The sequence below is a fragment of the Phoca vitulina genome, unplaced genomic scaffold, assembly GCF_004348235.1.
Source record: "Phoca vitulina isolate PV1807 unplaced genomic scaffold, GSC_HSeal_1.0 scaffold8, whole genome shotgun sequence".
NCBI lineage: Eukaryota > Metazoa > Chordata > Mammalia > Carnivora > Phocidae > Phoca > Phoca vitulina.
In genome coordinates this window covers 56,313,989-56,435,884 of record NW_022589711.1, presented here as the reverse complement: position 1 = coordinate 56,435,884, position 121,896 = coordinate 56,313,989, and the positions used below count along the sequence as shown (strand labels likewise).

At 45.1% G+C, this 121,896-nt stretch overlaps 2 protein-coding genes across 6 annotated transcripts; one reads left to right on the top strand and one right to left on the bottom strand.

Annotated features, from left to right (window-relative positions):
* Positions 1 to 2,836: 2,836 nt before the first annotated feature.
* Positions 2,837 to 5,361, top strand: RTP1 (receptor transporter protein 1). Its single transcript, XM_032406170.1, has 2 exons — positions 2,837 to 3,108; positions 4,842 to 5,361. The coding sequence occupies exons 1-2, from the start codon at positions 2,837 to 2,839 to the stop codon at positions 5,359 to 5,361; spliced, it is 792 nt and encodes a 263-aa protein (XP_032262061.1).
* A 13,323-nt stretch (positions 5,362 to 18,684) lies between these two features.
* On the bottom strand, positions 18,685 to 80,564 carry MASP1 (mannan binding lectin serine peptidase 1). 5 transcript variants are annotated; one of them, XR_004299818.1, is made up of 15 exons: positions 71,639 to 71,881; positions 51,941 to 52,118; positions 50,226 to 50,357; positions 47,846 to 48,042; positions 46,219 to 46,366; positions 44,798 to 44,916; positions 43,780 to 43,858; positions 37,390 to 37,527; positions 36,481 to 36,555; positions 25,884 to 26,021; positions 24,364 to 24,477; positions 23,296 to 23,482; positions 21,484 to 21,551; positions 19,395 to 19,494; positions 18,685 to 18,979 (listed from the first exon to the last, which is right to left on the bottom strand). XR_004299818.1 is itself a non-coding variant. In XM_032406933.1 (15 exons), the coding sequence occupies exons 1-15, from the start codon at positions 71,879 to 71,881 to the stop codon at positions 18,789 to 18,791; spliced, it is 2,106 nt and encodes a 701-aa protein (XP_032262824.1). In that variant the 3' UTR covers positions 18,685 to 18,788. The 5 variants fall into 5 exon arrangements, 3 of the variants coding, with proteins under 3 accessions (XP_032262824.1, XP_032262822.1, XP_032262823.1); XM_032406933.1 differs by having other exon boundaries at positions 21,484 to 21,559; positions 23,305 to 23,482; XM_032406931.1 differs by lacking the exons at positions 18,685 to 18,979; positions 19,395 to 19,494; positions 21,484 to 21,551; ... (1 more) ...; positions 24,364 to 24,477; positions 25,884 to 26,021 and adding exons at positions 30,013 to 32,500; positions 80,368 to 80,472 and having other exon boundaries at positions 71,639 to 71,870.
* Between the last annotated feature and the right edge of the window lie 41,332 nt (positions 80,565 to 121,896).

The window sequence follows — 121,896 nt, the reverse complement described above, 5'->3', positions numbered from 1 at the left end:
TCTAAGTATAAAGCTCTTTGGAACCATGAATGGCTATAGTCGCAGGGGACCTTAGTGTTGCCATATACTCTAATGCTCCATTGAACGAATGGACAAACCGAGGCCAAGAGAAGTGACTTGTCCAAGGAAACAAAGCCAGCCAGGAGCAGAGCTGGGATATTTATTTCTATCTCCCAATTTCCAGTTCAGCTCTCTTTCCATGGAACCTGGGTGCCTGTCGTCAAATGATCATGGCTTCACGGGAATGGTATACCCACAGATGGCTCTATGTACTGTATTTTCTTTGGTACAATTTCAAGATGACTTTCTCTTCCAGCTTTAAAAAAAAAAAACAAAACAAAATATTTACACTGGGCATCAGGGGTCTGTGGACACCAGCAGAATAGCACCTACAGTAATAACAGGGAGCTTAGCAGGTCAAATATGCCTCACTCATATTCATGTTGGGGTTGTGGCCTCAGTAGGGCCCAGTGAACCATCTACTAGAAGGATATGAACTCCAATTCTGAGTCTGGAATGGCCAGATCGAGTGATGAGAGAGTAGAAAGACACATTTATTTAGCAAATATTTTGTTCTAGATTCCATGCCGGGCAAAGCTGATCAAAACTGGGGCTTTAGAGATCATCATATGGGCTCAAATCCCAGTTCCACTAATTATTAGCTGTTGAATTTTGGGCAAGTTATCTAACCTCTCTGTTGTAGCTTACATATTTGCAAAATGCAGCTGGGACTGCTGTGACCTATGTATAGAGGTTGTTACTAAGATGAAATAAATTAATAGGTATAAAGCACTTAGCATACTGCCTGATACCTAGTAAGTGTTATCTGGTGATTGCTGTTTCTATGCAAATTAAAAATATATTCACATAAAATACCAATACATGTTTTGCCAGAATGAAATGATACACATTAAATATATTAGAATAGCTACTTTTGAGAATATAAGAGAATCATAAAAACAAATAAACAAGAACAAAAATCCAAGCAAGTGATTTCAGAGCCCTTGCTTTTAATCACGACAGATATTGCTTCCTTATTATCCCATTGTCAAGATGAACAAACTGAGGCCAAAATATATGTCAAGGCATCAAGCATTCATGCAGAAGCAGGAGAAGGAAGATGGTCTCCAGTACCAGATAGGTGATTTAGTCTTGCTTTTTCATCTGTAAACTTCAGGATCTGCAAGCTGCCTGTAAATCACACTGTTTGAAGAGCTTGCTCACATTCTTCCAGCCGCAGCAAGCTTCTGCAGAGAGTAGGGTCAAGAGACGTGTTTTTTGAATGCAGGGGGCATCGTCTTTGATACCTAGAGTGCAGGACCATGAGCTTCATCAGTAAGTTTTATACAAATAGGTAGCAAGAGTAAAATTATAAAAGACTGAAAAAAAACTTTAGTACCCCAAACTGGGGATTAGCTAAATAAATTATGCCCAACCAGATCACAGAATATAGGCAGCCTATAAGCTGGAATAATATTAATTTCTTAGAAAAATATTCATGATATATTGTTATTTAAAAAACAGATCACAGTGGGGTGTGTATGTATGTGTGTATATATATATTATATATGTATATATATGTGTGTATACACACATACACACACATGTACAGATAAATGGCAGTCAGAGTGTGTTATAATATTAACTGATTATTTTGAACATGGGTATTAGGAAGAGTATTACTTTTGCTTTATTTTACCTGTATTTTCCAGTTTTTCTAAATAAACGTGTATAACTTTTTTTTTGAAGATTTTATTTATTTACTTGAGAGAGAGAGAGGTAGCGAGAGAGAGCACGAGTGGGGGGGGGGCAGAAAGTGAGGGAGAAGCAGGTTTCCCGCTGAGCAGGGAGCCCGATGTGGGGCTCGATCCCAGGACCCTGGGATCATGACCTGAGCCCAAGGTGGACGCTTGACCGACTGAGCCACCCAGGAGCTCCAGACCTGTATGACTTTCATAAAGGAAAAATAATTTGTTAAAGAGTAGCAGAAGAGGCACCTAGAATACAGTCTGTTTTCCCCATGGACACCGCCCTCCTCTTCTATAACCAAGTTGAAAATCATCGTTTCTGCTCCTGCCAGGCTGATGCAATGGCCCCCACCCCTGTGCACAGGTGGCTGCTCCTGTCCAAGGTTGTCAAAGTACAGATCCTGTTGCATTCTGGGATACAGATCCCCCCACATTATTGGGCACATACCCGCTTACAACCACCCGGCATTGAGCCTGGCACATGCGTATGTTTGAAATGAATGTCTTAATGAATTATTATGGGCTCAATAGCTTGGATTCAGATATGAGCTCTGCCATGTATAAGATAGATGAGTCCCTGTCTCCTGATCTGAATAGTGACAATAATAATTGTGGGTCCAGAGACTTCCAATAGTTTTTGTAAGTGGCTCAGTGCCAGTCACAAAAGGGTGGAAGTGCAGAGAGTTTACTATTATTGCTGCATCTATTAAGAGGCCCACATCTTCCCATCCCTTATGTCTCTTTGGCTCCCTAAGGCATCATGGTTACCATAGCAGCCAGATGCTGATGATGCCTCCAGGGGCAGCAAGGTGAAGCTGAGCCAGTTCCCGGGTCCTCCCTCTGTGCGCCCTTCACAAGCCAGAGTAAGATGGTCTGAAGTTCAGCCTTTTTTCAAGCCCCCCACCTGTCTCAGGTCACTTAGCCACAAACCCTGCCTCCACGGCCTCAGTTCAGGGCCTGGAAACACCCCTTTGGAGACTCCCTCTTCCCCACGCTCTGTCTCTTGGCGCCCTGCCTGGTTGCTGTGGAAACAGGTTCCACTGCGGACAAAGGAGGGAGCTGGGTCCTGCTTCCTCCTGGTCCTGTCGATGAGGATTTTTAGACCGTGGAGACTGCGCTGCCCTGCCCTGCACCTGCCCTCTCTCTCCTCGTTCTCGCTCAGGTGGAGCTTGCCCTCTCTCGCCACTGACGAGACCATGTGTAAAAGCGTGACCACAGGTGAATGGAAGAAAATCTTCTATGAGAAGATGGAGGAGGCCAAGCCGGCCGACAGCTGGGACCTCATCATAGATCCCAACCTCAAGCACAATGTGCTGGCCCCGGGCTGGAAGCAGTACCTGGAATTGCATGCCTCCGGCAGGTGAGTAACCAATGAGTAGGGGCCCTGCAGGCAACCCTGGGGCACCTTCCAAGAAGAGACAGAGATACGGAGGACCCAGGGACTTAGGGTCAGTCTCATGGTTGGGCCGGTGTAGACTGAGAAGCAGAGAAAGAGTCCCTTACTGGGAGGTAGGACACCTGAGTTTGATTTTGATTTCAGCTCTTCCACTGAACTCCTCGGTAACTTTCCCTCTCTGAGTCATAGTTTCTGCTTCTGACAAAGAGGTGGGATATACTTATTAGTTGTAAACTCTGACATTTTACATCTTTTCAGATTTTAATGATGTAAAATGGTTGAAAACCAAGAAAAGGAGGCTCAAGGTCTCTGGGGATCGAGTTCTGTGCTCTGGTCCTGGGACAGTTCAATTTCAATCTATTTAATTCAGCCTCACTTAATATAAAATACTAAACACAGGAGGTGTGCTAGAAACTGGCTCTACTATTAGCTCCATGGCCTTTGAGCAATTCTGTTTCCTCCTTGGACCTCACTTTCCCCACTTGTAAAAGGAGGGGTTAGTCTAGATCCTTGCCTTGTGGGGCATGGACCAGCAGCATCAGCATCACCTAGAATTTGTTAAAGATGCAGAATCTCCAGCCCCATTCTAGACCTACTGAATCAGAACGTACATTTCAACAAGGTCTCTCAGTGATTTGGGATGTACAGTAATATCTGAGATGACTTTCCAGCACTCTTGTCTGTGGGTCTGTTATGTAAAGACTTCCTTTGGGGACAGAATATGGGGAGGCTCTGTGGTGCAGTGTGGGGTCAGAAGCAAGGCCTTCCTCCCTGCCCTGGCACGGTGCATTCAATTCAATTCAACATCTATTGGACACCTGTTTTGTGCTGGGTACAGGCTCTGAACTCGAGCTGTGTGTACATGGATCATTTTCTTATTCTCTGTGCCTGAAAGTAAAACAAAAGGTTAATTGGGTGACTTCGAAGGTTCCTCCAGTTCTGACATTTTCCAATCCTAGTTTTATAGTTCAATCTCAGAGAGGGAAAATAGTCCCCAAAGGATGTAAGCGAAAGAGAAGAGAATGAGAACATGGAGCTCCTAAACTGGCCGATGGGAGGGTTACCAAGAGCTGGACATTTGCTGGCAGGGCCCAGGAACTTCTTGGAGACCTGGAAGCCTTGTGGCATCTCCAACCTCGGTCAGTGACCTGTGATCACCAGCTGGCCTCAGTCACCTAACTCTGGGCAGAGACTGCCACCAAGTCCAGGCCTTGGGATGCATTAACCCAGGCACTGATTTGGAGGCTGAGAAGTAGTAACGGTGTCATTTTCCTCCTGATTTGGGTCTACCCTGTTCACACTCAGTGTTAACAGGTAAGAATGTGGGGTGGGTGGCACATTTCCCAAATGTTCGGGCCATCCCCTCTATGAGACTTCAAGGAGGCCTGAGCAGGAAGGACTCATCTAGTGCACCCTGAACATTTTGCAGATGAGGAAATATGTCCAGAGCCAAAGCCCCAAGGGCACAGCCTGAGGGCACTGGGATGGAGGAAGCTGAGGCCTCTGCAGGGCACAGGTGAGGTGGGTGCCAGGTGCATCTTGACGAGCCTGCTCTGGTCCTAAGGGCGCCCTCGAAGGGGCAGACTGGACAGATGCCCCGGGAAAGCTAACAACACCTATAAACACCCTGCCTTTGGGGAGCTGTTTCCCACCATCTCCCCTCGGTCCTTTCCTCTTGCCTCAACCCCTCCCCGCAGGTTCCACTGCTCCTGGTGCTGGCACACCTGGCAGTCGCCCCACGTGGTCATCCTCTTCCACATGTACCTGGACCGCGCCCAGCGGGCAGGCTCGGTGCGCATGCGCGTCTTCAAGCAGCTGTGCTACGAGTGCGGCACGGCGCGGCTGGATGAGTCGAGCATGCTGGAGGAGAACATCGAGAGCCTGGTGGACAACCTCATCACCAGCCTGCGGGAGCAGTGCTACGGGGAGCGCGGTGGCCAGTACCGCATCCACGTGGCCGGCCGCCAGGACACCCGGCGGCACCGCGGCGAGTTCTGCGAGGCCTGCCAGGAGGGCATCGTGCACTGGAAGCCCAGCGAGAAGTTGCTGGAGGAGGAGGCGACCACCTACACCTTCTCCCGGGCGCCCAGCCCCACCAAGCCGCAGGCCGAGGAGGGTTCTGGCTGCAACTTCTGCTCTATCCCCTGGTGCTTGTTTTGGGCCACGGTCTTGCTGCTGATCATCTACCTGCAGTTCTCCTTCCGCAGCTCTGTCTGATTCTCTCGATGGGCTCAAGGGGCCCAAGGCCTGTGGGGGTCAGCCAGCTGGAGGGAGGGGCAAAGAGCGACCTGGGCGGGGAGTGGGGTTAAATTCTAGTGCTGGTGCCGCCACTGACTCCATGGGGACCCTGGACAAACCACCCACACATCTTTACTATCTATAACATTAAGGGTTTGGCCTGGATTGTTGGTTTTTCAAAGTGAAACCCAGGGCCCCAAAGTTCTGCATAGGTCCCTCAGGGACTTTTGGATTTGGAAGGTAGGCTGAGTGAGTAGGTTTCCCATCCTGGTCAAACTGCCCATTCCCAGCTCCTACTTCTTCCTCTTGCCTTAATCAGAAGAGTTCCAACTTGGAGTTTCATTTAAGAGTTGTGGATGAAAATAGGCTCAACAGCTTTAAAAAAAAAAAAAAAGCTTTAAAATGACAGGACTTGATGATCTCAAAAGGCCTTTCCACAGTGATGAGCTCATTCTTGCTTTCTTGTTAACCCCCACCCCTCCCCCTCATTAGCTCCCACATCTGGGGCTGCAGCATTAAATTAGCCTGTGCTTAGTGTAGAAGCCTCACCCACAGCTCTGCCTCCGTGCACACAGCAGAGGTTCCTTTTGAAGAAAGAGAGGTGGAGGCACTAGGCTGTCCTTCTGCTGCTGGGTACACAGGGTGCCTTGCTTCTGTTCCCCAGAACCCCAGCTTCCAGCTTCCCTCCACTCAGGATGGATTCTGAGGCCTGCCTGGCTCAGAGATGGTGCCTGGGGCAGAGTCCCATGGAGCTAGGCTTCCCACCCATTGCATATGAACAGACAGAGAATTTAGGGGAGGTTTAGAAGTAGAGTGTTAGATGCAAAGCACAAAATCCCTACAGAACAAATACATGACTTGCCATTATACTGAAGAGTCTGCAGAGTTCAGGGACCCATCCTGCCTGATTCTTAGCAGTTCTGATGGTCACGACGCAGGGGCAGGGGCCTGGCCTCCTGGGCTCCTTGCTGAAACCCTACTTGAGAGGCTTTCCCACATTGGCCATGCATAGGCCCTCTCACCAGCCATCAGCTGTCCACCTAGAACCACAGGGATGGGGTGTCATTAGCAAGAGAGGAAGCATTAAAGATGTGAAGTGTTTTGCCCATAGAGAAGTGCACAGATATGTGGGAGAACCTTACATCACTTTAAAATGGCATGCGGTCTGGTTTGGGGTGGGAAGAAAGATTTTCTGATAGTAGGAGTATGGGTCGGGTATGGGGGGGAAGCAGAAGGCAGGAGGTGGGATGCCATCCTGCACTTTCAAGAATCCTCATTCACCTCACCTCTGTTAATAACCTGACTCCTCCCACTTCCCTCCTCCTTCCTTCTTGACTCCTCCTCCCCTTTTTAATGGAAAGTCACCACCATCTGTAGTAGTGGAGGGAGGAGGGCCACTTATATAAAGATGGGATACTTTAATAAAGACGGGATATCTTCAATCAGGCTTAGCAGTCATTAATGTGTGCTTGAGATTCACCACAGCATCCCTGAAATGTAATGGGCTCTTGGACACCCCCTATCTCCACTCCCTGTCTCCCCTTTCTGGGGCTCCCTCATAAGGCTTTATCTAGCTCCAGTTTCAAGGTCTGGGCCGATCATGTCCATGCCCAGGAAGGATGTGGGCAGCCCTTGGTCAGTCATCCAGGGGACTCAGCCTAAGGCCGGTCTTACCCTTGCCCTTGTGCAATTCTAGTACCTGTGGTTGGTGACGTCCTTTGCTTGATTCACACAGTGCTCATCCCTTTATCTATCCCTTTATCCATGTGTCCTGAACACCTTCTGTCTGGCAAGCCCTGATTTGGGTACTGGGATCCAGTGGGCACTAAAGGGGCAGGTTCTGTCTCTCAGAGATCTCTGCTTATTGCAGAAGTTATCAGCCCCGGCTGAGATTTAGAAATCCTGGGGAACTTTTGAAGAAATATCAGTGCCCAGCCTCCACCTCAGACCAGCAGAATCAGAACTTCTGGGCATGAGCTCTAAGCACTTGAATTAGAATAAGACTTCTGGGTGATCCACCTGTGTTGCTTGGTATAATCCTTCTGAGGAACAGGCTTCCTTTTGCACCTAGTCTTGTTGTAATGAGCCTCAAGGTCGTCCTTGATGACTTGCCTTGGATTCTCTAGGGCTAGGACTCAGCTTCCCTCTTACTCCCTACTTCCTGCCCTGGGGACTTGAGTCTCCCTCAAAACTCCGGGTTCCTTCTTGTTCCCTGCTACAATGGCTTTGTCCTGCTCTGAGAATCTCTATTATTGAGCTCTGCCACCCTTGCCAGATGCTTATCAAATTTTGTTATAATTACTTGCCTATGGCTATACTCCCCCCTGGAATGTGACCACAGTGTGTAAGTGACTTACCTCGGGTCCCATTGCCAGCTAGTGGCAGAGCGAGGGGTCTGACCTTCACCTAGTTTCAGTTCAGACCTCTTTCTTAAAGCATGAAGCCTCTTCCTCTGCTATAGGAAGGTGTCTGCAATCTATGGAGGGCTCCTCTGTCTCCTGTATTGTTCTTACACTTGTTACGGTCTGGGGGATGGGGCAGGTTTCTAGGTTTGCTCATTGGCCTGACCCTCGTCTTGGCAAAGACTTCTCTGGGACAGTTCTCCCTTTGCACATATTGATTGCCCCATGCCACAAGATGAACTTGTTAGATGTGCCCTAGGCGTTATAAGTAAACTTCTCAGAGAATTTCAGGATCCCAGGCCTCTCCCATTGGAGCTTCTGGGTGCTGGTCTTGATGTGCAAGCCAGGAGCAGACCTACAAGCCCTGACTTGTGGTTCCAGAAACTGAAATCCTCCGTGTGGGGTCAGCAGGCAGTGCAGCCTTGATCACTTCCCTTAGACTCATTGGGACAGGGCCAGGCCCATGGGAGAACACTTCCTGGGGGTCAGGAGCCCTGAGAACCAAGAAAATCACCAACTCAGGACAATTTCCAACATAGTGAGTCCAGAGACCAGCAGAGCTATGAGACAGATTCGATCTGGGGCCTTTATGTCACGGGTAAGGAACGGAAGCCTAGAGAGAGTAGGAAACTTGACCAGCATTATATAGCACAGAGTCAGGGAAGATGATATAATTCAGGGTTAAGAAACCCCTGAGTGGGATGTCCACTATCACCACTGCTATTCAGCATAGTATTAGAAGTCCTAGCCACAGCAATCAGACAACAAAAAGAAATAAAAGGCATCCAAATGGGCAAAGAAGAAGTCAAACTCTCACTCTTTGCAGGTGATATGACACTTTATGTGGAAAACCCCAAAGACTCCACCCCAAAACTGCTAGAACTCATACAGGAATTCAGTAAAGTGGCAGGATAGAAAATCAATGCACAGAAATCAGTGGCATTCCTATACACCAACAACAAGACAGAAGAAAGAGAAATTAAGGAGTCGATCCCATTTACAATTGCACCCAAAACCATAAGACACTTGGAATAAATCTAACCAAAAAGGCAAAGGATCTGTACTCAGAAAACTATAAAATACTCATGAAAGAAATTGAGGAAGACACAAAGAAATGGAAAAACGTTCCATGCTCATGGATTGGAAGAACAAATATTGTGAAGATGTCAATGCTACCTAGAGCAATCTACACATTCAATGCAATCCCCATCAAAATACCATCCACTTTTTTCAAGGAAATGGAACAAATAATCCTAAAATTTGTATGGAACCAGAAAAGACCCCGAATAGCCAGAGGAATGTTGAAAAAGAAAAGCAAAGCTGGCGGGATCACAATTCCGGACTTCCAGCTATATTACAAAGCTGTCATCATCAAGACAGTATGGTACTGGCACAAAAACAGACACATAGATCAATGGAACAGAACTGAGAGCCCAGAAATGGACCCTCAACTCTATGGTTAACTAATCTTCGACAAAGCAGGAAAGAATGTCCCATGGAAAAAAGACAGTCTCTTCAACAAATGGTGTTGGGAAAATTGGACAGCCACATGCAGAAGAATGAAACTGGACCATTTCCTTACACCACACACAAAAATAGACTCAAAAGGGTTGAAAGACCTAAATGTTAGGCAGGAGTCCATCAAAATCCTGAAGGAAAACGCAGGCAGCAACCTCTTCGACCTCAGCCACAGCAACTTCTTCCTAGAAACATCACCAAAGTCAAGGGAAGTAAGGGCAAAAATGAACTATTGGGACTTCATCAACATAAAAAGCTTTTGCACAGCAAAAGAAACAGTCAACAAACCCAAAAGACAACTGACAGAATGGGAGAAGATATTTGCAAATGACATATCAGATAAAGGGCTAGTATCCAAAATCTATAAAGAACTTATCAAACTCAACACCCAAAGAACAAATGATCCAATCAAGAAATGGGCAGAAGACATGAACAGACATTTTTCCAAAGAAGACATCCAAATGGCCAACAGACATGAAAAAGTGCTCAACATCGCTCGGCATCAGGGAAATCCAAACAAAACCTCAATGAGATACCACCTCACACCAGTCAGAATGGCCAAAATTAACAAGTCAGGAAACGACAAATGTTGGCGGGGATGCGGAGAAAGGGGAACCCTCCTACACTGTTGGTGGGAATGCAAGCTGGTGCAGCCACTCTGGAAAACAGTATGGAGGTTCCTCCAAAAGTTGAAAATAGAGCTACCATATGACTCAGCAATTGCACTACTGGGTATTTACCCCAAAGATACAGATGTAGGGATCTGAAGGGGTATGTGCACCCTGATGTTTATAGCAGCAATGTCCTCAATAGCCAAACTATGGAAAGAGCCCAGATGTCCATCGACAGATGAATGGATGAAGAAGATGTGGTATATATATACAATGGAATATTATGCAGCCATCAAAAGGAATTATATCTTGCCATTTGCAACAATGTGGATAGAACTAGAGAGTATTGTGCTAAGTGAAATAAGTCAATCAGAGAAAGACAGGGATCATATGACCTCACTGATATGAGGAATTCTTAATCTCAGGAAACAAACTGAGGGTGGCTGGAGTGGTGGGGGGGGTGGGAGGGATGGGGTGGCTGGGTGATAGACATTGGGGAGGGTATGTGCTATGGTGAGCGCTGTGAATTGTGTAAGACTGATGAATCACAGACCTGTACCTCAGAGACAAATAATACATTATGTGTTTAAAAAAAAAAAAGAAGATAGCAGGAAGGGAAAAATGAAGGGGGGGAATCAGAGGGAGAGATGAACCATGAGAGACTATGGACTCTGAGAAACAAACTGAGGGTTCTAGAGGGGAAGGGGGTGGGGGGATGGGTTAGCCTGGTGATGGGTATTAAAGAGGGCACATACTGAATGGAGCACTGGGTGTTATACGCAAACAATGAATCATGGAACACTACATCAAAAACTAATAATGTACTGTGTGGTGACTAACATAACATAATAAAAAAAAAAGAATGACTTATATTCTAAATGTTGTGTTTAAAATCCCTTTGCTTTTATTATAGTATGTTACATATAGGGATACTTCATTTAGTTTGCATGCATTTGAAATTCATATACGGTTTACTAATAAATGATTCTTTCTTTCCAATTAAAAAAAAAAAAAGAAACCCCTGAGTCCTGGTTCTTATGAGCTCTATGGCCTTAGGCAAATTACTTAAACTCTTTGAGCCCCATTTTCCTTCTCATCAAAATGGGAATAATACTTGTGCCTCATCAGGCTTTGGTAAGAAAGAAATGATGCACTGTCTGTAACATTGTGTGATACAGAGCATATGGCCATCTTCTTCCTTCTTCCCCTTTCCTTTTCAGCTGGTAGCCTCTCCTTTGAGTCCTGAGGGGCTCTTTCTCTTTGTGATTGCAGCTTTGTTGGTAAATGCTTTAGGGAAAAAAGAAGGTGGGGGGAAGGTAAGGGTTAAGTTCCCCGCCCATGGCTGAGACGTGGTTTATGTTTATTTTAATATATGTAGAGTCATTTCTTTTCTTCCCCTCAAATTTATTTCAAAGCAGTGACTTCATTTTTCCAGTGGCATGGTAGCCGGCCACTCTTCATTCTTCAAAGATAGCTAGCTATATAAAAATCACCCCAAACAGAAAACACAGTGATTTCTAGGCTCCATTCCCACTAGCTGAAATACCCCAGAAGGAATTTAGCTGGATTCCAAGTCCCATTCTGGTTCTCTGTAGGACTCCCCGCTAAGGAAATTCCTCTGGAATCATTTTGGCCCCATACTGCCACATGCGTCAGGGAAATGAAATCTGCCTGTTGTGTGGCTATTTTGTGACGCAGCTTGTGAGGGTAGCTGGGGGTGGGGGTTGTGCTACAGAAAGCTAATTTGCCTGGAGTTTGGGCAACATGGGTCCCAGCTCTGGGTTAGATGTTAGCTGGGCATCTCGGCTGCTGACCTTGGGTGACTTCATCTTTCTCCTCTCCTGGGTCTCCGTTTCCTCATTCGTAAAGCAAAAAGGGGAGGTGATCCATCAGCGGGTCCCTGCTAGTCTTGACCTTGCTCATAAACTGGCCGCTTAGCCTTATTTGTCCTCACTCATTTGGGGTGGTGCCTGATGCTGACCCGCCCAGCAGGTCATCTAGTTTCATACTTCAGTCTACCTACGTGGGTTTGGAGTTTGATCTTTTTTCCCTTTCCTTTCTGGAAGCAAACTTGTAGACCTCTTGTTCTAACTAGATCTATCTGTAGCGATATTCACATTTTGAAAGGCTGTTACCTTGAGAGGTTCTGCCTTATATAGGGACTTGTGTGATAAATTAGAGGGTGTTCAGTACTACGGAGAAGAATAAAGTAGGCAAGGGAGATAGAAGAGCAAGGGCTGCAGGTGTAATTTTAGATTGGATAACCAGGGAGGGTCTCACTAAGAAATGGACATTTAAAAAACAATGAAAGAACTGAGGAAGGGGAATGGCATGTGCCAAGGGCCTGAGGTAGGAGCAGCCTGGAATGTTCAGCTGTGAGGAGCCCAGTGAGGCCAGGGTGCAGTTCAGGCTTAGTAGTCATGACTAAGGGATCACAAGGGTCAGAGTGGTAATGGGGGCCAGAGCATATAAGTCATCAGTTATGGTCAGGACATTGGTTTTTCATCTGAATAAGACAAGAAGTCACTGGAGGGTTTGAGCAGTGGAGTGATGCCATCCAATTTGCCATTACCATGTTGAGAATAGACCAGAGAGGAGCAAGAATGAAAGAGGAAAGTTTAGCTGGGAGGCTCCTGAAGGAATCCAGGAAAGAGGTGATAGTGGCCTGATCCAATGTGGTGGCAACTGGGATTGGGTCTGGGTATGAGTTGAAGGTAGAGCTGAGAGGATTTGCTGATGTCTTAGACATGGGGTCTAAAAGAAAGAGGGACCAAAGAGGTCCCAAGGTTTTTGGCCTGGGAAACTGGGAGAATAGAGCTACCCCTTGAGGAGATGAGGAAGGCTGTGTGAGGAATAGATCTGGGGGCAATGTCAGGAGCTGGGTTTTAGACATGTGAAGTATGAGATGCATCATAGGCATTCTGTTAGACAATTTAATGTGAGGCATTAAATGTGAGAAATGCAAGGTGGCAGTGGAATGTTCATGATGGCAGCTCAGAGGAAAGGCCCAAACTAGAGATAAAATTGGAGCGTGATCACATTTAGATGTTATTAAATGTCATGAGATTAGCTGAGATGTCTCGGGGAGTGAGGGTAGATAGAAAAGAGGCCAAGGACTGAGACTGGGGCTCTCCATGTGCAGAGGTTAAAAAGAAGGAGCAGCCTACAAGGGGCTGTGGAAGCTGAGGCACAGAGAACATGATGTGTTTGAGCTTCCAGAGCCATCGAGCAGCAGGGCTTGGACTGGAAGCCAGGTCTTCAGGGTCAAGGTTCAGAGCTCTTTCCACTGGCCCAAAGCACCTTACCTGTCATGGCGTCAGCTCGCTCCTGGGCTGGGAGTCCTGCCCCTCTCCCTTGACCAGGAAATGTCATTTCATCAAGGACATGGGTTTTTGTTTCTGTTTTTCTTAGTGTGTTTGAAGTATTTCATAATTTTAAAATGCGCTAAAATTAAAAGGCTTTGTGGGAAGCTTAGACTGCCAGTATGGATTTGGGCACTGGACACTCAAACTCAGACCAAAGGGAGATGTCATCAGAGTTGTTTAAATGAAGAATTCTGTTGTCTTGGATCCCCTTGGCAGACCCGGGCCACGAGTGAGCATTTCAATGGGCATGGATAAAATAAGCCAAGATAGTGTCAGGAAATGGGCAAGATGGAATAATGTCACAGGATAAACAGCTCTAGGGGACATGAAGTTCTCTTTCAAAATGGGTCAGCATCTTGGTCCTGGACCACATCTACACTGTGCCTCCCAGATTCCCAAGGCTTGGTCTGTCTGCTTCTGGCCTGTAGTATGGATTGGGGTCATAACCTGCAAATTTGCAGAGGCCTCCCCTGGGACTGGAAGACATTGGTGGGGGCGATGTGTTCCCACCCACGCCAATCTGTTCATTCAGCATGCTCCCCCTGGGTGCCATCCAGGCTTGACACACCTTCTCCTTGTCATAAAACTATATTGTCCTAACACCCCATTCCTCAGAGAGGACTCCCTTGGAGACTTTGTGATCTACCTCGGTGTCGAAAGGGTCCTGGCTTTTTTTCCTGTCATCAGAAGCTCATTGCTGGGAATTGAGCCTGGGTTTCTGCATCCAAATGATTTTTCTTAACTTCGTCAAAAATAGGCCAACATACACCAGATGCTGGAGATGGTTACAAAAGCCCTGTTTGTGTCCTTCCCTCAAATTCAGGGAACCCCATGGCTTCCTTTCTGGAGATAAGTGTGGATGCCTGCAGTTCACAAAAAAATCAGGGGTCTGGAAAACCATTACCACCCTTGGATTTGGGACCATGCCCTGTTTTCTGTCTGCTTCTCTGCTAATTCACCTTGAAGTGTTAACAGAAGCTGGGAGTCTCTTAACAGTGTCTCCTTGAGGCTCAGCCCTAGATTCCCAGAGCTGTGAAAAGCAGATTCCTGTCCTCCCCACAGGCCTGTCCTCATTCAGGTCCCTTGCCTGATGTCTGGAAGTCATGTTGAGTCCCCTACCTTCACTGTCTTCTCCCTTAGTTTCTTCTCTGCATTAAGGCGTTATTTGAAAGGTCAAGTGATCACATCTCTCCTTGGTTCAAAAAACTCAAATGTCTCGCTGTTCCCGAAACCAAGCTGAGCATCTAAGTTCTGCACTTCAGATCTTCCTGATGGTGTTCTCTTTTCTCCCAATTTTTCTGGCTCTCCAGGGACACCAAGTCACTCAGTTTCTCCCAAACACCCACTGCCCTTTCATATCCTTGTTTTCTTCTTTGCTATTCCCCCATGACTAGAATGCTTTCCTCTTCTTCAGTTTATGAGTGCAAAGTAAAAAAGACTATTCTTCCAAGAAAACACTCATGCAGAGATGTCTTACTGATGGTTTTGTGGCCAAGAGTCACAGAAATTTCTGGATTGCGTGCTAGAGCAGCAAGGCATCTATCTCACCTCTGCTTCCCACCAGCTGTCTGACCTAAGTCTGAGACCCAAGCTGGAGAAAGAGAGGTTCCCAACATTTTGCAGGGGTCACATATGGGCAAGATACCTAAAAGTGTGGTTCTCAAACTGGATGCACATTAGAGTTACCTGGGGAAATTTTAATCCCGCCTGCCAATGCTCAGGACTTACTGCACACGGGTTCTATCTGAATCTCTGGGGTGGGGAGGTGGGGGTAGGACCCAGACACTGGTATTTCTGGTGACTCCTGTGTATAGCCTACTTTGAGAACCACTGGTGTCGAGCCAGTGAAGTAAGAGCTGGGGTCCCAGAGCCCACGAGAACTGGTTTCAAATCGCAGTGTCCCCATCTCCTGACTAGGAGACCTTGGGTCACATTTTTAAAATACAAACTTTTAATTTTAAAATACTTTTATATTCACAGAAAAGTTGTAAAGATGGTACAGAAAGTTTCCATAAACCCTTCCCCAGTTTCCCCTATTATTAACATCTTATGTTAGTATGGTTCAAGTGTCACAATTACTAAACCAGTTTCAATAAATTTTTTCTTAACAAAAGTCCATCTTTATTCAGGTTGCCTTCATTTTCACCTAACATCCCTTCTCTGTTCCAGGGTGCCATCTAGGATCCATGTCCCATTTAGTTGTGAAGTCTCCATGTGAAGTCTGCCAGCTAGTAGGAAAAATTAAGTGGATGAGAAAGTCAACCTATGCTGCACTAGAACCTAAGTCTCTTGATTTCAAGGCCTATTCTAGACCCAGATTGGCCACCATCTCTGTCATGTGATTGGCATAGATTTTCCCTCCCTGATCTTACCTATCTTTGCTCGAAAGGCTGCTTGTTGGTGGTTACTCTTTGATTCCTGCCATCAGGGAACAAGATTAACTCAAAAGAAAGTACATACTACAATCCAGAACAGGACACTCATAGACATGGTGCCATATTTTCTGAACCACACAATTAAACACATGATCCAAAAAAAAAATTTTTTTTTTTCTATTCTGGGTGTGGATGACAATCAAGAAATGGAATTTGGATGCTGAAAGATTGGCATCCTGGGATATTTTGATAATTGATAGGAACAATAGGACAAGGTATTTAATCAGAACTGACCTGAAAAACCTGTCATGCTATTGTATTGACAACAGGATCTCCCCCCTATCCCTTGTCATGGTACAGTGATACTAATCAGAGTCAGAGAAATGTTGATAAGTGAAAAAAAAACTTACCAGAATCATCAGTGCATGAAAAACACACAAGCCCTACAGAATGCTTTGACTCAGTGCAGATGTTTATTGGAACAAATGTGTAGTTACTCACAAGAACAATAGCTTCTGTTGCTAATGAAATTGGCATGATCATTATTGCTAATAACAACATTCATGGCTGGAATCACAGCTTTAGATATACAAACTATATTTTAGGGAGGTGGATTTTTGTTGTATGGAAGAGGCAACCTAAGAGGCAGCACATTCTGAAGTTGGAATGGGCTACATCTAGACGTAATGAGCTTCTCATCTCTAGATAAGATGGTCCTAATAGACATTCTAAGCCTCTGCTTCTATGACCACGTGGGAAGTTTGGGCTTCTTGAACATTCGCAGCTGTGCGGGGGCTGATATATCTAATAAATGTTTGCTGATCAAGGGTAAGCTGAAGTTCCACAGCACATTTAGACATTTCCTCAGAATAAGGATAAAATTGTAGTTGGGGAAATAAACAAGAGGAACTGGGTCCAACCAGAAGTCTGGATTTGTACATAAATCTTTAGGCTATTCAAGTCCCGTAGTTGTCTGACTTTTAGGAGAAAGGCTATTTCAGATGTTGGTTCTGATCCCAGAATCAGAACAATGGCCTAGTAAATGTCATTTTTGTGAGAGAAGTGAGTGTAATCTCAGGAAAGCCTGAGTGGACGTTTACTCTTGGGCTCCTTCCACCTGGAAGGCCTCCCTCTCTCTTACCCGTGGAAATGCCCACCCTCCTCAAGGGTCAGCGCCAACATCGTCTCCTCTGGGATGCCTTCCTGAAGTCCCCTATTCTAACTCCTCCATACCAGAGTGGCCATTCTTTTGCCTCCATGCTGCTCCCAAGGATAGCACTTAGCAGGGTTCATTCTGTTCATGGTAGTCACCTGCATATGTGTCCGTCTTTCCTGTAGAAGCTCCTGGAAGGCATGAACAGTGCTTCCCTCATCTTGGTATTCTCCATAGTAGTCAGCACAACCTAGCCTATGGGGGCACCCAGGCAGTGCTGTGAAATGGAAAGGTATGGGGTTTTGGAATGTCTTAGAGCAACTCCCAAACTTTGCGTTGCAATTCTTTGGTGTCCGAGATAAAGCTTCAACTTGCTTGACACATCTCTGATGAAGTTGGGTACCCATTGTCATTTTCCCTCTACAGCACAGACTGCAGGGTGCCAAGAGGTAGAATGACTTGCTCATGGAACCAGAAGCAGGCTGTGAACTGCTGTCCCTGAGCATTCAGCCTAGGGCTTAGTGTCCATGAGTTCTCACCCCTCAGTATCTTCTCCCAGCAAGAGATCCTGAGTGACTCCACCAACTGTAGTGCAGGCTAAGAATTGAAATTTCCCATGAAGACCGATTTTGATAGAACAGAAGACAGGAACTTGGAGCTTCTGACCCCTTGAATGGCTTAAATCTCAGAGCTCTGGAAGGGATGAGGTCTCTGGAAGCTTCCTGAGAGAGGAGGTGGCTCTTGGAGGGGAGAGGTATTCTGCCTGGGAAACACTTATGACCTTGCAAGGCCAGGGCATTCAGGGTGAGGGACAGGGGTAAGGAATCAGTGGAATGGCTTCTTGGGGTCAGCTGTGGACGTAAGGAGGAAGAGTGCAGGGGCCTGAGTCTAGCCCAGTAGGACTGACCCTTGTGAACCTCAGGTTCCCAGAAAGGGAAGGAGCAGATGTTCTGCCCAGGAATGAGGGAAATTCCCTAGACTAGCACTTTGTGGAGCTACATTCTTGGGAACCGGGGCATGGTGGATGTGGTGGGGGTGGGGAGGGCATTGCAGCAGATGCAGTATTGGGTCTGCATCGAAGCCCTATTGAACCTTAAAGTGATTTTTGCTTTTTGGTTACTTCAGTTTTAATTCATCTCATCAGGGAAAAATGTCTTCATTGGATCCTAGACTGCCAAACCTGGGAGGGTCCTTTCAGAGGAGGGGAAGGGACTTCCATAGAGTCACATGGGAGCTGGGGGCAGACCTAGTTCTAGAACCTGGCATCTGACTTCCCATTCCATTGCTCTTGGTCCCTCCCTCATCCCCATCCTGCTTCTCTCAGGCACTCTCATGGTTTGGTGTCCCGCTCACATTCATAAGTGCGTTGCTATTGGACATGCTCTAGGACTAAGAATTTTCTCTCTTTTGCTTTTTTATAGGGGACAGGGATTGGGACTGAGAAAAGTGCATAGTAGCAAAGAAGCTTTGCAGGCAGATGAAGGAGATGGTCAAGGTTGAGGGGAAGGGTGCATATGGATCAGCCCCAAGACCCAGCGGGATCTGTAAGAGAACTTCATCTGCCTGGTAAACACAAGGACCTTTTGCTAATTGATGTTTATCGAGCACTTAGGTTTTGTCTGCATTCTGCTCAGTGCTATGTATATATTAATTAATTTTATCCTCATCAGACATTTATGAGGTAGGTAAGGTATGCCATTTTCATCATATGGAGGAAGAAACGGGTTCAGAGGTAAAGTCACCTGCCCAGTGATGCAAAGCTAGTAATCGACAGGGCCTGGATTCAGCCTTGTGTTCTGATCACTCAGCTACTCAGCCTTTAGAGAGTGTGAAAAGCAGGCTGAGATGCCCCCTTTATGGGCCAGTAAAGGGTGGGCTGAATGAAGTGGGGGAGGGGAGGGGGAGGGGCATCCTGCATCAGAGAATTATCCTGTGCTGCTGACTGACCACGGACAGGTGGTGTGGGGGGTGAAGAATGGAATTCAATTCCTCATCCTGGTGACCCTCTGGATCCAGTCCTTATTGTGGTAGATGTAGGAATACACCCCATAGCGGTCCTTCTTTCCACAGTCCTCACCCCAGGACACCGTGCCCACCAGGTACCACTGGCCTCTCTCCTTATCCAGGGTCACCATGGGGCCTCCAGAGTCCCCTGCACAGGCATCCTTTCCCCCTAGATGAAAAGGAGATGCAGGTTAAAGCGCTCCCCTTCTTAGCCCCAAATCCAAAGGAGCCGTTTTCCCTACATCTGACTTGTAATTCATAAAATTGGACGCGAGGGGGCGCTATAGACCATGTGACCCAAACTTGGGCTGAGGGCGGTTCTGCTGGGCCTCCTCCGAGCTCAGCGATTTCAGAACGTGCGGGTTTGGGACTCTCCTTTCATAGGGGAAAACTTGGGCTTGGGGAAGGGAATGACGGGAATTTCTTAGCGCTCCTTTCTCTGACACAGGGGAATTCCCCAGTGGAATCCTGACCTTCCTCCTTCCTCTCCTCTGACTCCTCCTCCATTCAGCCTTCCAGCCTGGAGGGTTTCCAGCCCTTGGGTGGCTGGTGGTGCCCTGTTGTATTCCTTCCTCTTGACTTACCTTCCTTCTCCCCAGCACAGATCATGTCCCTGGTCACTTTCCTCTTCAGAGGGGCATAGGCCTCCAGGCATGTGCGGTGGTCCACAACTGGGATTTCGATCTGGAACATAAGGCCATGGTTGGTCCCCACCCCTGGCTGAGGAGTCCGTTCTGCTCTGACACCCCTAGAGCTGGCTCCTCCCCGTCCCCTTCCAGGATGAGCCTGAGTCCACCTTAGACCTGGTCTCAGCAATTGCCCTCTGCTCCGGGTGAAGGAACACTAAAGAGTCAGGAGATCCATATTCTGCAACTGTCTCAGGCATGAACTTGCTGTGTGACCTTGAACAGGTCTTTTGCCCTCTCTGGGCCTCAGTTTTCTCATCTGTAGAACGGAGATAATATTTGCCTAGCGCATTCATTATTCCAAATATGGAAATGTATTCAAAACTTATGGTCAGTCTACTTTCCCCCCATCCCTACAATTACTGGCTATGGAATCTGCGACATAGAGTGTAATCACGGCCCTTCAGACCTCTGAGACCACTTCCTCATCTGAAGAATGGAAGTCACCATATTTGACATACTCATCACATGGAACGGTACAGAGGAGACGACTGAGCAGATGTTTTGTAAACTACAAGCGCTGTATAAAAATGTTCAGTACCGTAGGGTTTACCGCTGCTCACCTTACAGCAGGCATTTACTTACTTTCTCCCCCACTACAGTATGAGCTTCTAGACACTGGGTCTGTATTTTGTCCACTTCTACTTACACAGCTTGGAACATAGTCAACACTCAGGTGTATATATATATATATTTTTTTTTTTTTTTTAACCTGAAGCAATAAAGTAAGGTACTGTGATTAGTGTTGCCCTTGGGGCTTGGGGGTAAATGTTGAAGTTGAAGTCTGGAACCACATGAGGAAACACCTGAGTCTCATTTACCCAGAGCAAGAACGGCATGGGTCACATACCCCAAAAGTATAGCTCCTGCTGACTTTCACCTTTTAGGTCCCTCCTGGGCCACGGCCTTCCCAAATAGGTGGGGAGAGAAAGTCAGGGCAGGGTAGTCATGAGCCCATATCCTCAGCAAGCCACCAAGTGCCTGACTCACCTCTACTCATTGTTCAGGTATTGTTCGAGTGTTACTTCCTCTGGGGAGCCCTTCTGGACCCCGAAGACGAGGTTAGATTTCCTGTTATACATGCTGGAGCTTCCTGCACTTCTTCCTCATAACATTTACCATGTTGGTAACTACTTTTTGTCCCTCTCACTTGACTATCAGCGCAAGGAGGCTGGGGACCAGATGTGTTCTCCCCCACCCCCCGCCCCCAGCATACCTAGTAGCTAGCACAACGTCTGGTACGTGGGAGGCACCAGGTAAATACCTGGGAGTTAATGAAGGAAGGGATGAATGGTTGTTGCAAATCCGAAAATTAAAAGTATGTTACAATAACATATGTTGAAGGATGCAGAGATTAGCTGTGGCAGTTACCAACCCCAGTCATGTCCAAGCCAGGCAGGTCTTGGGGGACATCTAGCATTGCCCCTAACTTTGCAGCTTGGGATACTATACAATGGTCCAGAGAGGCAAATGACTTGTTTAAGATCACCCAGCAAGTTGGTAGGAGCCAGTACTTGGAGCCATAGCTCCTTACTTCTAGTGCAGTATTCTTTTATGAAATGATATAAATGTGAACTTCTACATGCAACCATCAAGTTCATTACTGCAAGGACTGCAACTCTCAAGAGGCCATTCTTTAGTTCATTCTTGGTTATTCTGGTATGTGGATACTTATGGTATACAGATGCCTTGTGGGGTGTCCAAGCCCACTGTTTTCTGGAAGAATTTCCATTACCTGAGCCTTTACTATGCTACAGAAACATTGAACAATGTTTAGAGACTAGAGCCCCACGTAGAACAAACAGACCAAGCTTGTTGGGTTTCAAAATCCCAGTGAACTTTGGGGGTGAGCCTGGGCCCCTGGAGTCTCTCTCTCACCCACCCCCTGCCCGAGACTCTGAATCCCTGAGGGGCAACACGGAACAGGAGGGTCCAATGTGGGGCAGGCAGAAGCATCCCTCTCTATAGGACATAAAATGAACTTCACCTCCATCAGGGTCTCTGGGAACCTATGCAAGAACTGCTTTCCCCAGCCACTGACGATGACCATGTCCCCTGGAAGAAAGAAGACACGGTGAGGGAGGAGTGGCTGTCTGTGGGGTTTTCAGAAGGTTGCCTCTTGCAGCCCCATCATTCTCTGCTTGTGGAGGAAGGGTTAAATTTGCCCCATCAGAGAAAAGGCGACATGGTGGGGAGGAGGACTGCTGGGCTGGAGCTCACAGGAAACAGAGGTTTGGGCTTTTATTTCTGGGAGTCATTAGCTGGTTGATTGGCTATTCACTCGCCCTCATTCCCAAGTAGCACAGAACCTAGGCTCCACGGAGGCGGCCGTCTCAGCTCTCTGTTCACTGCTGTATCCCCCTGCCTCCAGTAGCGCAGGCACGTAGTCGGTGCTCAGTCAATAACTGTGAAAAATGTAGAAGTTCAGCCCAGTCCACGATGCGCTATGCTGCCTTTGGCGAGCCCCCGACCCACGCTCCCCTGCTGAGCCCCCACTTCCCTACCCATAAAACATAAAAGGAAGAGGCTGGACTTGGGATCCTCTAAAACCTCTCCCAGCTCTGATATCCTACAAGTCTGTGAAGTTGGCAGATGTGAGGACAAGATGGAAATGGTTTGAGCACTGACAGAGAGCAATCATTTCTTCATGTGAAAAAGAGGCTGGCTACTGAAAACAGCATGCGGGGTTACGTGGGACAACCTGGCTTCCAGCCCCAGCTATGCTTCTTCCAAGCTGTATCTTGGGTAAGTCACTTCACGTCGCTGGGCCTCAGTTTTCTCATCTGGAAAATGGGACTACAACACCCCCCCCCCACAATGCTTTTATAAGTAGTAAATATATTAGTGAAAGTAGAGCAACTGATACATGGTGGGCACATGGCGTCTGATAAATCAGACCCATACCTGTGCCTTTCCTGTTGGCTCAGTTCTGTTCAACCAGTTTTTGTCACTTGTTCGAACACAAGAAAGTTAGCTATGACACAGCACCACTGAATTTAGAACAAGATGAAAATGTTGAGTGTATTATGTTTGAGTGTATTATTTCACTTAAATATCACAGCCACCCTATGGGGTGTTATCCTCAGTGTCGGGGTAAGGGGCTTGAGGTTCAGACCCTTCCTCGAGGTCACCCAATTGGGAAGTGGCAGGACCGGGTTTTGAACCTGTGCAGGTGATTAAGCTATTGTCCCTCAGCTCCAAACTTGCTCTTTGCTCTGCTTGGTGATGCTGCAGATGAGATTCTGAAGTGGCAGTTCCGCTTTGTCGGGGGGGGGGGGTCCTCCCCAAAATAAGGACACTTCCCGGAAGGCTTGTTGTTCCTGTTGGCACTGCCCTAGCCCCGGGGCCTGGTCCCAGCTATTCCCCCCAGCACGTCAGCACGGGGCCCCTCCGCAGGCTTCTGAGTCCTTTTTCCAAGCTCTAGGTTCTGTGACTCCATCCTCTCCCCTTTGTCCCCCCAGGCCGAGGAGGGGTGGTTTTTCCTGCAGGTACTACCTGCCTTACATTAGCATCCCCTTTACTGCCCTCGTCCTCCAGGGCCCTGGATTAAATTCTCCCTCTTGCAATGACTCGTCTGGTTTCCGTTTTCTCATCTGGACCCTGACTGATCCAGGCCTTCGAGTACTGATCAAGCCTGCCTGTTTACTGTGTGCTGCCTTGGATCCACCTTGACTCAGCTGTTCTTGGGGAGGCAGCCGAGGGACCCCGCAGACCCTGGCAGCTGGCTCAGCTGGCTCAGCGGTGCCTGGGGAGGCCCCTGCTGCTCTGCAGGGGTGGGGGCAGGCATGGGGCAGAGTACCTTCCTGGGGGGGGGCCCTCAGGCAGACAGATGGGCATCACAAAGTCGCTCAGCACCGGGCTCTCTAGCAGCTCCACCAGAGCCACGTCATTCTCAAACGTGCTGGGGTCGTACAGGGGATGCAGGAAGAGGTGTTTGGCCCTGAGATGCTGTTCATTCCCATCCGACTGGCGCCTCCAATGCTTGCCTGGGCGGGAGAAGGCACACGAGGCACGGGGGTAAGGTCCCACCTTGTTCCCTGTCGGCCCTTGTCCCATCCGGTCTGTTTTCAGCCTTTAACCCTTTTGCTGCCCCTCACTCCCCTTTTCCCAGCCGTCCCACCCAACCTGCCCTTCGCCAAGTATTCCCAGAGGCTCCCACCTCTGTCTTTCTTCTTGAGCTGATCCCATTGCCTTATAACACTCATTCTGATGCTCACTGCCACATGTTCAAACCATATCATCACACCTCAGTGCCTGGGTCATGTGTTCCCTCCTCCAGGAAGCCTCCCTGATTCTCGAGTTAGATTCTTCAGTTACAAGTCTCTTTCTTTTGAATTCCCATGGCACCTTATCTGTTTCTCTCCTATAGGACTTACTGCTTCCTATCTTATACTAGAGGTCTCTGTGCTCATATTTTATTCCTTTATTAGACTGTAAGTTCCTTGAGGGTAGGGACTAGGTCTTAATTATATTGTGTTCTTAGATCCTGGCGTAGGGTCTGTAGTCTGACTATGTGCTGAACTATGTGCTGAACCAGACTGAATCAGCTGATGGTCTAGACTTTATAGAAGAGATGGTAAGCTTGGATTGTCTGGGTATGACTTCCTTGAAACCATGGATTCCTAGAGGCCTGAAGTGTCTTTAGAATGATCTAGACTGGGCTCTTATTCTACCATTATAAAAATGGAGGCCTCGACTTCAGTGACTTGCTCGTGGTCTCGCCACCTGAAAATCTTAGCCTTGGGCTTGGACTCCAGTTCTAGCTTGTTCTTCATCCCAGGTGTCCTGCCCTGATAAGTGAGCGAGTGGACACACCCCATGCCCAGAACCAATGTTGGCTTCAGGAGTCAGCCTGCCCCTCACTCACCCAGGATGATTTTGAAGTCAGAAGGTCTGAGCAGGTCTGAGTCATGTAGGACTGGGTAATCTGGATCGAGCGACCGGTGGAGGCAGTGAGCAGCAGTCACGATCCAGCTGGAGCCTGAGAACAGAATTGTACAAATGTTCTGCCGTACACTGCCCCGTCCTGCCCCCCATTGCTTCAGACCACTTCAGGGTACCCCTTTCCATTGCATTTCAGAACCCCAAGTCAGACAATCATATAACCCTAATCTGAAGATGAGGAGTTAAATCTGATTTCATCTGCCTATTCTAACCAAGAGGCCAAGACTGAACATCTTAAACAGGGTTTTAGGGCTCCCTTAAACCTATGGGCTTGGTGAGCCCCAGACAGCCCAAGGTGGGTCCACAGAAGACCCTGGGCTTACTGGCCACCCTTCAGGCCTTGTGGTCCCTGGACCAGCAGCATCAGCCTCATCTGGGAACTTGTTAGAAATGCAGACTCTCAGGCTCCACCTCAGAGCTATTGAAATAGAATTCTGCATTCGGTAGTAAAATCTGGGGATTTTAACAAGACCCTCAAGTAATTCCTATTCACTTTAAAGTTTAAAAAGCACTGATCTAGCCTGGAGCTGTCCTCGCCTGACTCCACTGTTGGGGAGGTGAGTGAGTGAGAGGAGGGCCTGGCAGTCTGGGGGCTGCCCAGGCAGATATGGACCCATCCAGGCCTTCTTCCTTGTGATGAGATCAGACCAGGAACTGGCCAGGGACTCTAGGTGGGTATCAATTTTTCCTATAATATCAGAGCTGGAATGGACCTTTGATCATTGGGACCAACCCGTGGCAGGAAGAGCCATCAGCCATTTCTTTCCTACCCTTGCTCCCACTCCCACCCACATTCACTCCATTGCAAAATCCTGACAATTCTATTTTCTAATGCTGTTGAGTCTGTCTTATTGCCATCCCTTGTCTCCTGTCCTTATTCTGAGGCTAATGACTTCCCTCCCCACAATTGCCACAGCCACCTCACTGAAATCCTGGCTTTAGGATTTACTCTCCTTTCAATGTGTATGGCCCCTGGAGAGAACATCCTTATAAATCTGCAGCAGCCTTCAGGATAGATCTAAATTCCTAAGTATGGTATTCAGGGCCTTTGTAAATCTCCCTTCCTTGGCTTCTCCAGGGTGAGTTTCCTGGTTCTCCCTGGTCCCATAGCCCTGGCACACCTTGCCTTTGAGGTTCACATGAGTGCCTTGTAATCAATGTTTGAGGGTCTGACTCCTCAACTTAGTCCTCCCCAGTGCCCGAGACTGACCAGGACTTCATAGGTGTTTGTTGACTGAAGGAGCAAGCTAGAGCAGGAATACATATCTCCTAGCTCCAGTTAAGGGCTCTTCCTATCACACTGTCCTTCTGGGTCTCACTTCTAGTGTGGACAGTAAATCTCAATGGAGAAATCTTGGTCAGTCTCCAGGAAGAGGGTTGGGTTCTTTCAATTTCACCCTGCCCCCTAATGCTGGGTCCCCAGCCCTTTCCACATCTCCTTACCTAGAAGGGAGCCCCCACAGAAGGGCTGTTCTTTCGGGTATGATAGCATGGCAATCCAGGGGGTGGTGCCTTTCTGGGCTGGGCGTCCATTGAAGATCCTGGCCAACAGCTTTCGGGAGAACTTGGGGACCCCACACACTGCAGCCAAAGGAGGGAGGGACAGATCACACTGTGGCCTTCATCTTGCTCTTTGCCAGAGATATCAGCTCAACACCCTCTCTTTTTATTTATTTGAGCAAGGAGCTCACTGCGGGACTCAATCCCAGGACCGTGGGATCATGACCTGAGCAGAAGGCGGATGCTTAACCACAGACGCTTAACTGACTGAGCCATCCAGGCATCTCTCAACACCCTTTCTTAGGAACATCTATTATTTTTGTTTTCCTGGCATTCATTGCTCTTTTAAGTAACAGCACTCCAATTTTCCTCTGGGGTCTATTCTCCCTCAATTCTTAGTCCATATGCCCTGAGTTGGAATGATCTTATCTCTGATTCTAGAGACAGGAATGTGACCGAGACCTGATGAATTAAATCCTCTCATCCTCTGGGGACGATTGCTCAGAGATGGGAATGTAACTCCAGCCAGCCCAATGAAGGTCTGCCTTGGGAATTTTGCTAACCATATTAAAAAAGAGAAGGACTTTCCTCTTGGGGTTGCTAAATTGCTGACTATAAGCTAAGGTCTGCCAATGATCACTTCATGGGGAGTCTTCTGAGAATGATGCTACTAATGGAAAAAAGTGGGTCTAGATGAGGAAGAGTGAAGCAAGAGGGAGACTGTATCCTGATATTTGAGCTCCTTGATCTAACCATAACTGAAGCCTTGTGATAAGGACTTTTCAGCTATGTGAGCCTATAATTCTCTCTCCCTTCCTCCCTCTCTCTGTCCCTCCCTCCCTCCCTCCTGTAAGCTGTTTGTATTGGGTTTCTTTCACATGAATGAAAGAGTCCTGACTAATAAAGAATTTTCATGCTGTATCCACAGGGATCTCTTCTCAGAGAAGCCCTTCCTCAGGACCTTGGGGGGAAAGACCCCTACAAGTGTCTGCCTGCTCCGTATTATTTCCACTGACTTGGATTTATAGACACAGACACACAGCATCTTATAGCTAAACAGCCCTTGAAGACTATTTAGTCCATTCCTCTCATTGTAGAGCTAAGGAAACTGAGGCTCTAAGAAGGGAATTAACATGCCAAAAGTTACTCTATGAGTTAGTGACAAGACTCATTCTAGGTCTCCTGACTTCTGAGCTTTTCCTACCCTGGCCAGCACCACTAACTCTTACCTGTGTGACTTCCCAGAGCACTCATACCCAGGTAACCATCTGCCTTCTTTGTAACTGTCACCTAGCTGCTGAGTAGGGCTGGGATGCATCTTCAGCATCTCCCAGTAGCTTCATTCCGCATGTCCTTGGCCACTGCCCCAGGCTAATGTCCTGTCCCCATTCCCAGTAGAATCTCAGAGCCCACTGGGTGAGAACTCCCCCAAGCATCTTCTCTCCATCTGCCCCCTCTGTAAACTTTTTTCTCTTCAGAAGTAATTCTGGACTCTGGATCTCCTCACTTCAACACTCTCGAGGGCCTGGCTTGGAGGATTCTCACCCTTCTCCAGTATCTTGAATCTCTCCTTTGCTTATGCCTCCAAAACATGGCCACATCTTCTTACCCTAAAACCATGCTTCTGCTTTCCTGGCTTCTCATTCACTCCATAGTCTTTCCCTCTCAGCCTTTCCATAGCCAAGCTTCTGGAAAGAGGAGTTGACACTCAGTCTCCACATCCTTCCTTCTCCTTTGGAGGTAGATTTGGAAGAAGAGAGCACCAGGCTCTGCACACTCCTGGGAATAAAGTAGCTGTTTGGACATTTAATAGACTCCCAATCATAGATGGAGGTAGAATGGCTCTGGGCCCGTACATGGGACTTCAAGGGTGATATTTACATGTGTAGGAAGATACTATTTGAAATTTGCTCTCATGTATTCTTCATTTCCAGGGATTTCCCTTGCCCTCTGGCTCCCTATTATTAAAGCTGGAGCATCCAGTGCTTTAGGTGAGGCTGGACACAACTTTGAGTTTTGAAGGAGCAAAGCAGAAACCAAAGTTGGAAGTGGAAATTTTCATTTGAAGAGTCAGGGATTGTGCTGAAAGATTTGTAGGTTTCAAGGAGCCAAAACCCAGAGAACTAAGTATACCATCATATGATTTTTACTCCAAGTCAGAGAGAAAGGAGGATGTAAGTATAGTCTCCTGCCTCAGGAGAGAGATAAAACCTAGGAGAAGTCTGGACACAGAGTGGGGGAAAGGAGGGAGGGAAGGAGGAGAGAGAGAGAGAAGAAAGATGGAGAAGGAGGGAGAGGAGGGGGAGAAGAAAGAAGGAGGGGGAGGGGGAGGAGGAAGGGGAGGAGGGGAAGGATGAGGGAGAGCTGGAGACTTTGAACACAGCAGGGGGCCTGCTTCTTGGATCCTCTCAGAGTTGACAGTAGAGACTGGATGCTTATCCCTGGGGAATGTCCTGCCTGGAGACTGTCCTCTAGAGTGCCCTGTGGCATTCGTTCTCTTGACTACTTTATCCCTCCTCATGCTCCCTCCGTGGCTTCTGAAGCACTTCTCTTCCTGTGTTTCTGACCCCTTTTTGGTCTCTTTCTTGAGGTTTCTCTTCTCTCCATGCCTTCCATGCTGGGGTCCCCTTCATCGGTCCTTTGTCCACTCTTCTGTACACTCGCGGTAGATAATACCAGTCTCCACCCGTGGCACCCTACCACCTATCCTATACCCTGATGGATTTCAGATCCGTGTCTCTGACCTGCCCTGGCCTCTGAGCCATTCCTTTCTTGCTATTCCTTCCTTACATCTCCAGCTGGATTGCTCGTGACCTTCTCCCCTCTGACATTCCAAATGTCTGTTAACGCCCGCATAGACGGCATCCCGGTTTCCTCCATTTCCTTCAGCCCCCATATTCAATCAGCCCCTAAGTTGGTAAAAAATCACTAGGAGAAGCAGAGAGTAATGTGTTTCCTCCATGCCATGTCACAGAGTGCTTTCCATGTAACCTCATGATACCTCAGTATCTCAGTACGTCACAACATAAATAGCTAGAGGAAAGGAAAAATTTGAAATTTTTAGTAGAATCCAAAAACAGATAATCCTCAAGACCGGTTACATGTAAAACATCAAGCACAATTTAGGATTCTTTTAGTTCTCAATAGTGTAAAAAACATGATGTTTTCATTATGATACAAACCCCAAACAAAGGCAAACCATGAGTACATCCATGGAGAAGCCTCGCTAACAGGTTAGCTGTGCACCTGACCCCGCTCCATGCCTGCACCATTTCATAGGATTCCTATACACCAAGCCCTGCTGAATACACTACTTGGATGTTTTAAACTCCTCCCGCATCTACATCTGCACCAGCTTAGCCCTAGGTCTGGTGGGTTTTTACCATCTCTCTCCAGAGTGCTTCCCCCCACTTCCCACACCCTGCTGCCCACCCTCAGGTCTACGCATTCAGAATTCCCTGTGGATGAGACCCTGCATTTCTAACGAGCACTCCAGGTGATTCTGATATACTCCCACTTAGAGAATCACTGGTTATAGGACAGCACAAACATAGTATAGCCTTCGAGACTCCTTCCACTCTCCCGGATTCCCCATGCTTCCTCTCCACTCACGCACGCTTCCCGGCTTGATCTTCATCCACCCTGGCCCATCTCTCCTGGTGCATTCTTTGCAGCCTCTTTGCAAAGCTCTCCAGATCCCCTTCAGCCCTGTGACTCTCTCCTGCCTTTAAACTCCCACAGTGCTGCAATCTCTACTTCTCTTATGACACTTGACGCCTTTCACCTGTGTGAGACCTAGATGCATGAGACCCTGTCTTGCATGCTAGTTTGGACTCTTTGAAGTCAAGAACTTAATTGGCAGGCACTTCAGTGAAGGCATGCACAGCCTAGAGGGACACATGTCCATAACCGACTCCATTCTTCATTACTCCTTCTTGAATGAGGTCCAGATGACAAAAGTTGTACCTTTTCTGTAATGGGAGAGATAGTAGCTTAATGAGGGGTCAGTCTCTCTTCAAAAAGCCAAAAATAAACAAGCGTCAACAATCATCAAACCCCAGAACGAAGGCTGTTGGTTATCCACAGGAAGTTTATTTCCACTTTAGACCCCTGACAGGAGAAACAGAGTGCAGAGGTGCCTTGCAGAGTAGTGAAGCTTGTGATATAAAATATACAAAATATAGCACCCTCTACATAGGAGTGTGTTTTCATGAACTGGTTGGAAAAGTGGACACTTCCCAATTGTTCTCTTGGAATCCCTCTCAGGGACTTCTCTGGCTGCCTCGCTCTGATGGAGAAATCCCAGAAGAGCAAGCTCTGGGGAGAAGGAACACATTCAACCCTGTGAGGCTCAGGGAGAGGCTGCGGGCAATCAGAAGACTAACTGCTAGAGTTAGAAGGACCCTGAGGGGGATCTAATGTCTTCCTTTTACAGATGGGGAAACTGAGGCCCACAAAGGAAAAGTGATTTGTGAGAGGTTAGACAGCCAGTTAGGGGCAGAGCTGAGGCTAGAACTCAGCACTCTTGGCTTTATCTCTTTTCACTGTCTTTTACGGGCAAGTCTCTGCTTCCCTTGTCTGGCTCCTGGAAACCCAAGGAGTGGATCTCTGTGAACATCTGTGCCAGGTGGGTTCTCTGAAGAGCTCAGACTGCGGGCACACCAGGTGACCTGGTGGGATCAAGTTACACCTAATGTCCTGAGCCCGCTCCTTCTTCCATTTTCCTGCCCAGAAGCACACACAGCGGGGCACGGTGTGGGCCTTCTCTTTTTCCAGGCAATCCAGTTGAGTCTCTGTTCCTGGGACTGGGGCTCAGGTGGCCTTTTCAGATGATATACTTCAGAGCTGGAAGTTTGCTTCATGCTTGTCTGGAGCTGCAGGTGCGGACACCTGTGTTGTCAGCTGGTACTGGAGAATGACATATGAGTCTAAATGATGTGTTCAGAATCAACAATGGAAGTTCTCAGGGATGGGGAGCCTCCCACTGATATTCTCCTCCCCCTAGTCACCACAAAGCTTTCCAGCTTTCTCTTGGTCCTTTAATAGAGAGATTTCCTTTAATAGAGAACACAGGGATAAGGGTTGGATTACAAGAAACTTTTGGGAGAGAAATCCAAGGGATGAAAGTACCCCAAGACATCACACTAGGAGACAGGGCCTTGGGGGTCTGACCCCTGTCTCCTCAAGCCTGAGTGCTTTCCCCCTAAAAGGGACTAGACTCGTCTGTGCTGAGGGCCGATTTGAGAAAATAGATGGACTCAGTGTTCAGCTCAACATAAGGGATGGTTTTCTAACAATCAGGTCCAAGCTCAGGCACACCAACAGTGGGACCGAAGGGTTTGATAAGTGAGTAGGAGTGCATAAGGCCACCGGGGTCAAGCCCTTCTGGAGAGGAGTGCTGGGATTAGCCAGAGGGCTAGTTCCCTCATTGTACTGCAGGGGAGAGTGAGGCCTACAGAAGGGAAGGGGCTCGCTCAGGGCCGTGGACCCAGGCCTCTTGCATACAGCCTTTTCCTGTACCACACTGTTGCCTCTCAGAGCCCCGGGGGCTGTCTTGGGAGGAAGGGTTCCATTCCGTTTGGTCTGGTGAGTAACTTGGAGTGTGCCGTCGGAAGTGTGTGTACAGCCTCACTCAGGCTGGGGGAGGGCAGGCAGGCCCTGAGGACGTCAGTCAGCTCACCGTTCCACCTGGAGCTCTCCCAGACCTTGTGGGGAGCCCATCTGCTCCCACACCCAGTCCACATAGTTGGAGACCTTTGTGTAGACCCCATAGACCTGCTTGCTGCCACATTCTTCAGGGCCCCCCCAGGACACCAGGCCTTGGGCCACCCAGCGCTGGCTCAAGTCATCCAGAATGACAAAGGCCCCACCACTGTCTCCGAGGCATGTGTCCTTGCCACCCTCGAAGTAGCCGGCACAGAACATGTTCTCCGTGACGCTGTAGTTCCCCGACCGGGACTCGTAGCTGGTTTTGCACTCCGCATACGGTACCACGGGTAACTTGACATACTGCAGCACATCTGACAAGGTCCGCGTGCCACTGCTGATGATCTCATCCACTGTCACATTAGGATTGGAGATACCCCAGCCAGCTACCAAGCCCAGCATATGGGGCTCTGGGCCTTCTGGCTCAGGACTTGGCAGGCAGATGGGCATGACATGGGGCCCCAGGGGCACAGCCTCCCGCAGCTGCACCAGAGCTATGTCATGGTTGTAGTTCTGGATGTTGAAGTCTGGGTGGAGCACCACTTGTGCCGCAGAGCTGTTGACAGCCCCTGATTTGTCCCGCACATCATGCAGGCCCAGGTAGACGGTGACATGCTCCTTGGAGACCGGTATTACTGTGTTGTCTCTTCGCTGGGAGCGCAGCACGTGGGCTGCTGTGAGGATCCAGGACTCAGAGAGCAGGGCCCCACTCCCAAACCACTTGTCGTTCGGCACCCTCGAGGTATCCTCCACCACTATCAGGGCCTGCCATGGAAAGAGGCCAGGCTCAGCATTCCGGCCCCCGATGATTCTCTTGACCAGGTTTGGCAGTGAGCGGGAGGGCTGACCACACACTGTAAGGAGAAGGAGGGAATGGGGATAAGAAACAGGGACTGGTCAGATCAGCCATGTGAAAAGAGCCACAGAAAGAAATTCACATCTCATCCACTGTAGATTATGCCAACATGGGACCCTACTCTACATTATAGGGCCATGGTGGCCCAGGAGAGCTCTGCATGGGTGTGACTTTTGACCTAAGTCTTTCTAGTTGGCCTGTGTGTGGTCTAGCTCTTCTGTAGCCAGAGCCATCTATGGACCAGACCATTGCATGCATGGGCCTTCACCATCCTGAACCATTTCCAGCCAAGTTCACTTTGGCCTGGATATTCCAGAAGTGGACCATGCTGTGGATACTTAGAAAACTTCTGGAAATCATAGGTCATGGGCTTTGAGAGATGGAAGGAAACTAAAAGACTGTCTAGCAGGTCACAGTGAACACTGGACTGGGAGCCAAGATACCTGGGGCCTTGACCTGGCTTTTCTCTCATATGTCCTGTGCGACTCTGGGTAAGTAAATTTGTCTCTGGACTTAAATTTTTGACCTGCTAAATGAGGCAGTTGGTCAATATGATCTCTGTGGATCTTTCAAATTCCAAATTCCCTCAATTTTTATTTCATGTTCCCTGGCCACCCCCATTTTATAGGTGAGTAAAATTCTCCAGACGTTAAGCAATTAGCCCAAGGTCACATGGCTATGAAGTTAACAGGGGCATTAGCAGAGGGCTTAACTAGATTCTAAGATCAATGTCTTGTCCTGTATCCCACAGTGCCTCATTACATATACAAATCATGGTCATGGGCTTTATAACTTTTTCTTCTTTGGCCTAAAGGACTCATGCTGTGAATGTGTGCCCAGGGCGTCCAGGGTTAGGGAAACATGGCATAATCTACAAGCAATGATGCATAGGCCCTGCTCTGAGCCACCCATCATTGCGCCCAGGAACCCTGTAGTACCTTCAGGGGAAGAAGAAAGGTCTGATCAAACTTCGTTCCACTGAGTTGTACCCCGAGCATGCACATGCACCACCAGCCTCCTGCAGCCAAACGCCTTTGGCCCATGAGCAGGGGTCTTCAGTACCACTCCTCCACTGGCCAAGAACAAGCTCACATGAGCCTTCCCAGCAGGGTTCTTAGGCCTAGGAGGTAAGCCTGGTGTGAGTATGGGCTTCTTCCTCGTTGCAAATAGCCAGGCTATACTCTTTGGTCCTGGATACTTTCAATGATCCTTTAAAGACCAAGGAACATTTGAATTTTCTTGGCAACTTTGGGAGGTCAGGTTTTCAGCAATCTAATGCTTTTCAGATGTTCTTCCTCCTGATGCCAAAGGTTTCTTACATGATCCTTAGGCACCCTGTCATTCCCACCAGGCCAGATGTGAGCTGGCCTTTGCTAACTTTCTGTGGCCTGGTCTTCCAGAGTGGAAGGCCAGACTCTTAGTTACAAGCCACAGCCTACGAGGTGACATCTCAAGGCGATCTGTGACTGGCCCTGCACAATAGCTCATTTAGTGCTGAAAGGCCCTCATCTGGTGAGGGCCAGGCCTGTGGCTGAGTCCATGTTTACAACAAAGCCAGCACTGAATGGTGCCTTTTGCCAATGTCAGAGCTGGGGAAGCTTGGAGAACCACTAATTTACAGATGCAGAAATCAAGGTTCAGAGAAGGCAGGTGACATACTCAAAGTCATTAGTGACAGAGCCAGAAGAAGAGCCCATTTCTTCTAACTCTTGCTTCATTTTCTCCACTAAAGTTTTTCTTCTTGATATGCTTTTGTCCTTTCAAGAGGTTGAATGATGCAACAAGCTTTGAGAGAGCTCATTGAAATGAGGCCATTCTTTTTGGCTGCTACCATTCTCCATCCAGTCTTTCCTGGAACAAAGGTATCTTCTTGAAAACCTAGAGCTTCAGCTGTGCTGAAGCCAGATTTGGGCTCTAGAGCACTGGAGGTACTGAGAGAGGGCCCTTAAAACAAAAATGTGATATTGTATAATTCTGGGTCCATGAGGATGGCATGAAACACAATCAGAGTCAAGAACGTCTCAGCATTGCTTGTGCTGATATCAAAGTCTTCGCTTCACCTTCCAGCTCTGCCCCTAACTCTGTGGGTAGCCTTGGACAAATCATTACATTTCACTGATCCTCAGTTTTCTCACATGTAAAATGAAGGGCAAATAATATTTGCTTAATAAGGTTCCCTGGAAAGGTGGATATTATGATGCTAGATAAAATGGCTTTCTCCTTTCTGGCTTGCTTCTGTGTTCAATTTTGATGTTTTAGGAGGAAAGACTTTAGAAATCTCTGGCATGGTCCAATGGTGAACCATGGTTCTTCCCAATACCAGGTATTAAAAGAATTTCATGACTCCCTGTATCTAAGATGCTTTGTATAAATATAGAGGATGATGACCGTTAAGGGTCATAGAATGTTATGGATCACCTTGTCCTGCTCCCTCACTTCTTAGGTATGGAATCCTAGCCTCGGAGAGGTGAGATTACTTACCAAAGATCACAATAAGAAAATGATAGCACCAGGACTAGGACCCAAACCCCTGACTCCCAGCTCAATGCCTCTTCCCCTTCCAGAGGTTGCAACATGGCTGCCCAGGACGAAATCTGCCTGAAATGCTTTTTCCTTTGGCCCACATGGTATTTTAGCAAAATGGGAATTAGATTTTCCAGTTTGCCACAGCTCCACCATTCCCTATCTTCTCTGAGGGTTCACCAACTGTGCCCTTGAGTGTGCTCTAGACTAAGCCTAAATGAGATGATGGGAATCAGCAGAGTATGAGTGGCTTGACCTTTCCTCTGCTCCACCTCCTCCAAGTTCTTTCTTGGGCATAAAGCCCTCCCAAGTGAAGTCTTCCTAACCAGTCCTCACCCCTCCACTCCCAGACTATCACACGCAGTGAATTCCTCCTTCTCTAGGATCTCATAGCCACTGTGATGGCCAACATGGAATGCTAACATTTTCTTTGGTTCTTAAGGACAATGGCAGACAACTCCATAGTTTTTCCATTTTAACATCTAAATCTAACATCTAGAAGCTTACTGAGTGGATATTGATGGTTACTAAAGTGTACCATTCAGATAATACACTTAGTTTTCCCAACACTCTAATTCATAAAATGCAAATGCCACCCGACGTTTAACTACACGGCAAAGCTCATGCTTTGCTGCTTTTCCAGTGAACGTGCAGATGGGATCAGCATCGATCCCCAGTGCTGCTCTGAATGGTTGTGTCTTTCAATTAATTCTGCTTGATTAATTAAATCAATTTTGCTATTCTTGCTTTTATTACAAGTATAAATTTCTGTGCCATGACTATTAATTTTTTTTGGTGTGGATTATTTGTTTCACCCTACAGTGTGCATTTGAGGCTATAATTTTCTAGTAAGTCGATTTGAATGTAAGTGTGCCCTATGATTGCAATGCAAATCACCCATACTTTTAATGCTAAAGCAAATATCTACAAAATGTCCCCCAAATCTCTATGCATAGTGACACTTTCTATTACCACAAAATTCTTTTTTCATTTTAAAATGGGGTCAGTAGGTGAGCCATAGAGTTGTAGCAGTCAGTAAGACTTGAACAGGTTGCTCTTTGGAAGAACTTCTTACTCTGTCCTATACTTATTTGTTATTTGTCTTACATTGTTCGTCTCCTCTACAGCACAGTGAGTGCTTGAGGACAGGATGCCCACATTCTTAATTTCCCTGGTGCACAGCTGGTGCACACACAAACTATTGGAGGGAAAGCCTGGTGGGAAGGGAGCAGAACTGCAGAGAAAGGAGACAGGAAGGCTCTTGGTGTGATAGCACAGGCTGAATATGGAAGCTGGTTGGTTTGCAAAAGTGTGAGGTTGGGCTTCCCTATCCTTGGCTCTCTGAGATATCTTTTAACAAAGAACCAAAGCATCATGGTCCCCATCCCCACTCCATCAACAGCCAGAGCACCTTGGATGGGAGACCTGGAGGCAGAGGACTTGAGAGTCAGGTACCTGGCAGGCATGTGGGCTGGCTTCTCCCCAGTACTTCATTCATCCAGACTCCTTGGGCGGAACAGGTATATATACCTGGGTGAGTGAAAAAAGGTGGGAGAAGAGGGAGAAAGGGTTGATTTATAGCACGTGGAAAATAGATCTGGGTTCTTAATTCTATGGTGGACCACTGCACGTCTTCCAAATGGTCTCTCTGATGCCATTCTCTTTAAGCCAGTCCTCCCTGCAACCTGAAGGATCTTTCTAAAATGGAAATCTATGCTTTCCCTCTGCTCCGAATCACCAATGGCTCCCCATTGCCCTCAAAAACAAACAGCACACTCTTCAGCAGGGTGCCTGAAGCTCTGCACAATCAGACTCCTGCCTGGGGATGGTGCTCCTCCCTCTGCCCCCCCCCCCCCCCCCCCCCCCGCAGGCCCTTCCTCCCCCTCAGGCACCAGGTCCCCCAGAGTTCTCTGTGGCACACATGCCTTCTCTCCTTTCCCCGCTTAATAAACTTTTTAAGAAACCACACTAGTGTCCACCATCTTGTCTGAGTCTTACATTAGCTTTGTGAATTATACCGCTGCTCCCCTCTTGGAAAGTGAGGATTGGAAGCTTAGAGAAATTGGAAGAATTTTCTTAGTACCAGTCTGTGGTGGAGGCAGAGCTGGAGGGCTTTGCCATCTCCCTGAGGGTTCCTTCTCTGCCAGGGCCTTGGGTGTGCATGTGAGGGTACTGGGGTGCCCTGTGGCCTAACCCCTGGGACATCAGCCTGAGGCAGGGAGAGGTGAGGCATGCCCCCTAATGTTTCTCCTCCCAATTCCTCCCAAACTTCAGCCAGTGGTCTGGCTGCTGCAGCCCCCGGTCCAACCCTGAGACCCAAATGGTGTGAGGCGGGAATGTGCTGGTTTAGCATGGACGGCTCACCTGTGATATTGTGGAGCATCTTATAGTACGGCTGTTGGCAGGAGTACTGGATCTCAGATTTATATGTGGTAAGGTTGTTCCTGGTGGAGAAGGTGATCAGCCCATGTTTCAGCTCTGCTGGGGCTCCACAGTCTGCAACTGAGAAAAGAGAGTGACACCCCCAATTAACCTTTGCTCTTCTTCTTGGGGCCATATGGTGGGTCTGTCTCACACAGATGTGCAGGTTGTGCACTGCACACACCTGCAGAGAGCAATGCTATAGTCTATGAGAATGGTACAGGGCCTGTGCATTCTGGATTGTCTGCCTTGGGGTGGTGCTGCTTTTGGGGTCTCTCCCATCCACTGTAGCACTACCGTGTGGCCAACTCACCTGGCCTGGTGTCAACTCCAGGGAAGGGGCAGGACTACTGAGATTTAAGCAGACCCCAGACTTTCCCCCACATAGCCCTTTCCTTGACTTCCAGTTCTATTACACAATCCTCTTAGTCTCTCCTGCCCAAGCACGAGGCCTCTAACTCAGCGAAAAACCTCTGGCTGACACAAACAGAAGAATCTTCAGTTCTTCCTGACCAAACACATGCTGAGTAAGAGCAGTTAATGTGCTCACATTGGTGCTTGGCATACAAAAACCAAATCAAACAGAAAGAAAGCAGCTCCTGCGTGAGTACAGGACCCTACCCTGCTGGCTCTCCATGGGCATCTTGCTTGGTCACAGAAGGTGGGAGGTGAGATCCGGGGTAGACTAAGTTTTCATTATTCACCTGCTTATGTTCTCCAATTGTTGGGGGCTGGATGTTGGGCCTCGCTGTAGGATGCCTGCTCCTCAGAGGTGGTCTTAGGGGCATCGCCAGCACAGAGTCCAGCATGAGTCTGTCAGAAGCCAAGTCACAGGCTGAGGCCCCAATTTGTCAGGGCCTCTTCGGGAGCCTCCTTTAGGGGGTGGTGTTCACTTCTAAGGAAATCTTCATCTTAGGTCTAACAGGCTATGCCAGAGTTGAAGAATCATAGAAGAATCACGGAACTTTTTAGTTGATAAGGAACCCCAAGGCAGACAATCCAGAATATCATTTTAACTTTACAGATGAGCTCAGAGAGGAGACTTGGCTGGCCTAAGGTCACACAGCGAGTTACAATCAGAAAACTAGACCTGACTTTAAACCCAGTGTTCTTTTAAGAAAACCAACTGACAGTTCTTAAGGATCTGTTTTCTACTTAAAATGGCTTAAAATCAATATTAACTGGGTAATGATGGACATTAGCTATTAATCTCCTGGTTATTTCAGAGGACAGTATTCCAAAAAGAAGAATTTCCAGTTTCCCCCTCCTTGGGACACAGAGAGAAGGCAATTTGCCCTTGAGATGCTACCCAGAAATTGTAGTTTTTAAATTTAGAACTCTAAATTCATCATTTTGATTGAATAAAGAGTTACCTAATCTAAAACAGAGTTGACTCCAAGGCCCTCCATTGTGGAGGAGAGGGGTGAAGGCTGAGAGTAAAACAGGTGCCTCCCATCCACAAGGAAGGCAAAAGCCAAGAGAACTGGTTAATCTTTGGTCTTGACCTCTAATCCCCTTGGACAAATCGTTCCTATTCATTTTGATCACCCCAAAATGGAGACACTCTACCACACTGTGTGAGTGAGAGTCAGCACTAGGATCACAAGAGGCGATAATAGCTATTATTTAAAGCCATAACACAGTTTTAAATGTATTTTCTTGCTGAGTCTCAAAGCAGATTTTTCTTCCTTTTTTTAGGAAATGCCATTGACTGGTGCCTGGATCTCGGTATTACTCTTGTCTCTCCTAACGTTGGCCTAGCAGTTCATTTTGCCTAGAGTATTCTCTGAACCTAATACCTAGTTCCAGGGGGAGGAATTGCAGGGTTGGCCTTGGACACGGCTACCTGGTCAGGCTATTGAGAGCCTGTTACTTGGCCAGCAAGGGTGGGGAGTTATTTCCTGAGTAGAGGGCCTGCTTTCCTATCACTCCAGAGAAGTAACTTTGCTGGCCCTATAGCCAGATAGAGGTGAGAAGTAGTATAAAATAGAGGGTCGCTTCAGCTTGGGTATGGTGAGTGGGGGTGGTATGCTTCTACTCCCAAGTCTACTGTGGCAGGTGAACGGCCATGTCTCTCTGGGACCTGGGGACGACTTCCCTTTCCGAGGGGCCTTGAGCCCTGGCACAATCAAAGATGCTACACCCAGAGGCCGCTTCCTCAGCTGGTCTCGCTTCTTTGCTTTAGGAAGGATCTCACCCTTTCCCTAACGTTCCCTCTGGCCACTTCCACACCTTGGAATCAAAATGTCCTTTATGTTTCCATTCCTTTGGCCTCCCTTTCTGCTCATTCTCTGGGATGGGATACACCACCCCACATTCTGTCTCTGCTGTCATCTCTGGCTGACGTTTATTTTCCTTCAGACACATCTTTCTTGACCCGCCATCCTGAGTGTGCTCTGCCACAATCCGGGGCTTCCTGGAGAACGACACACCATGGGCTCCCCCTGGCCCTCCGGCCTCAGGGACGGCCCCCTACCCCAGTGCCTCTTGGTCCCCACCCTTGGTGCACCTGAGCTCCAGCATCACAGAGTCCTCACTGTGCCGCTCCCTCACCTGCTTCCCCCACGCCGGAACCCCTGGGGTCCATGCTCTGGCCACCCTGAGGCCTTGATCAAACACTGCTTCTTCTTGAGAGTCTTTTTGCAGTCTTCTAATTGGATAGGGCTGCCTCCTCCTTCCTCCTTACAGAGGCCTCTATTCATATTCATCTCTCTGACACATTTATCTTATGTTGCCCGGTATTGCCATTATTGGGGTCCATATCAAATCTTCTGCCTAAATTAGGATTCCCTCTATCTCACTGAGTACAATATCTGTTACACTTTGGGGACATAACCATATTGATTGAACCGATGCTCATCTTTACTGCCCACCTCCTCTCTGCTCTCAGGGGCACCCCTGCCCTAGGCTAGCACCACAATCTATGCACCTGCCATCATCCACCCTTGCAGGGTTCTGCCCGCATCAAGAACCCATGTAATCACCACACAGACTGAGTAGTCACGTGTAATGCATGGCTTCTCTGATATGTCTATTCCGGTTTGTTCAGGCTGAAGCAGAGGTTCCCACCGCCACTACAGAGCCCTTTATCGTGGGACCCATTGATGTCCCACCGCACCAAAGCTGAGGACTGTTTCTTTTGAGGGTGAGACCTCTTTTGAAACCTTTAATCAGCGAGTTTTCAGAAATGCAAGATTGTAAGCCCCAGCCCAGAGGAAAGAACCTCTGATAATGCACTTTCAGCCCCGGGTTAGGTGCAGGTGGAATAGAAACTTTCATGGATGAGGCTATGTCTAGGTTTCCTACAAAACCCATGCTCTATGAGTTATTGTTAGTTTCACCTACTCCTGGTTGTTAGAAAGTAGCCACAGATAAAAATATTAAAGTCATCAAGTCACAGGCCTTCTGGCCCATTTTAGCTTCAAGTGTGGAGTGGATTAGGAACCAGGGCCCACTTTGACCTGGTCAGCCTAGGGGCATGTGGTTGTATATGAAATCTTGGGTCTCTAGGACCAAAGTCATTTGTCCTTTGAGAAGAGTACCGTCCACTTGGAGGTGCTAAAAAAAAAAAATATATATCCCCCTCGTCCTTTCATTATTTTCCAGCGTACTGGTTGAATGATGAGTGAGCCCTCCAGTGGAGAATTGTCCTTTACGCAGCAGTTTCAACTGCTTGACTGTGTTGCCTGGTTCGGCATCCACACTCATCCGCACAGAAACTGGAAATGGAGTGTTGGCGGGGTGGGGAGGGGTGCAGTAGTTCTGGGACCCCAGGGTCTCGTGAGTGGTCCATTCCTGGACGTCTGCACTCTGTGGGGTCCCGTCATTCACTCTGTCTCTTGCTCTGACCCGAGTTCGTTCTCCTCATCCATTTCGGTTTCTGCCACCAGGGTGAAGTTCAGAGAAGGGTCAGGAGGTGCAGGGAAAGGAAGCAGAGAGAGGAAGAGAGAGAGAGAAAAAGAAGAGAAAGAGAAAAATTAGCAAGCAAAGCAGAAACAGTTCATGCAGGAAATACAGAAATCGCTCCACTAGACTGATGAAGAATGCAGTTGAGGTACAGCCGGTGTGGGTGACAGTTTGGGATTGTGGAATTTGTACCATTCTGAGAATTTGCACAGTCACAAGTCCTGGCTCATGAGGATTACAGCATTCTGCCCCCAGAGCAAGCTTTGTATTCGTCTGGTCCAAACCTTCATTTGGCACACGGCATGCAGGGTGGAGCAGGACTTGTCTTGGGTCACCGTGGCAAGGTGGAGGCAGGGTCGGGACAACAACCCATAATTTCCACTTCCTGTTCCAGTGCAAGTGACTTCACCACACATGCACACTTCCTGTCTGTTCCCCACCTCTTTCCCACAATCCCCAGGGACTTGAAATGTCTCAGTCTTGCTCATCTTTGCACCTCCCTTAGGACCCAGCCCATGCCTGGGGCAGAGAGATGCTTAGTAAGAACCTGCTCAGTGAATGAGCAGAGCCACCAGGAATGTCTGAATGGGGATTCTAATAATCGTAATCTGGGCTATCCTGGAAGAACTAGGTCATATTCAGGAGAAAAAAAAAATTCCTCTTTTCTTTAGTACAAAATGACAGACATTCTTTTGTATACTAACATAAGTTGCATAAAATGGTACCATCAAATACGGTAGTGTGTTACTCTTACCAGCTCTTCTGTTACAATAAAAAAAGTGTGCATGCTTTATTAGAGGGAAAATTATTATTAAAGTTTTCTACCTTCCAAAAGCATGAACGAGAGAAACCAAACCACTGCCTAATGGGGGGTGGGTGGAGAAAGAAGCTTTTATTGGGCTTTCACTTATTCCTGGTTGGTCCACAGGTATGATATGTACAGTAACTCAATTGTTCCTTCGAAGAATCAAGAATGCAGGAAACTGAGGCCAAAAGTCTGAGTACATTGCTTGGGAACATTCAACTGGTTGAGTCTGGATTTGATCTAGAACTTCCTGACTTTAAAAATATCCTCTCCTCCACACACCACATTCTCTTTTCCTTCCTCCTTCAGAATACCCCCTTGCTTTGCCCTGCACAGTGCTTTTCTTCCCACAGAACTTAGTCACAGCACTACATGTGAGCAATGTGTCGGACGAGGTGGTGGATGTGTCTCCTAGCATTTGAGTTCCTCAGTCTCTGGACCTTGTCTTTTCTATCTGAATTCCCTATAGGCATCCAGTAAATGTTTGTTGAAGCCATAAGATGCCCCCCTTTCCCACACTGTGCTCTGACTCCAGCCACATCATCATGTTAAAAAAGAAAAATTAAAAAGCAAGAAAATTCTCCAAAACTTGGCCTGGGATTTGTCTAAAGACAGTTCACCCTGACAGTGTCCCCCTGGGGCTGTGGGAGTGAATCTGTCTGCTTATGGAATTTGAGCCTTTTAGAAGAAGGGACAAGGACACCACTCCACAGTTTATATGTAGTCATGGGGCCGGGCGGGACCAACCCTAACTCTTGACTTCTCACCTCTCCATCCTAAAGCCAATCCCCCCCTTTCCCCTTCTCTTCCTTCCCTTGCCATCACCACACCTCCCTTCCTCACTGCTGCCATAATGAATTTCCTAAAACTGTGGTCTTTACAAGTCTCGAACCAGAACTACCTGGATAAGGGAACAGGGTGGTGGCTGGTAATCTATATTTTTACAATGCTCACTAAGTGATTTATATGGACTACATTATTTGAGAGACACCTCAATATATTCTAGAGTATTAAAGCTAGTTCAACTTTTTATTTTACATTTGAGGTGAAGGATCTTGTCCATGGTCGCAGGGTGGGTTAGGAGCAGAGCCCGTGCAAGAACTCTGGGTCTCAAGAGCCCATGCAGAGCTGTGTCCCCTGCTTTACACATACCCGCTGCACTGACCTCACAGCCTTTCCTGACAGGCCTTAAATCATGAGCTGTTCCAGAAACCTTAGTGGGTATGGCTGATGGCCACATGGAGACTGGCAAGGTCACTGAGCTCTGGGCACTGGTGCTGAAATAGTTTCCTGAATTAGCAATTGCCAGAGCTAGTTTCAAACCTGGGGACAAGCTACTTACTCCTTTAGCAAGTGTGGCAACCTGTCTGTAGACAGAGGTGAATTAGCATTTAGGAAGTAAACTGCGACCAACAAGAAGTTTCTTTTGGAAACTTGATGTCTTATTGCTCAAAGAAACATTAATAGCCTTTTGGTCCAGCCCTCATGTGTTTACTGAATTCCTGCCGCCACCCCTCTTTGAGCACACCTGTCAGGTTTTCACCCTTGTGTGGTCTCTGGTTGGAACCCACCAGTGCTAGGGAGCTCATTATCCTTATCATAGACCAATTTTGTTTTCTTACTTTTACAGGTGGGAATCCTGTTACTCCACGTCCCATCCTTCAGACACTCGATCTGGAATGTATCCATCTCCACATTATCCTAGGAAGAAACATGAAGAAGATATGGCAAGAAGGAGGAGGGGTGGGCTCGGTGGTTGTTTCCCAGTATGACCAGCTCAAATTCCAAACCCAGTTGTCCTTGACTGAGATTTTCCAACCATGGGCCTCCAAGGTCAAGCTTGATGATAAGGAAAAGGGAGATGCTGAATTCATAGTCCCCTTTCCTACTCTGGAGAGGGGCAAGGACTGTGTGGAAGAAAGGGCTTGGACAACTGTCTGGGAGGGGAACGCCCTGACTCCCGTTCTAGAGTAGTGCCTCTCAAAGTTGAGTAGGCATCAGTATCTTTTGCAGACTGCTGGGCCCCACCTCCAGAGTTTCTGATTCAGTGGGTCTGGCTTGGAGAGCATGGTTTGCATTTCTAATAAGTGATGTGATGCTGTGGTGGGGACCCCACGTGGAAGCCCATTCCTTGAGAGCCTTCCTCTAGTTTGGCTCACACTGGACTCACCTGGTTAACATAACAGAAAAAACAATCACTGACCCCACCCCAGAGATTCTGCTTTAATTCATCTCAAGTGAGGGGCCTGGGAGGTGACTTTGTATTATTTTTAAATTAGCCAGGTGATTCCTAGGAGAGTGAGCAATGTCTGTCTGCCACCTCTAAAATCTCCACTTCCTGTCCCAGTTTCCCCCAGTAAGCCTGATAGATGAACTTTGTTAAGGTTGTTTGTCCTTTGTCCTTTGTTTTTGAAATTCAAATCAGCCCAAGACTTCTGTGCCATTTCCAGATGTGAAAATCTGGGATGCACGCTTTGGATTTTCAGAGGACTGAATTTCCGGAACACGTTGGAGGTTTATGGGGAAGTTAGCGAATACTGTGGTGGGATCATGACAAGTTCTGGAAGCCCATCTGCCTCGGGAGGCACTGGAGCATTTCTCTGGCCTGGCGGCTCTTCCTCCCCCAGCAGCACCCTGTACCTTCAGGACTTTGTAGCCTGTGTCACAGCTGATGAGCACCTGGTCTTTGAAGGAATACGTGGTTTGCAGGGGCTCGATTTTCCCGTGGACAGGAGGCTCTGGCTCTGGGCACTCGTTCCCTGATGGAGCAATGAAAGGATGGTGGGCAAGAAAACAAGGAAAAGTCTGCAGCAGGTCGCCAGCCCCCTCAGTGCAAGGTGTGGTGCAGGGGAAACCCACAGAACTGGGTGTTGGGGGCCTGCACCTTCTAGGCCATGAAGACTTATTCTGGAACGTTGAGCAGGAGACTTTCCAACTTGGACCTCTAGTTCCTCATCTGTAAAATGAGGTGGTTGGTCAAATGATTTCATCACGACCATGCATTAAATGTCATTGAGTGCAACCCTTGTCTGAGGCTGCCTTTACAACATCTTCCATAGTAGACATCAAACACCTATTTGCATTCCAATAGGGACAGGGAGCTCAATACCTCCCAAACCTATACCTTTCTTACTGGACTCCTCAGGAACAGTATTTTCCTATTCAACCAAAATCTATATCCTTGTAATTTGCTCTCATGGGGCAGAGTTTGTCTTCTTGGGCTGCTCAGGATGACTCTAATCGCTCTTTCTCCCCAAGACCATTCTTCCAAGTGTTAGAGAGATTGTGACCATATGCCTCTGAGCTCTGCCTTCCAAAGGCTACGTTGGACAGGATTCCCAGGCTGAGTCTATCCCTGACATTTTTTCCTGGACAAACTCTCTGTTAATAGTCTCTTCATTCCCTTCCCTAGAACTTGACACCAATGTGATAATGCAGGCAAGGCCAGGATACCAGACCAGGATCTATGAGCTGGATTAGCCACTCCCAGCACCCTCTTCTTCCAAGGCTTACTGCAGACTCCTGGGGCAAATGACTCTATCAGGGTTTGGGGCAGGACTGGCTGCCTTGGGGTACTGGGGAATGAGGCCTGTGAATGCTGCCAGTCCGGGGCTCCAGGAGTCAAACCGCCATGATGAAACATTATGAGCTACAGGCCCACACTCAAATTCTTGCCCCAGGCTTGGAGAAGGCTCAGTTGGGAGGGTTCTCTCTGGGCCCAATGAATCAGAGTGAGAGTAAAATTCAGGAAATAAGGTGGGTTTGTTTGTTTGTTTGTTTGTTGTTTTTTAAATCTCCTTATGTGATTCTGAAGTGTAGTAAGTTTGAAAACTATGTCTAGTCTAAACCCACCATTATTGCTGTCCTTGCCCCCCTTTTATGGATGGGAAACTGAGTCAGGAGAGAGAATGTACCTGGTTCCACCTCCTCTGTAGCAGAGCTGGGGGGTCCTCCCACATCCCCAGAGGAGTCCCAGGCCTGTACCCCTCATCCCTCAGCCATTGCCCCACAAGGGCTGAGCACAGTGACCAGGCATGACCCACGGAGAGAGGCCATGTTACCTGTCGCCCTGTATGAGAGCCTCCAGCCCCGGTTCTCCCCTGAGTTGTCGCTGCGGAATAGGATCTGGACGCTGTGGCTCTGGGTATTGATGGGTTCTGGTGCTCTCTCTCCACAGAAGGGCCCCAAAACTTTTGGACCAGCTTTAATCTGTGAGGGGCAAGGTAGAGAAAAAGGGTCACATCTGAGCAGTGGTGGCAGCTGCTGGGACCATCTCTATACTGCACCCTGGTTTTCTGGAAGTCTCCATGTGAACCCATACTATTCACTCATGTTTTTAGTGGGCATTACCATTCACCAAACAGTTCCATTGCCACTCTCTCATTTAGAGATTACAATAGTCTTGGAAGTGGATGAGGCAGGCTAATAACCCTCTGCTCAAAGATGAATATTCTATGGCTCAGAAAGGGACAGAGCCCTGTCCAGGTGCATAGGATAGAAAAGGTCTCGCTCTCAAAGAACCTGCAGTCTAGTCGAGGATGGCAAGGATGGGGGCGGGTGGTGGGACTGACAATAAATAATAAGCAAAATAATTACATGCTGTGGCAAGAATTATAAAAATAAACAGGATGGTATATACATATAAATATATGCTATATATTTATAATTTATGTAATAAAATCTAAGTAACCTATCTAATTCATTATTTATATAATAGATTACACTTTATTTATTTTTTAATAAAACTTTAAATAGGTGGTCATGAATGGCTTCTTTGAGGAGGTGACATTGGAACTGAGACATAAGGAGGAAGGGAGAATACTTTCCAGGGAGAGAAAACAGCATATGTAAAGGTCAAGGTCAAAGGTGGGAAAGGGCTCAGCGAGTATTAAGAACAGAAAGGAAGCCAGAGTGGCTGAAACAGAGGGAGTACCATAGCATGAGGTAGGAAAGACAGGCAAGTGCCACATTGTGTTGAGGAATTACATTTACTTCCAAGAGCAATCCTGAATTAATATGGCTTTTATAAAGATCAGCCTCGATGCCATGGAGAGCAGACTACGTAGGGCAAGGGTGGAAGCAAGAAAACCAGCTGGAAGCTTTGCAGCGGAGATAATGGGGTTTAGCCTAGGATGGAGTCAGTGGGGAATGGAGGGAAGGAAGTAGGCACTATTAGCTGATCTGGATTTCCTGAATCCCAGGCCCCCAGGTCCTCTAACTCTTTTTCTTTCCATCTCCAAGGACCAGGACTCCTGAACCTCACCTGGTGACTTCTACAATCCTGGGTGATATCTCCATCTTATCACCCTTATTGTGGATGGGGGAAAAAGTGAAGCCCCATGAGGTTAAATGCCTGGAGAAGGCTCAGAGCAATGCTCCTGGGATACTGCGTATGGTAGGCAGAATTCTAAGATGGTCCCTGTGACCTTCACCTTCCCTGTGACCATCACTTCATGATGATGTCAATTAACATGGCAAAAGGGATTTTACAGGTGGCCAAGGAGCTAGTGTCAATCAGGGAAGATCCCCTAGGCTGGATCTGATTAAGCTGGTGATGCTATTTTAAGTAAATAGATGCAATTTTGGGAAGCAAGCAGCTTGGTCCCCTATCCTGGGAGAAGGTAGAGGGCCAAGAATATCAATTTTCCCAATTCAGCCAAGATTTCCCAGCATCCATTGTAGGCTTACCTTGATGTAGTCATAGGGACAGGACACCTCGGGATGATCCTCAATGTCGAAAATGTCCTCGAACTGCAGACTGACCATGAAACCCTCCTCTAGCTCTATCGTGTAGAAGCATTCTGAGCTCTTAGGATAAGGGTTGGGGAAGTCCGGGCTGGTGATCACGCCGGTCCTCTGGGTAAAGAGGTTGTCACTGCACTCCACTGTGGGAAACATACCAGAGCAAAGTGGCACATCAGAACCATGGCCACAGCAACCCCTCCCTTATCTGTTACTGTACAATTTTTCCCACTGGTCCTGAGAGGCAATCAGGGAAGGCATCACTATCCCCATTTTACGGATGGGTAGACTGAAGTTCAGGGAGAAGTAATTTATCCAAGATCACACACCTAGTAATTTTCAGAGTCAAGACTCAAAGGCTGTAAGTGTGATAAGCCTTCTTATCAGATTCTCTGGTATTGGTGAGGGGGCAGGAGAGGTCTGAGATGCAAAGGTTTTGAGATGGAGTGGTAGGGGGAGACATCTGGACCTCCTATGTCTTGTTCTCCCCTCAGCCCAGGACTCCATTGTCTGTTCAAAGTCTTCCTGATCCCTCATCCAACACAGGACCCTCACACATACCCTCACTCTCTGGCCCCTGGACTTGCTGTTTCTCCTCTTGCTGCTGACAACTACCTGATATTATGCAATATATTTGCCGGTGGATTTTCTTGCCCCCACTAGATTGCATGTTCCCTGAGTTCAGGGATTCTGCTTTGTTCCCCACTGTAGCTGCAACAAGGACCCAGTGTCCTGGGATCCTGGCCATGGCTTAGCCCTGCAAAGACCCTTTATTGGGCACAAAACCTTTCTCTTTGGGCTGACCCATCCTAGATCTGGGATGTCAATCCTTTCCAAGCCCCTGTTTATTGTGCTCATTTGCAAGTGACAAAATTGGCTCAGAGAGGGGGCAGGGCTAACGTGAAGTCCTATAGCTGTGAGCTTCAGAGCATGGTTAGGAGAGGGCTTTTGAATCCTCATCTGTTTTCATTTCCTACCTCAAGCACTCTCTGGGGGGTGACATTGCCCCCATGGGGGCTAAAATTGTTTGGAGGGGTTACTCTTTTTATGCATAATACACAGATGGACAGAGTACATAAACTCATTTATAGTATTATCTGTGGTATTAAAATTTCACAGATAGGGGAAATTAGGAAGATAATGTTTAAAAAGGCTCCTGGAGGCAGAGGAGAAACTGAAAACAAAGATTGAGAAGCTCTGCTCATTCTTAGCCCCCACTGTACTTAACATGTAGTAGATACTCAGTAAACACCTACTGAATGAAAACCATGGAAAATATAGCCCTCTTGAAGAAAACTCCTGTATATGCCTGCTTTATAATGATGAGTCACATGAGGGTTTTATTCAGAAGCAAGGGAAGTATTTGAAGGAGGAAGGAAAGGAAGCCTTGTTTCCAGCCTTGCTCTCCTCCAATGATCCCCTAGTCGGCTTCCAAGTGACCCTCCTAAAACGCAGATCCTTACCCTGTAGTCATCCATACTAATCTGCTGTCAATGCCGCAAATATGCCAAGTCCTATCAGGCCTCTAAATGTTTGCAGAAGCTGTCCTCTCTGCCTGGAGCACCCTCCTTTTCCTTCTTCTTCCACCTCTGCCAAGGGCCACTATCTCTGGGACATGTCTGCTCGCTACGCCCTGTAGACTCAGGTCAGATTGTGCTGAGCCCACACTTCTTTTACAGCACTGACTACATTTCACCATTTACTTCTGTAGCGATTACCCCACTAGCCAGGGAGGCTCTCATGGAAAGTGGCTGAAGCCTTCCATTTCTCCATTTCTCCATCCCTGCCCTGCCTGGACACAACAGCTAGGTGGGCACGTTGACTAGACATGAAAATGAAGAGAGAAAGAAGGAATGGGGCATTTTCTTGCTGTCTCTCTTTGCATCTCTCCTCCTACATCTTTCCTTTGGACTGAGGTTCTTTCAATCACAGAGGAACTTGGGAGACCATGGGAGCGAAGGGGAAAAGGAACTGCTGGGTGAGATCAAGCTCATGGCTCAGAGAGAGGGGACTGGGAAACCTAGGTTTTCCCATAACTTGGCCAGGCTGGTTACCTACAGTAGGAGAGCAGAAATTCCTGCTGCTGAGGAAGAAAGATGGCCTAGAGGCTAGGGCTTCTCAAATGTGGTCCTTTGAGAACCTGAACCTGGACTTCCCCGCTGGTGGGCATTTCAGCATCTTCATCCATGTGGTATCTGAGGCAGAGATCTCTGGCTTCATTTCTAATTGTTCCTACTCCACATCCGTCCCTCCTCCGAGCCTCCCCTAATCTTATTGAGAAACATGGCACAAAATGGTGCTATATAGTGTGATCCCCAGGCCTCACCTCGGCAGGTCCTGTTGTCTGTGTGGAGGAGGTAGCCAAAGCGGCAGGAGCAATAGTAGCCGCCGATGTAGTTATGGCAGTAGTGGTCACAGGACAGCTCCTCGTCCTCCCGCTCGGTGCACTCATCCACATCTGCAGGGCAATCAGTCCATGCGTGAGGATGAAAACAACAGGCAACATCTACAGAGTACGTCGGATGGGCCACTCCCTGTGTTAGCTCCACATAAAGCCCCAAAGTAGCCATTCCTTCCATTTACAAATGAGGAAACTGGAACTCAGAGCAGCAAGGCAACTTACCCAAGATCACAGAAAGCCAGGTTCAAGGCCAGGCAAGCTGACTCTTGGTGGTGCCCTGCCCTCTAACAGTGTGCTCATAGCAAGCAGGACTCTTACCATCCACATTCCACAGATGAGGAAACAGAGACTTGGGGCCTTTAAAGAGCTTACTCCAAGTCACAGAGATGGTAAGTGGTGGAGTCAGCATTCATACCCAGGGAGGCTGGCTCCAGAACCCATTCTTTCCTTCTAGTCCATGCTGCCCCTCTCTCTCTACATCCCACTTCCCTGGGCAGTGGAAATGTAAACATTAAAAAGTATGCTCTCAACCCAATTTAAAGATCTGATGGTACACTTTCCCCCAACAGATACAGGAATGGCCAACAAGCACATGAAAAGATGCATGACATCACTAGTCACCAGGGAAATATAAATCAAAACCATAATGAGGTACCACTACATAACCCACCAGAATTTTAAATTTTAAAAATTTAAAAATTGACCACATCAAACTCTCATACATTGGTGAAGGAATATAAAATGGTGCAAAAACACTTTGGAAAAGGTCTGGCAATTTCTTATACAACTAAATATACACCTGCCCTATGACCCAACAATTCTGCTCCTGGATAGTTACCCAATAGAAGTGAAATCATGTTCACAAAAAGACTAGTACAAGAAGGCTCATAGAAACTTCTTTAATGAGAGCCAAAAAAATGGATAGAGCGCAGGTGGAAGAATGGGTAAACAGATTGTAGTATATTCATACAATGGAAAATTACTCTGCCAGGAAAGGAGCAAATTACCAATGCGTTGCAACATGACTGAACCTCAAAAACTTTATGCTAAGGAAAAGAATCCTCACTTCAAATATATTTTGTGCATGTTCATTTATATGAAGTTTAAGAAGAGGCAACACTGATCTATGGTGGAAAAAAATTGGAACAGTTGTTGTCTCTAAGGGAGATAGGAGCAGAGTGTGATTGGGAAGGAATGTAAGGGAGTTTTTCTGGGTCAATGGTAAAGTTCAATATCTTATTAGCCGTTTGGGTCACATAAAAATAAATTTCTCAAAACTCAGCAAGTGTGCTTAAAAGGTTTATACGTTTCATTGAATGTAAATTTTATATTCAAAGAAAGAAAATTGTGGATAGATATTGAACTTCAGCAAAATGATATGCGTGCTGAATTATTTAGGAAAAAGTGTACTGCTGTCTGCATTTTACTTTGAAATGCATCAAAAAGGATGGATTGATGGATATATAGAGGATAGACAGATGGGAGATATGTGATAGAGAAAACGTAATAAGATATTAATGGCAGAATCTCTATGGTGAGTATATAGGTGTTTTTTGTAAAGAAGAGAGCATACAGTACTTTCAGTCTTTAGAGAGAAAGGGAGACCTAGTAGGGATGAGCCACCCACTTCTCCCACTTACCCACGGCCATGTAGTGGGCATCAAAGCCCGTGAATCGCTCCTCATTGGAGAAATCTGACCGGAAAGTGATGGACATGAAGGAGCCAGGGGAGAACACGACTTCCTGGCCGGGGGTCTGCTCTGTGTCTGTAGTCTCCCGGCCACAGAAGGTTGCCAACACCTGCTCTTCTGTTTCTACCTTTGGGGTCAAAGAGAGAGGAAACAAGATGAGCAGCTTCCCAAATTAGCTTCCCTGCTGGTCTCGAGGAGAAAGAGGAAGAGCCTGCCCATGAGCAGACCAGGCAGCCTGGGAAACCCAGAGAAAGGGGATTCGGGATTGTGGTACTTGAGGAAAGACACAGTATGGGGTAAGTCTATGTGGCTGTTCAGTCACTGCTTCATTCACTTTTATAGGGTCCATCAGAAGTAGCTTGACATCTGTCATTCCTATTGACAACAAAATGGCTTATTTGTTGAAAACAACTCAATTTTAGAATTCAGGAAGTTAGATAATCTCATGGATAGATTCCATATGCAATAGGAACTGATCACATTTCCAAAGAAGAGAGACGAACTCCAGGTCATTCATTGAGCATTCAGTGGGTGCCTGCCAATGAGCAAAGCACGGGAGCTGTGCATGGGGAGGCAGAGTTCAGATGGATGGAAACACAGACAGGCCTATTATACAGTGTGACAAGGGCTTCAACAGGAACACAAGCACTGGAAACGCACACACTCGGAAGGAGATGAAAGATCCCATCAGAATGGAAACTGCAGGAAAGCGGAGACTTTGTTTTCTTTGCAGATGTGTTTTCAGTATGTGGAGCGGGGACTAGTGCTTAGCAGTTACCCAACAAATGTCTGTTGTCAAGAACTAAAATGCGAGGGCTGTTCTTTTTTTTTTTCTTTAAGATTTTATTCATTTATTTGACAGAGAGAGACACAGTGAGAGAGGGAACACAAGCAGGGTACATGGGAGAGGGGGAAGCAGGCTTCCCGCTGAGCAGGGAGCCCGATGCGGGGCTCAATCCCAGGACCCTGGGACCATGACCCGAGCCGAAGGCAGACGCTTAACCACTGAGCCACCCAGGCGCCCCGTGAGGGCTGTTCTGAGAACAATGAGAAGTCAGGGAGTCTGTGAGGATTAGAGGAGCGGTACGTTGCAGGATAGGTTGAAATGAGATTATGACTGAGCTTGAATACCATAATAACACTATGTGACTCTTCATTCTGTGAGTAAAGGAGAGACACTGAGAACTTTTGAACAGGGAAATTGTGTAATTAGAACTATATTTAATAGGTGGTCTTCATAATTCAGAAATGACTGGAATCTTCCCTGAAATGGTTGTGTTTGTATTAAGACTCAGAGGCAAAAATGACCTATTTGCTAAAAGAATTCCCTACTTTGGAAGAGCCAGAGGCCCTGTGTAAATTCAGGGACCCAAGTAGAAATCCTAAACTGGTTGCGTAAGCTGATGTTGTGTGAGTTTGGTTTGGGAAGCACAATATGGTAGCTGGTTGGTATATTTATTTGACTATGGATACTTGGCCTACCTGCCACTCTATCATTTACACTAACTGGGTTCTTTTAAGGTTGTGTTTGTGTTTGTAACCTCTAGATTGACATTTTAGCCAAGATGCATGAGAAAATCCTCTTAGCAAGAATGATTTTGCTGCCTTTCAAAGTCATTAAAGGAAAGTTCTCAAAAGCTCTGCCTATCTCTAGTAGCTTCTAACACATTCATTGTTTTGTTCATTAGCTTAGTATGTCAGAAGTATCTTGACATTTGACACTTCTGTTTTGAAACTAATGATTTATTTATTTAAGATAAGTGGGAGTTTTAAAGAAAAACAATTTGCCCTGGCAACAAAACACAAGGACAATTAATCACTAACTTTGGGAATTGAAGTGTAAACAGAAGATGAGATCATGGCTTTGCTGTTTATTCCTCTTCTCTGCAGATACTAACCCAACTCACACCAGCCTTATTACTGTAGAATGTACCTATCTGCCCACAGTCACTTCCTCTACCCACCACGGCTGGTTTGTGATTTTGGTTATCTGAGTTTTCCAGATAGCTGAAGTTTACCTGACTATAATTTATTATTGTTATTATTATTATTACTATCATCATCATCATCATCATTTGGTGTAATGCTTTTTAAAGTGCTTTATACAAATCCCTGCTTTCTTAGGTGAAACATGCTAACCCTTTTTGGTGATCCCGGGACATTATTATGAAAGTCAACCATCTTGGGGATATTGCGTTGTGTCATGTTACTTGCCCTGCATGGAACATCCCAGACTATAATTCCTTTGTAATTCTTATGCCTCCCCTGTCTTATGTAGTGTTTTATTTTGTGTCTTTTTTTTCATCAGTTTGTTAATTGAAATATGTCATAAAATAGAAACTAGTTAAGCTGCCCCTATTAGAACTTAATAAAAATAAAACTAAATAGATTTATAGTGAAGGCTTAAGGAAGGCATGAAGGGGAGAGCACTTGGTGACTTCTGCTTTGGAGTAATATAAGGTAGACAGACCTGGCAGTTAGAGGTCCTGAGCCTGTTCCTGACTACCATAAACTGTTATATGGCTGCCTCCTCTCTAGCTCTGTTACCCACTTGGTAGAACAGGGGTTTGAACTAGCTGAGCTATATGTTCTCTTCCAATCTGACATACTAGTATTCTAACAAATCATCATACCCACACATTCATTAGGCCAACTCAAAGATGGTGAGCAGTTTCAACACACTGATTGCTTTCTGTTGAAGAACTTGATGAACTTGAACTTCTTCATGATCTATAACCATGTAATACCAAGTCAGTTACTTAATGAATAATGATGCCTTGAACATGAATACTTTCAGACTCAGCAGCTTCCTTTCTGTATTTTGGTATCCCCAAAGTCTCTGTAGCATGGACACTTTCCATATAGCCACTCTCTGTAGCGTGGACACTTTCCATGAAGCTATTGTCTACAGCATGGACACTTTCAAGTGAAACCAACCAGAGATAACTTGGATCAGGGGGAGACCTAATGAAGGTCTGTGATAATAACTCTCTTGTAACTTCCAGGACAAAGGACATTTTTATGATGGCAGATAAACAGTCATCACATGCAGAGCCACACTATTTCAGTGAACAGGTAAGCATGTTCTGGCTGAGACCCATGGGAAAATCTGAGCCATCTCTACCTTTAGGAGCAGGGAAGAGAAGGCCCAGAAAGCCTAGGAATTCAGCCTGCAGCTCAGAATGGAGTCTTGGAATATCAGAACTGGGAAAGAGGGACCTCTAAAAGTTATTTCAATCCCCCTCCTTCTAGCGGAAACTGAGGTCCAAAGAGGGCCAGTGACTTGCTTAGGAGTAGAGAGATAACCGCGACCATTTCCCGATGTCAGTTTTGCTTTGGGAACTCTTGTGACCCTGAAGAAAGGAACCCACCAACCCAGAGAGTACATGACAAAAGACATAGGCACTTTGCCAAACAACTTTTCTGGCTCAAGGGCCTCTTCAAACTTTATCTTGGGTGCATGGACTGTCTCCCAGAGAGGATGTGGCTCAGTGACAGCTCCTACTATAACCCAAACAGAGGGGTCACTGACCTTGGTTAATATGTGTAGCCCCTGCTATGAATTGTAAAATTCTATAGAAATCATTTACCTCTGAGTACAGGCAGAAGATTGAGCCCTGGCTTCTGTTTGGACTGTCCCATTTCTGGGGTCATCATATTAATGATGGAGGGAAATACCTTATCAAATGAAGACACAAAATTCATAATAGAGAACCATCTGGCTGGGAATCACAGACTCTTCATTTTTCTATTTCTTATTATGGCAACCGTATCCTTTCAGGCTATTGTTATTTAGGGCGCCAACACATGGATGCATGTCCTCAATTTGTATTCTTTCAACTCAATTCAAAAAGTATTTATATACCAAATTCTGTCTGGACTACAGTGTGGAGGATGCGAAAAATTATTTATTTGTTGCATGAGCTTAAAGAGTAAGTCCCCTGCCTCGGGGAATGTGAAATTTATTAGGAGAGTAATACAGGTGCTCAAATGGGTATGTGTAGGGAATTGTCAGGGCATAGTTATTGCAATGAAAGATAGGAAGCCCCAGGGGGATCAAAGAAGGTAAAAAAAATGACATCGAGCTGAGGGAAATCATAAAACATTTAGGAAGAAGAGAATGTTCTTTGAGCTGAGGCCTGAAAGATAAATAGGACTTAGGGAGATGGAAGTAGTAGGTGGAGGGCAGGGGGTGGCAGGAAGAGCTTTCAGGATGAGGGACTAGTGAAGTCCCAGAGATACTCAGGGTCTCAACTGTCCCTTCCTTCCCACTACCACCTGCCATAGGAAGGGTTCTGTTGAGGTCAGGGAGCCAGGAAGAGAGATCTAAGGAGGAAAAGCCAGAGTCTGTTTTCTATGAATTTTCGCCTTAGTATAAACAGCACAAACCTTGGCAAAACTAAGGCAGGGCAGCAGACATGCTGGCCCAATTTCTGTGAGAGCACAGCTGTGGCTCCTTTCCACGTGTCTCTAAAGTCATCTCATTGGAGTTGAACGGATACATTGACAGCTATCCACCAGTCCTTGGAGCAATGATGGAGAAGGTAACTCAGAAGTGATTGCTCTCATTTTATTTTACTTTTTTATTTTATTTTTTAAAAAGATTTTATTTGACAGGAAGAGAGTGAGAGACAGAGAGAGAGAGAGAGAGAGCACACAAGCAGGGGGGAGGGGCAGAGGGAGAAGCAGGCTCCCCGCTGAACAGGGAGCCCAATGCAGGGCTCAGTCCTGGGACTCTGGGATCATGACCTGAGCTGAAGGCAGACACTTAACTGACTGAGCCACCCAGGTGTCCCTGTTCTCATTTTATAAAGGGAAACCTTGAAGGCCAGATAATTTAAATGAATCAGGCCAGGTCATTATCTACCGAGTGGTGGCTTCAGGCCCATAATTGCAGCATCCCAATTCCCTAACCAGTAACCTCCTGTTCCTTCAAGGCTTGAGGCAAACAAACAAAGGCTGTCCTACAGACCCAGATACCTCAAGGCTTTGCTTGTCAGTGTTCCCAAGCTGTATCTTGGAGCTTCTCTGACATCTTCTCTGGGCCTTTGAAGAGCTTTTCAGAATTAATGTAGTCAGATATTCAGGGAGTGTGCTGGATTGCCCTGCTGTCGATTTAGTTAGTCTGGGAACTACATTCCCTAGAATCTCCTTTCCTGTATACTTCCGAGGTAGAGTTGGCCAGAGGAGACACTTGTGTGAGTTTAGAACACAATCGTCCTTGCTCTCTGAAGGTTGTTTTGTGATCAGATACAGAGAAGGACAGACGTAGATGTGCCCTTTTGTGATCAGATACAGAGATGGGACAGATGTAAATGTGCCTGATAGGTTCCAACTTGTCCTCACTCTCCTCCGCTCTGCATCCAGCACTTCTTTCCAGCTACTGGCTCTGATGACCAGCGGTGGCCTAGACCTACCGCCAGATGCTCCCACAGAGGTGGGAGCTGCTCAGAGCCAACAGCTTCTCACAGACCTCTCCCCAGGGGCCCCCCTTCACAGGCGCACTTTGGCTCCTTAGATGGTCTTGAATTCTCACATTCTCCTGCAGATGCCAACATCTCCACTCATGCCAGGGCTTCAGGAGCTGATTAGTGACTGGTCCTCTAATGCCCCAGCCCCACCCCTCACTGCCCCAGCACCTCCTCTCATCATGTGATTTCTGATACCCAAAATAGCCATTACCTCACATTGCTCACAGAGGCTCCACTTTCCTCACTGAACTATGGCTGATACAGTTACCGGAATCATAAGTCCAGTGCTGTAGTAACAATTAGGACCCATGGCTTGGGTTTGGGGATTGGCAGCACATCAAGGCTAGAAAAGCAGTGAGCCAGTTGCTACTGGAAGCTTGCAAAGGCGACCTGAGTCGTGTAGTGTGAAACATTTGACACAACTTGCCCATGGCAATGTAGAAGGTAGAAAAAGGTACACAGTAAATTTGTGGCTCTGCTAAGGAGATCTCTAGGCAATGTTGAAAGTGTCAGTATGTGTTCCTAGCTGTATACGGCAAGGTACTTCAGGAAGAAGTAGGTCTTCAGTGTGCAAGCCTTGTGACTTGCTTTGACAAAAGGCATGTGATATGCGAAGATAGGGTGCCACTTCCAAGGGGCCCGGGAGCTCTTTCAGGCATCAGGGGGCCTTGTACCTCTTTCCCAGGTGGAGGATTGCCTTGGGGCCTCTGTGTGAGGAAGCCCTGCCAGGCCTACTGGAGAAGTGAAGGTCACATAGGGCAGAGATGAATGTCCCAACTGAGGTCTCTAGACCAACCAGCTGACAGCTACCACCAACTGCCAGACAGGAGAGTGAGGCCATCTTGGACCTTCCAGCTTTAGTCAAGCCTCTACAGGAACAGCCTCAGGCAAATCCAGCCAAAGGACCATCCTGCGGAGCCAAGCCCAAACCTCTGACCACAGGATCTGAGCAAATAAAATGGATGTTGTTTTTGCTACTGACTTTTAGAGTGGCAATAGATATGCTATGGGGTGTAGGAAGCAATTTTCGACAAAAGGTAAGACTGACATTTTTAACTGACACTTGGAGAATTTCAATCTCATGGGTTCTTGAGGCCTTGAGAGTTACTTAGTCTAACTTCTTATCTTTCTACCACACCCTTATAAAAAAATCATGCCACCTTTTCACAATCAATTGCAAAGATGAGATACTCACTAACTTCCAAGATAGATCAGGCCGTTTGAATTATCCTCAACTTAGAAAATTCTCTCTTGGCCCCCTATCTGGGAATATAACTTAGGGGAAGATGTTCTAAGTGTGGAAAAATTTTTTGTGAACCAAGATGTGTATAGCAGTCATGTATAATGGTAGAAAACCAGAAACAATGTAAATATCCAATTTTGGGGGGAACAGTTAAATTAGCCTTGACTTAGTAAATATTAGACAGCTATTACTTATCACATTAATGGAAAAATTACAATGATCTGGAAACCTTCTTAGTAGGTTATATTAATCAAAAAAGGAAAAAAAGCCATATATATGGTGAAATCACAACTATGGTGAAGGTATGCTTTGAAAATAAAAAGGAGAAGGAATCAGAGCAAACTGTTAACAATGGCTAGTTGAACTACAGGTAATCTTTCCTTTTTCTCTGTTTTTATATTTTAAAAGTATTTTAAAAAGAAACCTGGACCCACAACTACTTCCCTCTAGCTTCTGTCAATGGCATAAACTTCGTTAGTTAAGGTCAACAAACAAGGGACACACAGGAGGGGCAACTAACCTAGCCTGGAAGTTCAGGGTCGGTTTGCAACCCCTCTGTCTCTCATAACCACCTGAGTCTCTGGTATGGGGACTCTTCATCACTCTGTCACTTCCTAACCTTTTCTTCTAGCCCCTGGGTCCCAACAGAGCTGAAAAAGACATGGAGATCTTTGCTTTACTTCCACAAAATTATACGGTGAAAAATGAAATTCTGATAAAACAATCAAGAAACTCAGAATAACTAAAATTCACATATGGCAGTGTGTGGCAAGGAGAGTCTCCTGTCAAGAAATGGTCTTTGCGATTGTGAAGTGCAAGGGGGAGTCAGTGGATGGGGTGTAAATGGATGGGTGAGGGGAGACAGAAGAGTTCCTTAATGTGGAGTTCATGAACACTTTGTGGGAAAGAAGGAGGGAGAAAGAGAGAAAGAGAAAGAGAGAGAGTGTGTGTGTATGGGTGTGTGAGAGAGAGAGAGAGAGAGAGGGAGGGAGGTGGGAGGGATTGGGCATTTAAGACTGTGGTAAGAACATCTCTGCTCTGTTTTGGTTTCTCAAGAGAGTGAGTTGAATTGTGAATTGCTTTGAATTTTTAAAGTTTTCTGTTTACTGAAAACCCCTTACTGAGACTGGATCATGAGGGACCTCATCTTTATATGAGTCACACATGAGTCTTCACCAATTGTTAGATGCTGGGAAAATCACTTAAACTCTCTGTGTTGTAGGTTGAATTGTGTCCTCCTTCCCTGAATGATATAGTCAAGTCTTAACCCTTGGATTTGACTCGATCTTATCTGTAAATAGGTAGGTCCTTGCAGATGTAATCAAGGTCAGATGACATCATGCTGGCTTAGGGGGGGACCCTAATCCAGTGACTGGTGTCCTTATAAGTGGGACATTTGTTCACAGAGACACACGCTGAGCCAAGTGTGAAGGCAGAGGCAGAGATTGAAGACATGCTGCCACACACCGGGGAATGCTAGGGATTGCAAACAACCACCAGAAAGCTAGGAGGGGCAAGGAAGGATTCTTCCCTAGAGTCTTCAGAGCCTTCAGGGCACAGCCCTGCTGACACTCTGATCTGAGGCTTCAGCCTCCAGAACCGTGAGAGGATACATTCCTGTTATAAGCCACCTCGTTTGTGGTACTTTGTGATGGCAGCCCTAGGACACAGATACGCTCTGGATGTATCACGGGACTATTGTGAACACGTATGAGCTAATACACGTGAAACACTTAGAAAGGCCCCTGGGATCTAGACAGTACCTCAGTGAGAAGAACAGGACTGCTGAGATCCCGTCATCCGAAATGACCCGTTTCTGGACTCCCTGCTAGGTGGGCATGGGTTATTTCCCAGTGTGAAGAAGAATGAGAGACTGGAACTGTCCCTGGGTCCCCTCTGGTTTCCGGGTTCCACTCCTTCATTCCTAATCTCCCTGAAGCCATCAGCACAGACTTCCTTTCCTGTGAGGACCCCGGAGCCCAGGCTGATGGCACAGGAGGGGAACCTCGAGAGCCCTCACAGTCTGGCCACTTCATTTGGCAGGTGGCATCTGTCTTCAGTTCCTTTGGCCCTCTGAGGAGCCTCCTGGCAATCCTGGGAGGAGGGTGACAGGCAGAGGGTATTATACTGATTTCACAGAGGAATGGGAGGGATCTCTAAAAGCTTCTATCCCACAAGAGACTATAAGTCCAGGAATCTTCCCCACTTCCCTGTGTTTCAAAGGATTGCTCTAGATGTGTGAATTTAGGCCCGTGATTCACTCACAGCCCTGCGCCCAGGACTTCTGGCTCACAGGGGAGTGCTCTGTGCTCCCGGGCTCACCCTCTCACTAAGTCCATCACCTCCAGGGATTGAGCCAGGGCTCCACAGCCCAATCTTGCTACTTTACCCACTTGCCCAGATTTCAGAAGGAGCAAATTAAAGTTACAGGATTCCAGACAAGAGCCTGGGACTAGGGGGAAAAAGAGATGTGTGTGCACATGCATGTTGTGTATTGCATTCCAGAAGCTCTTGAAAGCCATGGAAGTAAAAATAGCACAGCTGGTGGGTCTAAGACTCAAGATGACCTCATTTGAGAGGGGCTGGAGGTTGATGCTTCGATTTTGGCCAGGTCATTTGGCCGTAAGGTTAATAATAAATAACAGTAATACTAGTAGTAGTCATCTCCCTCCTCTGTGTGGAACTTTCCAGCAGACAGGTATGTTCACCTTCTTTATTATATTTGCTTCTGATGGCAGTCTTGCAGTGAATGCACTTCAGGCAGACATTGTGATTCTGGGCCCAGAGAGGTGACATAAGTCCCCAAGGGAACACAGCCTAGGAGTGGCAGACCTGAGACAAAATCCTGATGGCCTGACTTCCAGCCCTGGTCCAGTAACTGGAATCAGAGAACCATAGAAGGTCAGAGGTAGAAAGGATATGAAAGGCTATCAAGTTCATCTCTTCTCTGTCTTAGATGGGCAAAGTGAGACTCAGAGAAATGAAGTAATTGGCTCAAAGTCACATGACACAGTCGATGGCAGAACCAGGCTCAGGGACCAGGTGTACCATAGTCCCAGTACAGTGTTGATCAGAGTAAAAAGCTCCTAACGGAGCTGGGGTGAACCCCTCAGAAGGTATTGTGTCCATGCAAATGCTAGACACCATTAACAGCGTGGGGCCTGAGCCATGGTGGGCAGGTCCTTGGAGTCCAAGACTCCCACTGTTCCCAGAATGACTGCCCTTTTGCAAGGAGGGGTCTGGACAGAAGAGGGGATGGTCTCCAGGCAGCAGGAGCAAGGGGAGAAAAAGAGGGCTGACAGGGAGGGGTCTCCAGGAGCCTGGGAAGCAGGCGTCCCGCAGGTGGGAAACTGGCAGTGCCCACCGTCCCAGTGGGAGCGAGTCTGGGAGGGGGTAGGCGGGAGAGTCTGGGAACAGGGGCTGGGCAGGAGGGCCAGGAAAGATTCACTCTCCCTGGCTTGTGAAAGACTCCCCACCCCATGCCTTCTGGGACTTCAGAGCCAAGCTCATTCACATGCAAATCCCCTCAGGGACTGGGAGGCTGGGCCTCAAACTGTTCGGAGCTGGAAAACAGTCCAAGGACAAGAAAACACAGCAGGGTTGTGTTCTTCTGCAGCAGAGGCAGCCTGGCTCAAGGTATGTCACAGTCGGGACGGGGGTGAAAGCAGTGATTGAGTAAGAGCTGAGGGCAGTGAGGGGACCTGCCACAGGCCAGTGTCACCAGGCTGAGTTCCTGGGAATGTGTGAGCTGGCGTGTTCCTCTGCCACCACCAAGGACCCTGTCCGGCCCCAGCCTATACGAACATCCTCAGATCTTCACGTGGAAACCCTCACAGAGCGCTGGAATAAGGACCAGATGACCTGGGTTCTGGTTCCCCCTCTGCCTCTCCTATGTCAGGGGTCACTTGTCACTTGAACCTCCCCAGGCAGTAAGTAGTATGCCGGAGCTGGCTCGTATCTGTTTATAAGCACAAACTGTCAACTTTTCAGAGATTTGGGGACCCTGTTGTTGAACACAGCCATCATTCGAAATTGGGTTTCATAAAGTTGCAATTAATTAAATTGTATTAAAGACAAATTATACAAAAACTCATCCTCTCCTATTTTTAGCATTTGACTGTTACCTCTGCACTCGACGTAATTACCGTCTAGCATATCTGAATGGTGCGTGGTGCGTGGTGCGCTACTGAGCATTTCGTCTCCTCCCCGGTCCCAGAGCCACTTGTTAATCATTTACAAGCACACCGTCTTCGGGCCTCCGTGTTCACAAACATCTAAGGTGGGGACAGTATATAATGCTGTCCTCTGAAGAGTCAAGAGGTCATGAAACATGGCATGGAAAGAGCTTGTAAAGTCTGTCATTCATTGCCTGTCAGCACTGAGCAGGGGCCTTACCTCCCAGCCCTCTGGTGATCTGGCCCTCCTTCCCTGCTCCCGACCTGCACCTCTCTGTCTCCACTTCTCGTCCCTGTCCCTCCTGCTCCAGTCACACTGCCCCCTTGCTGCTTTTCAGACACACCAGCCACTTGCCCACCTCAGGGTCTTTGCACTCGCTGTTCCCTCTGGTTGGAAAGGTTTTTGCCAGAAAGCCACGCAGCGAACTTCCTCAGCTTTTTCAAGTCTTTTCTCAACTGTCACCCTGTCATTGAGGACTACCCTGACCAACATATTTAAATCACAGCCCTCACCCCTCCTCACACAGTCCCTCTCTATCCTGCTCTATTGCACTTCTTTGCCTATCACCTTACTACTCGCTGTAGACGTTATCTGTGGATTGTGTTTAGTGTTTATTATGTTTCCCCCAATGCAATATAAGCATCCTGCTGGCAGGGATTTCTGTATGTTTTAATTACTGCTATACCCTAAGCTCTAGTAAATAGTAGGCATTCAGTAAATATTTGCTGAATAGATGAATAAACGAATACCTCCCATTCCCTACCTTTTTCCTTTATGAGCACACCAAAGGAAATTCAAGCTCTGCTTCTTACCGAGATCTATCAGAGAGCAGCCTGTGTCCACACGAGCATGCAGATTTGCACACCAGGTGCATGGGCACCCCAGAGCACTCCCACTTCACACTCATCTGAGCTCACCCGTGTGCTCTGTCCCAGCACTGGGACCTCCCTTCTGTTTTCCACCACCCAGAGCCTGTGCTGTTGGCACTTCCTGCCTAAAATGAGCTTTGGTCACACTTTTCTGAAGCTCATTTCCACTTTCTGACTCCCGTGTGCCTAGAATCGGAATCTGCTATCTCAGGAGTGGAAGAATCCCCCTAGGGACTACAACTGAAATTCATGAGAAACATCTCTCCTTTTCTCGTTTCCTTCAGGGGCCAAGGCCGCCTGTCTAATCCCAGAGAATTAGCAGAGCTGCTGCTGTTGCTGGGGTCAGCCACAGCCTGAAGGTCGAGGGCATGTTCTGAGTAAACACAGAGCACTGCACAGAAGTTAGGAGCCTGGGGGTCAGGGAAGTCAGCCTTGGAGCAGGGCCCTGGGAGGGACTTATCTCTCAATAACACAGCAGGATGCAGACTGACCCAGCGAGGCCTGGGGAAGGGAGCACTGGACTGGGAGTGGTAGGCCATCAGAACTGGAAGGGCTTGGAGAGGCCGGCAAGTCCACTTTCCTCCCTGGGCAGATGGGGAAACTGAGGCCCAGAGCAGGGAGCTCACTTGTGCAGCATCTCAGTAGGAGTCAGTGGCTGACTTCTAGACCAGAGCCCCTTCCTTGTGCTCCATGCTGGGAGCCATAGGCCTTCTCCTGCTCTGCCCCGAGACTGTGCTGACTGCCCGTAGCTCCCGGGGCTGACGGTCTACGAGAACGAGCTGGAGCTCAGCTTTAGGGCTTGTGTGCCACCAACGGATAAATCAAGTACTCTCATCCCTCACAGCTCACTCTCTATTTCTTGTTATTTCTGTAAAATGTTTTTCCTCTCAAAGTTAGGATAAAAGAGAAAGTTCTTTAACAAAATCTAGACAACACAAGGACCCTCAGGGACCTTCTGTTTTATAAATTTTACTAAATTACCCTGACCGGCAGTGTTGCCTTAGGAATAATACACAGCCAGGAAGCACACCAAGGTCTCTTCCAGGACAAATGTGTTCTAACAGAGAAGGACTACATGGAGAGATGAAATTATGACTTGGGGGTAAGCAGACCAGGGGCTGAGAACTATAGAGACTAGACAAATCCACTCAGGTTCTTTGTGCTGTTTCTCTTTTCTTTTCTTTTTTTTAAATAGGCTCCATGCCCCCTGCGGGACTTGAACTCACAACCCTGAGATCAAGACCTGAGCTGAGATCGAGAGTTGGATGCTTAACCGACTGAGCGACCCGGGCACCCCTGTGCTATTTCTTTTGCTATAAATGAGATGTAATCATCCCGGCTCTTCCTATTCCACAAGAATCAAGTGTGGCAATAAATTAGAAACTGCATTAATGTGTGTTACTACAAGGTAAACACACAGGGGAAATAACCTTTTGTATCTGATCGGTCCTTTCAAAGTACTTTTCCATAAATTGTCTGAAAATACTGAGCGACATGAGCAAGGTCATAGAGAGCCAGTTAGTGGTATAGTCAGAGCAGATGAGAAAAATGATGTTCATTGAGTACCTGGTGACAACAGCATGCACTTTATTACTCACAGCGCCTCCATCATTACTGCTCGAACAGTATTGCTGAGTGAATTACATATGTGCTGGACATATGTCATGAAAACATTTGCCTCATTTGGCAATAAGCCCACGAGATAGGTATTATTATTATTATCCCCATTTTACAGTAAGAGGTGGAGGCAGGACCTACCCCAGGTCCTTCTGGGTCTAAAGCCTGATCTGGAAACCATTGGGCATGCTTGCCTCTTGCAGTAGGAATTTCACTTACAGCCAGCATTTCATTTAAATCCTCCCACAGGGGCGCCTGGGTGGCTCAGTCAGTTAAGCGTCTGCCTTCGGCTCAGGTCATGATCCCAGGGCCCTGGGATGGAGCCCTGCATCGGGCTCCTCGCTCAGTGAGGAGCCTGCTTTGCCCTCTCCTGCTCCCCCTGCTTGTGCTCTCTCTCTGTCAAATAAATAAATAAAATCTTAAAAAAAAAAAAAAATCCTCCCACAACCTGTGAGGAACTTCTTCTTTTTCTTTTTTGTAACTGATAAAACTGATGCTTAGGGAGATCGAGAAGCTTAGGGAATTGCACTGTGAACTCCTATTTACCCTTCAAGACTTACCTCAAACATCCGAAGCCTTTCCTGAACACCCAGGAATGACTACTCGCCATCTTTATACTGCCTCACATCCTTTGTGTTACTTTGCGCAGCTTTAATTTATTAATTAGGTATTTGTCTCATGACACACTGTGAAATCGCAAATTCCTCGAGGGCAGGTATTGTCTCACTCATGTTCGTGGGCCCTGTCTTTGGTGCAGTGTCCAGCTTCCAGTAGGTTCTTACTGAGATTCTTAGGCTTCATTCCATAGATAGCAGGGAGCCATATAAGGATTTGAGAGTGTCACAATCAAAGAAATGTTTTAAGAAGATCTCTCTGGACACGTGCCTCTAGAAGGTGGACTGGATGGGGACAGACTGACAGCCGGTAGACATTTAGGAGACAATGGCAATAGACTAGGTGAGAGGGATAAGACTGGAATGAAGGCGCGAACAGTGGGAAGCATGGCGGAAATGTTGAGTAGGTCAAGGTTAGAGGCTTGACAGGAGAAGTGGGTGACTTTGCACGAGCAGCTAACAGAAGCCAGGGGAGTTGTGTGTATTCAGCGAGACCAAGAGAGAATAAAAGCCAAATGCAGGCTCTTATTATCTCTTTTTCCAGTGAACAGACGTTGTGAAATGAACTTGAAGATAGGGTGTGTGTGACTATGGGATTCCCTCTGTGGTTCTGTTTTCTCAGTACGTCTTTCTGTGACTATGGCTCTGGGGCCCCTTTCTAGGCACGAGTCGCCACTTCCTCTGATGCCCAACCAAAGGAACTAATTTGTTATATTCCTAGGGAAAAAGGCCCTTCTGGACATACTCAAAGACAGTGCTCTATTATACTGAAGAGAGTGGCTAAGTTTGACTATAGGCAATGTTTGCCTTATATCACACTTACATTTACATTATCTTAAAAACCTAAGCACCCACAAGATGGGACTTCACTGTCATTTAATTAATTAATTTTTTTTAAAGAAGAAAAGACTGAGAGTCTTGAGATATAAATTCTGGTCCCAGTGTGGCCCTGACCACTGAATTGTCCTTCCCTAGGCTTTGGTCATGATGGTCATAGAGTTGAACCGTAATTTCTGAGGTCTTAGATGCACAGAATATCAGGGCTAGGGTGTCTTCGGAGACCGTTGGCTTCAACTTCCTGTATTTGAGAGAAGAGGAAGTGGAGTCCCCTCCAGAAATATTCACTCGCCCAAGGCTCATTAGTGGAGAATGACCCCAAGAAACCAGCCCTCCTGACTCCCCAGCCAGCGTCCGTGCTCTGCCCCTTGCCTGCAGCATTAACCGCCTGTGACCCGTAAGCCTCATCCGTGCACGGCAGGGACCCACACATTGCAGCCACGTTCCAAGGAAGCAGATGCTCCTGCAGATGTGCACTCGCCTTGAAGACTAAGGACTGCGGGAAATCAGGCCGGAGAGGAATTTTCATAAAACGAGAGCATCTGGACCGCAGCCTTGGGGTCCTGCTCTTCTTCAAGCTACTGAAATACAGAGTCAGCTGTTCCATTATTGTCACCCCGATGGGCCGGGCTGGGAAGGGCCAGAAAGGGTCCTGGTGAGCTGGAGGGTGCTTTAAATCTACTCCTTGGCCTGCCAGGGGAACTCAGTCACAGAGTGAAAAAGCCTCCAAATAGGGGCTACTATCGCATCAGATGGAAATCAGTGATATTTAAAGTTGCTTGGGAAAGGACAGTGGTGGCGTGGTGTGTTTACAGGTTTGCTTTGAATGACATGTCACTAAGGCAACCCCAGCAGACGGTAGGCTCTTACTGGATTGCTTATGGGCCACGGAACTTGGAGAAGTGGATGTTGTAACATATTATTACCAGTTTTTGGCATTATCCTAACTAGGATAATGAGGGTTTGGTGGGGTCATCTGGACAGTTCTGGCAGAAGGAGTAGGATTAGAGTCCAGGAATTTAAGGGACTTAAGGGATCATCTCATGTCACCCCCTCATGGAACAGATGAGAAAACGGGATTTTGGAGAGGGATGATGACTTATCCGGGAATGACATGGCACCTGCTTTATTCCTGCTCTCAATCACAGCCAGGAAAGGCACACATTCTGGGGGCAGAGGAGGGGGGCAATTAGAAAAAGTGAATGGGTTTCAACTATATGTGGAAGGCTTCTGGGTTTGGGAGTTCAGAGGCCAGAGTACTCGTCTTGTGCCTGAATTCTGAGCTCCAGGCTCCTCTTCTGTCCGGTGGGCACTAAAGCAATACTCAAGCTGTAAATCCCCTAAGGTAGGACCTTCAGGGTGACTGAGGAGGATGAGTGAGCTGAATGAGCTTCAGAGCCACCTTTGACCTGCTAGCCACTCTTCTGTTTTCTACATCGGGCCTACCAGAAAACTGTTCGAAGAAAACTGGGAGGAAATGTTTGAAAAACAATACTAATCCCACACCGCTATGTGGGATTAGATGAGTCTCCGGAGGGTCGCTACAACTTGACATTCTGTGAGTCCATGACTGCAGGAGAGGAACTCGGCCAGGTGCTTGTGGACAGGAGCACAGGGTCCGTCTCTACATGAGCACCCGTTGTCAGCCAACCAAGGGGCAGCGTCCCGACTAGGGAGCCCTGCTCAGGCCCCATGGCCGCTGGAACCCCTGCAGGGAGGCTGATGCCGATGCTGGGATGGCATTCTGGAAGGGAGTCAGCACAAGCAGAGAGATACATCTTGCCCTTCTTGCCCAATACGTGAATCCCTTTTTCCAAAGGCATTGGGAGAAGGTGTCTGAAGCAGAGATGCAAGGACTGTAGGGCCCTTCAGGTAGCAGACTGCTTCTTTGCTGTGCCCGGGGGTCATAATCTTATTTGGAGTGAGAGAGTGCTCTAAGATTTTCTTCATTCAGGAGTTAGTGGCAGATCAGGGACTAGCCCAGGCATTTCCTGAATCCCAGGCAAGAATCCAGGACCATGCTATCCTTCCAGGGGACCTACCTCCATCTGCCTGGGCTTTCATGAAGGTGTCTCACTGCTCCTGATAGAAACCATCAATCAGTTTCCAAAATATTCTCCAGCCAGAAAAGCCAAATTTGGATAGAATGTTCACCACGGTCCTTAATTCAGTGTCAGAAGAGGTCTTCATATTCTATCATCATTGCCCTTGAAAAGTACCTTTTTTTTTTTTTCCATTACAAAATGCAGCTGATGTCAGCTCCTTAATCTGCCTTGCCAGGAGGTTCAGTTTATTAGGGACAAAGGAATGAGTTAAATCCTCTGTTGTGTGTTTATTATCTCTAGAAGGGAATCCTAACAAGGTCAAGCTTGGCAGCTGTCTGAAGAAGCGGAAAACTTGTGAGAAATGATTGCTTAGTGTATATGAATTGAGAGTCAATTCCTCAGGTGGAGGAAGGGGGTGGATAATGAAAGTAAGTTATTGTTACAATTCAAGAAAAAAAAATTCTGTAATGTCCATAGTCTTAAAAGCCTCAGCTACTAGTAAAAGCAAGTGTTTCCACTGAAAAAAAATTCTAGATGGGTGACATGTTTGAAAATAGAGAAGAAAGCAGTTAGGAAGTTCACATCTAGCCTTGTTTAAATCTTAGAACTTACTGTCGTATTAAGCCAATGTTTGGTCATTTTCCTTCGGGTTAAGTCCATTTTCTAATCCAAATATTTGAGAATGCCACAGTTTTATGACCAGCATTGGTTGGGGGGATGGGCTGGAGGAGTCGGCTAACCTAATGGTTCCTACCCATAATGCATCTTCTCCTGGAGTCTGGCTCTGGCAGAGGCTAGATTATATCCTGGAAGACATAACTAACATGTTTGTCAGAAATTTCACTTTATGATGATGAATATGTAGTCTTGAACACAAGTCTCCTTGCTGGATCCTTGTGACTCTGAAAAGTTGGCTCCATTTTTAATGAATTCATGGGCACTATATGTCAGTCTAGATGGCCAGCCCACATCATCTCCCAGAGCAACCAGCCCACCCCACCTTCCTCATTCTGTATCCATCAGTCTTTTTGTGTCCTTACTCTTTTCCATCTTATGCAATGGCTACTTTGCTAGGCTCATCTCTCTTTGTAAGGGACCAGATCTTTTGTATCTTTAAATTCTCGCAGTCCTCAGCCCAGGACATTCACAGAAGGGCAGCATCCCACTGAACGGTGATTCTCAGGTTAGGAGATTTTGTCCCTCTGGGGATATGGGCAACCTCTAGAGACATTTTTGGTTGTCACAACTGGTGGGAGAGTGATATTGGTATCTAGTGAGTAGAAGCCAGGGATGCTGCTAAAAATCCTATAATTCTCAAAACAGCTTTCCTCAGCAAAGAATTATCTGGCTCAAAATATCAATAGTGTTGAAGCTAAGAAACTCTGTCAAAGAGCATCAATTTGGGAAAGTTTTTAGTCACAGGAACCTTGTTGTAAATGAGATATTTGATGCAGACCCAACATATAAAATAAACAATACCCAACATTTAAAATGAGTTTAAGCAGGGTGGGGCTTCATAGTCCCACTTCTCGGCCCCCTTTCTCCCCCCAGCAGTAGTCTTATAAGCCCCTGCAGTATCCTGGGGCTCAGTGGAGAGCAACTTGAGAGCAGTTTGGTGTAGCCAAAAGAGCATGGGATTGAAAGTCAGAAGACATGGGTTTGGAAATTGACCCACTGCTTACTAGCTGTAGCTTCACCTTCTTGGGTTTGTTCCTTTGCCTATGAAGCAGGACAGTAGTAGTACTTGCCTTATAGGATTGTTTTAAAGATGGAATGAGATTACAAGTATAAAACTACATTGTAAACTCACTACTTTGCTGTTGATCAAACATTCTGGTTAATACAAGGTTAACTCTTACTGAATTACCGACTGCGGAGAACAGAGACCACATTAATACTAAAAATATACAAAGTCTACTCTACAGTGGTTTGATGAGAACTTTTCCAGAAAGCCAGAGAGAGCTTAGAAAGTAGGTTCTTAGGCCTCCACATCTTTTTGAGCCAGATACAGCCTTAGTAATTTGATCTCTCAGAAGTACTCCAAACTTTCTCAGCCCCACTTTCAAAGAACAGCTTCCCATCCATGGCATTGTTTGTGGGTTCTCTCTAAATTCCAGGGAATATTGCTTCGATGTTGTAATCATTTCCTGCTCCTCTTCTACATGATTTTTACATCCACCTCTGATGGTGACCCCCCAACCTTGTCCACACCCTTTGCAGAGAAAATCCAAACTCCTTAGCATCACATTCAAGACCCTTCAGAATCTCACCCTAATCCAACCTTCTGATTTCACCGGTACTGTCTACTACTGCATACCCAACCCTTCCCCAGTGCTTGATCATTACTCAGGGAAGTGGGCAATGCTTCCTAATGCCTCAGCTTTGCACATAATTATGGCTGTGCTTCAGTCTAGTTATGCTTACTCTGGGGTCTCTGCCCTTTTCTTTCTGCTTGTAAAAGTGACCTTGGAACAGATGTTAGTGGAAACTTTAAGGACTTTGAGAACAGAAAGAAAAAAGGGAGGTTATGTTTGGCTGAGTTATACATTGCCAGACTCAGTTTCTCTTGTGGTCCTTTCTAGGTTTATCACTCAGCCTGCACCTAGCATACCACCCCCAACCTTCATTCATCATGTTGTAAATTTGTGTGTCTTCCTCACTGGACTGCTACCCTGGGAGGGTAAGCACAGTATCTAATTCATCTAGGCTTCTCTAACTCCTAGCAGATTCTCCAGTAGAGAACCTGGCTCAGTTAGGGAAAACCAAGGGTCTCACCTTCACATAGTCATATTCACAAAGGTAGGAGGATTCCAGGTTGAAGTGCATGAAGTAAAGCTTGATCCGAAATCCCTCTGGGACAGTGATATTCCAAGTCACCTCTGAATCACTCGGATAGGAGTCTGGATAGCCAGGTGACTGAATCTGGCCAAACATATTGTTAAGCTCCACGGTATGGGCCGAAGCTTTCAACAAGGAGAGGCACAGAGCATGACAGAGAAGGAGCCACCTGAAAGACATGAATGGATCTACTTACATTCATGGACACAGGTCCTCACCCCTTAACTAAGCAGCTAGGAGACCAAGCTCTTGACATATCTCTGCCACTGACCTGCTGTGCTTACTCTTCCCCACCTGGGGCCTTGCTTATCCAGTCTATTCTACAGGGAGATGGTGACTCCATGATTTCTACGGTTTCTTCCAACTATGCTCTTCTGAAGATTTAATAAATATTCAAGTCTCCTAGACAGTCCCCTATTTGGGACTCTGACACTTATTATTTTACTGTTGAGAATGTAAATTTCATAATTAGGTCAAAGTTGATGTCCTTTCAAGGACACCTGGGTGGCTCAGTCAGTTAAGCGTCTTTTTTCAGCTCGGGTCATGATCTCAGGGTCCTGGGATCGAGCCCCACGTCAGGCTCTCTGCTCAGCGGGAGCCTGCTTCTCTCTCTTCCTGCTGCTCCCCCTGCCTGTACCCTCTCTCTCAAATAAATAAATAAAATCTTAAAAAAAAAAAAGTTGATGTCCTTTATTCAACTCGGCTTCATTTAAGAATCAAACTCTTGGTTCAGTTTTGTAAAAAGTAAGTAATAGTGACATGGTAATACTGGGATGAGACTTATACTCAATGATGGGATCTTGCATTACCTTAAACAGATTTAACAAAATCAGTCAAGATATGCAAAGTTTTTAATTAAGAAAGAATAAGCAAAACAAGTTTTTTCCCCCTCTTGGTAAGTATTCTTATAAAAGGATTAGAAAACTACAATGTATTTCCAGCTGTAGGCATCAGAGATAATGGACTGTTAAAAGAATTGCATAAGGAAGGGGCAAGGAAAACTCAATAAAACTTAATGGAACACACCCAAAGTGGCGCAATAATGAGTCAGAATGTCCAAGGCTAGTCAGAACCCTAATGAACAATATGCACCACATTGGGCATCTAATAGATTGCTCCCCCTGCAAGACCCAGTGACCTTGAACTCAAACACTCCAAACCTGGCTCACCAACTTCTTCCCCAAGTCCTATTTATTCCACTTCCTATGTTTTGGAAATCCATCTACTTCTCTCCAGTCTATTAATTTAAACATTCTTATCTGGCCTATTGCTATTGCATCCTAAGTAATCTCCCTGTCCCCCACTTTATACCACTCAGCACTTTTCTGCCGAGGTTGATTTTCTAAAACACACATGTGACCAAGCTGTTTCACTGTGCCTGCAGGATAAAGCATCTGCTCCCAGGATGGCAGATGAGCCTTTTTTGATCTAGTGCTGATCTGCCTGTCCAGCCTCATCTCAGTGCCAACTATGCCCTGGTATGTCATTCTGAAAGTATGCCATGCCTGTGCATGCCTTGGTCCCCTTGCACATAGCCTACCTATTCTTCATCTGCTTGCCTTATTTATCCTTCACCATCCAGCTCAAAGCGTCCTGGGCTATGGAGTATCCTGTACACCTCCAGATTCCACAGCTCCCTGTACGTGCTTCCATTCTGCATCTCTCACACAACACTGCTTTAAACACAGCCCCTGAAGTTAGATGTTTTTGGGTTCAAATCCCCATTCTTCTACTTATTGACTGAGAAATCTTGGATAATAGCCTCTCTGAGGCCCAGTTTCCTCGTATGTCAAATGGGGATTATAATTTCTAATTATAGGACTCACATGAGCATTAGAGATGATGTATATAAAGGACCTAGTATACAGCCTGGTATTAATAGATGGTGAATGAATAAAATGAATAGATGAATGAATGAATGAATGAATGAATGAATGAAAGTGGTGCCAGAGCTTTATATAGCCTAAGTCCATGCTGGGAAATTAGACCAGCATCCTCAGATTACAGTAGCTCCCCCTTATCCACAGTTTCCTCTCCGTGGTTTCAGTTATCCATGGTCAGCCTTGGTTCAGAAGCAAGATGATCCTCCTTCTGACATATTGTCCGAAGGTCAGTAATAGCCTAATGCTATGTCATAGTGCTTATGTCACTCCCCTCGCTTCATCTCATCACATAGGCATTTTATCATCTCAGTATCATCAGGAGAAGGGTGAGTGCAATACAATTAAGATATTTTGAAAGATAAAATCAACGCACAGAAATCAGTTGCATTCCTATACACTAACAATGAGACAGAAGAAAGAGAAATTAAGAAGTCAATCTCATTTACAATTGCACCCTAAAACCATAATATACCTAGGAATAAACCTAACCAAAGAGGCAAAGGATCTGTACTCAATAAACTATAGAACACTCATGAAAGAAATTGAGGAAGACACAAAGAAACAGAAAAACACTCCATGCTCATGGATTGGAAGAAAAAATATTGTTAAAATGTCCATGCTACCTAGAGCGATCTACACATTCAATGCAATCCCTATCAAAATACCATCCACTTTTTTCACAGAACTGGAACAAATAATCCTAAAATTTGTATGGAACCAGATAAGACCCCGAATAGCCAAAGGAATCTTGAAAAAGAAAACCAAAACTGGTGGCATCACATTTCCGGACTTCAAGCTCTATTACAAAGCTGTCATCATCAAGACAGTATGGTACTGGCACAAAAACAGACACATAGATCAGTGAAACAGAATAGAGAGCCCAGAAATGGACCCTCAACTCTATGGTCAATTAATCTTCGACAAAGCAGGAAAGAATGTCCAATGGAAAAAAGACAGTCTCTTCAACAAATGGTGTTGGAAAAATTGGACAGCCACATGCAGAAGAATGAAATTGGGCCATTTCCTTATACCACACACAAAAATAGAATAAAAATGGATGAAAGACCTAAATGTGAGACAGGAATCCATCAAAATCCTAGAGGAGAACGTAGGCAGAAACCTCTCTGACCTCGGCCACAGCAACTTCCTGCTAGACACATCTCCAAAAGCAAGGGAAACAAAGGCAAAAATGAACTATTGAGACTTCATCAAGATAAAAAGCTTTTGCACAGCAAAGGAAACAGTTGATAAAATCAAAAGACAACCGACAGAATGGGAGAAGATAGTTGCAAATGACATATCAGATACAGGGCTAGTATCCAAAATCTATAAAGAACTTATCAAGCTCAACACCCAAAGAACAAATAATCCAATCAAGAAATGGGCAGAAGGGCTGTCTGGGTGGCTCAGTTGGTTAACCAGCTGCCTTTGGCTCAGGTCATGATCCCAGGGTCCTGGGATCGAGTCCCACATTGGGCTCCTTGCTCAGCAGGGAGCCTGCTTCTCCCTCTGCCTACAGCTCCTCCTGCTTGTACTCTCGCTCACTCTCTCTCTCCCACTCTCTCTCTCTCTAGCAAATAAATACATAAAATCTTAAAAAAAAAAAAAAAAGAAATGGGCAGAAGACACGAACAGACATTTCTCCAAAGAAGACATCCAAATGGCCAACAGACACATGAAAAAGTACTCAACATCCGTCGGCATCAGGAAAATACAAATCAAAACCACAGTGAGATACCACCTCACACCAGTCAGAATGGCTAAAATTAACAAGTCAGGAAACGACTGATGTTGGCGAGGATGCGGAAAAAGGAGAACCCTCCTACACTGTTTGTGGGAATGCAAGCTGGTGCAGCCAATCTGGAAAACAGTATGGAGTTTCCTCAGAAAGTTGAAAATAGAGCTACTCTACGACCCAGCAATTGCACTACTGGGTATTTAACCCAAAGATACATATGTAGTGATCTGAAGGGGCACCTGCACCCCAATGTTTATAGCAGCAATGTCCACAATAGTCAAACTATGGAAAGAGCCCAGATGTCCATCGACAGATGAATGGATAAAGAAGATGTGGTATATATATACAATGGGATATTATGCAGCCATCAAAAATGAAATCTTGCCATTTGCAATGACGTGGATAGAACTAGAGGGTATTATGCTAAGTGAAATAAGTCAATCAGAGAAAGACAATTATCATGTGATCTCCCTGATATGTGGAATTTAAGAAACAAAACAGAGGATCATAGGGGAAGAGAGGAAAAAATAAAACAAGGCAAAACCAGAGAGGGAGACAAACCATAAGAGACTCTTAATCATAGGAAACAAACTGAGGGTTGCTGGAGGGGAGGAGAGTGGGGGAATGGGCTAACTGGGTGATGGACATTAAGGAGGGCATGTGATGTAATGAGCACTGGGTATTATATAAGACTGATGAATCACAGGCTTGTACCTCTGAAACCAATAACACATTATATGTTAATTAATTGTATTTAAATTTAAAAACGTTTTAAAAAAAGATATTTTGAAAGAGATTCCATTCACATAATCTAATTGCAGTATATTGTTACAGTTGTTCTATTTTATTATTAGTTACTATTGTTAATCTCTTACTGTGTCTAATTAATAAATTAAACTTGATCATAGGTATGTATGTATAGGAAATACATTGTGTCTATAGGGCTCCCTGCTATCTGTGGTTTCAGGGGTCCTCTGAGGGTCTTGGAACCTATCCTCCCTGGATAAGCAGGGACTACTGTAATGGTTACACTTTGCTAATCAGAAAGTTGTTTCTCCCTAACTCTCCCTCCCCAGCACACAGATGCTTACATGTATAAATATGCATACACATGAATTTTTGAATATGTAACACAAGATAACTGTAAAGATAAATTATCTAGCTGTCTCATATGGTATTTACATGAAAGGTAAATAGGTAAGTGCAAAAAGGCCTAGAAGGATATCACCAGTGTATTAACAGTGGTTCTCTCTCAAGTGGGAGTATGAATGTTTTAAGTTTAATTTTTGTGTATATGTCATGTTCATATTTGTCAAGAAGGACCTTGTACTGTTTTTTTAATAAAAAGAAAATAATGAAATCTTTAAAATTTTTTTCCAATGTCCCTACAATAGTAACATGTGAGGTTTCAACTGAGGAAACAAAATGTTTTAATCCAATTGCCAGGGTCAATATTTTTTTAAAACCAATCTTGGAGGGAGAGCCTCCAAGGCAGAGAGAAGGGAAGGCAAAGGTCCAAGCTCTCCAGCAAACTCCCAAGAAAGCAGAGTCTAGAAACCTGATCTTTCAGGGCCCACACAGCCCTAATTTTGAGCGAGGAAAGGTACGGATGTTACCAGGGCTGGGAGTTCTGGTTCAGTTCTGCCTGGGAAGGGGAGAGCCCTAGCCTTGGGTCAGAAGAGCTAGTTTCAGGTCCAGCCTTTGACTATATTTATCTGACCCAACTTGGGGAAGCCACGTAAGGTCTCAGTGTCCTCGTCCAGTAAGCGGTGATAATAATGACTCGCCATAGGGCTGCTATCAGAGTAAAGGAGGATTGGAAAGTGCTTTGTTAACCACCCAGCCCTCAGCAAACATTAGCTATAATTACTCCATCATGCTGCTTCCCGAAAAGCAGAGGTTAGGAAAGAACTTTGGCTCCCAAGCTGGACTTCACTGCAACATCGACACCCAGATTATGCAAGGCTGAAAGGTCAACTTTCTCCATGCCTGCTTTTTCCAGACCACATGGAGGAGACTCTGAGCCCCTAATGCTGGTCCTGTCCATGGCTGGCTGCCGACAGCCCCCATTCAGCCCCAAAGGCCCACATGTGGAAGGTAACGGGCCAGTGTGGGAAGAAGCTTTCTGTTCTATTTTGTGTACATCGCCAAACAGTTTCAAACATATGAAACAAATATCTCCTTGCCCATAATGGGCCTGAGCATATGCTTGCTTGCTTTAGGAGCTGCCAATCGAAGAATGTAAGTTGCGGCTTTTGTTTCCCATCACACTTTCTGGATGTTTCTTGCTTCCTATACACCAGGCCCCGGCTGTGAATTCCTGACACCTGCTACCTATTCTCAAGCTAATCAAAACGTTTCACTACAATTGGTTGACATGTCAACCAATATATAAAGCTGGGACTGGATAGGCCCCCTGCAGGAGCAGGCTCTGGGGAGTGCACAAAATGCCCTCGTGTGTCAATGACTGTGGAAGAAGTAGCACTTTGTATCCTCTTCCTTGCCTCCCCTCACTTCAACCTACACTACACCAAGACTGTTTGTGAGAGTTGAAAGCCACTGTGTAAATCCCTTGGACAAGGCCCTTATTTGACAGATGATGAAAAGGATACCCCAAGTAGTGACATGTCATGCCCAACACCATATGGCGAATTAGCTTCAACAGAAGAAGAGAATAACAAAAGCTAACAGAGGGAGCCGCTGGGTCCATGCCCATATCATGTCTAGGCATTTGGCCAAAGCAATTAATCCTGTGAAAAATAATTTAAAAACTCATGGCTTTATGTAGAAATTTTTAAAAAAAGATACTAATAACAAAGCCCCTCTCCAACAAATTCTAGTTTAATTGGTCTGGAGTGAGGTCCAGTCATTGGCACTTTTGAAAGCATCACAGATGATCCTAATGTACCACTAGAATTGAGAGCTATTGGTATAGAATAATACACTTGGTTGAGAGTCTGGTGGAATGTAGTAGAAAAAATCCTGGACTTGGAGTCCAAAGAGTCAAGTTTGAGTGAGAGCCTTTTCAAGATCATCCGTGTGGCTTTGGGCAAGTTGCTTAACTGCTTTTATCCTCACTTCTCCATAAATCCTTACTTCATCTAAAATCTAAAGACCCGATGAGAGAGGCCTATAAAAGTGCTCTACAAACTCTGAAGTGCTGTGTCCCTATGAGGGAGACCCTTTGGAGACTTCTAGTGGAGCACATCTCCACTGATCTGTTGCTGGTCAGCTGAATTCTATTCAGCTAATATTTATTGAATGCCTGATAGGAAACAGACATTATGCTAGGTGCTAGGCATACTAAGGTGAATAAGACATAGATCCTCGGGGCACCTGGGTGTCTCAGTCGTTAGGTGTCTGCCTTCGGCTCAGGTCATGATCCCAGGGTCCTGGGATCGAGCCCCGCATTGGGCTTCCTGCTCAGCGGGAAGCCTGCTTCTCCTTCTCCCTCTCTCGCTGTCTCTCTCTCTGTGTCAAATAAATAAATAAAATCTTAAAAAAAAAAGAGAGACATAGATCCTATACTTAAGGAGCATTCGGTCTTGGAAAAGGAGATAGACATTTGAATAGCAAAATATTATGAAGACGAAGAGAGACGTAGCTCCCAAGAACAGGGATAGCACAAAGGAGAGGATGCTCATTCTGGGGATGTTGGCCAGGCAAGAGGAGATGATGTTTGAGCTGTGGCTTGAACAATGGGGGCCTTTAGGTGGAAAATAAGGGGGGAGAGCTGTTCTGCGCTAAGGGGTGAGTGACACAAAGATACAGAGCTGTTAATCAGTCTGTATGTTGGTATGGCTGGGGCATGGGGTGGTAGGGTAGGATTCTGCTCTCCACAGATCAGTTGAATTGTCACTCCATGTAGATGGACATAAATCCTATCTCTTTCAGGAGAAAGGAAAATGAAGTTAGATGGCAGGCTTAATGTTACAATGGATTTTAAAAGAACAGATCAAATTAACCTTAGAGACTTGATTATTTCTCTGAACTACAGGTAATATGAGCTCAAAGAGTTAACAGAGTCTGAAGCCCCCCTTTGGCCCCAGACCCAGAAAAGTTGCTAGGTGACTTTGCAGAAGAGAAACAAATAGAAACCCTTTTCCAATTGAGAAGAAAATCAGTGAGAAAAGAGGTGCTGAGGGACTCAACACATCTGCAGGGTGTTTTTCTTTTACCTTCCTTTCTTTGGGTATTATTAACAGCATTAACACTTATAAATAGTAAAAATAATTATAGTGGTTGCGTTTTGAGACTTGCAGAGGAAAACTTAGAAGGAATGCCTGGTAAGAAGGATCAAGTAGCTCTAAGTATAGGCTGAGGAATAGGAAATGTTGAGGAGTTTAAAAACAATTAGAATTGAAAGTCCTGGATTTAGAACACCAGAGGCTCCTTTTTTTTTTTTTTTTTTTTTTTTAATTTGTGGTATCCCTTTAAGAGTCATTTGGTACAATTCATAGCCTGATTCATGCCACCAGCTGCCTCTGATTTCAGTGAGAAATGCAGAAATTTATAGGGAACTGTAAAATGGGGACAGGTTTTTCGTTTTCTAAATTGAGGTTTTAACTGGCAAACTTCTGAAGGTTTAAGAAACCGCAGAGCTGAGCTGTGGGAAGCTGGCTTCTTTTCCGGTCAGAAGAAATAAACACACAAACACATACCTAACTCACAAAGTGTCGGAAGAGATAAACCAATGCTCTTTGCAGAGGAGGAAAACAAAAAATCAGCCTCGTGGGCAACAGGAGGAAAGTCACATTCGCCAGCGGACAGCCCCCTATGCTGGCAGAGGGAGAAACTGAGCCTGGGCAGCGTCGGGCAGGATTTGCACAAAGTCTCCCGCTTCGAGCTGCGTGTCTCCGCAGTCCCAGGGCAGCGCCCAGCCCACGTCGCCCTTCTCAAAGCCCCAGGGATTGATGAGAACCCCCTGCAACAGCCACAGGACACACAGGTGAGTCTGCCTGGAGACCAGGGCAAACCTTCCCGGGCTACTTGACACCTGGTTCCTGAAAGGGCCCCCCCATGTCCACTCCTGCCCTGGCACTCACCTCATTTTCCTGCCTGGGGTGCTCCTGGCTGGCTGGCTTCGTTCCCCTCGGCCTGACTTTCCCGTGAGCTTGTCCCCCGTGTGGTGTCAGCGATGCCTTATCTTTGTTCTGAGGTCCCTGTGTGTCTCTGGAATTGGCTGGCATTCTTCATTCAGGTCACGCCTTCCCCTGCCTGCAACAGATCCTCTCTCCCCCTCTCTCCCTCTGCCTCTTCCTCTCTCTCTCTCTCCCTCCCTCCCTCCCTCTTCTCTCTCCCTCTCTCTCTCCCTCCTCTCTCTCCCTCTCTCTCTCCTCTGACTCGCTTTTACACACACTCATAGGAACCTGACAGAACAGAATCTGTCTTCTTCCTGAAAAGATCTCCAGTTCCTTCCTTTATCCTGTGTGGCTGGCTCCAGCTCTTGAGAGAAAACTGAGAGGCTCAAAAAGGTATTTGTATCTGTGTATGTGTGTGTGTGTGTATGTGTGTGTGTGTGTGTGAGAGAGAGAGAGAGAGAGAGAGAGAGAGAGAGAGAGAATGTGTTTGTGTATGTGTGTGTGAATGTGTATGAGCGTGTGAATGTATATGAGTGAGTTTGTGTGAATGTGAGTGAATGTGTATGAGTGAGTGTGTGAGTGAACGTGTGTGTGACTGTACTGAGTGTGTGTGTGTGTGTGTGTGTGTGTGGAGGGTGGAGAGGGACAAAGTCTAATCTCTCTTTAGTCTCCCTTGCCAGATGGCTATAGTTTTCTGCTCTTCTTCAGGACACTGGCAAAAAGACACCAGTGAAACAGAAGCAACCAACTAAGAAGGCAATTCTAACATCTATACTAGGAAAGAAAAAAGGTCCAAATCCCAAAGCCTCAGTCAGCCTGAAAACAGCGACAGATCTTCCTGTGAACAGAGCTGTTGGCCAGGAATGTGAGGGAGCCCCAAGTCCTGCAGTTGCCTAGTGGTTCTTCTTTGCTTAAAAGCAATACTTGTTCTGTTTACCAACTCAGAGTGTGCGACCAGTCCAGCCCAGTGAGGGTCCATCACGGCAGGAAAGCCCGCACCCCTTGGGTAGAGAAAGCCCTAGGTCTGTACACGTCTACACCTTGAGATTGTGGAGAAATGCAGCACCAGATCTAAGCTGAGCTGAATAATAAGACAGTTCCTCCCCCCCACGAAAATGACAACCGATACTGAATAGGGAGAGAGATGTCTGGGTGTGAAAAATAGATTTTACGGAGAACCTTTTCTGTGGTAGGCACAGTGCTAAGCATAAGCATCATCTCAAGCGCTCCCACAAACCTGTAGGGGTCACACTGTTGTACTCATTTTACAAATGAGAAAACTGAGGCTCAGAGAATTTCTACACCTTGCCAAGATTATCCAGCTCTTTTTCACTCTTTACTGCTACTACCATGAATAGTTAACATTTATTGAGCACTAGGTGTCAGGGACTCTTCCAGTAATGTGTTAATTCCCTTCAATCATCTTTATATCTTGTATAGTTGGGTACTAGGATTATCCCCATTTTACAGACAAGGAAACTGCCCAGAGAGGTTAAGTAACGTAGAAAGTGATAAGGGAAGAATCTGAGATCTTACCCACTATATCTTACTGCTTCTCCCTAATATATTCTAGTGCCTTTGGTATTTCAAATACAACATTCATGGAGAAACTCAACTTGAGGCGTTCTGAAAAGAGCATTAGCCTCAGAGTGAGATTTTAGCTGTAATCTTTCCTTTCTGTCCAAGCCAGCTGTGCACTTTGGGACCAATACTTAGCATCTCTGGTCCTGCTTCACATCTGGGAAATGAGGGTTGCTATGAGGCTTCAAGGAGATTATGCCTTCCGAAGTGCTGTGTTAGCTGTCCAACAGTGTACCCCAGAGAGCCACCCCCAGTGTGACCAAGGTAGCAAACGCATGTCCTCTCCACGCTCTGATACCGCTGCTTTGGCACATTTGGGGGAACACTTCTTTGAATCTCGCTGGAATTCTCCCCGCTCCATTTTCTCTCCAGTTTCTCTATTTTAACACTTTCAAATGTCAGTCTTGCCAGGCCTGGCATTAGTGAGAGGCTGTGGTCGAGAATGTGGGTGCAAATATATGAGATGAGAGAATATGTTTGAACTCAGGCCCTGTTTTAGCAAAGTGTTGCTTTCTGTTTCAGGCAGAGCAAAAAAAAACCAAAGCCATTTAAAAGCCCCATTAAGAAGCTTCACAGGCTCCTCAGACATCAAATAACTCTCACAAAACAACATTTTAATGATTTAAGTGTAATGAATCAGAAACACATGGACTACATTTCTCTTGGAATACCCAAGGGTTTCAAAACTGAAGGAGAAAGAACTTGGCTCAAAGCACAGTGTGCCGTGCAGGGGGCTCTGCCCGTTACAGACACCCCCTCTGTTCACGAGGCCGCGGAGCTGGCCCTCTCCTAATTTAGGGCACATACAGGAATATGCAGTCATTTGTTCTGGGCACAGAGGGAAGAGCTTGGGAGCGAAAGCCATCAGCTTCTCCTCGTAAAGTGTCATAGAGCAATCGAGCTTCCCAGAATAATTTCCTGGCCATATTTTTTCAAGGCTGCCAATGTTCAATGGGAGACATTTGAAATACGTTCTAAGCCAAAGTTCTGCCAATATACAACAGATCTGATATGTGCTTCCCTGGGAGTTAGCCAAGGCTCAGATGGAATCTGCATGAAACAGGAACTATATGGCTCAGTGAATGATCTGGGTGAGATGCAGGGCAGTTTCCCATTGGACTAGAAGACATTGGTGATATTGTCCTGACCTTTTGATAAAGACTCTCTGAAGTATCATTAATAGATCATGGGAAGTAAGAGGAATGCAAGGGACATTGGTTTGGAAGTAGGCTCAGTGTCAGTAGGCTGACTTGTATGTGACCTTGGGCAAGTCATCTACTTTCTTGGTTGGAGGGAGGGGGAGGAGGGGCATCCACCTGCTCTGCTGTACAATGAGGGGATTGGACCCCGTTGAGGGAGCACATATAAATGTTGGTGCGAGAACTGGGGAATGATATTGCAGTGAAGGCAGTCATGTGGGTTACTCTCATGACCTGTGAAAAGAGTGGAGCCCAGAGCATCCCTCTCATCTTGACACTTGCTTTATCATAGCAGCATGACGTGGCTCAGGATTCCATCATAGGTATTCAGGAAAATAACTATTAAGAAGATGCAACTAGTTTTTTAGAAGTTTGACAGAAAAAGTTAAAATAAGCACACAATGAACTAACAATATGTCACTTAGAATCATAAAATGTAGAACGACAGATGTGGACCCAATACCCCCAGGTTATAGTCAGGGACAGGGTCAGGAACATAGTACTAAGAGAGTGCATGTTACAGAATTCCTACCACTAGAACCGGGCTTGGTTTACATGTTCTACCGAAGTATTTATTATATGCAACTCCTGAGCTGAGACTTTCTGGAATCCCATGAATGTGTTAGGAAATGTAAAGTATCTGGGCATGGGATTTTGTTGGCAAAGCCAGAAATCCAGGCTTCCTATAGAATATCTAAGAAACTGATAAATAGCCCCAAAGATGGCACCTTAGAATTAAATTTTGGGTTCTACAACACATTGACTATGCTGAGAGCCATTGCTTTGGAGCCTGGATATCACATTATCAGAATAGTACAGGGGATTTAAAAAATACCAATCCCTAAACTTCATCCCAGAAAATTCAAATTCAGCAAATTTGGGGTGGGGCTCCTGAATCTCTAATTTTAAAAGCTCTCATAGCACGATTTTGCCAATTTGGGCGCACAGAACATAATGGTGCATTTTATAATTGGCGGCATTTTAGGTTTGATGCAATATCCTTAGCATGTGTCAGATACTTCCATATACATTATTACATGTAATATTCATATATTTTTACAGATGAAGACACGGAGGTTCAGAGAGACTATGCCAGCAAGAGGACAATTGATGTGGAGAGCCCAGGCCTCCTGACCCCCGATCCAGGACTCTTTCCCCTCATCTGCAGTCTCCTGACCCTGCCTGTGGACTTTGAACATCCATGAGCCATGCTATCTTGTGTCTAAAAGATTGCAGGGAAGGAAAAATAATTTCTATTAAAAAAATAAACTATTTGGTTCTGTTATGGGCTGAATTGTGTCCTTCCAAAATTCATATGTTGAAGCCCTAACCCCCAGTACCTCAGAATGTGACGATTTGGAGATAGGGTCTTTGAGAGGTGATTAAGCTAAAATGGGGCCATTAGGGTGGACCCTGACTTGATGTAATTGGTGTCCTTATAATAAGAGATTAGGACACAGACAACACAGAGGAAAAGACCACGGGAGGACACAGTGAGATAGTGGCTATCTGCAAGCCAAGGAGATGCCTCAAAAGAATACCTTGACCTTGAACTTTATTTATTTATTTATTTATTTTTCAAGGTTTTATTTATTTATTATTTGACAGAGAGAGAGAGACAGTGAGAGAGGGAACACAAGCAGAGGGAGTGGGAGAGGGAGAAGCAGGCTTCCCCCTGAGCAGGGAGTCTGACGTGGGGCTCGATCCCAGGACCCTGGGATCATGACCTGAGCCGAAGGCAGACGCCTAACGACTGAGCCAGCCAGGCCCCCTGATCTTGAACTTTAAAACACCTGCCAACACCTTGATTTTGAAGTGCTAGCCTCCAAAACTATAAGAAAATACATTTCTGCTGTTTAAGCTACCATCTGTGGAACTTCGCCATGGCAGTCCTAACAGACTAATAAGCTCTCTTATACAAGGTTCTCGAAAAGCATGAAACACATGCCACCGGGGGCATCAGGCTGATTTCAGGTGCCACACACATGGAATTAAAAAACACTGGGTCAGTTAATATTCTGTTTGGTGCATAATTAGAGAAACCTTGACTAATGCACAAATAGAATTTATTTTCCTCACATAGCAAGAAGTGAGGAGGTACATAGGTCTGGGGCAGCTGATTGACATTGCTGTCTTTCTTTCTGCTCTGCCAGCCTTAGGATATGGGCTTTCATCCTCATGCCTGCCACCTCATGGTCACAAAAAGGCTGCTGTAACTCCAGATGTCATGTCCACATTCAAAACAGAAAAAAAGGAGAAAGAGGAAAAGGGGACTGGGAGACTTCTCCTTACGTCTCACAGACCAGAACTGAGTCACGTGGCCACCACTAACTGCAAAGGAGACTGGTAAGTTTGGTTCTTACTTTTACAGCTTATAGAGCAGAGCCAGACAGCAAGGAAGACAGGGATTAGAAATGGAAATTGCATGAGTCAACCTTCAATATCTGTCACCACCATATGCCAAGAAAGTCCTGCCTTTTTCATTTCTTTCATTCCGGATATTATTGAGAAGAAAATCTCAAGGTGATGCCAATATGCCGTTGATATTCATTTCCCTTTTAACAAGGAAAGGCAGGTCTCAAATTCAGTCTTGCAGAGACAATATTATTCTGCTAGGATTTAACAATTTTTATTCATTATATTTATTTTTATGTTTAGAGTAGCAGCATACTTTCAAATATATGGATTTCAGTCAAAAAAACAAGAAACAAATCCAGAGTAGATCAGACTTGTACCTCTGAAACAAATAATACATTATATGTTAAAGAAAAAAAAAAAGAGAGAGTAGGAGGGAAAAATGAAGGGGGGGAAATTGGAGGGAGAGATGAACCATGAGAGACTATGCACTCTGAGAAACAAACTAAGGGTTTTAGAGGGGAGGGGGGTGGGGTGATGGGCTAGCCCGCTGACGGGTATTAAGGAGGGCATGTATTGCATGGAACACCGGGTGTTATACGCAAACAATGAATAATGGAACACTACATCAAAAACTAATGATGTAATGTATGGTGACTAAAATAACATAATAAAATAAAATTAAAAAAATAAACACAAATATGAAACAAATAATAATAATATAGATGGTATTCATGCATACAAAAAAATTATAAAGGCAAGTGACTAAATATTGGAATCCTTGTGGTGGACACGGTAGAAATAGCCCAGCACCGTGGAATAGCCTATGAGTCAGGATGCTGGGGATGGAGGTCACATTCTGCCCCAGCCTCCTGTGAAGCCTTGTTTCCAAGAAGAATGTTTCATCCTGAAAACAACCGACAAAGGCCATGCATTATTATCTATATTTTACATATATGATTAATAATAATATTGAGATGAGGTAATTGAGTCCTAGAGGAGAGAAATGTATTGCCCAGGGTCACATTGAAACTAGATGGTGGGCTGAGACCATGAATCAGAGTTCCCTACTCCCATGTTCTTTTCTGTTAGGTTGTAGGCCACTCTATTTGAGACTGAGTACTTTGAAAAGAAACTGGCTGGTTTTTCTGAAAGCCCCAAATGACCTTTGGCTGGCCAACACAGCTGGCTCTCCACCACACAATTTTATTGAACAAAGAGGTATGCTGAGGTGTTTTGACCTCTCTTGAAGATCAAAATCTTCATGCTTCCTCAGCTGCCAGTAGGCTTATCGCTTCTAGAATCTACTTTGGTCTCTGGATAAGAGAGGATTCCTCTCCCCTTTTCCCACGTCTCAACCTACCCTGATTCCCACCTTCTTCCTTATTCTTTAGGACAGAGTCTAAGTTTATTAGTGAGCATTGGAAGTGAATCAACTGGCCATACACATCAGCTTCTCTTGCTTTCTGCCTTATTTCATTCAGTCAAAAAAACAACTGGGAACTAGCCTTCTTTAGGTCTTCTGGCTCTCTCTTTGCTCTTCTTTGTCCATGTATCTGGCCAAAGGGTGATAGGGGGAGGATAATAGGATTTAAGCTCTGACAGAAAGTGGGCATGCTTTTTTTAAACTTCTGACCAAAGGAAGCCCTGTCATCGAGCCCAGCTTTACAGGAGAGCCCCAGTCTGTGGAACCAGGTACTAGCCTAGCTGGTAACACAGGGTACCTGGTTTTCTGTTTGGTTATTTCTCCTCAAGGTAATCTTGCAGGAGGAGGTGTGATGTGTAAGGAATGATCCTGGAGTTCTTAAGTACTTGAGACATATACCATCTGTTTGGGTTGAATTGTGTCCTTCCCAAATTCATATGTTGATGTCCTAATCCCTAATATCTCAGAATATGATTACAAGGGCCTTCAAAAGGTAATTAAATTTAAAAAGGTGCTGTTTAGGTGGGCCTTAATCCAATATGACTGGAGTCCCTATAAGAAGAGGAGATTAGGACACAGATGACACAGACAGAGGGACAACCACACGAGGACACAACAATATAGCCATCTACGAGCCAAGGAGAGAGGTCTCAAAAGAACCCAAACCTGCCAACACTTTGATCTTAGACTTCTAGGCTCCAGGACTGCGCGAAAATAAATTTCGGCTGTGTAGGTGACCCAGTCTGTGGTATTTTGTTATGGCAGTCCTAGGAAACTAACACACCTTCCATACCTCCCTTACCTTTGCTCACCTAAATCCATTTTATATCAACTATAGTTGCTATTCACTCATATTATGTCTCCCCTCTCCCAGAGGTTCCCCAGATGCTAAGGCCACAGGGACCAAGCAGAACCAACCACAGGACAGCATTGGTTAGGCTATAAGAAGCAAATGGACAGTTGGGGTAAGACCGAGGGGTGAGGGGGTAGACTCAGATCATGGAGGAGTCAGGTCCTTACTTCCCTAACTTCCTACTGCTATTTCATGACTATTACTCTTCCACCCTCTTTCCAAATTCCCCTACCCTTCTATCACTCTGGCAAACTCTACTCATCCCTGCTACTGCCACCTTCCAACCTCTTGGTCCTATCCTATGTTCCTTTCTTTAAGAACTTAGGCATGTGGCTCCATTGCTTACCTTTCCTTCCCAGTTCCTCCTGATGTCCTGAGGGACACTAGGCTCTCATCCTTTGAGCTCCTCATCTTCAGTGATGACTTCTTCCACTTTACCCTAGCCATCTATGATACCCATAGCGACATCCACCTCTGAAAGCTGCATCTCATAACACCCATTCTCTAACCACCATCTCCTATCTTTTTAGGTCTTTTACTCCTTCAATAACCCTATAGACTCCAATAACCCTAGACTTCAATCTCATCAAGACATCCAGTCCTTTGACACCACCCCATTTTAAGTCTATCAGATCCTCTTGCCTTTACATCTTTTCTGAATCCCACAACCAATCACCAGCACTCCTTTGCAGACTATTCTTTCTCTACCTGCTTTCTCAGCTCTCTTCTTGCTTCAGAGGAATCATTCTTTATCTTTCTAGTGAATCATTGAGAATCTAATGGAAGCTAGATCCTTTGTCTGGAATACCCCCAATAAAGCCACACAGTCCACTCCTTCAGCTCCTTCAACTCTTTCTAAAAGTGTCGCTTTTTCAGTGAGGTCCTTCCTGACCACTCTATTCTACTACTTCTATTCTTACCCACACTCACAATCCCTATATCCAGTTTCAGTTTTTTTTTTTTTTCATGGCACTAACCAGCAGCTAAGATACCATTTATTTTTAATTATTTATTTGTTTGTTGCTCACTTCCCATCCCATTAGAATAACACAATCTCAAAGTGGACAAATGGTTTTTTTATTTTTTGTTTAGTGCTCTATTTCCAGTACCAGGCCAGTGCCTTTGACTTGCACATAGTAGGACCTTAATAAACCTTTGTGGATGGGCTTTCTTCAAAGAAAAATTTAAATATGCACATATTCTTAAAACTTAGTATATAATTTCTGGGGCCTGATGGCCTTTCTGAGGCTGCGAAGTTCAGAAGCTCAGTGTTAACCATTCTTCCTGAATATTTCTCATGCATTCTACCACCACAGTTTAAATGGTGTTGTATACTGATTACTTACAAATCTGCTCCTTTATCCTACATGTCTCCTCACAGTTCCTCACTCACCAATCAAATGTCTATTCCCACCTCCATTTGAAGTGTCCATTGGACAGAGGTTGCTATCTTTCCATTCCCAACTTGCTCATTTTCCTGCACCAACTATGTCCATGAACCACCAACAGCTCAGAAACTCAAGCCAGATATTTCAGTGTCATCCTTGATTTATATTTTTCCTTTCTCCTCATATGCCATCAATCAGTAAGTTCCATTGTTTACATGTAAGTATCTTTCAAATCCAACATCATGCACAGCTTCCATTCCCCACTGCCCCTGTATTACTGGAAGATTATATCAACAACCTCCTAATTGGTTTTTCTGTCTATAGTACCATTCTTACAAAAATACAAGTCTTATTCATTCTCTCCCTTTGTCAAACCTTTTCCTAAAGGCCCTCCTTTGCTTAAAGAGTAAAATAAAAATGTCTTAAAATAGCATTTGAACCCTGAAGCCTCATGTTGACATGAGGTGCCAGGAGATTGAAGTAGCGTGCAGTATTGAGCCAACATGTGGAGGGCAGCTGCCTTGGAAAGTCAGCTGGGCCCACAGCACACTTGGCATGAGTGAGAAAAAAACTGTTGTATGAAGGCACTGAGCTTTTGGCATTGTTTGTTCCTGTAGATAATCTGGCCTATCCTGACATGATACTCTTAAATGGGATTGCTCTTTCACTTCTGTATTCTTTCCCACGCTTAGGCACACACACTTTAATGTCTAGAACTGGTACCAAACTAGTTGCTTATTCCAGATTTCATCATGCTCTTTCATTCCTGCATGCACTTACATAGTTGGTTCTCTTGGTCTCTAGTGCTATTCCCTTTCTCATTTGCTTGTAGAACTTCCTCTAATTTATCCTTTGAAATCTTGCTTAAATGTCATTTTTCTGGAAAATCTTCTCTGATCACCCAACAGAGAAGTAAATATTACCTTTGTTCCTTACACGTGTTTTAAATTATTGCATGTGTCAGATTACTACTTATGTCCCTCTTTCACTATAATAATTCAAGGCCTGAATAATATTCTCTGTACCTTGGGATCAATAGTGCTTTTTGAATATATAGATGTTCAAATAATCTTTAAAAAGACATCAAGCTAGGTAAACACACAACTGAATTTATAATTACAAATTGTGATGAGTACTATGTAGGAAGAGGACAGAATTCTTTGGGAGAGACCAATAGAAGGGCTAATTTATACAAAGTGGTCAGGAAAGTCATGGTGCTATGGCAGCTAAACAGAATGGATGCAAGTTAGCTAATAAAGGGTTGGTGATTCAAAATGATGGACTATATTTCCTGGACTTCAAGACACATGGAAATTCCCCATTTCTGTACCCAATCCATAAAAATAATAAGAAAGACTAGAAATGAGATAAATAAAGGAACAGCTGCACTTAAAATCAAGACAAGGAATTATCTGTAAATGAGAAAATAGGAAGGCCTGTACAAGGAGGTCTGTAGATGAGAGGTTGTAGCAGTGAGCTGAGGAAATCATCCTGACAGAGAACGCATCCTGTGGGAACCCATCCTGACCATGTGGGAAGCCATCAAGATCCCATGGGGAAGCTGGAAGCTGACAAGACTGCAGCATGAAGTCACTTGGAAAGAAATAGAAACCGCCACCACAGAAAGGTTGCCAAACAAGGATCAACAAATATTTTTTTTTTAAGATTGTATCTGGAAAAGGGATAATAAATTCAATAAGAGAATTTCATGTAAGGAAATAGAGTTAACAGAAACATAAGAACAGGATTTTAAAATAACCTATCTCCAGAGAGCTAAAAGAGGGTGTATCATCTATGAAACAAGAAGAAGAGAAAGATCTGAAATAAGAACAAATTGAAATACAAAAAGAAGCCATTGGATAATTAGTGAAATTAAAACAATACTTTTGCATTTACTAAATGTAATTATGTTAAGTATAATTATTGAAATTAAAATGCAATCATTAGTATGATAGCTGAATGGTCACAAATGAAGAATTAATTAATGATCTGAAAAATCAAGCTGAGGAATTTCCCCAGATAAAGAGATCAGAAGTATGAAAGAATAAAGGGAGCATAGATTCAGAAGATCCTACATGCGTCTAGTAGAATTTTCATTAAAAATAGAATAAAGAGAGGGAAAGGAAGAAATTTTGAAGAAATATTGGTCTCAGTTTTCCCAGAATCGAGAAAATCATAAATTCTCAGACTGAAAAGATCTTCCAGTCCTCACATGGGATATATGCATAAAATTATATATAGATTCCATGTAGTGAAATTTCAGCATATCAAGGATAACGTTAAAATTTTAAAAATTACCAGAGAAGGAACAAAAACTAGATTAATATCCAGATTTTCTGCCAACCACCTGGAAACAAGAGGGAAATAAAAAATATCTTAATGTGCAAAAGAAAAATACTTTTAAGCCTGTCATTCTACACTAGCCAGAGGATTATGTCACTCAGCTGAAATAAAGACACACTCAGGCTCTGAGAGCTTATCATGTGCAGGCCCTTTCAGAAAGAATGGAGGATGTTGGAGACAGTTAGTGTTGGTGAAAGTGGGGAATGGGTCCACTGACACAATGCTTATAGAAATGGACAGGGGCCTGGCCACTGGGAGGGCAAGCCGGGGCTATTAGTAAAATAAAAATGTGCAAATCTTACAAATTGAGAATCTTACTTCAAGATATCTGTCTTAGAGAAACGCTCACATGGGCAAGCCTGTTCCTTGTAGCATTGGTTGTCAAAGTGAAAAGTGGGCCTCAGTCAAATAGTGACTAAATGTAATGTAGTCATTCTATGGAATGTGGAGCCCCAGTAAGAGAAAATGGGAAAAATCTATGTATAGCAACAGGGATTTATCTCCAAGACTTATCACTGAGTGAAAAGGGAAGGTTGAAAAATGATACGTATGTTAGGATACCATCTATTGAGTGAAAAAACAATAGGTTCACCAAATAATACATATTTTGTACATATCATAGACATTTTGTATATATTTTCCATATGTCATAGAAGTAAGTGTGGAAGGAGATAGATCAAACATAACCAGTTACTTGTGTGGAGGAAGTGTTCAAGAGAGGCTTCGTTCCTATTTATAATAATGCAGAGCTTTTAGGGGTGCCTGGGTGGCTCAACTGGTTAAGCATCTGCCTTTGGCTCAGGTCATGATCCCAATGGAGCCCTGCATTGGGCACTGGACTCACTGCTCAACGGGAGTTTGCTTCTTCCTCTGCCCTCCCCCATCACTCGTGCTCTCTCTCACTCAAATAAATAAGTAAAAATCTTTAAAAAAAAAAAAATACAAAGACTTTAGTGCCTGGTCAGGGGTGCTTAGGCAGGGGAGTGGCATGATCCAATTTATAGTGATAAAAAAATCCCTCTGGGTATTGTGAGGAAAATGAATTTGGAGGAGGGGAGGCAGAGAGACTAGGTAGTAGGCTGTCCTGGTAGTTAGGACCAGGACTCATTCATCCATTTGGCAGTGTGGGCCAGAGCCTGGGGCCCATGAAAATGTTTTAATTAAAAAAAAAAAAAAACAAAAAACGAATATACAATAGTAAACTTAGCCTGGCTTATATTTGCCTTTATACCAATGCAGTGCTAAAATATAATTTTTATTTATTTTTTAGATGGATGAAGGAGCTCATAAAGGCAAAAGTACCTAGAACACACAAAAGTCATAAAGCAGCCCTGATTAGGAGAGAGAATGCTTGGATGGATCAGCATGGAGCCAAGTGGACAAAGGCAAACTGTGTTTTATAACAAGAAGAGCCTGAATCTTGCCCTAAATTGAGAGTGAGGAATGAGGGAGGGGAGAAAGCAAAGATAAGTCCCAGAATGCTGACTTCAGGGGGTCCTGGGGCCACTTACTGGGACAGGGAAGAGGGGAGGAAGGTCACGAGGTCACGATCACGAGCCCTGCCTGCCAGGCCAGCTGTGGTAAAGTCACCACTGATCCAGGATCTTGAAAGGGTTGAGGACTGACACTGAATCTTTACGCTTCAGGAAGACAAAAAGGATTTCCTCACGAAGACTGACATGATCAGACAGTGTTTTAGAAAATGTGTGTTTGGTGAGCATAGGGGACATGGAAGATAAACCAGGAGCTAACAATACCTAAGTAGCCAGGCCCCCCAATTCTCCTGCCACTCCCAGGCTCAGGAAAATGTAATGAAATGAAAGCAGTTTGGAAAAGAGCTGGAAAGACCTCCCAGCTAGACCCAGCCCAGAGCACAGCTTGGCCAAAGCTCAGGCTCATGCGGAGCACATGGGCCTTGCGGCTGGCTGCATTCACTGGCCAAACCACAGGGCAAATTTAAACACTTCAGTTGTCACAACACAGCAGACCTGAATGACAACAGCTTTCTTAAAAGTAGGACTTTAAAAACAAAAACACTTCTTCACAAAAAAAAAAACCAAAAACCAAAACAAAACAAAATCTCAGGAAAACTGGCTCTCTCTCAGGCAGTTATTTTAAAAGGTTGGGCCTCAAAATATTTTCAGCCCCAGCCCACATGGAAGGGGCACAAAGCTGTGTGGACCTTCTTTTGTCTTCACCATATCTGACCGAGAAAAAGGGTGACTCTTCTGAAGACAAGCCAGTAGACCCTGAGTGTTGAGCACCTAACACCTGATGCTCACCACTGCATTGTTAGCACAGTAGGGGTATTTGGGTAAGCCATGATAGCTCCTTGGGCCTGAGTTGTTTTGGATTTTGTTCCCATAAGTGGAAATAATGATAACACTTTCCTTACATACTGTTTCGAAGACGTAGTTCTTCTTCTTCTCCTTCTCCTCCTCCTTCTTCTTCTTCTTCTTCTTCTTCTTCAAGATTTATTTATTTATTTGAGAGAGAGGGGAGAGAGAGAGAGTGTGTCATGCAAGGGTCAGGGCAGAGGGAGAGAAAGAGAGAGAATATTCAGCAGACTCTCTGCTGAGTGTGGGGCCCCACTCAGGATTCGATCTCATGACCCTGAGATCATGACCTGAGGCGAAACCCAGAGTCGACACTTAAACCAACTGAACCACCCAGATGCCCGTCAAGGACATAGTTATTCTTAAAGTCCTTTCAAATATGAATACCTTTGAGAATCTAAGGAAGGCTATTAACCTCCAGAGAAAATTGTGTATTCAAATAAAAATGTTCATATACCTGGGTATTTATAGGATCAGTGATTAAAAGCTCCTTGGTAATATCTTTTTATTTTTTTAAGATTTTTTAAAAATTTATTTGACAGAGAGAGACACAGCGAGAGAGGGAACACAAGCAGGGGGAGTGGGAGAGGGAGAAGCAAGCTTCCTGCAGAGCAGGGAGCCCGATGTGGGGCTCGATCCCAGGACCCCGGGATCATGACCTGAGCCGAAGGCAGATGCCTAATGACTGAGCCACCCAGGTGCCCCTCTTTGGTAATATCTTTAAACCACCTGCAAAACGACTGTCCCTTTATGGGGACACAACCTATAGTAATAATTACTAGTATCCATGGAAAGTAGGGGTAGAAGGATCATGAAATGTATATGTAGAAAGTGGTCTTCAAGATGGACTAAAAAATGAGCAGGATTTCAACAGGCTGAAGGAAGAGCAAGAGCTACAGAAACAGCAAAATGTGAAGTGGGAAAACCAGTGGTAGAGGGATTCTACACAACAAGTAAGGAAAGGATACTGACCATTTGTTGAGCTTGCGCTATGTGCCGGGCATTACATGCATTCTCTTATTTGATCTTCACAAGTTAGTTATTGTTAGCCCCATTTTAGAGATGAGGAAACAGAAAATTAGGGTGGTAAATAGTGAGGCAACAGTAGAGGTAGGGACTTACCTTTAAAGTCTCTATTTCCATTCTTTATGTGGTTCTCTTTAATTTGGGGTATTCATGACAATTTTCCTAATAAAACATTTGTAAAGTCTCTTGCTCCTTGCAATTTCTCTACCACAAGATGGCTTAATGGGAAGAGCATTATCACCGAATACCAGTTATCTGTGCAACTTTGGACATGTTTCTCTCTCCTTCTGAGTTTCAGTATTTGTTCTCATCTGCAAAAGCAGATGAGATTCACCTCATCTGGATGGGATTCATCTAGAATGATCTCCAAGCACTCTTCCAACCTTAGAATTTATGATTTTTTTAGAGTCTATGATTTTTTATTCATTGTTCAATAAATAATTGTCTTTCACATGTTCGTACTCCTATTTTCTCAGTAGCTTTTTTTTTTTTAAAGAGAGAGAGAGAGGTGAGAGAGGGGTAGAGGGAGAGGGATAGAATCCCAAGTGGACTCTATGCTGAGCGCAGAGCCTGATGCAGGGCTCAATCTCACCACCCTGAGATTATGACCTGAGCCGAAATCATGAGTCAGACACTTAACCGACTGAGCCACCCAGGTGCCCCAGGTTATTTTATTTTTAAGACAGCTTTATTGAGGTATAATTGACATCCAATAAACTACACAAATTTAATGTGTACAGTCTGATAGGCTTTGACATATGTATGCGCCTCTGAAACCATCACTATAATCAAGATAATGAACATTTCCATCACCCCCAAAAGTTCCTTGTGTCCCTTTGTAATCTCTCCTTGCCCCTCCACTTTGCCCCTGCTCCCTAAGGAAAAACTGAGCTGCTTTCTGTCAGTACATAGGAGTTTGCATTTTCCACAATTTTATGCAAATGAAATTGTACATGATGTACTCATACTTGCCTGGCTTCTTTCAGTCAGTGTAATTTTGAGATTCACCCATGTTGCATGTATCATTAGTTGATAAGCCATAATTTGTTTATCCATTCATTCATTAATGGACATATGGTTTGTTTCCAGGTTTTAGCTATTAAAAATAAACATGCTGTGAGCATTCACATACATGTGTTTGTTTAGAAACATGCTTTCATTTCTCTTGGGTACATTTCTAGGAGTGGAATGGCTGGGTCATATGGAAGGTATAAGTCTAATGTTTTAAGACCTTGACAGTTTTCCAAAGTGAACATTCTAGTTGTGCCACATACTTGCCACAACTTGGTAAGGTCGGCCTTTTTAATTTTAACCATTTTCATATATTTTTAGAGGTATCTCACTGGGTTTTAATTTGCATTTCCGTAATAATGATTTTGAGCATCTTTATTTGTTTGTTATCTATATACCTATCTACTTTGGTAAGGTGTCTGTTCAAAACTTTTGCCTGTTTTTTTCAATCATATTATTTGTTTTCTGATTATTGAGTTCTTTATATGTACTGAGCCCATTATATACATAAGTCCATTATCAGATACATGATTTGTAAATATTTTCCCCTAGTCTGTGCCTTGTCTTTTCAATATCTTAATGTCTTGCTGAAAAAAGCTTTTAATTTTGATAAAGTATAATTTATAAATCTTTTTCCCTCTGGATCATGCTTTTGGTATCATATCCAGGAAATCTTTGCTTAACCTAAGTGCTGGCACACTAAAGCCCATATACTGGGTGGCTTAAATAATACACATTTATTTTTCATAATTCCAGAAGCTGGTAAGTCCAAAATCAAGGTGGCAGCAGATTTGGTTCCTGGTGAGGGCCCTCCTCCTGGCTTGCTATGGCTTGTTACTACTTTCTTGCTATGTCCTTACATGGGGGGAAAGAGAAGGGAAGCAAGCTTTCTGGTGTCTTTTCTTATAAGGGAACTGATCCCATTATGAGGGTCCTACCCTCATGATCTCATCCAATCCTAATTACCTCCCAAAGGCCCCCTCTCCAAGTACCATCACATTAAGGGTTAGGGCTTCAGTGTGAATTTGGGGGTGGGGCACAAACATTCAGTCCATCAGTCACAATGATTTTTCCCCTGTGTTTTCTCCTAGAGTTTTTAGGTCTATGACCCACATTCAACTGATTGTTATATGTGGCATGAGACATGGATTGAAGTTAAATTTTTTTTACATTTAGATATCCAATTGTTCTAGCATGTTTTGTTAAAAGGACTATTCTTTCTCCACTGATTTATCTTTGCATCTTTGTCAGTTGTCCTGTATGTGTGCATCTATTTCTGCTCTCAATTCTGTTCCATTCCTCTATTTGTTGATCTTCATGCCAATACCACATTGTCTTAATTACTGTAGCTTTAGAAAAAGACTTGAAATCATGTAGTATTAACTCTCTAACCTTGTTATTTTTCAAAGTTGTTTTATAAGGAGCTTGTCAATTTCTACCAGAAACCTTGCTGGGATTTTGACTGGGATTGTGTTGTATCTATAAATGAATTTGAGGAGAATTGATATCTTAAGAATATTGAGTGTTCTACAGCCGCAGCAACTTCTTCCTAGAAACATCGCCAAAGGCAAAGGAAGCAAGGGCAAAAATGAACTATTGGGACTTCATCAAGATAAAAAGCTTTTGCACAGCAAAAGAAACAGTCAACAAAACCAAAAGACAACCGACAGAATGGGAGAAGATATTTGCAAATGACATATCAGATAAAGGGCTAGTATCCAAAATCTATAAAGAACTTATCAAACTCAACACCCAAAGAACAAAGAATCCAGTCAAGAAATGGGCAGAAGACATGAACAGACATTTTTCCAAAGAAGACATCCAAACGGCCAACAGACACATGAAAAAGTGCTCAACATCACTCAGCATCAGGGAAATCCAAATCAAAACCTCAATGAGATACCACCTCACACCAGTCAGAATGGCTAAAATTAACAAGTCAGGAAACGACAGATGTTGGCGGGGATGCAGAGAAAGGGGAACCCTCCTACACTGTTTGTGGGAATGCAAGTTGGTGCAACCACTCTGGAAAACAGTATGGAGGTTCCTCCAAAAGTTGAAAATAGAGCTACCATACGACCCAGCAATTGCACTACTGGGTATTTACCCCAAAGATACAAATGTAGTGATCCGAAGGGGTACGTGCACCCTGATGTTTATAGCAGCAATGTCCACAATAGCCAAACTGTGGAAAGAGCCAAGATGTCCACCGACAGATGAATGGATAAAGAAGATGTGGTATATATATACAATGGAATATTATGCAGCCATCAAAAGGAATGATATCTTGCCATTTGCAACGATGTGGATGGAACTGGAGGGTATTATGCTGAGCGAAATAAGTCAATCAGAGAAAGACATGTATCATATGACCTCACTGATATGAGGAATTCTTAATCTCAGGAAACAAACCGAGGGTTGCTGGAGTGGGGGGTGGGGTGGGAGGGATGGGGTGGCTGGGTGATAGACACTGGGGAGAGTATGTGCTATGGTGAGTGCTGTGAATTGTGCAAGACTGTTGAATCACAGATCTGTACCTCTGAAACAAATAATGCAATATATGTTAAGAAAAAAAAAAAGAAGATAGCAGGCGGGGAAGAATGAAGGGGGGGAGATCGGAGGGGGAGACGAACCGTGAGAGACGATGGACTCTGAAAAACAAACTGAGAGTTCTAGAGGGGAAGGGGGTGGGGTGATGGGTTAGCCTGGTGATGGGTATTAAAGAGGGCACGTTCTGCATGGAGCACTGGGTGTTATGCACAAACAATGAATCATGGAACACTACATCAAAAACTAATGATGTAATGTATGGTGATTAACATAACAATAAAAAATTTTAAAAAAGAATATTGAGTGTTCTGATCTATGAACACAGTATATCTTCTCATTTATATAGTTCTTTGATTTTTCACAATAGTGATTTATTGTTTTCAGTGAATAGTTCTTATCTACCTATTCTCATATTTATGTCTCTGAGTATTTCATAAATTTTTATTTTATTGTAAATGACTTTATGATTGCTTATTCTGATTAATCTGATTATGATTATTCTGACTGCTTATTGCTAATATATAAGAATAAAATTCATTTTGTATATTGATCTTATGTCCTGCAACCTTGCTGAATTGACATTTTAATTCTAGTAGCTTTTTAAAATTAAGATTCCATCAGATTTTCTACACAGGTGATTGTATCATCAAGAGAATAGAGAGTTTTACTTCTTTTCTAATCTGGATGCCTTTTATTTCTTTTCCTTGCTTTGTTACACTGGCTGGAACCAAAAGTATAATACTGAGCAGAAGTGTGAACATAAATGTCTTGCTCTTGATCATAGGGAGGAAATACCCAGTCTTTCACCATAAAATAAGATGTTAACTGTAGGGTTTTTTTTAATTGCCCCTTTATCAGGCTGAGGAAGGTTTCTTCTATTGGTAGTGTGCTGTGAATTTCTATCAGGAATGGCAGTTGGACCTTATCAATTGTTTTTACTTTTCATTTATTAAGATGGTCATATGATTTTTCATTTTTCATTTATTAATATGGTAAATTTCATTGGTTTATTTTCTTGGCTTTTCCGGAAAGTCTGTTTTGCATTCCTGAGAGAAACCCCGCTGGGTCATGATACATTATTCTTTTTTCATATTTTTTGATTCATTAGCTGAAATTTTATTAAAATTTTTTCTATCTATGGTTATGAGGGATATTACTCTGAAGATTTCTTGTAATGTTTTTGTCTGGTTTTCTTGCAACATCAGCAAAACATGGCCTCACAGTGAGTTGAAGAGTATTCCCTTTTCTTCAATTTTCTGGAAAAGTTTATGTGGAATTGATATTATTTCTTCGTTAAGTCTTTAGTAGAATTTACCAGTAAGGTGATTGAGGCCTGCCCCCCTCCTTCTCCTTTGTGAGAAGATTTTTAAATACAAATTCAATTTTGTTAATAGATATAGGGCTATTCAGATTATCTATTTCATCTTTAGTAAACTTTGGTAGTTTGTGCTTTTCAGGCATCTATTTTGTCTATGCTGTCAAACATTGGCATAACATTGTTCACAATATTCTCTTATTATGCTTTTAATTTGTAAAATCTCTGGTAATGTCACCTCTCTCATTCCTGAATTTGGTAATTTATATTTTTACTCTTTTTGTCCTAATCAGTCTATATTGAAATTTGTCAATTTTATTGCCTCCTCAAAGAAACTACTTTTGGTTTCATTGATTTTTTTTCCCCATCATATTTCTGTTTATATTTCTTTGATTTCTTCTCTGACCTTTAGTATTTCTTTTATTCTATTTTGAGATTAATTTTGGTTTATCATTAGTACTATAAATTTCCCCCTAAGTACTGCTTTAGTAGCATCCCACAAATATCTCTATGTTGTGTTTTTATTTTCATTCATTTAACATTTTATTTTTTGAATCCTGGTTACAGAGAAATGTGTTATTTAGTTTCAAAATATTTGATGATTTTCTAGAAATCATTCTGTTACCGATTTCAAATTTAATTCCATTTTGGTCAAATAATCTAGTTTGTATGGCTTGAATCATTTTAAATATATTGAGATTATTATAGGTTTTAAATATAGTTTATCTTGGAAAATATTCCATGTGCACTTGAAAGGAATATATATTCTGCTGTGGTTGGGTAGGGTTGTCTTTAAATGTCAGATTGCCTGATCATGTTATTTAAGTGTTCCATACCCTTACTGATTTCTTGTCTGCTTGTTCTTATTAACCGTTTAGGGAGGAGTATTGTAATCACTAACTACAATGGTCATTTTTTTCTACTTCTTCTTGTAGTTACATTAATTTTTGCCTCACATATTTTAAAGCTCTGTTATTAGGTATATAACACTAGGATTGTCATAACCTCTTTATCAATTAATTCTTTTATTTACCATTATGACTTTCTTTATTCCTGGTAATATTCTTGGCTCTGAAATCTACTTTGTCTCATATTAATATAGCCACTCCAGCTTTCTTTCATTTATTTATTTATTTATTTATTTATTTATTTATTTATTTATTTATTTATATTTTTAAAGTAAGCTCTACACCCAACATGGGACTTGAACTCATGACCCCGAGATCAAGAGTCACACATTCCATACACGGAGACAGCTAGGTACCCAAAATTAAAAGACTGAGATTGTCAGATAAATAAAAAAGCAAGACACAATGATATGCTGCTTATAAGAAACATAAAGATACAAGTAGGTTAAAAGTAAAAAGACAAAGATATAACACAGGAAAAGATATATATATATATATCTTTATATTTAGATCATTTACATTTAATGTGATTATTGACATGGTTGAGTTTGTGTGTATCATATCACTTTGGAATTCTATTTGTTCCATCTGTTCTTTGTTTTTTTTTTTCCTTTCTTTTAGATTTATCTATATTAGAATTAGTATATGGGCTCTAACTTAATTTTATCTCTTTCGTTATTAGCTTATTAGCTATAATTCTTTGTTTTGCTATTTTACTGTCTGCTTTAGGGTTTCACTTATCACAGTTAACCTTCAAGTAATGTACAAATTCATGTGTATTATAAGAAACTTACAATAATATACTTTCATTTTCCTCTTTATGTCACTAGACTGCTGTTGTCAGGAATGTTCCTTACACATATGTTATAAACATCTCAGTACATTAGTATTATTTTATTATTTTATTTTTTAAAAATAATTACATTTTAAATCGATTTAAATAATAGAAGAACCCACCCATATTTTTTTATGTACTTAACCATTTCCAGTGCTCCTCATTCCTTTGTGTAGATCCCTATTTCCATTTGGTATTATTTTCGTTCTGTATGATAGAGTTACTTTAATATTTCTTTTAGTGTGGATCTGCAGGGTGATGAATTCTTTCAAATTTTGTATATCTGGAAAAGTCTTCATTTTGCCCTTGTTTTTATTTATTTATTTAGAGTAGCTGGGGAGGGGCAGAGGGAGAGGGAGAGAGAGAATCCCAAGTAGACTCCCCACTGAGTGCAGAGCTTACCTGAAGTTCTATCCCATGACCCCAGGATCATGACCTGAGCCAAAACCAAGAGTTGGATGCCCTACTGACTCAGCCACCCAGGTGTCCCAATTTTGCCTTTGTTTTTAAAAGATATTTTCACTGGAAGTGGAAGAGCCTATATTCTTTTGTGGGTGAAAACAGGCACAATTAAAATGACAGTTCACATATATCAAGCACTTACTATATGTCACCCCTTAATTTAAGTATTATTATTATTATCATTAGACACATTTGGAGACTCAAGCTCTGAGAAATTAGGTAAGTTGTCCAATGTCATATGCCTGTCAAGTGACAAAGTGACATTATTCATGTGACTTTGGAATCTCTAATCTTAACCACAACATTCCATTGTCTATCAAGAAAAATAGAAGACCTGTGAATGAGCCAGGACCTACTCCTGGAAATGCCTCATGCTTATATTTCTGAGAAAAGATCAAGTCATTTAAGAGTCATTCCAGATTCTTTCCAGGACAATGGTCTCAACAGGAAACTCCGGAGCCCTGTGAATCTGAACAACTCCCCAGAGACATGCTTATAGAGAATATGATCAACAAAGCTCCACAACCCAGCTGGTTGGTTAAGACCAGCCCAGAGTAATTCCCAGAGCCTGGGAAATGGTCTATAAAATCAGCTATTCAGGGTGTTGGGAGGGGACTTATGATGTATAAAGGAGCCTTTCCCACAAATTCTCAGAGACATAGCCAAACCAGTTAGTGGGTTTGGGAGCAGAAGATTGGGGTTTTAGTCCTGCCTTTATTACTTTTTCTGGTGGTGTGACTCTTGAGAAATAAACTTACTGTAACTCAGTCTCCCCTCTATAATATGATAATAGTAGTAATATGATAATAATAATTTCAGTCCACTCCTTTGGGTTTTCCTGGAGAATCTGGGAGATACAGAGTGAATGTACATGAAAATCCTCTAAATCACTCTCTTATTTGTCATCTGTCCCAGGGAGCCTCCCTGACTGCCCCCGGCCTCACACTGTCTTCAGCTAGAAGTGTCTTCTTTGAACTTTCAGAGCCATTCTACATACCCTCTGAAGTCATGTAGCTCTGTCCATCTTGTGCTTCAGTCATTGATATGTGTATTTTATACTTCCTTTTTTTTAAAGGTATATTTATTCATTTGAGAGAGAGAGAAAGCACAAATGGGGGGTGGGGCAGGAGAGGGAGAGACAATCCTAAGCAGATTCTCAGCTAAGCACGGAGCCTGACACAGGGCTCTATCTCATGACCCTGAGATTGTGACCTAAGCCAAAACCAAGAGCTGGATGCTAATTGACTGTGCCATCCAGGCATCCCTATACTTTCTACTATACAGTTTAGCTCCTTGAAGAAAATACTTATAACTACATTATTGCTGTATCCCCCAAGGCAACTTGTGCAATGCTTCACATATTTAGGAGTGCTTCACACTCCATAAACATGTGTTTAATTATTAAAAGATTGCCAGAATGAATATTATTAGAAATAATATTGGACTGGACATTTCAGAAAGACCCCAGGAGACCCAGGTGAAGACGTCCACAAGAATGTCTCTGATGGGTTTATATTATTTTCATCCTCCTTGGTTTGAGGAATTAAAAAAACATTGATCCACATTTATTGGTGTGTTTCACTGTGCCCTGGCTCAAAGCTCTATCTGAAATGTATGGCAAGTCCATTCTATGATGTTCAGGGAAAGGTCATGAATACCCTTAACCAACCTGGTCACAGCTGATAGCTCCTTCTGAGAACAAATACTGTGCACTATGGGAGTTTCCCTGTGGATGGTAGCATATCTTCATGTTAACATCCATGCAAAGTCTCACCAGAGGATAGGGCAGATGCTGAGATAGCTCTACCTCATCATTCCTCTTCCACTGTCCTAGTTCAAGCCCTCACTGTATCATTGGGAAATTTGTGAGCATCTTTGAACTGGCTTTCCTTTTTCCAGACTTTCAATTTCCAATTTACCCTCCACCATGCCCATCAGTGATTCTTCTCGAACACAGATTGAGAGGTAATTTGGGTTCCTGTACCCAATTCCAAAGTGTGGAGGGGGAGGGTCTTCCCCCATGCCACCAAGCAACTCAATTCAACTCAATTCTGAGACAATCTACCTCTAATCAGTCCTATAAGACTGCCCCTCTGTCCTCCAATTCAGATGCCAATCACAAGTCCGGGTTGTCACTTGTGCTCCTGTCTAACCAGCTGTAGATTGGAGGTTCCAACAACCCCCTCCAACTCAGGGTGCCAATTGTCTAGGTTGTTACTTATACTTCTGAACAATTGGCTATAAATCAAAAGTTTCCATGACCCCCTCCTTCAGTTTGATTAATTTTCTATAGGGGCTCACAGAACTCAGAGAAATGTTTTATTTACTAAGGTATCAGTTTATTATAAAATGATATAACTCAGGAACAACTGGGTAGAAGAGATACATAGAACAAGGTAGGGGGAAAGGGCTTGAAATTCTCTTGCCCTCTCCAAGCACACTATTTTCCCCAAATCTCCATGTATTCATCAACCTGAAAACTTTCTAAACCCTATCCTTTTGGATTCTTTATAAAGGTTTCAATACATAGACATGGTTGATTAAATTATTGATCATTGGCAATTGATCCAACCTTAAGCCCTTCTCCCCTTCCTGAGGTCAGAGAGTGGGACTAAATGTTCCAACCCTCTCAGGTGCCTGGATGGCTCAGGTGGTTGAGCAACTGACTTGGTTTGGGCTCAGGGTGTGATCTCATGGGTCATGGCTCAATCTTATGGGATTGAGCCCCACATTGGGCTCTGCACTCAGCAGGGAGTCTGCTTGAGGATTCTCTCCCTCTGCCCCTCCCCCCACTGTCTCTCTCTCTCAAGTAAATAAATAAATCTTTAAAAAGTTCCAACTCCCCTCCTACACTGTTGGTGGGAATGCAAGCTGGTGTAGCCACTCTGGAAAACAGTATGGAGTTTCCTCAAAAATTGAAAATAGAGCTACCCTATGACCCAGCAATTGCACTACTGGGTATTTACCTCAAAGGTACATATGTAGTGATCCAAAGGGGCATGTGAACCCCAATGTTTATAGCAGCAATGTCCACAATAGCCAAACTATGGAAAGAGCCTAGATATCCATCAACAGATGAATGGATAAAGAAGATGTGGTATACACACACACACACACACACACACACACACACACACACACAATGGAATATTATGCAGCCATCAAAAAATGAAATCTTGCCATTTGCAATGACGTGGATGGAACTAGAGGGTATTATGCTAAGTGAAATAATTTAATCAGAGAAAGACAATTATCATATGATCTCACTGATATGAGGAATTTGAGAAATAAGACAGAGGATGATAGGGGAAGGGAGGGAAAAATGAAACAAGACAAAACCAGAGAGGGAGACAAACCATAAGAGACTCTTAATCTCAGGAAACAAACTGAGGGTTGCTGGAGGGGAGGAGGGTGGGAGGGATGGATGAGGTGGCTGGGTGATGGACACTGGGGAGGGTATGTGCTATGGTGAGCGCTGTGAATTGTGTAAGACTGATGAATCACAGACCTGTACCCTGAAACAAATAATGCTTTATATGTTAATAAATTAGAGGATAAATATACAGCAAATGGGAAAAATTAAAAAATTAAAAAAAAATAAAAGCCAAAAAAAAAGTTCCAACCCTCTAATCACCTAGTTGGTTCCCCTGGCAACCAGCCCCCATCCTTAGTTGGGATTCAAAAGTTATCTCATTAACATAACAAAAGACACTTTTATAGTTCATCACCTGGAAAATTCCAAAGGACTTGGGAGCTCTGTGCCAGAAACGGGGACAAAGACCAAATATGTATTTCTTATTATAAATCATAATATTATGAGAGGCAGCCTGACAGACCTCACTGTGAATCCAGACTCTGCCATTTCCTGGATGTTTGACCATGGAGAAGAACCATCCTCCCTTCCCCTTCATTCCTCATTTGTTGTAAGCATTATATGGTATGTTGCATGGACTTCTCTTAGCACTGTGCCTATTGTATAGTTTTAAATTTGAGTAGTTGTTACTAATTCCTATCTTTGTCACAATGAAATGTACGTGGCTTTGAACAAGTCACATTTGGTCTTTGAATTTCAGTACCCCCATTTGAAAAATAAATACATTATTTAGGATCTCATTCAGCTGCAACAGTTGATAATTCTATAAATGGACTATTAATTCAATGACATGTTTGAAAATTTAGTTTTGGGGCTCTCCAGAATAACTGTATAGGTTTTCACATTCTGATGTTCTAGAAGTCCCCTTGAGTGCTTGACAGCTGCCCACTGAGAAATCAGGGTTTGATGGGGATGAATGAGTGCATCCTGGCTCAGCACCCTCTCCTAGCAGGGGTTCTGGGGCTGACTGAAGGGGTAAACACCTCCTCTTCAGATCTCTGTGGACTGAGGATGGTGGGGGAAGCTCCTAACCCCTTCTGTCAGTGTGACCTTAGGCTGTTCCGACTTCTCAGAACTTTTATTACCTTATGTTAATCCTTACACAATCACCAAGCTCCTTCTAACTCTGACTATGTTAGAAACCATCCACTGGGCATTTCCCAATGGATGGCTAATCCACACTTATATGGAAAAAGAGCTTGTTGTGTGGGCAGATGGGCTGTCGGTATTGGATGACGTGGCATGTTCTTTTCTCAAATATTCTGTGGAACTAGCATGGGACAAAATGAGGAGGTCTGGTCCATACCAACACTACTTGGATGCGTGGACACAGCTCTAAGAACTTGAGCATCCCATGTATTTTGCCTGAGCCTGTTTCCTTGTGGGACAGGAGTCATCATTCAGCCTACCATTTGGCACTGTTAAAAATGAGAAGGACTATTATGGCTGTTGTTATTTTTCTGAACATTCAGGGTTTTGCACAGAGATACAATGAAAACATTGTATACCTCACACTAAAAAATTGAAATATACACAAAAAGCTTTTATACCAAGTTAGAATTTGGAGCAGAAATTATTTATAAAACAGTCATTGCTACTGGGCATGTTTTGGTCGATTAAATTCTTTTTAAACTCTGGCTCCATGGTGTACTGGTTTTGGAATTAGTAATGATGAAACATTAGTTACACTGGTGAATAATGGTTTTACTTACAACAGGATGAAAATGTTAACCCAGTGGTGCCCAGAACCAAACATAAGACCTCCAAGTGGTTACCGTCCTGCATGTCAGAGGTCATGGTCATTAATATTAACCTTTAGTTGGGTGGTTGAGACACACACAACAACTAACATTTCACTTTGCAGTTTTACCTGGCTGTTCTCTCTGTGCTTCAACCCTTTTGAGAGTACTTGCCATCAACTTTTTTTTTTTTTTTTTTTTTTTACTGGCAGAGAAACTGGGTCTCAGAAAAATTGATTTGGCCAAATTCAAACAGATCGTAGGGACTGACAAAGCCCAGGAGGTCATGAGGCAGCAAAACAGTAGAGAGAGCAGGGTCTAAAGTCAGGCATCAGCTGGTGTGGGTACCTGAGGAACCTGGGAATAGTTACTATGTGTGAAGGGGGGTAATGACTATTTCATGGAGATAAAATGTGTACAGTGCTTAGCCTAGGGCTGGGCACTTACTTAAATCCTTAATAAAAGTTAGATGCTTCTGTTTCTTTTTCTTTTTTCTTTTTCTTCTTCCTCTCTTTCCTCTTCCTCCTCTTCTCCTTCTCCTTCATCATCCCCCTCACTTGCCACTAGAGCACATGGTTGTTGACAAACACAGCCACAGGCAACCTCCTACTTACACAGTTTCCCAAACCACCCAGGAATATTCCCCCTACAAACCGGTCTGGGGTTGACTAAATTTCCTCTTCCCTTTCTGCTCGTGTGTCCTGGGCTTTGGAGATTTTCCTCCCCTCTTGTCTTTCCCTCCCTCTGCTTTTGCAGTTAGCCCTTCAGCCTGAGGTTTGACCTTACCTGGCTCTGGAGTGAGGGATGCTGGGTGCAGTGCTTTATTTCGGGTGGAAATGGGGGGAGAAAAGGAAAAGCTGGAGCAACTCCTCTCTCTAGCCTTCCTCAGGAAAGATCCCTGCTCTGATCTCCCAGAGCCCATCCCAGCTGTCACCCTCCCCTAGACCTGCATTTCTTTCTCCCTGGCTTAACTCCCTTGCTCCATCCCTTAGGGCCAACCTCCTGGCAAATCTGCTTTTCCTCTGCACCATGGGGTGTGTAGCTATCCTCTGTGTTTGCAAAGAACTCGTGTTAGCGGCAGTATCACCTGAGAACTTGCTGGAGTCCCACAGTCTCTGAAGTCCTGTAGCAGACTTACTGACGGAGAACTCCAGAGAGGGAGCCCAGCCATCTGTATTTTAACAAGCTCCCCCAGGTCATTCGGATGCACCCAAAGTGTGAAAATCACCGTTCTAAGGCAGCTGAGAACCTGTGCGTTCCACCTTGCTTCTTGCTACGCGCAGTGAGAACAGCACAGGTGTTTGTTAAAGGCTGTGTGCTTGCCGCAGGGGCCAGGCATGGGGACTGGAGGCGGAGGGTGGAGGAACTCACGGTGAGTTCTGCTCTGGGGGAAAGGAAGGGGCAAAAGGGCAGGAATCAAATATTTCCTGAGTATTTACTACTTGTCAGGCACTTGGCATCTACTGCTTCCTTTTATCTTTAATTTAACAATGAAAAAAATAAATGTTATTTATCCCTACATTGCAGTTGGGGAATCTGAGCCGCTGGGGCGGGAAAAGGATGAAGAGAGGGGCGAGACTGACATAGACCTGGGCCCACAAACTGGACCACAGTTGGGGCAGGATGTTGTATAAGAAGAGCCCAGTATGGGGCACCTTCATGTTATCGGTGGGGAAACTGAGAGCCAGAGAGAAGAAAGGACCTGCCCAAGGTCACATAGAAAGACAATGTCTAGGGACGCCTGGGTGTCTCAGTCGATTGAGCGTCTGCCTTTGGCTCAGGTCATGATCCCAGGGTCCTGGGATCGAGTCCTGCATTGGGCTCCTTGCTCAGTGGGGAGCTCCTTTTCCTTCTGCCTACCGCTTTCTCTCTCTCTCTCTCTCTCTCTCTCTCTCTCTCTGACAAATAAAATAAAAAAAAAAAAAAAGAAAGAAAGAAAGGCAATGTCTAGTAATTTCCCATCCGGTGCTCTGCCCCCCTCCCTATCAATAAACAGTTTCTTGCATTTTTACAAATTGTTTTTAAACTTTTTATTTTGAAGTAATTTCAGATTAACAGAAAAGCTGGAGAAGCAGTCTAGATTTCCATTACATCCCTCACTCTGCTTCCTCTAAAGGTAACACCTTACATATTCATAGCGTAGTTGTCAAGAACTTTTAGGTTTAATTAAACCTTTTATTTTGAGGTCATTGTAGATTTACATTCAGTTCAAAGAAATAATGCAGAGTTCCTGTGTCTCCATCACGCAGTTTTCCCCAATGGGAATATTTTACCCAGAACTTTTATGTTTGTTGATATGTTTTCGTTTTATTTTTCAAGTTCATCCTCACTCAGGAGAAAGTGTTCAGATTTCTTCTGAGGGGCCAAAGAAGACAGAAAATAAAAAGAAATAAGAATGATAGCGGTTTTCTCAGCAGGAAAGATGAGCATTCTGCTTTTTCTGGACCCACTGTTGCTTCTCCAGGGACCTCTCACGCCTTCCAACAAAAACCTCTGGGGCTAAGGTCCTGCAGGTGCCTTTGAAAGAGAATCGTGTGGGCAGGAGGCAGGAAGGAAGCAGGGGCAGTGTTCCAAGAGCTTCAAGCCTCAGGAAGATCGTTCGCCCTTGAGAGGGACCGTGGAGGTCCACCACCCCATTCTGCACCTGCCCCTTGTGTCTCTATCAACCTCTGACCCAGCACCACCAATGCTGGGAACTCGCCCTTATTCAAAAGCTGTGATAACTTGGGGGTGCTGGAAAGTTCTTTCACTAGACATGGCAGCAGGACAGTGTTTTCTTGTTCCTTGTCATATTCCTACCACCCAGACACAGTGCTCAATAAACACTAGGTGCATGAATGGCTGAATGAATGAAGCAATGAGCAGACATTCTGCCCAGCTTGTGAGGTTGGAGGCACGGTCTTCCTCTGAAAGAGGAGGGTGGGGAGCTGCCTGGGATGCTGGGACCATGACAGAGCCCAGCCTGCCGGGGACAGAGCCAAGTGCCTGTGTCTTGTTGAGGGTAGGATCCCTGGAACTGGAGAGGGATGGAGAGCTCCAGGGTAAGACGTCTCTGGGGCGGAGACAGGACTCTTTCAAGTGTTCCGAGCGCCTGGCTGAGTGGCCGCCTTCCTCCACGGCCCTGACTTATTACATTCCTGGTAAGTTGAGGGAAATTCAATCCATATGTTCCCGGGGATATTTACACGATTCTCAGCAAGATGCTGCCATTGTGTAAGAGCCATTTGACGTCGATGGTGCTGCTGTCTTTTTTCCATTCTGGAAGAAAAGCCAACTCCCCAGTCCCTGGAAAAGGAGGGGCAAGAGGACAGGGAGCAGTCATCTGGGGCTCGACCCACCGGGCAATGCAGTGTCTAGGCAGAAAGCGTTCAGTGGACCTCCAGGGGGAGGCTGAAGAGAGATGGGAAGACAGGGGCATTGGCAGGTCGCTGCTCCCGGGACTCCTGCCCAGCCTGCACCCATGGGGGCTCTGCCAGCAGGACCTCAGCAAGGTGGTAGAGGTGGGAGCCCCTCAATGACGCACAGAAGATCAGGAAAGAGAGCAGGAAGATGGGGACTTCCAGGAAAGGAACTTAGGTTTGCATAACTGTGGTTAAGTTGCTTCCTCCCCATGGGCCTCAGTTTCCCCTTCTGCAAAGTGTGCAGCTGCACTCTGTTCCACAATCTTTGTAGGTGCCAATAGCCTAGTCTAGAACACTTTTTTGGTCTTATTGTGAGTATTATCTGACACTGCTTAGATAAATAATTTTCAAGAAAATATTTTTACCACAATCCTCAGTAAGAAATACATTTTATACACTAACCCTAGTATATATAAATGAAACAATGTTTTCACAAATCAATGCTTATCCTTCCTACAAGGATGGACATGTAGATCAATGGAACAGAAGAGTCCAGAAATAAACATATATTTATGATCAATGAATTTCCAATAAGGATGCCAAAGCCATTCAATGGGGAAAGATTGCCAATTTATGTTTTTTTTAAGGTTTTATTTATTTGAGAGAGAGAGAGAGCACAAGCTGAGGGGAAGGGCAGAGGGAGAAGTAGATGCCTCGCTGAGCAGGGAGCCTGATGAGGGGCTCGATCCCAGAACCCTGGGATCAAGACCTGAGCCAAAGGCAGATGCTTAACCGACTAAACCACCCAGGAGCCCCTAAAGATCACCACTTAAAATGGTGGTGGCAACAATTAGATATGCACATGCCAAAATACATAGACTTAGACTCCTCATGATACAAAAGTATGAATTAAAAAGTGGATCATAGACTGGAATGTAAGGAGCACACTGTGTGTACATGGAATAAGAATGATCCTCACAAACGCTATGCTAAGTGAAAGAAGCCAAAACTAAACATTTTGTGTTTCCCTTTATATGAAGTTTCTAGAAAAGGCAAGACATTAGAGACGGAAAGCAGATCCGATGTGCACACAGGCTGTTGGGCTACTCACAGGCCTGAGGGAACTTTCTGGGTGGCAGCATTCTAAACCATGATGATGGTTGCACAGCTGTGTAAATTTGCTGAAAATGGTCACACTGTACACTTATCAGGGATGAATTTTATGGTATACAAATTATAACTCAAAGAGACATGTCCGTTAATAAGAGTAAATGTAAATGATAAAGATGATAAAGGAGTCGTTCAGTTGTGTTCTTTGGGCGTGATGAGTTCATTCCAAACCACCTCTTACTACTTGACCATCCGTAGCATCATTACCCACGGATATACTGCTCATAAATGAGTAGCCGTTTGAAAATATTAGAATAGATATGTAGTGATTTATAAAGAAAACTAAACTCTTTCAAGAAAAGGAGTTTAGGGGCACCTGGGTGGCTTGGTTGGTTAAGCATCTGACTCTTGATTTTGGCTCAGGTCATGATTTCATGGGTTGTGGGATCCAGCCCTGCATCTGGCTCTGTGCTCAGCGGGGAGTCTGTTTGAAGATTTTTCTCCCTCTTCCCCCACCCCCAAATAAGTAAATAAATCTTTAAAGAAAAAGAAAAGGAGTTTATTAATCTAAGTGTCTTCCAACACGTTTATATGTAATACCAACCCATGGCATTGGTATACCAGAATTAGCCATAGTTTCAAGCATGTAAGTTTGTCAAACTCACTAAAGGCACAATCTATTGGTTCTGAATACTTGTGAAACACAAGGAAGAATGTTCTGTGTCTCCTTAGTAGCTTAGGATAGGAACCAGATACCTCCAAAAGTTTCCTACCCAGTTTAGTGGCTTCCAAACCTCATTGTGTTTTATTGACAGCCCCCACCCTCAAGATCTACACAAACAGAATCTCTTCGAGGCCAGAAGCTCTTGGGGATCCTTGCAAAGCTCCCCAGATGGTCAGGGAGATTTGTGAGGTTTGTGTGATGAAATCAGCATCATCAGTTTTGAGATAGATCACAAAGAACTGGCTTCCAATTATGGTTAAAATATCAAGGTTTGCAAATGAGCCACTTTATTTTTTTATTTTTTAAAGATTTTATTTATTTATTTGAGAGAGAGAGGGAGAGCGGGGGAGAGAGCACAAGTAGGGAGAGGCAGGGGGAAGGGCAGGGGGAGGAACATGGGGAGGGGCAGGGGGAGAGGCAGACTCCACGCTGAGCAGGGCTCAATCCCAGGACCCTGGATCAGGACCTGAGCAGAAGGCAGACGCTTAACTGTCTGAGCCACCCAAGCGCCCCAAGTGAGTTACTTTAAAAAACATTTATAAAGCAGAGTATAGACTGAGTTGTCTCCACAGTCCTACCACCCACTCTTCCTCACCCTCACATCTTTAGAAAAGGGTGGAGTAACAGTTGGTAGGCTAGAATTTTGCTAAGTCCTGGGATCTCAAGTGGATAACCTCAGATCCTTAGCTTTTAAAAGCCTCATAATTCTTTTCAGTCAAATAGAGAATATCATCAATTAATTTTTTAAATTGTTGGCTGCTGTGAGGCCAAGTCACCTTCCTGTGCTTGCAGAAGCTTATTTTTAACCAAGTGCAGAGTTTATGTTTGCCAGATTAAAGCTGGGTTTTAGTTCTTCACTCTTAACATCTTTTTGAATCTTCATTAAGTTATTTAATGAACTTCACTATTTCTCTCAGATTTATATCAACTCAGATTTTGGCCAAGTGAGTTGATACATTTATGGTATTTCTTTTCTTTGTACCACACTTGAATCAACCTGTGAACCCGTTTTTGAGCATATACCTCCCCTCCCCTCCAAGAGAGGCTCTGGACCTCTCCCCTGCTCCAGCTCCTCTCCAGGATGCTCCCTTCTCCCGCCACCCTCCCTCCTGGACCCTCTGCTGTGATCTCCACCCACTCCACCTCCATAGCAGAGAGAGAGAGTCAAGTTTTCCCGCCTGAACACCCAAATCCTTCTCTGGCACCTACATCCTTCCCCATCCATTTTCTTTCCCGGCTAGGCTTCTGGAGGGAGGAAGAGCCCCTGAGTGTCAGTACATTTCTCCAGTTACTCCAGACCCTCTATTGTTTGGTGCTGTCCCCATTATTCCAACAAAACCACCCACTGGATAGTCATTCAGGACCTCCTCATTGCCCAAAGCCAATCAACACATTTTCTGTTCACACCTAATTTAACTTTCCTGGTGAGTTTGCTTTGGGGGACAATTCTCTCCTCCTTAAAACAATTTTCCTGTGGTCTTACAGGCACATTCCCTTATTCCCTGGTCCCTCCAATTGCTCCCCCCTCAGCAGTCACCACAAGGCATCTTTTTCACAGCCCATCCCTTACTGTGTCGCCTTCTGTCCTTGGTCCCTCGCCTCTTCTCATTCTTCTCCAGGGCTCCCTCCAGTGTGGCCCTTGTCCATTTGTACCAGAAGCACCCAAAGAGCTTAATTCTTGCTGAAAGTGCAAAGTCCTGGGACCGCCAAACCCAGACCTACCGAATCAGAATCTGGAGGGGGGGCTGGGACTCTGCATTGTAAGACCCCCCATTTCACTGTTGTCCTTAAAATCCTTTGCAGGGATCTCAGTGCTGGAAATGGAGGCGAAGCTGCCAGTGCCCTCACGGGCTGGCCCCTGTGCAGCTCCTGGGCTTGCCTTTGCTACCCACAACTCAGATGCATTCTGTACTCCAGGCATACCCTTAATGCACCTGCTTGTTCACACCTGTTTCTGTTGCCAGATGCCCTCCGCCAGAGCTCACCTGAGTTCACCTTCAAGTCTCAGAAACTACCTTGAGCTTCACAGCCTCACCTCAGTGTCCTCTCTTTGCCCTTAGGACGCCTGTGTTTAGGACTTCCCACATGGCATTGTGACGCATGATTGACCTGGCTGGGCCTCCCCCCTGACTGGAGCACCACATGATAGGGACCATGTCTTGCTCTCTCCAGGACCCCGAACTCTACAGGGTCCACAGCACAGAACAGGAAGACAGTGGTCCTGGCGACATGTGCAGCATGCTGTACTGCTCGCCTGGGTGACGGGGGACTTCACTCACCTGTTCATCTGTTCCAGGCTCCAGGCTGGGTCCTGGGATGCAGAGCGTGAACAATCTTTGCTCTCAAAGTTCTCTTGTTGAGGGAGGGATGCAGAAAAGTCAACAGGAGAACCTGGGTAGAGAAGGCTGTTGCACAGGGAAACTTAGGGAACTGTAGGAGCACAGAGGAGGACAGTCAGCCCAGACATTGGTCCCAGATGGAAAATTCCTGTCCCAGAAGAGCGAAGTGGTAGGAGAAGTTAACATTGCACAGGGAGGGAAAGTGCTCTGGAAGGAGAATGTGAAGGCCTAAGCTTCAAGGTCGCCTCTGCCACTGATAAGCCACCCACCGCATGGCCTATGCAATCCCTGAGCCTCAACTTACATGTAAGTAAAGGGGAGAGTTTGAACTGAGTTCCGTTTTGAAATCTGTGAAAAGATTAAGAAATACAAACAATGCAAGAATGTGTTGTAAAAGGTGCATTAATAAGTCATGACCACGAGATGGCACCAGAGGATCACTTTTAGCACACACTTGGGCTTTGCCTCCATAACTGAAACCTCATGGGGGAGAGCGGGGTCCAGGAGAATTTGAGGCTGATAGATACTACCAGCTGGAGGCTTGGCCTTTCTGTCAGGCTCTTCTGAGACAAATGAGCAGAAATTCTCATTTAAAACTCCTCACTTTGGGGGAACTAGGCATTTGTTACCTGTAAATACACAAAGCCTGTTCCAGCATTGCCCATGCTCCAGCTCTGGTTCTGACCCCACATGCTGGACACACCGAGGGAGAGGTGTTGCTCAGGTCCCAGTGGGACAACCTGCTCACCCCTCACTCTCGGGGAGGGGGCAGGCATTGACCACAGGAAACAGCATGCACTGCCTTGCAGAGGACACGTTCCATTCTTGGGGTTTTAAGCAAAGCTGAGCAGTTGGGAAGTTGACAAGTTTATTCTCGATCCTGATGTGGCTGGATTTGAATCAGAGACTCCTGTTAGGATCGCAATAAAGCCGCGGACCCTCTCCTTCAGAACGCTCACAATATGCATGTTATTTCTACTGCTTCCAGACCTTTGCCTAGGAGGCATTCAGGGTTCCCTTCGACCTTAAGAACTAATGTGTAGTCATTCTCGATGATCAGCTATGCACCTTCTTAGTTTCTTCTTAGAGCTTCTTAATTTCTAGTAAGACTATTTCCTCCTGAGATGGTTATTTCCCTCCAGCGAACAAGTAGTGGCAATGATGGATTCCGAGTCTTAGGATGGCTAATATCTAAACAGTGGACCATGCACAGATCAGTTAGTTCTAACTCTGATGTGTTTGCACCTGGGTTTTCATGTGAGCACTTCAGCTGCCCAGAGAGGCTTCATTCTGAAGCTCGGCTCCAGGGGAGGCTGAAGAGCTGCAAATGTTCCCAGCTGGGCTCTGCCTGCTGGGAACGTACCTTTGCTGTACAAGGAAAACTTGGAGCTTCTCGCCAGCTACTCATCCACATCTCTGTCTTGAGCTTTCTTTGTAAAGCTTTCTCTGTGCTAGAAAACTCCAAGGGTTCTGCCTGCTTTTCTGTGTATAGCTGCTCCACACACTCGTGTCTTTGGGATTCTTTGCTTCCTGAAGCTAACGACCTAGAAGCATCTTAGGATGAAATAACTAGCAATGACCTTGGGATGAGAGTCTCTGTCTGGTCCTAGCTCTGCCATTTATGAACGGCAAGACTCTAGACTTCAAATATAAAATGGGGATAATGGCTTGTCTTTCTTGCTTCATAGGGTTTATTTATTCAGCAAATATGCATGGAGCACCTGTTACGTGCCGCTCACTGCTCCAAGCACTGTGGATACAACGGATGAGACAGACTTGACTTCTCTGTGTCGATGAAGCCGACAGTGTAGGACAGTTTGAGAATCAAATCTGAAAATACATCTGAATACCTTCTGTTGACTCTGTAGTGCTCTGCTGCCCTACACACTTCCTACTCTTTTTGTTTGAATTGTTCTGTGGCCCATTGTGACAGGAAACACAGACTCAGGGTCACAAATGTCCCAAATATGGGAGAGTTACCTCCAAACACAGTTGATGGCCCTCAACCCCGGTCCATGGGAAATTGCAAAGGGGCTGGCCACGCCTGTCTTCCGTCCTTCCTCATACTCTCTGTCCTGGAAGATAGATTAGTGGGACTGGGACCTCCATTATTTAAACAAGCCATAAAATCCCCCATGGAGATTTGGGCAGGGAAGGGAGATCTTGTGGAGAATGTAGGCGGGCCATCGCTGTCACCCCAGCACCCCAGGACACCCTGGGTTCTACGTCTCTTGAGGGTTTGTCTCTCCGCTCCCACTGCCCTCCCCGTCACTAATGCTGGGTGCCCCACTTCATACCCTCCCCTGCCCTGCACCCTCACCTTTTGCTTTATTTATTTATTTTTTTAGTGTCAATGATTTAGTATGGCATGGGGAAGGAATCCTGTTAAAAATTGAAAGGAACAGCACTGGGTGTTATACGTAAACAATGAATCATGGAACACTACATCAAAAACTAATGATGTGCGGAGCCTGGGTGGCTCAGTCGTTAAGCGTCTGCCTTCGGCTCAGGTCATGATCCCAGGGTCCTGGGATCGAGCCCCACATCGGGCTCCCTGCTCCACGGGAAGCCTGCTTCTCCCTCTCCCACTCCCCCTGCTTGTGTTCCCTCTCTCGCTGTGTCTCTCTCTCTGTCAAATAAATAAATAAAATCTTAAAAAAAAAAACCCAAAACTAATGATGTAATGTATGGTGATTAACATAACATAATAGAATAAAATTTTTAAAAATTGAAAGGAAATAAAAAAGAAAATACTGAGCTGTACAAAATGAGATATGTTTATGGAGAGTTTTGAGCAAAAGAATCTGCGGCAGGGAGCTCTGAATTCCTGCTTCAGGAATCTCTACTCCCCAGCATCCACTTCACCTGTGCACCCCCAGCTGGCCTAGAACCTTCCACTTGAATGTCCTTACTGACTCTGCTCCATCTTGTTTCCTGGTCACTCAGGCGTGGGACCTATTCAAGGACAAACTCTAAATAACCTGAAACTAAGCCTTTTCTTCACTCTAACCCCCCCTTGCTAGTCCAAGTTTTTGAAATGCATTGAGGTCACAGCTGATTTGAAGCCATCTTCTACTTTTCTCCCCGGTATCTCTTGTCTCCCTCCTCTCTCCTTAGCCCACCTCTGCAGAGCATCAATTTTCATGCTTCCTTGTATCTGTGCCCTCTGGTGTGTCTCTCACATGGAATTTTGGCTCAGTCAGGACACTTACTTTGGAAAATGGAAGAGTAGCAAACTCAATGCAAGCAGAGGCTTTAAAAAAATGCCTGATTTCTCACTTGGACCTCTGACCCTGCCATGAGAGCATGCTTGGGCTGAGCTGCTGGACAGATGTGACAGACATGTGACAGAGAGCTGACCGGAGAGTCCCCAGCAAACCTGCCAGCTGAGCAACCACAGACATGTGCATTAGCCCAGTCAAGATTGGCCAGGTCAGGTCAAATCAGCGCAACCTCTAAGTGACCTGTAGATTTTGAAAAATAATAGATGGGAAGTTTTAGGATGACTTGTTACTCAGCAAATCCTAGCTGATAATAGCAGTTGCTCAGACCATTATCATGCCTTTCTTAACAGAGCTTATGAAAGGTATTGGTAATTTAATGGTAGCTCATCTCCTGGCCTCCAGACAACATTCTTCCAGTCCAGCCTCCACTCTGATGTCAGAGTGATCCCCTCATGATATATTGGACTGAACCGAATTATTACCTGAAGAGGATGTGAGGATCATCTTGTCCATTTCACAGATAAGGAAACTGAGGCCTAGAGATGGAAAATGAGTTTTTCATGTCACAAAGATGACAGCCCCATCATCCCCAAGACTGGAATCCGAATCTCTGGGCCCCTGATTGAGGCTCTGTCCCTGCCCTGGAAATCTGCTACTTGGTCAGAGTGGCCCATTGCCATCTCCCACTCTGCCGTGTCCATTCCCAGTAGCAAAGGTCTTTCTCTTTTCACTGAGGAGCATTTGGAAGGTCCACATGTCTCTCCTCAAGTGTCAAAGGTGACAGGTGTGTGATGGCCCAATTCCAGTGACACCCCTAGAAGACAACCCCTTCCCTCATCACATCCCACCTGTCCTCTGCTCAGAGGTAGGTCCGGGCCCAGCTCAGACCTTCTTAATGATTCTATACACATGATCTGTGACGTCCCCTTGCCAGATATGCATGGTTCTTCCCAGGGCTACAAACATGCCCAGCTCAAAACTTTAATTCTATTTCATTTTCTCCTTTAAGAAGGCAAATGGGACAGGATAAGGGTGACATTGATGGCACCTTGATTTGGAAAGCAGTGAATCACTGGAAAACTTTGTAACACAACACCTCTGAGCAAGGCCACTGCAGTGCCCTTGACACTGGGGCCGCGTGCAGGGTCCCTCCTGGCTGTAACTGAACCCATTCTCGGCATCCTGGGCACTGGCAGGAGCCATGCTTTTACATTACATGCGTTCTTCCCCACAGTACCCCAAGCCTCCCAGGCAGGATGATTCCAAATACAACCAGTTCAAGGTTTCCATGTGATCTTACTGCTTTGCGTGGTTCTAAATTCCCACAAACATAGGTTACATATAAAAAGTATGCTAATAATAGTGGTGGGGAGCTGGGAGACCCTGGACTCCCACTTTCCTTTTTCATCTCCAGCAAGGCTTTCCTCTGGGCCCGGCTCGTCTCTGGGCAAGATGCTGTCAGTGGACGGCTAGCACTGAGTAGCAGCAGAAACCCAACAGCCCAGACTCTGGACCAGAAAGCGGGGCACCTCCCTCCCAAGTGTTTAGGAATGTAACATATAATCCCTTCCCTCTCTCCAGGACTCTTTCAGTCATTTGAATACCCACTGCTCTTACTGGGTGGGCTTTCCATCCACACTGGGGCTTGCAGAGGGGACCCCCTAATGTAAAGGGTCTGAGTTCACTCAGGAAGGGGGCAAGGGGTGCCCATCACTAAAACCACATTTTTATTGAAGAATAAAAGACTGGGGCTATTCTGTTCTGTGGAGATTATTCAGGAAACTCATTTTCGTGGGCAGAGCCAAAAAGCAGGGAATGCAGGAAAGAATGATTAGGGGATTCTGAGGATGAACCCTTCTCTCCTGTTTCTGAGAAAGTTGAGGAACTTTTGTCTGTCCTGCTTTAAGGAAAACATATGTGTGTACAAAACAGTTGATTTAATGCAACCTTGTCTCTGCCCCTGTCCCAACTCACACACATATCTTCAGCACCCCGAGAGTGTCCTGTTGAGCATCTGCGAAGCCCCCCTCCTTCCAGGCGCCTGGTCCCCACACCGTACTTCAATCCTGACTCCTTACACTCTCTTTTCAAAATTATAGCCAGGGTGGTCCTGCAAAAACATAAGCCACGTTAAATCAATTCCCTCGCAAACCCTTTCATCAAAACAAAACCAAATGAAAACCCATTTGTATTCTCTACTGATGGCTGGGATATCTTGACAGGCTATGCAGCATCTACCCGTGCTTTGTTCACCAGCATTAAGTACTGTCACCTCTTGGGCTTGGGTCTAATTCTCCTATTTCCTCTTAAAGACTGAAAAATCCTGAAAATGAGGGAAGAGCATAAATAGGCTAGGAATTCTTTGAGGTTATTAATTTTTATTTCCCACTAGCTAAATTGGGCCCGAGGTTCTCCTGAGAAGCACAGAGCTGTGATTTCAGCAGGGCCCTGCCAGGGTAAGGCCAAGGGATCCATCCAAGGCTGACACAAGAGAGCAATTGGAGGAAAACCAAAAAAGCCCGTGCAAGTCAACTGGAAATAAATGAGGCTTGGATAAGCTTCATTACCCGGTCCTCCCACCCCCCGGCCCAACATCTTCCCTTTAGGGGGCACTCTGCCAGCCAAGTTCCTAGATCTGCATGCTGTGAAATCTGATCGGAATAACAGGAGGTAATATTGATGATGGTTAATAATTATTAAGCACTTTCTTTGTGCCACACACCAGTCTTCTAAACCCTTTCTACTCATCCATTCATTCATTTACTCATTCAACAAATATTTATTGGGCATTTACTACATATATAAATAAACAAAACAGATGAATAAATCCCTGCCCTCCAGAGCTTACATTCTGGTACAGGGAGACAGAACATATACCATAACTATAACGAATGGGTAAATTGCATTGTATATTAGGAAGTGATGGACCTAGGGAAGGAAAAGAGAGTATTTGAAGGCAGGGATAAGTTTTATATAGTTGGTTCAGGCTCTGGAAGTGACATCCGAGTGGGGATGGATGTAGTAAGGAAGGGATCTATGTGGTTATCTGGAGGACCAATGTTCCAGGTAGAGGGAACAGCCAGTGCGAAGACTCTGCAGTGAGAACAACCTGGATGCTCTAGAACCAAGGAGCCCCATGGCTGGAGTGGAGGTGCCAGGGAGGATGGGAGGGATAAGGCCAGAGATGTAAGGGTTGGCAGAGGCCATGGAAGTCTTAGGGGGCCACTGTAAGGGTTTGGCTTTTTCTCTAACCAACTGGGAGACATGGAGTATTTGACTTACTGTGACTTATGTTTTACAGAATGTCTCTGACTGCTGTGTTGAGAATAGACTGTAGGGTGCAACGAAGAAATAGGGAGACTGGTCAGGTGTCTACTGCAATAATCTTGGTGAGAGATGATGATAGATCAGCAGAGAGGGTAAGAAAGGCTTAGATATATTTTAAATATAGAGTCAATAGGACTTCTTGGATCTGTGGTCAGAAAGGGAGGAATTAAAAATGAATATCAGGTTTCAGCCTGAGCACCTGGAAGAACAGAGTTTCCCTTAGCCATAGAGAATGCTGGTGAGCAGGATTTTGGAGGAAGAACAGGAGGTTATTTTGGGACATGCGGTGTTTACTGGAGTCGGCAGTTGGGTATGTGAGCCTGGAGTTCAGGGGAGAAGGTCAGCTGGAGATATAAATTCAGGGGTTATTTGGCACATAGGTGGTAATTAAAACCTTGAGCTTGGATGAGCTCACCCAGGTAGGATGTGTAGATAGAGGGTGGATGGAGGACAGGGCCCTGGGGTCTCCCACATCCTGGGTCTGCAGGAAGATGAGGAACCCCCTAGAAGAATGAGAAGGAACAGTCAAACGGGAAAGACAAAGAGGGAGTATGTCGTCCCAGAAGCCAAGGGAAAGGAGAGTGTCAGGAGGTAGCAAAGATCCCCTGTGTCAAATGTCACTGGTGGCTCAGAGGGGAGCAAGACTCAGAACTGGCCTTTGGGTTTAGCCATGTGGAAGTCATTGATGACCTTGACAAGAACCCCTTTCTGTGGAGTAAAGGGCAGGC

Excerpts from the sequence above, each read along its gene's own strand:
- MASP1 (XM_032406931.1), bottom strand. Across the intron at positions 44,917-46,218 it reads GCTCTCATACAGGGCGACAG|GGAACGAGTGCCCAGAGCCA; the intron begins GTAACATGGCCT and ends TTGCTCCATCAG. Across the intron at positions 43,859-44,797 it reads CAGGCTACAAAGTCCTGAAG|GATAATGTGGAGATGGATAC; the intron begins GTACAGGGTGCT and ends GTTTCTTCCTAG.
- RTP1 (XM_032406170.1), top strand. The coding sequence starts at position 2,837 with ATGAGGATTTTTAGACCGTGGAGACTGCGCTGCCCTGCCCTGCACCTG. Across the intron at positions 3,109-4,841 it reads GAATTGCATGCCTCCGGCAG|GTTCCACTGCTCCTGGTGCT; the intron begins GTGAGTAACCAA and ends CCCTCCCCGCAG.